General features: G+C 39.3%; 1 protein-coding gene, 1 non-coding gene and 1 pseudogene across 2 annotated transcripts; 1 reads left to right on the top strand and 2 right to left on the bottom strand.

Moving 5' to 3' along the window:
- Positions 1 to 12,075: 12,075 nt before the first annotated feature.
- LOC136131366 (hsc70-interacting protein pseudogene) lies at positions 12,076 to 17,552 on the top strand (annotated as a pseudogene).
- A 16,622-nt stretch (positions 17,553 to 34,174) lies between these two features.
- Positions 34,175 to 120,557, bottom strand: WIF1 (WNT inhibitory factor 1). The gene is made up of 10 exons (XM_065887417.1): positions 120,410 to 120,557; positions 119,771 to 119,910; positions 70,447 to 70,555; positions 57,167 to 57,307; positions 56,186 to 56,281; positions 48,447 to 48,542; positions 43,784 to 43,879; positions 38,555 to 38,650; positions 37,936 to 38,031; positions 34,175 to 34,296 (listed from the first exon to the last, which is right to left on the bottom strand). Exons 1-10 carry the CDS (start codon positions 120,555 to 120,557, stop codon positions 34,175 to 34,177), a joined length of 1,140 nt encoding a protein of 379 aa, XP_065743489.1.
- Positions 45,137 to 45,243, bottom strand: LOC136131702 (U6 spliceosomal RNA). The gene has a single exon (XR_010656429.1). It is a non-coding gene; the product is annotated as a U6 spliceosomal RNA (small nuclear RNA).
- Positions 120,558 to 144,179: the final 23,622 nt, after the last annotated feature.

The following is a 144,179-nucleotide window of genomic DNA, read 5'->3' as shown; positions in this document are numbered from 1 at the left end:
TCTTAATTGGTGGCTGCTTTTAGGCCAACTATGGTATTGTTTGCTTTTACTCTCTAGTCAAGGTTGTATCCATTTCTAAAAAGCTGTACCTTTTTAGACTAACGTCTAAATACACGTTGAAGCTTATTGTGGTTTTTAGTATTATTTAACGTTGAACTGAAATTCTTTTCCTGGACAACCAGCTATCATCAGGCTCGGTAGGCTTGTCACCTCTACTTGTAAATCTTCTCGCTATTTTGCCACATAGATGAGTTTGTTCTAGTAACTGTTCATAAGTAGCTCGTCCGGTTTCAGGTATTTTAGCTTAAGTTCTCTTTGTTAAATTGTTACTAGTTAAGACATTATGCAAAAGGTACAAGGGATAAGCTTTGCTTTTTATTACTTTTAATATTTCTTTCATCATTCCCTTATGGTACTTTCTCTATAGCACCTTCAGTGTTTCAATTTCTATCTCCTGTACTTTAGATGTCTGGTGAATGTTTTATTTGACTAGTTTGTGTTAGTATGGTGGGAAAGGTGTGGACTAAGTTTAGTTCAAGACATACATAGATCATGAAATCTTCTAGGTGTAAGCTAGGTGCTTTATTTAAGCTATGCCTTGTTTTATCCAAACACACTTTCCAGTATGCTTACCTTGTTACGACTTATCTCCTCTCATATAATTGTTTAGCATGTGTTGATGGATTGTGGCTTTGTCATGGAACCTGAGGAAGGTGACGGGCAGTGTGTGCATGCTTCATGGCCTTATTCAATTAAGCGCTCTACTCTTAATTTACTACTAAATCCTCCTTTAGATTTTAGGTTTCATAAAAACTTTAGTGTGGATAAAGGGTGTTCTTGGTGTAGAAAATGTAGCCCATTTCTTCCCACCCCATAGGTTACACCTTGACCTAAAGTTTTTATGTGTCATAATTATGCTTACTTTTGCTTCTTTTTAGGGTTTGCTGAAGATGGCGGTATATAGACTGGAGTAGCAAGGGTTGGTGAGGTTTATTAGGGTTTATCGATTATAGAACAGGCTCCTCTAGAGGGGTGTGAAGCACTGCCAGGTCCTCTGAGTTTTAAGCTGTTGCTAGTAGTACTCTGGTGAATACTCTAGTTATTATGATTATTTGGGTTTAGGGCTAAGCACAGTGGGGTATCTAATCCCAGTTTGGGTCTTAGCTATAGTGTGATCAGAATATATTAAAGTCACTTTCGTCGTTTATTTTTGTTTTAATTATGGCTTTTTACAGCTTAATTAAGGTTTAACTTTATCTTGTATCGTTCTTTAACACGCTTTACCCTGTAGTTCTGTTAATTAGGGTCAATCGTATGACCCCGGTGGCTGGCACGAAATTTGCCAATCCTAGTTAATATGGCTTAGTCAAACTTCCGTTTATGGCTTAATTTTTATCACTGCTGTCTCCCGTGGGGGTGTGGTCAAGCAAGGTGTTGTGAGCTGCTGGTGTGGCGTGCTTGATACCTGCTCCTTTTAATCTTAGTGATTTAGAGGGCATTCTCACTGGGGTGCGGATACTTGCATGTGTAATTCTATTAAAAACTATAGAAAGGCTGGGACCAAACCTTTATGTTCATGGGGCTGGTGAGCCCATCTAGACATTTTCAGTGTCTTGCTTTATGAGATGTTTAAGCTACATTAACTTGCTGCATGTAGGTGAGGTTTGTGTGGTTGTATTATGTGGTTTATGTCAGATTTAGTATTAGATTTTTGATAGGATGGTTGGCGAATCTAGGGGGAAGTCTGTCTGTATGGGTGGTGAATGTCTAAATAGCTCATTGGTATGACAGGAGGGGGGGTGAGGTTGATTCATTATGATATATAACTATTTTAAGCCGGGGGGGGGGCGGAATAGTGAAGTGCTATGTCCTGTAATCCTTAACTGACTGCACGACGTAGGTTGCTGTAGCCAAATAACAAATACATACAAGTCCAGCTACAATTTGCTTGACTGTGTTAAGACCTTTTAAGGTCATTAGCTGAGTCCAAGCAATTTCCCCCCCCAAAAGTAAAAGATACCAAATGCATGAAACCGCAGTTATGTGTGAGCATGGGGTGATTAGTGACTAACCCATCGAGATGTCTTATTTAAGGGGAAGGAGTGGGCGATTTTAGATGAGATGGCCCTGAAGTAAGAACCAGATTGATAAAGTTCACTAATAGAAATCCCCACAAGCTATGGGCCCGGAGTGAGAAGAGGGACACCTGCTGAGCCGGTTGATGGTTTCACGTGGCCTGGTGATCAAGCTCGTGGTCTAATGGATAGGGTTACCAAACATGTTGGTTTAAACTGATTTAACTCAATGTACTATGTATGATCAATAATATATATGTACTATGTAATATTAATGATAGAATGTACATGTTCATTAGGCATGGGGTAAATAATGTAATACATGATTATACATACGATGTACATGTATACACACGTGGGGAAAAGACAGTTATGTGGTGGTAACAAATATGTACGGTACACATAGCATGTATGTGGTAGAATGAATTATTTTTAGTACTGACATAGTACTGTAGTTTTATGGATGTCTTATAATATACTTTTTTCAGGGAATAGTTTATATAGAATTTCAGCTTTGGGTGCTGGCAGTGAAGTTTAGTGCTTCTTCCTTGAGTCTTGGGGAGATACGTTGTTCTCCTTTTCCGGTTTACAAGACCAGGGTATTGTGTTATACTACAAAGGCTCTTCATTTTAGGAACTTGTTTTCAATGAGACTAGTTACTGGTATTAACGCTAGGATTAAAAGAAAGTATAAAATGGATGCAAGTTGTCCAGTAATTATGTATGGGTGTTCCACGGGCTGTCCTCCGATCCATGTTAGTGTTAGTAAATCTGACACGAGTACTCAAAATAAGAATTGGCTGAAGGGCCGAAATATCATGCTTCGTTGTTTGGATGTGTGGAGTATTGGAATAAATGCCAGGGCTAGGATTGAGAGCAGCAGGGCCAGCACTCCTCCTAGCTTGTTGGGGATTGATCATAGAATTGCATACGTGAATAGAAAATATCATTTTGGCTTGATATGTGGTGGTGTGCTGAGTGGGTTTGCCGGGGTGTAGTTGTCGGGGTCTCCTAGCAGGTCAGGTGAGAATAGGACTAACATTAGGGAAGCTCAGATTAATAGTAAGGCGCCCAGGATATCCTTCATTGTATAGTAAGGGTGGAATGGGATTTTGTCTATATTGGCTGGGATTCCTGTGGGGTTGTTGGATCCTGTTTCGTGAAGGAATAATAGGTGGACGGCTGTGATGATGAAAGGGAGAATGAAGTGGAAGGTGAAGAATTGTGTTAGTGTTGTCTACAGAAAAGCCACCTTAGATTCATTCAACGAGGGATTGCTGAGAGGAGGTTTGTGATGACAGTTGCATCTCAGAATGATATTTGTCCTCGAGGTAGGACATAGCCTATGAATGTGGTGGCTGTGACTATAAGTAGTGGGATAATTCCAACATTTCATGTTTCCTGAAAGGTGTAGGAGCCATAGTATAGACCACGTCCTACGTGGGCAAAAGGGCAGATAAAGAATATGGAAGCTCCATTTGCGTGTATATATCGAATGATTCGGCCATAGTTGATGCCTCAGCAAATGCGTTACTGATGAGAAGTCAGTTGTTGTGTCTGGTGTGTAGTGTATTGCTAGAAATAGGCCTGTTAGGATTTGTAGGATTAGGCAGATGCCTGGTAAGGAAACGAAATTTCATCATGATGAGATATTTGATGGGGTAGGGAGGTCAGTGAATGTGTTGTTGAGGATTTTTATCAGTGGGTGGGTTTTTCGGGTGTTGGTCATTGGTGTTCTTACAGTTGAATGACAACGATGATTTTTCATGTCATTGGTCATGGTTGGAGTCTATGTGAGAATAATGATGACATATATTGTATTCATTTTAAGTATTATTTTTGTGATTAGTTTTGCGGGGGTTTCTTCAGAACCTTCGCCTATTTATGGGGGTTCAGGGTTGATTGTGGGTGGTGGTGTTGGGTGTGGGATTGTGTTAAATTTTGGTGGTTCATTTTTGGGTCTGATAGTATTTTTGATCTGTTTTGGGGGGATATTGGTTGTGTTTGGTTATACAATGGCTATAGCCACTGAACAATATCCTGAGGTTTGGGTTTCTAATATGGTTGTACTGGGGGCATTTCTTTTAGGGTTGATAGTAGAGTTTTTAATGGTGTATTATATTTTGAAGGATGAGGATGTAGAAATTGTGTTTAAGTTTAATGGGTTGGGGGACTGGGTTATTTACAATACTGGTGACTCTGGGTTTTTTAGTGAGGAGGCTATGGGGATTGTGCGTTATACAGCTGTGGTACTTGGTTGGTGATTGTTACTGGTTGGTCGTTATTTATTGGTGTTGTGGTTATTATGGAGATTACTCGGGGTAATTAAATTAGGAGTATATTGAGGGTGACGGTAATGAGAAATGATAGAAAGTATAGTTTAATAAGGCCTTTTTGGTTTGAGATTAGTGTGGAGGATTTTAGTTGAATGAAGGCTGTTGTCTTTGGTAGGACAGTTTCTAGTCAGATCAAGTCTAGTAAGGAGGTTGCTAAGTTTTGGCTTATTAATAGGTTTAGATGGGGAGGTAGGCGGTGTATGATGGTGGGGAAATATCCTAGGAGAGTGGAGAATTTAGAGGAGTTTGAGGGGTGAGTATATTTTAAGTTTTGTGTGTTAAGATAGATTTTGAATGCTAGTACGAAGCCCATAGCTGTTACAATAAGGGCAGTTAGTTTTTTGTTTTTGCGGTACGCGGGCCTCTCACTGCCGCGGCCTCTCCCGTTGAGGAGCACAGGCTCCGGACGCGTAAGCCAAGCGACCACGGCCCACGGGCCCAGCCTCTCCGCGGCGTGAGGGATCCTCCCGGACCGGGGCATGAACCCGCCTCTCCTGAATCGGCGGGCGGACCCCCAACCGCTGCACCACCAGGGAAGCCCAAGGGCAGTTAGTTTTAAGTGCAAAGGCATAGTTATTAGGGGGATGGTTGTTGGAGGGATGTTTGTTGGAGATGACGAAGCCAGCAAAAATACCTCCGATTAACAGGCGTTTGATGGAGTTAACTAAGAGGGGGTTGTTTTCATTGATAAGAGCTGAAGGAGAGAAGCGGGGCTGTCCCAGTGGTGTGAAGAAGGTATTGCGAGTGCTATAGATGGCTGTGAGGGAGGTAGCGGTTAGTTATTAATAGGGCTCAGGCGTCGGTATAAGACGTGGTGGCGGTTTCGATAATTAGGTCTTTAGAGTAAAACCGGTGAGAAAAGGTATTCCCGTTAGCGCTAGACATCCAGTGATAACGGCTGTTGCAGTGATGGGTAAGGTCTTGAATAAGCCTCCTATTTTTCGAATGTCCTGCTCGTTGTTTAGGTTGTGAATAATGGATCCAGAGCACATTAATAGTATGGCTTTAAAGAAGCATGTGTGCAAATATGTAAAACTGCTAGATGAGGTTGGTTAATACCGATTGTTACTACCATTAGACCTAATTGGCTTGAGGTAGAGAAGGCAATAATTTTTTTAATGTCATTTTGGGTGAGAGCACATATGGCTGTGAATAGGGTGGTAAGGGCTCCTAGGCAAAGTGTTATTGTTCGAATGAGTTTTTTGTTTTCTGTTAAAGGGTAAAATTGGCTAAGTAGGAAAATTCCTGCTACAACTATTGTGCTTGAGTGGAGTAGGGCCAAGACTGGGGTAGGACCTTCCATTGCTGAGGGGAGTCAGGGGTGAAGTCCAAATTGGGCTGATTTTCCGGCTGTGGCTAGTAGGAGTCCTGTGAGGGGGAGGTTTAAAGGGCTTAGGTCGAGTATGAAAATTTGTTGTAGGTCTCATGCATTTATGTTGGATAAAAATCATGCCATTGATATAATGAATCCGATATCTCCTATGCGGTTATATAAGATTGCTTGAAGAGCAGCTGTGTTTGCGTCTGTTCGTCCATGTCATCGTCCGATGAGCAGGAAGGATATGATTCCTACCCCTTCTCATCCAATAAAAAGTTGGACGAGGTTGTTGGCTCTAACAAGGATTAGTATGGTGATGAAGAAGAGTAGATACTTGAAGAACTGGTTGATGTAAGGATCTGAATATATATATCATATTGAGAATTCTATGATAGATCATGTGATAAACAATGCCACTGGTATGAATATAATTGAGAAATAACCTATTTTGAAGCTAAGTGTCAACTTAAGTGTTTGGACAGTAATTCAGTGTCAGTTTGAAATGAGTATTTTTTGGCCTGTGTGAAGGAATATTATTGTTGGGATTAGACTGGTAATGAAAGCACATAAGATGGTATTTTTTACATATGATGGATATTTATCATTTTTGTAGAAGTTTGTACTAGTTATCATGATTGGAATAATTAGTACTAGTAGTGTGATTAGGCAAAAGAAAGGAATAGGTTAATTACTTTTATTTGGAGTTGCACCAGTTTTTTGGTTCTTAAGACCAATGGATAACTACCGTCCTTTAAAAGTTTGAAAAAGCCATACTATTAGGTATGGGGGCATGAATTAGCAGTTCCTGCAATATTTCTTGGTAAATAAGAAGTCTTAGTCTTCTGTTGCTAGATCCACAATCTAGTGTTTTTTTTTAAACTATATTTACTGTATAGGGGGCCCAAGATGATTTTAGGGTTTAGGGACAGGAGTAGAAGTGGTAGGATATGGAGGGCTATAAGAGCGTGTTCTCGTGTGAAGGAAGGTATAATATTATCAATATGGTGTGTACATTTGCCACATTGTGTTGTGATTAGTATATACATGGAGCATAGGGCTGTAATTACAATATTGGTTCCTATTAGGATAATAATGAGATTTGACCATGAGAAAGTTGATATAACTATGAACTGTTCTCCGATTAGATTAATAGTTGGGGGGTAGGCCAGGTTTGTTAGGCTTGCTAATAGTCATCAAATGGTTATTAGTGGGAGGAGAATTTGCAGGCCTCGGGCTAAGACTATAGTTCGGCTATGGGTTCGCTCGTAATTTGAGGTTGCTAGGCAAAATAATATAGACGACGTGAGGCCCTGAGCAATTATTAGGGCGGTAGCCCCTTTGTAACTTCAAGGGGTTTGAATGAGGATAGCTGCAATAACGAGTGCTATATGGCTGACTGAGGAGTAGGCAGTGAGGGATTTTAGGTCTGTTTGACGTAGACAAATAGAGCTAGTTATGATTATTCCCTAAGGAAAGCATAAGGAAAGGGTATGCTATGTATTCTGTTAGGGGATTGAGTATTGACGTGATTCGTAGCATGCCATAGCCCCTGAGTTTTAGTAGTACGGCTGCAAGGACTGTGGAGCCTGCGATGGGGGCTTCTACATGTGCTTTGGGTAGTCAAAGGTGGAGGCCGTAGAGGGGCATTTTTTTTTTTTTTTTGGGCATTTTTACTATAAAGGTTATTATGCAGGCCAATCATATAAAGATGTTGGATCAGGAGTTGGATAGTGGTTGGGTCCAATATCGAAGTACTAGGAAATTTAGGGAGCCTATGATGTTTTGTACGTATGTTAATGCCACTCGCAATGGGAGTGACCCAATTAATGTGTAGAATAGAAAGTAAACCCCTGCCTTCAGTCGTTCTGTTTGGTTATCCCAGCGGATAATGGTAATAAGGGTAGGGACTAGCGTGGCTTCAAATATAATGTAAAATAGGATTAGCTCTGTGGCGGTGGATTCTGATTAGAAGTGTCTGTAACATGATTAGTTTTGTGATGTACAGTTTTTTTCAGATGAGTGATTCTTTGAGTAAGTGGGAGTGGCTGGCTATTAATATTAGTGGGAGGAGTCATATCGTTAGGATTAGTGATGGTGCAGAGAGGGAGCCAGAGAAGGATATTAATGAGTAGTTGAGGCTATTGTCGTTGAACTGGTTAAGAAGAAGTAGGCTTGTAATTCTAATTAATAGGCTGTGGGTTGTGGAGGTAATTCACATTATGTTGCTTTTTGATAGCCAATTTAGAGGTATGAATATGATTGTGGGGATAATAAACTTTAGCATTGGAGAAGGTTGAGGTTTTGTACGTAATCGGTCCCACATGTGTTTGATACTATTACTAATTGGGCTCCTCCGAGGGCTGCTTTGCAGGTCGCCAGTACCAGTAGGATGATTGGTATTATGCTGGCTAAGGTGAAATGTGAGTTTAAGATTGTCAGGGCTGCTAGGATAAATGGTGATAGTATCATGCCCTCCAGGCAAAGTAGTGAGGATATTAGGTGGGACCGGTATATTAGTAACCCTACAAGGGATATAGTGAAAGCTATAATAATGTTTAGATGTACTAGGGACACTTGGTAGTTATGAGTTTAGCCGTAATCTAAGGAGTCAAAATCACTGTTTTATTTTAAACTAAATATCGTATTCAGCTCATTCCAACCCCTTTTGAGTTCATTCGTAGGCCAGGCTAATTGCTATTAATGAAATTAAAAATAGGGCTATGATAAGTATTGTTTTTAGGTTGCTTGGGTTGCTCAGGGGAGGGGTGGTAGGAGGGCAATTTCTAGGTCAAAAAGAAGGAAAGTGATTGCTACTAGGAAAAATTTTATGGAAAGGGTAAGCAGGCGGATCCTATAGGGTCAAATCCGCATTCGTAGGGACTTGTCTTTTCTGCGTAGGGTTTAGTTGAGGAAGTCAGAAGGCGATAAGTAGGAGTAATGAGGCTAGTATTGTGTCTGTTAATAAGGTCAGTATTAGGTTTATTGTTCTTTTTCGGGGTGTACCGAAACTAGCAGATTGGAAGTCAGTTGTACTAATTAATACTAAAAGGACTCTGAGCCTCATCAATAGATAGATACGTAAAGAAATAGTCATACAACATCTACAGAATGTCAGTATCAAGCAGCACCTTCGAAGCCGAAGTGGTGGGTGGATGTGAAGTGGAAGTTTAGTTGGCATAGGAAACAAACAATAAGAAAAGTAGATCCAATAATTACCTGCAGTCCGTGGAATTCTGTGGCTTCGAAGAAAGTTGATCTATAGACTCCATCTGAGATTGTAAAGGGGGCTTCGTAATACTCTGACGTTCCTAGGAGTGTAAAATAAACACCGAGGGCGATTGTAATAAAAAGGGCTTGGAGTATGTGCTTGTGATTTCCTTCTATAAGGCTATGATGGGCTCAGGCAATGGATACGCCAGAGGCTAATAGCACAGAAGTGTTAAGGAGTGGTACTTCTAGGGGGTTTAAGGGGTGACTGCCTGTTGGTGGCCAGCATCCACCTAGTTCAGGTGTGGGGGGGCGAGGCTTGAGTGGTAGAAGGCTCAAAAAAAGCTGGTTAAAAGTAGGACTTCTGAGACGATAAATAAGATTATTCCGTATCGAAGTCCCTTTTGGACGGTTGGTGTGTGGTGGCCTTGGAAAGTGCTTTCTCGAATGACGTCTTGTCATCATTGATATACCGTTAGAGTATTAGTTAGTAGGCCCAGTATTAGAAGAACTATTGAGTTGAAGTGGAATCACATGATTAGACCTCATGTTATGAGAAGTGCTGAAAGAGCTCCTGTGAGGGGTCAGGGACTGGGGCTTACTATGTGATACGTGTGGGTTTGGTGGGTCATTATGTGTTGTTGTGCAGGTATAAGCTTACTAAGAGGGTAAATACGTAGGCTTGAATTATAGCGACAGCAAATTCGAGGATGGTGAGTAGGGCGAGAATAGTAAATGTGATGAGAGCTGTGAATGTGCTGGTGCTTACTAGCACGAGGGTTGTCTCCCCGATTGGGTGTATTAGTAAGTGGCCTGCCGTAATATTGGCTGTTAGTCGTACTGCCAGTGCTACTGGCTGGATGAATAGGCTAATAGTTTCAATAATTACTAGCATAGGGATGAGGAAAGTGGGTGTGCCTTGTGGTAAGAAGTGGGCTAGCGATGCTTCTGTTTTATTACGGAGGACCGTAATGATGGCACCGGCTCATAGAGGGATGGCTATTCCTACATTTACTGGGAGCTGTGTGGTGGGTATAAATGAGTGGGGTAATAGTCCGAGGAGATTGGTTGAGCCGATAACTAGAATGAGTGATATTAGTATTAGCGATCAGTTTTGTCCTTTATGATTATGAATACCTATTATTTGCTTTGATGTGAGTTGAATTAATCACTGTTGAAGGGAGCTTATGTGATTATTAATTAGTCGTTTTGATGTTGGGGATAGAATACTTGGGAATATAACGATCAGGATGACTACAGGGATGCCTGTTACTGGGGTTACGAAAGGGGCAAATAGATTTTCGTTCATAGTGTTTCTCAAGGGGCATGTTGTTTTTGTATTTTAGTGAGTGTTGATTTTGGGTTGGGGTAGTAGATGTGCTTTGAGATTTTTAGTTGAAATATAATAAATAGTGTAATAAATAGATGAAATAGTAACAAATCATGTTGATATATCTAGTTGTGGCATGTCATCAAGGAGAACTTTGGCTCTCAATTTTTAACTTAAAAGGTTAACGCTAATCTAGCATCTTAATGAGTTTATAGTATAGACGCTGATCATTTCTTGAAGTACTTTAGGGGCACTAGTTCAAGAACAATTGGCATGAAGCTGTGGTTTGACCCACAGATCTCTGAACACTGTCCGTAGAACAAGCTTGGTCATGTTGATATTAGGGTTGTTTGGCGTAGGTGCCCTGGGATTGCGTCTGTCTTTAGGCCCAAGGAGGGTACAGCTCATGAGTGTAGTACGTCTTCGGAGGAAATTAGTACTCGGATTGTTATCTCTATAGGTAAAATTACTCGGTATCTACTCCTAGTAGTCGTAGTTCTCCTGGTTTTAGGTCTGGTGTTGGGATTATATAAGAATCAAAGTTTAGGTCTTTGTAGTCAGTGTATTCATAGCTTCAGTATCATTCATGGCCTATAGTTTTTACAGTAAGAGATGGGCTGTTGATTTCATCTATCATATAAAGAATTCGTAATGATGGCAGGGCAATTAAGATTAAGATAATGGCCGGCAGGATAGTCCAAATAGTCTCCACCTCTTGGGCATCTATTGTGCTAGTATGTGTTAACTTAGTTGTAAGTATTAGTGTAATGATATAGAGGACTAAGGAGCTAATTAGGAAAACAATTATTAGTGTTTGGTCGTGAAAATGTAGCAGTTCTTCTATGATGGGTGATGTTGCATCTTGAAAACCTAGTTGGAAGGGGTATGCCATAGAGATATACAGTATTTTCACTTGTGACTTAACTTCGACAAAGTTATATAAAATTTTACTAATACCTAGTTCATGAAGAAAGACATAGTGGCTATGATGTTGGCTTGAAACCGATAAGAGAGGGTTTGATTCCTTCTTTTCTTGACTATTTTAGATTTATGTAGGTTGGTTCTTCGAATGTATGATATGGTGGAGGACATCCATTTAGTCGTTCTAAATTTGTGATGGTAAGCTCTACTGCTAATACTTCTCGTTTGGATGTGAATGCTTCTCAGATAATGAAGACTCAGTATGACCGCTGTTAATGAGATGAATGAGCCTATTGATGAGATGGTATTCCATGTTGTACAGGCGTCTGGATAGTCAGAGTATCATCGAGGCATGCCGGATTAGCCTAGGAAATGTTGTGGGAAGAAGGTTATGTTGACACCCACGAATATGATCACAAAGTGAATTTTTGCTCATGTCAAGTTGAGTGTATACCCTGAGAATAGTGGAAATCAGTGTACAAATCCTCCTATGATAGCAAAAACAGCTCCCATTGAGAGCACATAGTGAAAGTGTGTGACTACATAGTAGGTATCATGAAGTACAGTGTCTAATGATGAATAGCTAGGACAATACCTGTTAGTCCACCGACTCTGAAAAGGAAAATGAAACCCAAGGCTCACATCAGGGCCGGTGATCATTTAATATTGCCTCCATGGAATGTTGCCAATCAGCTAAATACTTTTACCCCTGTAGGGATGGCAATAATTATAGTAGCTGATGTAAAGTATGCTCGCGTATCAATACCCATACCTACTGTGAATATGTGATGGGCCTATACGATAAAACCTAAGAACCCAATTGATATTATAGCTCATACCATACCCATATATCTGAAAGGCTCTTTTTTTCCTGAGTAGTAAGGTGCAATGTGTGAGATCATCCCAAACCCAGGTAGGGTGATGGTGACCTCGTAGAATGAGTGTGAGTGTTCCTTCTCTGCTATTTTTTGGAAGAGTTTGAGAAGGATAGGTGTTAGCTCTTCTCTAACTGTGTTTCATAGAATTCACCTGTGAAGCCATCTGGTCCTGGGCTTTTGTTTGCTGGAAGATTTTTAATCACAGTTTCAATTTCAGTGCTTGTGATTAGTCTGCTCATATTTTCTATTTCTTCCTGGTTCAGTCTCGGAAGGTTGTGCATTTCTAAGAATTTGTCCATTTCTTCCAGGTTGTCCATTTTATTGGCATATAGTTGCTTGTAGTAGTCTCTCATGATCCTTTGTATTTCTGCAGTGTCAGTTGTTACTTCTCCTTTTTCATTTCTAATTGTATTGATTTGGGTCTTCTCCCTTTTTTTCTTGATGAGTCTGGCTTATCAATTTTGTTTATCCTCTCAAAGAACCAGCTTCTAGTTTTATTGATCTTTGCTATTGTCTGCATTCCTTTCTAAACGATTCACTTAAAAAAAATTGTTTATTTATTTTTGGCTGCATTGGGCCTTGCTGCACGCAGGCTTTCTCTAGTTGCAGCAAACGGGGGCTACTCCTCATTGAGGTGCGTGGGCTTCTTACTGTGACGGCTTCTCGTGTTGTGGAGCATGGGCTCTAGGTGCGCAGGCTTCAGTTGTTGTGGGCACGGGCTCAGTAGTTGTGGCTCACGGGCTCTAGAGTGCAGGCTCAGTAGTTGTGGTGCATGGGCTTAGTAGCTCTGCGGCATGTGGGATCTTCCTGGACCAGGGCTTGAACCCGTGTCCCCTCCATTGGCAGGTGGATTCTTAACCACTGCACCACCAGGGAAGTCCCTGAATGATTCGCTTTTTTTTCTTTTTTCCAAACTTTTTTTTTTTTTTGGCGGTATGCGGGCCTCTCACTGCTGTGGCCTCTCCCGCTACAGAGCACAGGCTCCAGACGTGCAGACTCAGCAGCCATGGCTCACGGGCCGAGCCGCTCCGCGGCACGTGGGATCCTCCCGGACCGGGGCACGAACCCACATCCCCTGTATCGGCAGGCAGACTCTCAACCACTGCGCCACCAGGGAAGCCCCCAATGATTCGCTTTTTAATGCAGGGACTTATTCATCCTCAAATGATACCTGGTAGGAATTCAATGAATATCTGTCAGATGATTAAATAAATGAGCAACAATTTAATTCTGCAGCCACCTTTGCTGGGTAAGACACTTTGGATCTGAAGATTCTATTGAACAAGGGACACCCTCCAGCTCCTCCAGAAATAGTGGACATGGAACCTTCCCTTGAGGGAGAGAAAGCATGTTTCTGGGAGCTTTGCAAATGTTTCATGGGAATCCCACTTTTGGTTCTCTTAAGGACTCTTTTTTGGTTCATCACTCCATATGCCTCATGGACCAAATTACTACATGTTTCTGGTGGTTCAACATGTTCTTGGCCACAGAGGCTGATATCCTGCTACAAACTGAGCCTGGTAGGAACTTAAAAGGAGATGCTTCTCATCTGTCCTCTGGCATGCCTTCAGTGAGACTCAGGCATCTGAAGACATCAGACCCAGACACCAAAATGAAATTAACAAGAAGGGGCTCCCATGAGGGGGACTGGGCGCCTCAGATTCAAATGAGCAGTCGCTTGAATCCAGTGAAGGCGCTAATGAGCTGTTCTACGCAGCTCTGGCAAACTCACCCTGCACCTATAATTTTCTCTCTGGATATCATTAAAATCAAATGATTCCCTTATTTGGGGTATCCATTTACAGTGTAATTATTTTGGTCTTTTGTAGTGACTTTCGTGGTTAAATTAGGCAATTCTCCTGCCTGTGTAGATAATGTAATGACTTTTTAATCATTTGTTTTCTACCAGCCAAATTGTTTCCATGATCCCATTAGAATTCTTCTGTAGTGATTCCAATGGATTTATTGAACTACTGGTGACAGCCTCACTGATGAACTGCAGGCTGCCTGCCTTTAAATTCAGCCAATGAATATCAAATACCTTCCATTTTCCCAGGAACCCAGAAAAAAATCTAATAATTTTGATCGATGGATATGTTTCCTGACATTCAACATAGAAATTACAAAGAATACCATATGCTTATGGTAGGTTTTAAAAATATAAATTTATTTTTTTATGATTATGAAAGTAATACATTATTATTCTTAAAAAATCCAGAAATAGGGCTTCCCTGGTGGCGCAGTGGTTGAGAATCTGCCTGCTAATGTAGGGGACATGGGTTCGAGCCCTGGTCTGGGAAGATCCTACATGCCACGGAGCAGCTGGGCCCGTGAGCTACAATTACTGAGCCTGCGTGTCTGGAGCCTATGCTCCGCAACAAGAGAGGCCTCGATAGTGAGAGGCCCGTGCACCGTGATGAAGAGTGGCCCCTGCTTGCCACAACTAGAGAAAGCCCTCGCACAGAAACAAAGACCCAACACAGCCATAAATAAATAAATTTAAATCATATGGGCTTCTAGGAAGACCTCTGCTTAAAAAAAAAAAAAATCCAGAAATACCCCAAATACAACAAATACTATAAAAACGCCTGTAATTTCACCATTTACTTAAAACCATTTTGTATTAGATGGTATCTCCCTATAGTTTTTTTAAAAAAATCTATTTCTCTTTCCATTATCTATCAATTATCTACATACCTATCTATCTATTCAAAATTGGAGCCATAATTTTTCAACCATATTTTTTTCATTTAATATGCATGATAAGAATTTTTCCATGTCCCTGAATATTCATTGCAGTTATAATCTTTAATGGTTGTGTAATATATTAGTATATACATTTGTTCTCCAAATATTTTCTGAGCTCCTACTCTGAACAAGCAAAGACTTACTGTAATTTATTTAGTCATTGATCTATTGTTTGAACATTGTTTGAACTTTTAAAAATATAAGTCACATCATAGCTCTCTGCTCCAAACATTGCAAGAGCTCCCCATTTTGCTAAGAGTAAAAGCTTACATCCTTATGATGGCCTTTGAGGCCCTTCAAGGTTGCCCCCAACTCTTACCTCTCTGGCTTCATCTCCTATTCTTCTCCTTGCCCAGGCCACACCAGCCCCACTGGACTCCCTACTGTTTTTCTAATTGTCAGACAAGCTGTGCCCCTGGGCCTTTGCACTAGCCGTTCCCTCTGCCTGGAATGCCCAAAGACCCACTACCCAGATTTCTCACCTCCTCAGAATCTTGTGCTCAGGCGTCATCTTCTTAATGAAGCAAACTGTTCCTTTTTGTCTTGCCTCCAGCCACTCCTGATTGCTCTTATCTTGCTCTGCTTTGTCTTTTTTTTTTTCACAGCGTCTATTATTTTCTCATGTACTATTATACTTTATTTACTAAGTTTACCATTTATTATCTACTCCTCCCACTGTAATGTAAATTCCATGAGGGTAGAGATTTTTGTCAATTTTGTTCACCAATGTATTGCAGGTGCCCCAAACACTACTTGGCACGTAGTAGGTGCTCAATAAATATTTGTTGCATGAATGTATAACTGTTTTTGCATGTTTGGCTACTTGTGTACAATGCTATATAGAGTCTAAATCTTTGAATCAATCTCTTGTGATTTTTCTGAGATTTCATGGAATTACTGAATCCAAGGAACAACTTTTAAGGCTTTCTGATGTATGTCATCAAACAGCTTTTTAGAAAACTTGTGCTGATTTACGCTTCCAGCAGAGTATAACTATGCCCATCTCATTGCATTAACACAGGCATTAAGTATTATTATTATTTTAAGTATTATTAAGTATTATTATTAACTATTATTATATTATTATATTTAAAAAATACCTTCGTTAACCTGAGTTCTGAAGAACACTACTCATTTTAAAATTTTATGTTAAAAAATTTTACAACTACTTGACTACTAGTAAGTTTGAAGATTTAAAAATCAGCTTATTAGTCATTGATTTCTTTGGGGGATCACCTGATCACATTCCTTACTGATTTTTTTGTAGTGAATATTAAGATTTATTTTCATGTTTATTAGGAATAATTTGTGCACACAAGAGAATATATTTAGAGAAAAAAAAAAATACTCTTGAACCCACTGCCCAGTTTAAGAAATAGGACATCGTCAGTTCTTTTGAAATCCTAATGTCCCAGTGAATGCCTCCCAGCCCCATTCCTCAACATCTTCACAGAGAAACCATTGCTTTTTTGTGTGTCCCCAGTGGCATACTGTTTAGGTTTGTCTGTTTTGAAAATGGAGTCATACTGCAGTTCAACATTGTGTTTCTAAAATGTTTGATTGCTGGAATCTGGCCGCAGCCTCTGCCGCACCCGCTGCCTCCCGCCGCCTCCGGACCTGCACAAAGGGAGCGAGCCTTGAGCCTTCGTGAAAATGTGCAAGCAGGACCCGAGTGTTCTGCACACCGAGGAAATGTGCTTCCTGAGGGAGTGGGTGGTGAGCACGGGGAGGGGTAAAATACCACCTGCTACTCATAAAACTAAATTGGAAGCAAATACCAAGGAAGAAAAAACAGATAGTAAGAAGGTGGAGGAAAACATAAAGACAGATGAACCATCAAGTGAGGAAAGTGATCTAGAAATTGACAACAAAAGTGTGAATGAACCCGACACTGATGCTCCTCCAGAAATGGGAAATGAAAATGTAGAGATAACTGAGGAGATGATGGATTAGGCAAATGATAAAAAAGTGGCTGCCGTTGATGCCCTAAATGATGGTGAACTACAGAGAGCCATGACTTGTTCACAGATGCCATCAAGCTAAATCCTCGTTTGGCCATTCTGTATGCCAAGAGAGCCAGCGTCTTCATCAAATTACAGACGCCAAATGCTGCCATCCGAGACTGTGACAGAGCTATTGAAATAAATCCTGATTCAGCTCAGCCATACAAATGGCGAGGGAAAGCGCACAGACTTTTGGGCCATTGGGAAGAAGCTGCTCGTGATCTTGCCCTTGCCTGTAAGCTGGATTATGATGAAGATACTGCAATTATGAAAGAAGTTCAACCAAGGGCCCAGGAAATTGCTGAACGTCGGAGAAAGTATGAGCAAAAACGTGAAGGGAGAGAGATCAAAGAAAGAACAGAAGGTGTCAAGAAGGCTCGGGAAGAACATGAGAGAGCCCAGAGGGAGGAAGAAGCCAGACGACAGTCAGGAGCTCAGTGTGGCTCCTTTCCAGGTGGTTTCTTGGTGGAATCCTGGTAATTTTCCTGGAGGAATGCCTGGAATGGGAGGGGGCATGCCTGGAATGGCAGGGGGCATGCCTGGAATGGCAGGAATGCCTGGGCTCAATGAAATTCTTAGTGATCCAGAGGTTCTTGCAGCCATGCGGGATCCAGAAGTTATGGTGGCCTTCCAGGATGTGGCTCAGAACCCAGCAAACATGTCAACATATCAGAGCAACCCGAAGGTTATGAATCTCATCAGTAAATTGTTGGCCAAATTTGGAGGTCAAGCATAATGCCCTCTGACAAATAAAGCCCCTGCTGAAGGTAAAGCAACTTAGATCACCTAATGGATGTCGCAGTAATACAAACCGTGTACCTCTGACCTTCTCATGAAGAAAGCTGGGGTGCCTTGAGGATAATCCCTACCCCTCTGCCCCAAATGCAGCTGAAATATTTTACAGTGGTTTGCCATTAGGGTATTCATTCAGATAATGTTTTCCTACTAGAAATTAAAAACTTTAAACAATTAAAAAAATAAAGTAAAATTAAATGAGAATTCAACAGCTACAGTTCATTTGCTTTTACTGCTATATGCTATGCTCTTGTGTATATATACCACTGTTTATTTATCTAAGCTCAGTGGGCAGTAGGATTGTTTCTAACTCTTTGGTATGATAAATGACACTGCTACAAACATTCTTACTCATGATCGCTGAGGCGTTATACACAAAATCTCTGTAGGGTATGTACCTAGGAGTGGCATTTCTGGGTCATTGAGGATGTGTATGTTCAACTTTTCAAGATAATGTAAAACTCCTTTCCAATTTGGGTGTATTAATTTATATTCCTACTAGCAGTGGATGGGCTTTCCCATTGCTTCACAATTTTTCTAACTCTTAGTACTATTCTGGAGTGGCTGAAAAGTGTTATCTAATTTTGGTTTAAATCTGCATTTACCTTTCAAATGATTATTGGCGATTTACCTTTCCTCTTCTTTTTATTTATATTTAAAGGGTGATAACCACTGTCACCACAGTCATTGATTGGGTACTACATTGTGTGCCAATCCCTGCACATTGCATCATCCACTCACCAACCCTATGAAGTAGTTACCATCATATGTTGGGGCCCCAGGGAGATTACTATCAGAGTACATATTACAAACTGTATTTCTTCCAAATGATGACCTTCACATCTTTATAACATGTGACTTGAGACCCAAGACTAACGTGTAATCTTGTTAGACTGCAATTTGACAGAATGTATCTAATTTCTAAAGTCTGTCCTAGGTCTTTCAGAGATGAAAAAAAAAGAACACTAATAGTCGTATGAGAGAAAAATTTCTAGAGTTTATCTCCAAGGCCATTTTCTTGTTACCTTAGCAGAAAGGAAAAGGTCAATGGCGTTTTTGTCATTATATCTTGAATGATTTAAGAAATCACATACATGTGGAAGTACCAGCTGGAGCAAGATACATGCCTCCTCTCAGAGGAGTTGTCTCCTGCAGGAACCTATTATTATTTTTTCAATGAATTACTTTTTTTTCTGTTGGAGTTCCAAAGGGGAGTTGGCTGGTTCCAAAATCGAGTCTGGAATTTTAGAAAAAGGGAACGTTGTTATTGTTTCTTTTGAACTAATCAATCCAATAAGCATCTATTTTGAATCTGCTTTCTGTAAGACCCTAAGACACAGAGATGTTTGAAAGAACAAGAGGATACCATTCCCATTTCCACTCTGTTTCCTGTTAAGTTGGAAGGTTTCAAACTCTCAAAAATAGAATTCATTCATTTTTATTTATTTTCTGTCATTTATGTGTACCCCTGGTGTGTGATGGTTAATCCAAGATTAGGTTAGGGGGCCTGATTGATCCCTAAATACATGGAAAGCCATCATTTTAAGAAACGTTTTCAATAATATTAATAGTATATCAGAGGTAAACAACCAGCCCAGAGCTTCCTGTCAATCTCCCTGTGAGAAAACCCATAGGAAGTAATGTGGGACGGATCTAAGGGGGCATGGAAAGGTGTTATCATTGTGCTTTGGAAGGCTAGGGCTAGACCATTGCAGGCTAAGCAGGTCTTCACTCCCAGAGTCCCCTCTCTGATGGAGGAGGCCCCAGCCAGCCTGATGGAGAGCTAGGTACATGGGAGTGGAGAGGGGTGACATGCTTTGCTGACACTTGCCTGTGGGTCAAACTAGGCTCAGGAAGCCCACTGGGCCACAGACCACTGGGTCTCCAGGCAGCCTGAGAAGGGTGAGGAAGCAGGAGGTCAAGAAATGGGCAGAGGAAAGAATGACACTGTGGGCCATGAGGCCAGACCTGAACCTGATCTTCCCGTTGCACCTCTGGTTGGGTTCATCTGTGCTTGTCTGCCAGCCCAAGATGACACATACAGCACATACACACACACATATTCCACACTCATATCCTTTTCTCAACCTTTCCATCACTCACTTTACCTTTACTGTATGTGGCCTTGTGCTATATTCACTTTAAACAAATAATTTTATTGAAGTATAATTTTGCATACCATGAAAGTTACCCATTTTAACTGTACAATTCAATGTTTTTGTTGTTGTTGTTTTGTTTTTGGTAAGTTTACTGAATTTGGCAACCATCACCAAAATCTAGTTTTGCAACAGTTCTGTTACCCCAATAAAACCCTTCATGTCCATTGGAAGTTGACCCCTGTTTCCTACCCTCCAGGCCCAGAGCAACCAGTCGTCTGCCTTCCATCTCTTATAGATTTGCCTTTTCTGGATATTTCATATAAATGGAATCATGCAAAGTTGGTCTTTTGTGTTTGGCTTCTTTCAATTAGCACGAAGTTCATCCATGTTGTAGCATGTATCAGTTTTTCATTTCTTTTGATTGCTGAGTGGTGTTCTATTGTTTGGACACACCACATTGTGTTTGTCACTTGCCAGTTGATGGACATTTGGGCTGTTTACACTTTGGGGCCGTTATGAATAAGGCTGCTATGGACATTCATGTGTAAGTCCTTGAATAAGCCTGTGTTTCCATTTCTCTCGGGCATGTACATAAGAGTGGAATTGCTGCATCATATGATTAAGTCTATGTCTAACTTTTTAAGAAACTACCAAACTGTTTTCACATCAGCTGTACCACTTTATGTTCCCTGTGATTGACTTTTTCATATGAGTTCTGTCTCCCTTTACAGGCTATAGGCTTCTAGGGGACAGCACTCCTGCCTGTAGCTCTGTGTAACCATAACTCTCAGCATAGAGTAGGTCTGTGGTCATTAATGATGATTGCTGTAGTGGGCTGAATGGTGATTCCAAAGATGTATCCACATTGTAATTCCTGGAACCTGTGAATATTACCTTATATGACAAAAGATGTGATTAAGTTAATGATCTTGAAAGGAGGGGCTCCTCCTGGAATATCTGGGTGTATCCTAAATACCATCACAAGTATTGTTGTAAGAGGACAGAGGCAGAGGGAGATTGCACACAGACACACAGAGGAGAAGGCCATGTGAACACAGAGCAGAGAGATAAGGGGCCACAAGCCAAGGAATGCTGACAGCTACCAGAAGCTGGAAGAGGCAGAGAACAGCTTCTCTCCTAGATCTTCCAGAAGGAGTGAGGCTCTGATGACATCCAGTTTCAGCTCACTGAAACTGGTTTTGGACTTCTGGCCTCCAGAACTGTGAGAATAAATTTCTGTTGCTTTGGTAGTTTGTTACAGCAGCTGCAGGAAACTAATACAATTTGCTAAAAATAGTAGCTGAATGGAGCAGGAGTAAAAGCTGAAACACAGCATATCTGGAGATCGTAAACATAGTCTTGGATGTAGGAGGCAAAGAGTTTTCCATTTCCTTTGGGGTAAGCCTTTATTATGAATGAAAGGCATTCATTTACTCATTTAGTCATTAATTTTCAACCATTGAATTTCTAGTAGCTTTATTTGACTGACTCTCCTTTAGAGTGGATATGTTTTTCTTTCCATCTGGAATGAAATTACATATCTGCCGTTGCTTGATATACTTTCTTTTATGTTGTGTCCAAACCAGTGTTACTGCCTGTAACCATCGGGAGAGCAAGATTCTGGAACCAGACCACCTGTGTTCGAATACTGGCTCCGCCACTAACTAGCTGTGTGGCTCTAGGCATGTCATCTGTATAATTGGAATAATAAGTGCACATAACTCATAAGGTTTGTGTGAGGATTAAACAGTAACAGTTTAACAACCAGCTCTCTCGATTTGTAATATTTGCCAATTTCTGTGGTGTAAGTACTCCCTCCATGAACAATTTTAAGGTATCAAAGTAGCATCACTGAAGGTAGAAATTGGAAGAGATGCACTGTAGCACACCATGATGTAATGTTTCCTCTAATACAGGTGCAATAGATACCTAAACCCAAGAATGTAGACAATAATAAAATGCAGTAAAATAAGTTAGGAAGACATTAGTTTTAAGTATTTGTTAACCTTGTTTTTTTAATAATTTATTTAATTGTATTTATATAATTTAATTTTTAATAATGGGCTGGGTTTAACAACTGGCTCATAAATTTCTTAAAAATTTAACAATTGACACTCCCTCGGGAACTGGTATAAACTGACTCTAGCTCACCTAAATTAATGTATGTAAAGAACTATAAAGGCTGAAGTTAGGTATTTTTCTTTATTATCCTGGAAAAGCCCTGGCACTAGCCTAGGATCCTGTCTTGTCCCCACGGATGATTAATCGCTGTTAGGAGAGACCTAAATTTAAGGATGTGAGCGCCCAAGAACAGCACTGAATTGGTAGCAAAATGAAGGAAATGGTAGCTTCTCGATCTCTTTATCAGAGTGCTTGATGCATTCAGACCACTTTGGGCTTGAGGGCCCTTTAAGAATAAAGAAAGGGCCCAGAGAGGGGAATGCATAGGGCAACATCTAGCTTAAGATGTAGCATAGTTGGGGTCTTGGGTAAGAAGCCTAGCTAGAGAGTGGCAGAGTTGGAGCTCTTTATCCCCAGTCTGTCTCTCTGTTAGTCTTTAGATGGCGACCTTTTGTTCTCTTCCCACCACCTCCATCTCTGATTTAAAGTTGACTAGTTTTTAAGAAGCGATGTGCTGCAATGAACATTGTGGTGTATGTCTCTTTTGAATTATGGTTTTCTCTGGCTATATGCCCAGTAGTGGGATTGCTGGGTTGTATGGTAGTTCTATTTTTAGTTTTTTAAGGAACCTCCGTACTGTTCTCCATAGTGGCTGTATCAATTTACATTCCCACCAACAGTGCAAGAGGGTTCCCTTTTCTCCACACCCTCTCCAGCATTTATTGTTTCTAGATTTTTTGATGATGACCATTCTGACCGGTGTGAGGTGATACCTCATTGTAGTTTTGACTACTCAGCCATAAAAAGAAATGAAATTGAGTTATTTGTAGTGAGGTGGATGGACCTAAAGTCTGTCGTACAGAGTAAAGTAAGTCAGAAAGAGAAAAACAAATACCGTATGCTAACACATATATATGGAATCTAAAAAAAAAAAAAAAAGAGTACTGGCGAACCTAGTGGCAGGGCAGGAATAAAGACGCAGATATAGAGAATGGACTTGCGGACACAGTGTGGGGAGGGGAAGCTGGGGCGAAGTGAGAGTAGCATCAACAGATATATATTACCAAATGTGAAATAGCTAGCTAGTGGGTAGCAGCAGCACAGCACAGGGAGATTAGCTCGGTGCTTTGTGATGACCTAGAGGGGTGGGATAGGGAGGGTGGGAGGGAGGCTCAAGAGGAGGGGTATATGGGGATATATGTATGCTAACACAGGATTGTGAAGCAATTATACTCCAGTAAAGATCTATTAAAAAAAAAAAAAGCAATGTGTAGATCAGGAATTGATGAGTCACCATAAACACAGTCCAAAGGCAGCTGACTTAAAGTGCTTTAGCTAGGTAACTCACGTGGGCTCCCTAAATGTTGGATGTTACTTAAATACTTAGAAAAGTAATTCATGATAAGTATCCATTTATCCTTTTGCTGATGAAACTAGTTCCATGAATTATAAACTTAAATCTATATATACAAAAAAAAAAAAAAAAACTATATATACATATGTACATAACTACATGTATATGTACATAAGTACATGTATATGTACATATGCACACAAGTACATGTATATATACACAAGTACATGTATATGTACACAAGCACATGTGTATGTACATATGTACACAGTACATGTATATGTACATATATACAGTGGAATATTACTCAGCCATAAAAAGGAACGAAATTGGGTCATTTGTAGAGACATGGATGGACCTAGACACTGTCATACAGAGTGAAGTAAGTCAGAAAGAGAAAAACAAATATCGTATATCAGCGCATATATGTGGAATCTGAAAAAATTGGTGTAGACAATCTTATTTACAAAACAGAAATAGAGACACAGACGTACAGAACAAACGTATGGATACCAATGGGGAAAGGGGAGGGGTGGGACGAATTGGGAGATTGAGATTGACATATATACACTATTGATACTATGTATAAAATAGATAACTAATGAGAACCTACTGTATAGCACAGAGAACTCTACTCAGTGCTCTGTGGTGACCTAAAGAGAAGGAAATCCAAAAAAGAGGGGATATATGTATACGTATAGCTGATTCACTTTGCTGTACAGTAGAAACTAACACAGTATTGTAAAGCAACTATACTCCAATAAAAAAAGAAAGTTTAAAAGTAGTTACAGCAATGAAAGTGTTTTCTAGTACTCCTTTAAATGAGTAAAACTAGAATGTAACAGATCAATTTATTCTGGAATACATAGGGAGAAAATAAGCAAATTACCTAAAACCAACTAATTCACAATTTAAATTGAAAGTTATTTGTATTGCGAGCTACAAATTTCAGTTTTCCTTGGATTATCTTCAAACAGATAGGATAACATAAAAACTTCTGAAGAAAAAAAGGGTGTGGTAAAGACCTGCCTCCAGAAACTTCATGGCTTTGCTCCCCGAAGTGTGCTGTGTGGAATTTTATTCCTGGAAAATGCTTTAGGGGAAAAAGTTCTCTGATCAAATAAACTTGCGGAATGCTGCATTTAATCCCCTCTCGGAGATGTACGAGGCTCAGCAGTACAAGCTCTGAGCAGGGCTATTGTAGAGACAACTCCCTAATTTAGTGTCACTCCCCATCTCTTAGACTTATTTGACCCCAGAATCCTGTTTTCATGTAACTCCTACAAACATCTCAAGCAACCAGTGTCCTCCAGGACACGATTTTGTAATCCCCACAACTAGGATTATTATTATTGCTTCTAAATAGTTTTATGATCTTCAGCAAACCTTAGCCTCAGTTTTGCCTTTGAACTAATAACCCCGTCACAGAGATGCTGTGAACCAAAACTTCCACGGAAAGGTCCCCTGAAAACTTTGGCATACTACTTCTGTCTTGGGCTAATGTTCATTTACCAGAAAGACACCCTGTTAGTTCTTCTATTACCCCATTCTGCCAGAACTCTCAGTAATACCCCTCCGTGGAATGTCCGTCTCCGGTTGGCAAGCGCATAAAAGTGTGGACGCTCGGCAAAGCCAAGGAAGCTACGACTTGCTTATATTTCAACCTGATGGTCTGTTTTAAGGGTCATTTTTTTCTTCTAAAGGCGAAAACGCTGCAGTAATTTCCTTTAGTACATTTTTAGCCACCTATATCGAGACAAGTTGTCATGGAATAACCTGTGTTCACATCCTCATTTCAAGGGTGGCTTAAATGTGGAGCCAGGATGGCTGCAGCCTTAAGGCTCACCTCGGCTGGTTACTCTGAAGCTGCTTTCTCAGTCTGGTTTTGGTTTAGAAACAAGGTAGTACGTAATCCAAATACACCAGGGCAGAAGATACAAATGACTAAAAAGCAAAGCAGCTTTAAAACTCTAGTAGGGGGCTTCCCTGATGACGCAGTGGTTGAGAGTCTGCCTGCCGATGCAGGGGACACGGGTTCGTGTCCCGGTCCGGGAAGATCCCACATGCCGCGGAGCGGCTGGGCCCGTGAGCCATGGCCGCTGAGCCTGTGCGTCTGAAGCCTGTGCTCCGCAGCGGGAGAGGCCACAACAGTGAGAGGCCGGCGTAATGCAAAAACAAAACAAAACAAAACAAAAAAAACTCCAGTAGGATACTGGGGGTTTGGCTCTTGTGACACTAGCCAAGGATTCATTATTCAACGAGGTGCCCAGTGGACTAGGTGCCTGTGGCTGGCTTGCTTCTGCAGAGGCAACATTTGCTTCTTTCCAAAGTGTGTTATGCTTTAGGCTCAAATGCAAACTCTGAATAAATATTGATCTTTACAGAGTAGGAAAAAAAATGACAGATTTGCTTTTTAGTTTTTGGGTGTTTCCTTGAAGTGAGGCAAGACTAATTTGGACTTTGGGGACATTTGTCTTTGGAGTTTCTGGAGAGTGTCATACAGGCTTTTCATTGAATCAAGCTTCCATGGGTGGAGATGAGCTTAATTTCTATCGCAAGGCTTAAGATCCCAACTCCAGCCAGGTTTCTGCCTTTCTGTCTCCTAATAAAGACCACTAGTTATAAATTGGAAAAACCCGAGATTATCTTTTTGGTTAAAATGGATTATTCACAGAATTCTGAAATATATCTTTCCCTCGTGAGCTGTAAACTTAAAGCTACAAACTCTTTCTCAAGCAGGAACTGAAGTTCAAAGAACTTGACTGGACTGAAGCACAGAGCACTAAATATTTGTCCCTTAATTTGCCCTCTAATTTCTTCCCTGTTTTTGTGTTTGTGATATTAATACAGGAGAAATTCAGTAAATGGTCACTGACTTTGATTTGATAACTACTGAGTCCTTCGTTCTCGAGGCTTGGGTTCTGGAGTCAAGAGAAGGACAGGAAATGGAAGAGCTCATTTGGCCAGTGTCTAAGGAGGGGCTGATGTTCTGCATTTTATCTAAACCTCCTTGTCCATGGACCTAAGACCTTGCTCCTGGATGTGTGAACTGTGCAGTTGCATGGGGCCCCGCACAAAGAAGGATCCCAGGCTTGGTTCAGTGCCCTGTTGTCACCATCTTGATAGTCTTAATACTTTTTGAACAAGAGACCCCACATTTTCACTCTGCTCTGAGCCCCTCAAATTTCCTAGCTGGTCCTTCCCCTGGATTACAGTTGATTAAGGCTCTCTGCTCTCCTCTTGCTCCTTTCTCCCACCCATGGCCCCAGATCCAGCCTCAAGACCATGCTCAAGGCTGGACTGTCCAGTGTCCTGTCCACTGGAGCAGGAAGCTAAGGATTCACCCTGCAGTGAACCAACTTTCAATGATTCTCCTGTGGCTTTTTTAGATTATTTGTCATCTCAGAGTAGCTCTTCTTCGTTTGAATTTTCAAAACATACCAGGTAATTTCAACAGTTGTGCAAGCCAATCATGATTAGGAAGGGAAATATGTTACCAAGGAACAATACCATAATGCCAATGCTTAATGCAAATTATTTTTCATTTGTAATTTTCTTTCTTTTTTTTTTTGCGGTACGCGGGCCTCTCACTGTTGTGGCCTCTCCCGTTGCGGAGCACAGGCTCCGGACCCGCAGGCTCAGCAGCCATGGCTTACGGGCCCAGCCACTCCGCGGCATGTGGGATCCTCCCAGACCGGGGCACGAACCCGTGTCCCCTGCATCGGCAGGCGGACTCTCAACCACTGTGCCACCAGGGAAGCCCTCATTTGTAATTTTTATACTCTCACTGATAATAAACCAGTAAACAGGTGCAAAATCAATTTACATTTGGAGTTTACATTAGAATTAAAAAAAATCTTACTGAACACCTGAATACTTTGTTTTATGATGTCAGTTTCCTATACATGGTTTCTGTTTCTTTATGTTGAGCCATATGGAGGACATTTATTCAATATGCTTATTAAACTTGTATATTTGCACCACTTGCATAAACTGCCTAAAATTATGATGATGAAACTCCTGTCTTTGGATAGGCATTTGTTTTCTTTCCTTTTCTGTTTTTCTTTTTCATTGCCTCAGGAAATTCTTCTGAAAGGGCCATGTTTCTCATTTACCCAATTTAAAAATTGCTCTCCTCCAATAGCCCCTTCCTCTCTCCTACTTTGGTAGAAAAGTTTTCATTACACTGTACCTTATTGTGGTGATCTGTGCCTTCTTGAAGAATATGGAAAGGAACAGGCCTATCTGTTGTTACTCTGTCTGTATTACTGAGAGCATTTTGTATTACGTGACACTCTGACCTCATTACGAGAACCCACAGGAGACATTGCTCTCTGCTCTCAGTTGGAGTTGGTATAAGGCCTGGCTCATCTGGGGCTATGCCTAGTGTATCAAGCTCAGGTTGTGTCATTAGGCTCACTGGACATGGAATGAGATGAGAAAAAAAATCTAGTTAATAAAACTTCTTTGGGACTTCCCTGGCGGTCCAGTGGTTAAGACTCCGCGCTTCCACTGCAGAGGGTGTGGGTTCAATCCTTGGTCAGGGAACTAAGATCCCGCATGGCACTGCCAAATGAAATAAAAAGCATCAAAAAACAAAAACAAAGAAACTCCTTTTAGGAGGAGTACTGTATATGATTGAAGGGAATACTTTGAGAAGCTACTTGCAGAGGTGTTAAGAATTTCAAGGGGTGGGATCAAGTAACAGTATGCCCAATAATCTTCCCTCTGAGTAGTTTGGCTGGATTTAGCTGGAGAGTTTTTTTGTTTGTTTGTTTGTTTGTTTTCGGTACGCGGGCCTCTCACTGCTGTGGCCCCTCCCGTTGCGGAGCACAGGCTCCGGACGCGCAGGCTCAGCGGCCATGACTCACGGGCCCAGCCGCTCCGCGGCATGTGGGATCTTCCCGGACCGGGGCACGAACCCGCGTCCCCTGCATCGGCAGGCGGACTCTCAACCACTGCGCTACCAGGGAAGCCCACATAGAAACCTTTTATTCATGCAGCTCCTCTGTAAATAAATGTGGAAGAGATATTTTAAAGACTATCAGCTTGAAGGGATGCCCACAGACCTACATGTCTTGATCAAGTCCTAATGTGAATTCCTTGTATAGTTTAACTTCCCCTGAGCAACTATTTCGTTTCTGTGTTTATGGTGTTTGGGACTCATAACCAGCCATGGTTTCCTCTTTGAGGTGCTGGAGTAGAGCTTAGCGCTAAGTATGCAGTCCATCTCTCCCAAGTGTGAAGAAGTCCCTGTACGCCTTTGTCCTAAGCTCACTCCTGGATCCGTTTCACTGTGTAACTTTTATTTCCTCTTGCCTCATTTCTCCTACTTATTTAATCTTGCCAAATGGTGTACATCTTCTCAGGCTGCCTTCACTCCCTCCTACTTCAACTTTTTTTTTTTTTGCGGTACGCGGGCCTCTCACTGTTGTGGCCTCTCCCGTTGTGGAGCACAGGCTCCGGACGCGCAGGCTCAGCGGCCATGGCTCACGGGCCCAGCCACTCCGCGGCATGTGGGATCCTCCCGGACCGGGGCACGAACCCGCGTCCCCCGCATCGGCAGGTGGACTCTCAACCACTGTGCCACCAGGAAAGTCCCTACTTCAACTTCTAAATTATTTTTTAGGTATATTAATATTCTCTGCTCTTCCTTCTTTGTCTTCTTCCTCCGCCTCCTCCTCTTCTGTGGTAACTTCATAAGAGTAACAACAATTATTTCATACCCTGTATTATTGGCCTTCGTTTCAAGAGCTGGCCTCCATTGTTGTGATTCTACATAAATCGACAAAGTGACCAAAGGATGAAGATTCATAATACATATGGTGGAGGGAAGGATGAAGGAAGGGCTCAATCAATTTGCCAAATAGTAAAGGCCTTACTGTTATATCAGTAAACATATACATAGGTAAGTAGCAAAGGATGTTAACTGTATGTAGAATCTAAAAACACAATAAAATACCAGTGAATCATACTGCACCTCACCAAATAAAGCCATTATGTATATTTTTATTAAAAGTAATTCAATATATGACTAGTATTATTCATTTATAATATGACTAATAGTCAACAAATTTTTGGCTTAACCTCCTAACTGTATTTCCAAATGCCGTAGCAGACATTTCCACCAAGATGTCCTAAAGGCACATTAAACTCAGCATCTTCAAAACCAAACTCAGTATGTCTGGAAACCCTCACCCCTGCTCACACTTGTTCCTCCTTACTCATTAGCGTCACTGTCCAGATTCCTCTCTTTTCTTAACCCTTACATCTGATCAGTCATCCAGTCCCCTGCTTAGATTTGAAATTTCTCTTGAGTCCAAACTCTCCTCTCTGACACTAAAGACATTTCAGATCCTGTTATCTCTCCCCTTTACCTGAAGTCTCCTGGGGCTGTGTGTGTACTCCAGGTGTACATAAAGCTATCTTTTGGGGTAAGTGAAGAAAGTATTAGAGCTGTTACATATATTTTTACCTCTTCCTTTTTAAATTTGTTTTTTATTGAACTGTATTTGATTTACAATGTTGTGTTAATAACTGCTGTACAGCAAAGTGATTCACTAATACATATATATGTATATATATACACACACATTCTTTTTTTTTTGGCCGTGCCATGCAGCATGCAGGATCTCAGTTCCCCAACCAGAGATCGAACCCACACCCCCTGCATTGGCAGTGTGGAGTCATAACCACTGGACCACCAAGGAAGTCCCTACGTAGTCTTTTTTTTATGTTCTTTTCCATTATGACTTATCATAGGATATTGAATGTAATTCTCTGTGCTATACAGTAGGACCTTGTTGTTTATCCATTCTATATGTAATAGCTTACATCTGCTAACCCCAGCCTCCCAATCCATCCCCACCTCAACCCCCTTTCCCTTGGCAACCACCAGTCTGTTCTCTATGTCTGATTCTGTTTCTGTTTCATAGTTAGGTTCATTTGTGTCATATTTTAGATTCCACATATAAGTGATATCACATGGTATTTGTCTCTTTCTGACTTACTTCATTTAGTATGATAATCTCTAGTTGCAGCCATGTTGCTGCAAATGGCATTATTTCATTCTTTTTTATGGCTGAGTAGTATTCCATTGTATGTATGTACCACATCTTCTTTATCCGTTCATCTGTCGATGGACATTTTAGGTTGTTTCCATGTCTTGGGTATTGTGAATAGTGCTGCTATGAACATAGGGGTGCATGTATCTTTTTGAATTATAGTTTTGTCTGGTTATATGCCCAGCAGTGGGATTGTTGGATTATATGGTAACTCTATTTTTACTTTTCTGAGCAACCTCCATACTGTTTTCCACAGTGGCTGCACCAACTTATATTCCCACCAACAGTGTAGAATTTACCTCTTCCTTTTAACATTTCTGGCTTTTATGATGTACATATTGGAACAGTTATATATGTAAATAAATAGTAGTCATATATAGGACTATGTGTTCAAAATTTCCTACTGGAGTGTGTGATCAAAATCGTTTGGAGATGACCAACCTAGACCACTGCAGTTTGTCACCATGCCTTCGGTCTAACTTCCCCCTCTATTCTGTTATTCATTATGAGTTAATACAAGTAATGTGTTCAGAATAAACTAAGCACTACCTAAGTGTCAACTATTATTATTATTATCCTGTCCCCAAACTTAACATTCTGCCACCTTTTAGATCCTCATAATCATGCATCTGGACTTTTTATTTAAAAGTCTTTAATAAATAAGTCAGTTCTCATATTAGAATTCTCAGGGTTAGCCCCCTGGCTCCTGGCCTGCTTTGCCAAGTCTTTGTGAGCACAGGCTGACACCCTGGGCTCTGGCTAGAGGAGAAAGATCGCTGTGGTCTAGCACCGTAACAAGATGCGGTCACTCTGCTTCCAGCCTCTCCCTTGATTTCTTCCCATAACACATGTCACTTCCCTAAATCTCACAACTGATTATGCCACTGCCTGGTGTAAGAGAACTTGTGGGCTTTAGACTATCTATAAAATAAGGTCCACATTCCCCTGGGAGAGAGGAGAATAAAATATGTTGGAAAGTTGCTACCTAGGATTTGTAGAGTTTTGTGTTCTGCTGTGTTTGCTGAGAAAAGGAAGGGAGGAAGAACAGCATAGTGTTAAGGCTTCAGAGGCAGATGACATGGATTCAAACCTGTCCCTCTCATGTGTGATCGTGGGTAAACTGCTTCCTATCTCCATGACTCAGTTTTCTTATATGTAAAAGGGCGTAATGATACTTGCCCCGTAGGGTTGTAAGGTAACATATATTTTTCTTGAGAACCAATAGGTTCTTAATAAATGGTAGCACTTATTAAAAAAATTGAAGTATAGTTGATTTACAGTGTGTCTTAGTGTCTGATGTATAGCAAAGTGATTCAGATATTTTATATATATATATATATATATATATATTCTTTTTCAGACTATTTTCCTTTATGGTTTATTACAGGATATTGAATATAGTTCCCTGTGCTATATAGTAGGACCTTGTCGTTTATCTGTTTTATGTATAGTAGTGTTTATCTGCTAATCCCAAACTCCTAATTTATCCCTCCCCCACCCCCTTTCCCCTGTGGTAACCGTTTGTTTTCTATGTCTGTGAATCTGTTTCTGTTTTGTAAATAAGTTCATTTGCATCATATTTTAGATTCCACATATAAGTGATATCACATTTGTCTTTCTCTGACCTCGCTTAGTATGATAATCTCTAGGTCCATCCATGTTGCTGCAAATGGCACTATTTCGTTCTTTTTTTATGGCTAATATTCTATTGTATATATATATCACATCATTTAAAAATTTTTATTTTACATTGGAGCACATTTGATTAACAATGTTGTGTTAGTTGCAGGTGTACAGCAAAGTGATTCAGTTATACATGGACCTACTCTTTTTCAAATTCTTTTCCCATCTAGGTTATTACAGAATATTGAGCAGCGTTCCCTGTGCTATACAGTAGGTCCTGTTATCTTTTTTATTTGTAAATTACTTTGTATAGTTGATTTATAATGTACCAGTTTCTGCTGCCCAGAGAGCAAAGCAGCTATACATACACATGCATCCACTCTTTTTTAGATTCCTTTCCCATATACGTCAGTACAGAGTATTATGTAGAGTTCCCTGTGCTATACAGTAGGTCCCTATTAGTTATCTATTTTATATATAGTAGTGTATATATGTCAATCCCAATCTTCCAATTTATCCCCCCACCTTACCCCCTTGGTAACCATAAGTTTATTTTCTATATCAGTGACTCTATTTCTGTTTTGTAAATAAGTTCGTTTGTACCATTTTTTTAGATCCCACATATAAGCGCTATCACATGCTATTTGTCTTTCTCTGTTGGTTATCTATTTTAAATATAGCAGTGTGTACATGTCAATCCCAAACTCCCAGTCTATACCTCCCCCCACCCTTCCCCCACTAGTAACCATAAGTTTGTTCTCTAAGTCTGGGAGTCTGTTTCTGTTTTGTAAATAAGCTCAGTTGTATCATTGTTTTTAGATTCTACATATAAGCAATATCATACCTTTGTCTGACTTACTTCACTCAGTATGACAACCTCTAGGTCCATCCATGTAGCTGCAAATGACGTTATTTCATTCTTTTTTATGGCTGAGTAATATTCCACTGTGTGTGTGTGTGTGTGTGTGTGTGTGTGTGTACACACACACACACATCTTCTTTATCCATTCATCTGTTGATGGACATTTAGGTTGTTTCCATGTCTTGGCTATTGTATTGATAAATAGTGCTGTTAAGAATGTGCACGTATCTTTTTGAACTATGATTTTCTCCAGATATATGCCCATGGGATTGCTCAATCATATGGTAACTCCATTTTTAGTTGTTTAAGGTTTTCCATAGTGGCTGCACCAATTTATTGAATACATTCCCAACTGGTAGCACTTTTATTTGCAACAATTTCACACCTTTAGAAAGTCTTCACTAAGGGATATTTAACACATCCTAGTTAGAAAAGACTTTTTGAAAGAAATGACAACTAAGCTGGGAGCTGACATAAATAGGAGTGCTGCAGGCTCTGACAACAGAGCGTAGTGTGACATGGCTGGAGTAGAGACAGAACTGGGAGGGAGAGATGAGGCTGGAGAGCTAGGACATAGTCGGGGAAAGAATATCTTCTGGTTTTTTGTGATACTGCAAAGTTTTAACTTCCACTCAGTTGCAACCAACTTTATTTTCATAAAATAACACATGCAAAGACCACTCCATACAACACTCAGAAAACTAAAGCAGCGCCTTTATTTTATACACACAAACAGTATAAAATGTTTATGTAAGAGCTGTGTTTGTTTACAATATATTATATTGCTTCAAGCCAATGCCAAAAGTTCATACATTATATTCCCTATTTTATTGTGTTTACAATATATTATATCGTTTAATGCCACTACCACAGTGTTGTTTCTTTCTCTCTCTCTTTTTTTTTTTTTCAATACTGAATTCTCTGGAATCATGGTAAGGTCAAAATATATTGTATTGTGAGTTTAGAAATAAGGGGAATTTTAAAAATGTGATAAATGTCTAAATACATGACAATATAATTTGAAATGCTATAACTTCTGCACTTTTATAACTGCTTCATCCAGACCCTTGTGATTTATGCATTTTTGTTCCATTTATCTTCTCTAATGTTGCCCAGCCCCTCGACATCATGAATGCATTGTACTTTTGGAAATTATCTGCCAGCTACACATTGAAAAGACAAAAATTTAACCTGAACAACTTACATAACATAAAATCGGTCCCAAAGCACTGAAACAAGAAAATCTATACCATCACGCTACAGATGTACTTAGAAAACTTAAAAGGCAGAGTAAATATCAGCTTGGTGATTTATAATGAAGCTAATAAAATTCAGGCCAGTATTCTTAACTGTAATGAACATTATTTGAACATTCAACACATAAAAGGTTAACAAAGGCTATGAACTTGGTGTAACTTAAAACGTTTCAGATGTCGGAGTTCACCAGATGTAATTGGATTCAGGTGGGTCCTGCCGTTCCTCGGCCTTTTTAAGTGAAGGCGTGTGCTGCCTGAGCCCGGCGCCTGCTGGCCTCAGGGCATGCGTGAGGCTGGCTCCGTACCCTGCAAAATTATTCACAGCTTAGAAGAAAAGAAACTACAAAAACAGGCTCTTCAGATTCATTATTAATCATTCAAATGAAATCCATTTTCCCTTTTCAACCCAGAGTGAAAGACCACAGCAATCACAAAAGGCTACCTGAATGAAGAGATGTTACAGGTTCAAGATCTCTGTTAAAAGAAACCCATTTTACTAACTCCGTCAAATCTGGCTTCCACTGAATCTCTGATTCACTATGTATTTTTGGCCATGCAGATACTCTTGATGCAAACTTTGGATGAATGTGATTGCATGGAAGGATGTTCTCCACCCAAGAGTTGGTAAGGATCTAGCACTGAGGTCTCAATAGCAGGGATGCTTCTGCGGAGGACTTGGTCATTGATCCTTTCACTGCCTTGTAAAACCAGACTCCATTACGTTGATCTAGTTCAATGTAATAACCCCTGTTCTTCATATAGATCACATGATTAGGCGTGGCTATTGCGTTTACACAAAATAGGAATTTTATAAGAATTAAGGGCTCCAGTACACATGTTAGAGAAAGGTTGTGATTTGAACGGACTCCTTATCAATGGGGATTTGTGAGTTTTGGTGAAGGTGGGCATCTATCGATAGCATTTCCAGCTCATTATAAATGGAGTGTAACACTGAGTTACACAACTTGAAGCCTCTTTTCTTATTACTTGTGAACTTCTGGAGATGCTTCCGGGCACTGACTCACTTCTACTGATTTCCTAAAACGGATCCAAAACAGCAATCACACTTTAAAAATCTGCCTCCATCTTCCTGTGCATTAGAGTCAAGTCTGGCATTTCATTTGTTCCTTGTGGTTTTTTCTAAAATTTATTTTAATTAATTAATTAGGCTGTGTTGGGTCTTCGTTGCTGTGCGCGGGCTTTCTCTAGTTGCGGTGAGCGGGGGCTACTCTTGGTTGCACACAGGCCTCTCATTGCGGTGGCTTCTCTTGTTGCAGAGCACGGGCTCTAGGTGCATGGGCTTCAGTAGTTGTGGCACATGGGCTCAGTAGTTGTGGCTCGCGGGCTCTAGAGCGCAGGCTCAGTAGTCGTGGCACACGGGCTTAGTTGCTCCGCAGCACGTGGGATCTTCCCGGACCAGGGCTCAAACCCGTGTCCCCTGTACTAGCAGGCGGATTCTTAACCACTGCGCCACCAGGGACGTCCCTTCCTTGTGGTTTTTAAATGCAAGCATGGGGGGACTTCCCTGGTGGTCCAGTGGCTAAGACTCCACACTCCCAATGCAGGGGCCCGGGTTCGATCCCTGGCCAGGGAACTAGATCCCACATGCTGCAAAGAAGACCTGGTGCAGCCAAATAAATAAATAAATGCAAGCATGCCCTTAAGTAACCACTGAGAACAGAATACTTTGTTCCTGAATGTGTCTCTTTGAATTGTCGGTACGTAGGCTAGTAGCTCATGGCGCAGCCAAAACAATGAGCCAACAATTCGCTGGAGTAAATCCCTACCCTGCTGCTCACCCTGCAACCCATGAAGCCCACACCTCCCTGGTGAGGGGAGCCTAAGCTGGGGAGTCTGTCTCCAGTATCCTCCTCCCAAGTAGGAATGTCTGGGTGCCTGGGACCTCTCAGCATGTCACCCTGCTGGGGGTCTGTTCTTAGCAGAACTCTGTGCCTCAGGGCTTCCTTGTCCCCTCCCGTTAATCAACATAAATCTCATTCTTTCAGCCTGATTCTCTCAGCCAACGTACAGAATGGCTGGGTGGCCTCTCCTAGAAAACACGTTTGCATTTGAATCAAACACCAAGGCATCTTCTTGACATGCAGTGCCTGGATCTGAAGGAGCAACAGATGACAAAAGCTTTCAGCAAGTGGGAGTGCTATTTGGTGGCTGGCAGACCTGTCAGAATTGCTCATCTAAACTACATGCATGAGGGCCCCTAACTTGCCTTCTTCCTAGAAGAGCGACCGGGTGTAACAGCAGGAACAGTGCCTCTTGTACTCCCCTCCCATCATCGTTGGCGGTCACCAGGCCCCAAATGTGAGTCCCAGAAGACCTTTGTAATTGAGTCCTGGGACGTATGGTCTCACTTCAGGTCATCCCTAGGCCCAAGGACTTCTGGAAACTTACTCTGATTTAGGGACAAACTGCACAGTTTGTATCCTGAGTTAAAGGTGGCGTAAAGGGTTTGGTTTAACTCTTTTCCAAAACGGCTCCAGAAATGGTTCGTGTTCTATAGGTCTTTTACTCCCACGAAGGTCCCTCCCACCAAGTATGTCCTAACAGGGATACCATTCAATCATTCCCACCTCGGTAAAGGAACGCTTTTCCAGAGGAGCTCCACTTCTTGTTAAGCTATGCCCACCTGAAGCCAATTCAATCTACCATCCAGCCAATTCGGTGGGTGCAAAAGACTCAAAGCAATGGCTTAGCCTAGACCAGACACCTGTATACTTTAAAATAAACAAATAAACGTGTATACCTACACATAGATGGTATATATACATATCAGAATAATATAATGTGAGTTATAAAACATGCACAAAAATTAGAAATAATTAGAGATTGAGATACATAGCTATATATACATATAAAATTTATACATAAATGTAATAAAAGAATACAAAAAATGTTTTCAAACTATATTTTCCCTCAGCATCCAGCTGATCATTCCACACTCACTGGGCTACATGCATCACCCTTTGGAGACCGCTGATTTAGAAAAACATCTGATGTGAAAGTGATCTGTTCAATTTGTGTACATTATTTTGGAGACACAATTTGGTAGACACAACCTGGATGTCTGTTAATCAAGGGAGCTGTATGACTGAATGAAGCCTTTCTTTCCTCAAAGGAAAGTGGCCAGTGGGCCCATACTCAGGAGACTGAGTTCAGGCTGCGGGATGAACCTGCAGAAACTGCATTCTTTATTTCCTTCACTTGCTGATTGACCCTCCCTCTTGAACCTGGGTGCTGCCAGCAAGGGCCTTTTCTGTCTGTCCACGGGTATGTCTCCAGTGCCCGGATTCATGCCTAGCATAGCAATCAAAACGGAATGATTGAATTTAGCAACTTTCATTTTGTGTATAAAATAGGTCAGTGGTTTATTAGCCTATAGCTAGTTCATTTTTGGTACTCAGTACATTTGAAAAAACACAACTCCATGATACCACCTCTCCCGTACTTCACAGACCTTGACTGTCCCACAAAAGAACCCGTTTAAAGCATACCATAACCAATACAGTTTAAAGATTTTACAGAGCAGAACTCTTCATGTTCTATACGCTGACTGATCAATCCTGAATGATAAAATCAGAACCATGTAGATACCGATCTACATTCGATTTAAAATCTTACTTATTTCTCTCAGTTAACATACCGTATTACCAAATCACCACGTAGTACTAATTCAGCCTGGAAGATATTTGTGGTGTTATTTTACAGTGATGCTTTCTTTCCTCTTTATACTCTAAAGCTGAGGCTCTACAGTTTAGAGTGGGGGTGGGGCGGGGTGTGGCATGCAGAGAAGCACGGGGGAGAATAGGCAGCGGAGGAGAAGTTGCTTTCCTGAAAAGGTAAGCAGGGCTGAGTTAGGCTTGTCCATCCGCCTTTGGAGCCAGGAAACAGACATGCAAAAGGCTGGCTCCCCGGACGGCTCGCACTCACTTTTATTGCAGTGTCTTCCATGCCAGCCTTCCTGACATTGGCATTTGTTGGGTTCGTGGCAGGTTCCGTGCGTACCGCAGCCAGGTTCGCAGACAGCTAGAGTCAAAGGAGATAGAGAGAATGTTTCCTGAGCTTTCATTTGTCAACAGAATTACGCAGCTGCTTTTCCTGCAGTTCTTTAGAGTGTGTTAGTTTTGGCTTCATCCCTTTTTTTTTTTTCTTTCTTTCTTTCTAAGTCAATCTCCAGCTAGAAGTCAGTTTTGGACATTGTGAAACAGTCCTGAGAGTAATCTTAAACTAGACTTGGTGCTTCTCATTCACAATAGATGCTCAGGAGGGCTCTGAAACTGCTGGGCAATGGAAGTTCATCTTCCTTAAGAAAACTCCTAAGAGTTAAAAAGTTTGGTTGTGTGTGCGAATGTGTCTAAGGTTTTTTTTACATGCATGGATTTCATACAACGTCTTTGGTCTACTTCAAGGAAACATATGTCAGTGAAGAAAGGTTAACTGTGATGCCCAAGCAACATGCAGTAGGTTCAGAAGTTATGAAGAGAGAAGAGACTCCTACTAGTTTAATTATCCTGTAACACAAGATCGACTATGTGTTCGGGGTACTTACGCTTTGAACAGAGGTCTCCTTGGTAACCTTTGGAGCACTTGCATTTACTTTTGCCAACGCATTTACCTCCATTTCGACAGGGCTGCGGGCATTTGCCTCAAATAGAGAAGAATGCAAATAAGCAAGGAACTCTGTGCTTCATTCAGAGGCAATTACATTTTTTTCAGAGGAACTGCAAGGCTTTGAGAGGATCAGGCCTTTTAAGTAGCAGTTATTTCCACTTATTTCTGATCTATCCTGGCTTTGTTACTGTTTGAGTCTCGTTTTTGGAAGAAACAGGCTAGTCTTTTTACTTATGATTCTGGATATGTATCTTCTACAATGAATATGTTCAAATGTATTTATATTACTTTAAAAAAAACCAGAATAATGTTTTAACTGATTCATAAACGCTTGTAATTTAAGGTATACTAAAAATGAAGATATGACTGACGCCCTAACTGATCTTTTCTGAGCTCTGATTTTTCTATGTCACTTTTTCTGAAAGCAGGCCTATGCTTGGACATGATGACTTCTGTCTTAGCCTCGGATTCTCCAGAAAGCAGGGCCTGCGTGCAGAGTTTATTTGGGAAGTGGTCCTAGGGGTCAGGCATGGCGGGTGGGGAGAGGAAAACGGCGAAGGAGGGAAAGCCAACGCAAAAGTATAATATGTTTGTGGGTTGGTCATCACTATGGGCTACTGGGCTGTATCCTGCAGCGTCTTTCTGAGGAGCCAGGTAGACTGACTGCACCTTCAAGGTGACTGAAGGAAGGAAGAGGGCAGCGTTTATCCATCTGTACTTGTCTCCCACTGATCAGAGGTCACCCCATGGAATAACTTTCTTGCGTTCCCATCCTGTGACTGTGTGAGTGCAGATTCTATTTTTTTTTTTTTAGTACTCAGGAGTCTCCGGGTGGAAAGCAAGAAAAGTGTGACACAGCTAAGGTGCCATTAGGCTATGTCTGTGCAAAATAGGTCACAGCAGTGGCTGGAGTGAAAGGCTGGCTGAGAAGGATATGAGGTGGGGCACAAAAGGGGCCTGATTCCACACCTGTGCATTCTTCTGGAATGTCTTAGATCCTAATGATACATCATTCTTTCTTTTATCTCTGTGCCAAATGAGTATTGCTAGTCTTTTCACAGATCTTTTAGAGCTGGAATAGGGCCTTAGATGTAAGAATTATATAATATTCTTCTTTTCTCTTTTGAAGCTATTTATTCTCCCTCTGCAATCTAGAATTTGCCATCCTAAGGCTGAAGTTTTTTTCCTGGCAAGCATTATGCTTGACAAACAGAGTGAATCCCATATGAAAGTAATTTTGCTAAAAACACTTTCTTCTCTTTTTATTTCTCCAAAAATGACTTTCTTCATATATAAATCAACTAAAGCAGCATTTAGTCATTGTGGAGATAATAGAGACATAATATTGAGATGTTAGAGTCTCTCAAGAACCTGGAATGCCATTAGACCTGTAGGTTCTTCTGATGCAGGGATGTTCTAGAAACATGTATTAAAACAATCTTAATATTAGAATGCCACCTTTTTATTGACCATTAAAAATCCAAAAGTGTACTTTTTGATAGGTTTGGATACAAATAATAGCATTTACTATTTGGTCAAGATCCCAACTCTAATTTAAGGAAAGGAATACCTAATTCTGAATTTCCATTTGCATCAAAGAAACATCTGTCCCCATCGTATGCACAAAATTGGATCATATCACAGTATTCTGCAATGCACTGGGTTTTTTCAAGTAAGTAAAGATGTGGGACAATAACTATATGGCAGAAAAGATGGAGGAGTTATTGCGAAATACTTGGTGAGCCCAAGTTTCCCCATATTCTATGAGATGTGAACTTGGTATCCAGGGATAATGCAGAGAATGACTGATGGAGAGAATCTTTTCAATGACTCCAAGGACCTTTTTGTTTTCTTGGCAAGAGGGAAGTGAGGACCCTTAGGATCACTGCAGCCAGGAAGGAGGACATTCTCTTCCAGTTATCTCACCACAGAAATATGATTGCTGGTGACGGTTAGAAGGCCATTCCTAGATCAAACCTCATGGAGCCGAAACATCATGAAGAGATGATTGATTGTTTTAAAATTACAAATTCTATAAGTGTCTGTAACATTAACTTCCTTTTCCTGAAAATATTTTGCAACCAGTCTATCCATTGGACAGTGGTAAACTGAGTCAACTTGAGCGATTACACATTTTTACCCAAATGAGACTAAATATTGCCTGAAGACAAACAGATTTGACTAATTCTAAACAATTTGAATTTTAACTAACCAGTGAGAACAGTGAGATAAGGTATTGACAAAATAAAGATATTAAACTTCCTCTGCCCATCAGATTGTGAGGTAACTTAAATTTGTGACTATCCTTCACATAGAAAAAAAGATAAAAATAGTTTACAATAAGCGCCAATAACTGTCATCTCTGGGTCTTAGAATTATGAGTGATTTTTAATTATTTTATCCAATATTCTAATATTTTATGGAGAGCATTTTACACAGATAAGTTTTATAATAATAAGAACCCATTAAGGTATTAAAAAACATTTATAGTACAGTATAAATAATTTGGTCTTTTTAACTGATGGCTCATTAAAGATTCTTGTAAAGTCTGTGAACCTTAAAGAACAAGATAAACATAGGTACATACATCTAGATACTTCTAACCATGGTCTTATTTGTTAAACTGCAAGTATATCTCACAGTCAGGTCAGAGTGAAGTTTGAGAAGATATCAATTCTGATAGAGGCCAGGAGAAATGAAGATATAAATAGCATCAGAATACATATTTCATTAAAAAAACAGACAATAACAAGTGTTGGTAAGGATATGGAGAAATTGGAACCCTTGTACATTGCTGGTGGGAATGTAAAATGGTACAGCCACTTTGGAAAACAGTTCAGCAGTCCTCAGAAAATTAAAGAGTTAACATGTGGTCTAGCAATTTTACTCCTAGGTATATACCCAAGAGAACTGAAAATATGTTCACACAAAAACTTGTACACAAATGTTTGTAGCAGCACTATTATTCGTTGAGTCCTAAAGTGGGAACAGCCCAAATGCCCATCAACTGATGAATGGATAAACAAAATGTGGCTGGTATATCCACACAACGCAATGTTATTTAGCAAGTAAAAGGAAGTAATGATATATGCTACAACGTAGGTGAACCTCGAAAACATGCTAAGTGAAAGAAGTCAGACATAAAAGGCCATATATTGGATGATTCTATTTATATGAAATGTCTAGAATAGGCAAATCTAGAGAGACAGGAAGTGGATTAGTGGATTCCAGGGGCTTGGGGAGAGGCAATGAGGAGTGACTGCCGATCGGTACAGGGTTTCTCTGGGGGATGATGACATGTTCTGGAATTAGAGAGAAGAGATGCTGCACAATTTTGTGACCTTATTCAATTATATACTTTAAAATGGTGAATTTTACGGTATGTGAGTTGCATCTCAATTTAAAAATAGGATACATACTTCAACTTTTTGTCTCTATTACACTAGAGGCACTTTTCAACTCAAGACCCATTTTAATTTTTTCCTGGTAATTTGGTTCCTGTAATAGAAACAAAAAATTTCCTAAAAGGATTTGAGTATAACTTGTGATGGGGATAATCAGGAGCTTTCAAAAGGCCCACATTTTTGGTGCAGTTAAAAAAAAAAAGAATAGAAAACAGTTTCTGCCAATGGAAAGGTCATAAGTTTAAGGGCATGAAACAGATGTCTACATGAAGAGAAATGAACCCATGAACAAAGATTCATAAACATGAACCAACTAAATATGCGGAGTTTGAGAGTAAGTATGGGAAGAAAAGTGAGGGGAGTGAGCTCAGAGATATCTGTATCAGGGCAGGAAGAGCAGAAACCACATCCTGACAATTAATTACATGTCCCTTGGAAACCGTAGAGGTACTTCATTTGAACTGTATAAAAAACCGTCACTTCAGCTACTACTTATTAAACTACAAAAACCCACAAATAAATTAGAGGTTGAAAGTTAAAATAGGAAGTCAGTAGTATTGAATTCTGAACCCAGTACAACTTCAGAAACTATGGCTGTACCAAACACAGTGGTGTTTTATGGATACAATACAGCTGGAGGTGAAAATGCCATATTCCAGAACTTCCAGAAAGGCGGGGACGGAGCCCCTTTAGCAGATGTGCTCACTCACACGCCTTTTGCTCCTTCCTGAGCAGGGCTTCGGTGTTATCTGTCTTCTGGGTCATAGAGTAATTGAGAGTGGGGCTGGCTCACTTCTGAGTTGAGCAGAGAGCTTTCAGTGACGTGACTGGGAGGTGACAGGGCCAGGGCAAGCGGTTTGGTATCCTGATTCCCAAAACAATGATTACCTACCACATTCCACCATTACTTTTTTTTTTTTTTTTGTATCAAAGCATGACAAACATCTAGTGAAGGCATAATGTGCACTGATTTTAAGTTTATGGCTCAACTCTTTTTTTTTTTTTTTTTTACATAAATACTCATGGGACACTTCCTCAATCAAGATATAGAGCATTTTGGGCACCCCATAAAGTTCCTTTGTGCCCCCCAATCACTATTCTTGTTTCTATGATCATCCATTACTTTTGCCTGTTCTTGAACTTCATAAAAATGGAATCACACAGCATGCACTTTCTTGTGTCTAGCTTTTACCTAGCATAACGTCTATGCAATTCATTCATGTTGTTGCATGTGCTATTAGGTTTTTGTTTGTTTGTTTTTATTGCTCTGCACCTTTTTTCCCCCATCTTTTTTCTTGAGTCTATCCTTTTCTCTGAGATAAGTTACGAGGCTCCGTCTGGTTAGGAAATGTGGCAGTGAGTGCCAGAGGAAAAACTCTCTATGCCTGCAGGTAGGTGAACAAATTCCAGCTGTCCTAAAGCTCTGATCTACATTTCCAGGCTGAAACTATGGGCTCTGCACAATGAGAAGGGGACAAAAATCACTAGCCAGAGACAACGCAACATGGTGAATAACTCGAACCCAGATAACTGAGTCAGAGAGCATTGGCTCTGAGTCATCTGTGCTGAGCTATGTCACTCTTTGCCCACCTTTAGCCAAAACAGATGGCGGCTCAATCTAGTAAAAAGAAACCACTGGCCTGAGTCCTTAGACAAGGTATTCATTGTCTCTGGGCTTCAGATTCCTCATCAATAAGACGAAGGGGTTAGATGGAGCTTCTAAGTTTTCCCCCCGAAAAAAGACAATGCAGGTCAATACTCACTTATTTCACACTGTTCCCCCTCAAGTCCTGGAGGGCAAATACACTTTCCAGGGTAGAAACACGTCCCTCCGTTAAAGCAGGTGGCTGAGCAGTTTGCTGTTAGAATGAAAACAGGGTATTGCATTAGATAGTAGCTTAAATCTAATAACAACATTTCATTAAGGCTAAGTGATTCTTCTTAGGCATCTGCTACTTGCCCATTTACTTATTTAACAAAACAAGCCACTTTACACATATAGGACTTGTAAGCAATTGCTTGACCATTTGCAGATTCCAGCAACGTAACAGGATACCACACACATTACACAGGGCCCACCTCTAGGGGTTTACTTCTTAGTGAAAAAAGGCATCATGTGTAAAAAAAAAAAAAAAAAAAAAAAAAAATTATCTTTTTTATTTTCTTATAAATATCTATGCTCTTAAAGGAGAAGAACTCTATGAACCCAAGAAAATATTTTTTAAGATGAGGGAAGAATAAAAGGAGAAAACTTTCTTTGGAATAGATAAAAGGGAGAGAAGTCATAAGTACTGGGATCAGACAAAGGAGAAAGCAACTTCTTTTCTGAATAAGAGGAACAGAGATGCATCTTATATAACAGGAATTTTTTAAAAATAGACTTTTTTGACATTTGCAGGAAGGAGTAATTATATTCAGGAAAAGACAGACTGTTGCCCCTTGCGGGTCCCACAGGCAGGGAAGTGGTGGCAGCATGAGCTGGAGGGATGAAGAATGTGGGTATATTATTGTGGGAGTCCAATTAACTATATTTTCCAGGTAATAATCATACTGTCTGTGATTCATACTAAACCCTCTCTCTTAGAGTCAGCTTCTGAAATTTCACTGCTCACTGGCACCTAAAATAGAGGGAGGACAGAAATGGGGACGGGGGAGAGCAAATATCTAAAAATAGACAAGTTGGCTCATTCTGTAAAGGAGATGAAAATAAGAACTCGATTCTCAGCTATTCCAGTTTTATGGCCTATTTGTTCTTGTCCTATATAAAACAGGCCAGAGTTGGCTGTAGATGAACGAAAGCTGGAATAAGCTTTCAGTAAGAAAATCAGAAAGGAAATCCAAAAGTTCTAAGTGTATGCTTTCTTTGTGGAAAAGAAGTGCACCTGGAATATTCTATGAATATCATGCTTCTTAAATGATAAGGCTTTTTGTTAAAAATCATAAGTACCTCTCAGCTTAAGGCCATGGCTGTACTTGCTTTGGCAAAATCAAGCCTCCTGATGTAGAGGAGAGCAAAAGCATTGGGGTACAGAATTTAGGATTTAGGAGAATCAGCTCTTGGACTTCCTCTTTGCTACTTGCTGCTAGTATTGTTAGGGCTGGACAGTTTTTTTTTTTTAATTGTGGAATGTTCCACGAATTTGCATGTCATCCTTATGCAGGGGCCATGCTAACCTTCTCTGTATCATTCCAATTTTAGTATATGTGCTGCTGAAGCGAGCACAAGACGGTGTTTTTGTGAGCGTGTCCTGTTTCTCCTGGGGATAATAAGAGATGAGAAAACATCAGGACCTGTGTCCACTTGGCTGGAGCCCTCTGGGCACTATCCCTTACTAATGTGTAGAATGCAGTGAACCTGGGAGTATAATCAAAAGTTACAGAATATGACAAAGCTGATTACTGAATTTGGCCACACCCTTAGTATTTGCATAATACTTTACCATCTGGACCAAGCTTCTCTACATTTCTGTTGTGCCGTGATTCTTTTTTTTTTTTGGCAGCATGTGGGCCTCTCACTGTTGTGGTGTGGCCTCTCCCATTGCGGAGCACAGGCTCCGGACGTGCAGGCTCAATGGCCATGGCTCACGGGCCCAGCCGCTCCGCGGCATGTGGGATCTTCCTGGACCGGGGCATGAACCCGTGTCCCCTGCATCGGCAGGCGGACTCTCAACCACTGCGCCACCAGGGAAGCCCGTGCCATGATTCTCGACTCAGAAAATGAGCCAGAGACACCAAGTAACTTTCACTGGGGCTGAGGGTTTGCTAGGCCAGTGTTTAACTACTCAACTGTTAAAGTTTGCAACAGATGTCCCAAGAGCCAATAAAAGTTAATCTTTACTGTTTCTTCAAATATGTAGGGCTAAGGTTTAGCTCCGTTCCAGTAATTAAACCATTTTTCAGAAGCGCTACACTCCCTCCTGGTTAATAAATGCATCTTTTTGTTGAGGGAGTAAAAAACATTAGTTTTTAATGTTCCCAGATCTCTGGGGAAACCAAGTGGAATTTCAACAGACTTTCCAAAAGAATAAAAAAAAGTTACTGGAGTCTAACAAGTAAGAAAATCTTTCATCTGAAAGGTAAAGTATTACAAATGTAGAAGAAACTGGAATACACATAGATCTTTTCCTTCAACAGGGACCATGCAGCATTTGTGACACCATAGCGTAAGAAAAACATTACAACTGACAGTCCACTGTGCAAATACACCAATAACAGCCTCATCTATGTGAGCAGGCCTCACAAATGGTCTTTCTAAACCTGATAATACATTCATTCTTCATCCAGATCTCTGAAGGATTTGCTCTATTTCCTAATAGTTTTGAGATAATATGTTTAATTCTGCTTCAAGAATTAACTTCTGCCCAGGTTTGAAATAGCAGAGATGCTGAAGGCTACATTCAGACAAATGCAAAGAAGCTTCACAAGAAAGAGTTTTACTCACTGGCTATTATTATCAGTGTCATTAGTGCTTAATCTTTATGAACATAAAATTTTAAAATTATTTTCACTCCAATGCTATAGTTTTAGAAGATCACTTACAACTAAAAGGTAGAGATGCTCTCAGACATGATCTCATTTAGCATAGAGGTGGGGGAACCAGGGGTCAATGGCTTAATTTCCAGTTTAGAGTTGGGAAAAGCATCGCCCACAGAGATGAGGTTCTCTGCCCAGAAGCAGTCACTGGTAGAGGAACTAAGATGTGAAACAGGTAGCCTGAGTGGCAACATGGTACGGTGGAGGGTGTGAATTTCGGCCAAGCTTCTCAAGCTCTATAAACCTCATTTTGCTTAGCTGAGATTGAGATGGATGATGCTTTACATATCTCAAAAGATTGTTGAGAGTAAAGTTAGGTAATTGTATGAAGGTACTTTGTATATCATAAAATAACAGACAACCGTAAATGACTATTCTGACTCACATTAAGGGCTCTTTCCTTTAGCTTTTCCTTCTTTTTTAAAAAGCTGCTCAATCGTAACTGGTGCTATCTGCATTATCACTGAAGAGGCACTTCTCTAAAATAACACATCATTTTATTTTGAGGCAAGTAGTTATTGAAAAGAAACAGTGCCCTACTCATGCAATTAGCATTTTGGACACAAGGATAATTTCATTAAATACATACACTTTAAGGATATAATTTAATTTTTTTTCCATAAAAGATGGGAACTGGGCAAAATAGATAGGTGTCCTGTAAAGAGTATGAATCACTCAGTACTATTTTAGAGCCACATTTTTTTTTTTTTTTTTGGCGGTACGCGGGCATCTCACTGTTGTGGCCTCTCCCGTTGCGGAGCAACAGGCTCCGGACGCGCAGGCTCAGCGGCCATGGCTCACGGGCCCAGCCGCTCCGCGGCATGTGGGATCTTCCCGGACCGAGGCACGAACCCGTGTCCCCTGCATCAGCAGGCGGACTCTCAACCACTGTGCCACCAGGGAAGCCCTAGAGCCACATTTGAATCCACTTTTTGAGAGTCAAATCTGGCTATGATGCAGCATCATAGGAAGGAGGACCCTGATCCCTCAGGGATGTGATCTGTGAGCAGAGAATGAAATTCGGGATCAGTGAACTTCTAGGTCAGGCAATTTGGAAGAGACTGTTTGATTTCAGTCTTTGAAACTCACCCCTAAAACTAATTTGGGACATACCAAAACCCCAGTGGGGAAGGAGAAGTTAATTGTTCACAAAAATCCACGCTCCCCTCCCATAAAGTTGTCACGGGGAGATGGTTGTCCAACCAGGGATGACATTTCTCCTGCCTGCATCCAGGTAGGATCATGGAGCTAATTCCTATCCATGGAATAGGTGTTGATGTTTTGTAGGTCACTTCTGAGCTTTTGTTTTGTTTTGTTTTTTGTTTGTTTTTTAAGCAGCACCTACTCCAGTCTTTCTTTCTCTGCTTATTGGCTGGATCTGGAGAGCTCCAGAGCTCTAGGCAGAACCACTGATGGAAGGCACCTGGGACCCTAAATCACTGCATGGAGAAGAACTGCCCTGCCCACCGACCAAGTATTCCTGCCCTGGAGCATTCTGTGAGCAAATGTAAACTTGTACTGTGTTAAGCTACAATAAAATTTGGGGTTAAAGTTATAGCAGCCAACTGAGCTGGCGCGGCACAACTACTGAAGCCCGTGCGCGCCTAGAGCCCGTGCTCTGCAACATGACAAGCCACCGCAATGAGAAGCCTGCACACAGCAACGAAGAGAGCCCCCGCTCGCCACAACCAGAGAAAGCCTGTGCACAGCAATGAAGACACAATGCAGCAATAAATAAATTTACATTAAAAAAAAACAACAAAAAAGTTATAGCAGCTGGTGAAGCGATACATCCTATTTACAGAGCTGTTATGAAGAGTGATGATATAGTAAATATACGTCTTTTAATCAAACATTTAAAAAGTAAAAAGAACCTTGTTCTTAGAAAGTTACCTTTATCACAATTGACTCCATAGAATCCAGGTGGACAGATGCAGAAACCGGGAGTAACACAAAGCCCGCCGTTCATGCATCGTGGTGTACAAAGGGCTAATGGGGAGAGAGAATTCTGATTAAGACCAAATAGGGTTTTGCGAGCAGGACCATTTTGGAAATGTCAATAATACAACAGGTCTGTATTTTCAAGCTTTGTAGTTGACATTAAAGTAGTCACTCTTTAGAGATACAAGTTTGCTATATTAAAAATTATTTTTATGCAGTAAATAAGGCTATTTTTCAACCAATTTCATAGAAGAGAATTAAAATTTGCCCAGAATCATTATTTTAACTAAGATGTGGTCTTCTTAAGACTGTAAATATTTTTTCTTGCCTTATTTCCTCAATCTTCCAATTTCAAAATCAGTGCAGATGAAGGTCAGGACAAGATGGCGGAGTAGGACCTTGACCTCACCTTCTCTCACGAGCACACCAGAATCACAACTAAGTGCTAAACAATCATCGATAAAAAGACTGGAACCTACCAAAAAAGATATTCTACATCCAGAGACATAAAGAAGAAACCACAACAAGACAGTAGTAAGAGCATACTCATGATATAATCAAATCCCATAGCCCTCAGGTGCGTGACCCATAAGCTGAAGAATAGTTATATTGCAGAAGTTCTCCCACAGGAGTGAGAGTTCTGAGTCCCACATCAGGCTCCCCAGCCTGGAGGTCTGACATTGGGAAGAGGAACCCCCAGAGCAGTTGGTTTTGAAGGCCAGCGGGGCTTGAATGCAGGAGCTCCACAGGACTCGGGGAAACAGACACTCCACTCTTGGAGGGTGCACACCAGGTCTTGTGTAACTGGGACCCAGGGCAAAAGTAATGACTTCATAGGAGCCTGGGCCAGACTCATCTAGTTTTGAAGGGTCTCCAGGGGTGGGGGGCAGCTGTGGCTCACTCTGGGGACAAGGACACTGGTGGCAGAGGTATCGGAGAGTATTCATTGGTATGAACTCTCCTGGAGGCCGACACTTTGCCACCAAGACCTGGCCCCACCCAATGGCCTGTAGGCTCCAGTGCTGGGACACCTCAGGCCAAACAACAAACAGGGTAGGAACGCAGCCCCATCCATCAGCAGACAGGCTGCCTAAAGACTTCCTGAGCCCACAGCCACCTCTAGACATACCCCTTAACATGGCCCTCCCCAACAGAGGGCCAAGACCCAGCTGCACTCACCAGTGAGCTTCCCACCAGGAAGCCTACACAAGCCTCTAGACCAGCCTCACCCACCAGGGGGCAGACACCAGAAGCAAGAATACTATGATCCAGCAGGCTGCAGAACTGAGTCCACAAACACAGGTCAGAATCTACCAGCTGGTCCCTGGCTCCTGGGCAATGAGAGGGGAGTGTACTTCTGGGACACACAGGACATCCCCTACAGAGGGCCATTTCTCCAAGGTCAAGAAACATAACTAACCTACCACATACATAAAAATTCAAATAGAAGTTTAGACAAAATGAGATGGCAGAAGAATATATTCCAGACAAAAGAACAAGATAAAACCCCAGAAGACCAACTAAGTGGAGATAGGCAATCTACCCAAGAAAGAGTTCAGAGTAATGATCATAAAGATGATCCAAGAACTCAGGAAAACAATGGATGCACAGAGCGAGAAGTTACAAGAGTTTTTTAACAAAGAGTTCAAAAATACAAAAAACAACCACACAGTTGAAGAATACAATAATTGAAATGAAAAAATACACTAGAAAGAATCAACAGCAGAATGAATGAGGCAGAAGAATGTACAAGTAAGCTGGAAGACAGAGTGGTGGAAATCACTGCTGTGGAACAGAATAAAGAAAAAAGAATGAAAAGAAATGAGGACAGTTTAAGAGACCTCTGGGACAATACCAAATGCACCAGTATTTGCATTATATGGGTCCCAGAAGGAGAAAAGAGAGAGAAAAGGCCTGAGAAAATATTTGAAGAGATAATAGCTGAAAAATTCCCTAACATGGGAAAGGAAGCAGTCACCCAACTCCAGAAAGTGCAGAGAGAGCCATACAGGATTAAACCAAGGAGGAACACACCAAGACATCTACTAATCAAATTGACAAAAATTAAAGATAAAGATAAAATATTAAAAGCAACAAGGGAAAAGTGATAAATAACAAAGAAGGGAATCCCCATAAGGTTATCAACTGATTTTTCAGCAGAAATTCTGCAGGCCAGAAGAAAGTAGCATGGTATACTTAAAGTAATGAAAGGGAAAAACCTACAACCAAGAATACTCTACCTAGCAAGTCTCTCATTCAGATTTGATGGAGAAATTAAAAGCTTTACAGACAAGCAAAACCTATAAGAATTCAGCAGCACCAAATTAGCTTTACAACAAATGCTAAAGGAACTTCTCTAGGTGGAAAAGAAAAGGCCACAACTAGAAATAAGAAAATTATGAAATGGGAAAGGTGAACAGTAAAGGCAAACATACAGTAAAGGTAGGAAATCATCTGCACACAAATACAATATCAAAACCAGCAATCGTGAGAACAGGAGAGTACAAATGCAGGATATTAGAAATGCATTTGAAATTAAGAGATCAGTAACTTAAAACAATTGTGTATATGTATAGACTGATATATCAAAACCTCATGGTAGGGGCTTCCCTGGTGGCGCAGTGGTTGGGAGTCCGCCTGCCGATGCAGGGGACACGGGTTCGTGCCCCGGTCTGGGAGGATCCCACATGCCGCGGAGCGGCTGGGCCCGTGAGCCATGGCCGCTGGGCCTGCGCGTCCGGAGCCTGTCCTCCGCAGCGGGAGAGGCCACAGCGGTGAGAGGCCCACGTAACGCATAAAAAAAAAAAAAAAAAAAAAAAAAAAAAAAAAAAAAAAAAAAAAAAAAAAAAAACCTCATGGTAACTGCAAACCAAAAATCTATAATATATATATACATACAAAAAAGAAAAAGGAATCCAAACACAACACTGAAGATAGTCATCAAATCACAAGAGAAGAGAACAAAAGAGGAAAGGAAGAAAAAAGACCTACAAAAACAAATCCAAAACAGTTAACAAAATGGCAATAGGAATATACATATTGATAATTACCTTAAGTGTAAATAGATTAAATGCTCCAACCAAAAGACACAGACTGGCTAAATGGATACAAAAACAAGACCTGTGTGTATGCTGTCTATAAAAGACCCACTTCAGATCTAGAAACACATACAGACTGAAAGTGAGGAGATGGAAAAAGGTATTGCATGCAAATGGAAATCAAAAGAAAGCTGGAGTAGCAATACTCATATTAGACAAAGTAGACTTTAAAATAAAGACTGTTGCAAGAGATAAAGAAGGACACTATATAATGAGCCAGGGATCAACCCAAGAAGATGATAATAACAATTGTAAATATATATGCACCCAACATAGGAGCACCTCAATAATAAGGCAAACATTAACAGACATAAATGGAGAAATTGATAGTAACATAGTAATAGTGGGGGATTTTAACACCCCACTTACATCAATGGACAGATCATCCAGACAGAAAATCAATAAGGAAACACAGGTCTCAAATGACACATTAGACCAGATGGACTTAATTGATATTTATAAAGCATTCCATCTGAAAGCCTTAGAATACACATTCTTTTCAAGTACACATGAACATTCTCCAGGATAGATCACATACTGGGTCACAAATCAAGCCTCAGTAAATATAAGAAAATTGAAATCATATCAAGCATCTTTTCTGACCACAATGCATGAGATTAGAAATCAACTAAAAAAAGAAAACTGCAAAAAACGCATGCTATTAAATAACCAATAGATCACTGAAAAAATCAAAGAGGAAATCAAAAAATACCTAGAGACAAATGAAAATGGAAACACGATGTTCCAAATGCTATGGGATGCAGCAAAAGCAGCTGTAAGAGTGAAGTTTATAATGATACAAGCTTACCTCAGGAAACAAGAAAAATCTCAAATAAACAACCTAACATTACACCTAAAGCAACTAGAGAAAGAAGAACAAATAAAACCCAAAGTTAGTAGAAGGAAAGAAATCATAAACATCAGAGCAGAAATAATGAAATAGAGACAAAGAAAACAATAAAAAAGATCAATAAAACTAAAAGCTAGTTCTTTGAAAAGATGAATATAATTGATAAGCCTTTAGCCAGACTCATCAAGAAAAAAAGGGAGAGGGCCCAAATCAATAAAATTAGAAACGACAAAGGAGAAGTTACAACTGACACCACAAATACAAAGGACCATAAGAGACTAAGCAACTATATACCAATAAAATGGACAACCTAGAAGACATGGACAAATTCTTAGAAAGGTACAATCTCCCAAGATTGAACCAAGAAGAAACAGAAAATATGAACAGACCAATTACCAGTACTGAAATTGAATCTGTGATGCAAAAGCTCCAAACAAACAAAAGTCCAGGACCAGATGGCTTCACAGGTGAATTCTAACAAACATTTAGAGAAGAGTTAACACCTATCCTTCTGAAGCTATTCCAAAAAATTACAGAGAAAGGATCACTCCAAAATTCATTCTATGTGCCCACCATCACCCTGATACCAAAACCAGACAAAGATACCACACGCACACAAAAAATTAGAGGCCAATATCACTGATGAACAGAGACGCTAAAATCCTCAACAAAATACAAGCAAACTGAATCCAACGATACATTAAAAGGATCATACCCAGTGATCAAGTGGGATTTATCCCAGTCATGCAAGGATTTTTCAATATCTGCAAATCAATCTGTGTGATACACCACATTAACAAATTGAAGAATAACAATCACATGATCATCTCAGTAGATGCAGAAAAAGCTTTTGATAAAATTCAACATCCATTTATTATAAAAACTCTCCAGAAAGTGGGCATAGAAGGAACATACCTCAACATAATACAAGCCATATATGACAAATGCACAACTAACATCATACTCAACAGTGCAAAGCTGAAAGCATTTCCTCTAAGATCAGGAAGAAGACAAGGATGTGTATTCTTGCCACTTTTATTCAACATAGTTTTGGAAGTCCTAACCACAGCAATCAGAGAAGAAAAAGAAATAAAAGGGATCCAAATTGGAAAAGCAGTAGTAAAACTGTCACTGTCTGCAGATGACATGATGCTATATATAGAAAATCCTCAAGACGCTACCAGAAAACTACTCAGCTCATCAATGAATTCAGTAAATTTACAGGATACAAAATTCATACACAGAAATCCGTTGCATTTCTATACACTAACAACGAAAGATCAGAAAGAAATTAATGAAATTAAGGAAACAATCCTACTTACCATTGCATCAAAAGGAATGAAATACCTAGTAATTAACCTACCTAAGGAGGCAGAAGACCTGTACTCTGAAAACTATAAGATGCTGATGGAAGAAACTGAAGATGACCCAAACAGATGGAAAGATGTACTGTGTTCTTGGGTTGGAAGAATCAATATTGTTAAAATGACCATACTACCCAAGGCAATCTACAAATTCAGTGTCATCCCTATCAAATCACGAATGGCATTTTTCACAGAGCTAGAGCAAAAATTTTAAAATATGTATGGAAACACAAAAGATCCCGAATAGCCAAAGCAATCTTGAGAAAGAAAAATGGAGCTGGAGGAATCAGGTTCCCTGACTTCAGACTATACTACAAACCTACAGTAATCAAAACAGTATGGTACTGGCACAAAAAACAGACACATAGATCAATGGAACAGGATGGAAAGCCCAGAAATAAATCCATGTACCTATGGTCAATTCATCTCTGACAAGGGAGGAAATACTATACAATGGAGAAAAGACTGTCTCTTCAATAAGTGGTGCTGGGAAAACTGGACAGCTACATGTAAAAGAATGAAATTAGAACATTCTCTAACACCATACACCAAAAACGCTCAAAATGTTATAAAGACCTAAATGTAAGACCAGATACTATAATACTTGTAGAGGAAGACATAGGCAGAACACTCTTTGAGATAAATTGCAGCAGTATCTTTTTATATCCATCCCCTAGAGTAATGGAAATTAAAAAATAAACAAATGGGACCTAATTAAACTTAAAAGCTTTTGCACAGCAAAGGAACCCATAAACAAGAAGAAAAGACAACCCTCAGAATGGGAGAAAATATTTTCAAACAAAGCAACTGACAAAGGATTAATCTCCAAAATATACAAGCAGCTCATGCAGCTCAATAACAAAAAAACAAACAACCCAATCAAAAAATGGGCAGAAGACCTAAATAGACTTTTCTCCAAAGAAGACATACAGATGGCCAAGAGGCACATGAAAAGCTACTCAGCATCACTAATTATTAGAGAAATGCAAATCAGAACTACAATGAGGTACCACCTCACACTGGTCAGAATGGCCATCATCAAAAATTCTACAAATAATGCCGGAGAGGGTGTGGAGAAAAAGGAACCCTCCTACACTGTTGGTGGGAATGTAAATTGCACCCAGTGTTCATTGCAGCACTATTTACAATAGCCAAGACATGGAAGTAACTTAAATGTGCATCGACAGATGAATGGATAAAGAAGATGTGAGACGGATACACACACACACACACACACACACACACACACACACAGGAATATTAGCCATAAAAAGAATAAAATAATGCCATTTGCAGCAACATGGATGGACCTAGGGATAATTATACTGAATGAAGTGAGCTAGACAGACAAATATCATATGATACCACTTATATTTGGAATCTAAAAAAAAAGATACAAATGAACTTATATACAAAACAGAAAAAGACCCATAGGCATAGAAAGCAAACTTATGGTTACCAAAGGAGAAAGGGAAGGTGGGGGAGGGATAAATTAGGAGGTTGGGATTAACAGATACACACACTACTAGATAACCAAGGACCTACTGTATAGCACAGAGAACTATACTCAATATTTTGTAATAACCTATATGGGAAAAAATCTGAAAAAAATATATATATAACTGAATGACTTTGTTGTACACCTGAAACTAACAACACTGTAAACCAACTATATTTCAATTAAGAAAATAAAATAAAGAAAAAAAATCAATGCAGACAAGAAAAAAGTCTATTTTTTGAAGATGAAAAATATTTTGCTTACTCTGGTCAAATAAGCTCAGTATATGTGAGCTTGTGGTTTAGACACCTTTGTGGTTAATAAACATTTTCATGTTCATCTCTTTTTTCATATAGCTTTCTTAGTAGTAATTTCACCGAAATATATATATTTACTACACAAATGATTTTCATCCTTTTTTTTTTTTTCCTAGAGCACCTTCATAACTCAGGTGTAGACCTAATTGTGAAACAAGCTACTTTTAATTGGAGTAGATACTTTCAAATCACTCATAATACTAGCTTTTAAAAACCATTTTAGTGGAGGGAAAAAAACTCAAAACTTTCATAAGATTATGCTAAAGCATAGTATATATAATAGTGAATTGTGGAGGGGGGTAGAAGAGAGTGAAAGTGGCCACAAAGAATGTAGACATTGTGCCAGTTTTCTGCTCCTGTCACCACATATTGGATTTAACAGAAAACCACTCCTAGAAGAATACTTTCCAATAGCTTTTCTGTGGCTTTTTAAAACTGCACAAATCCTTATAATGTGACCAGAAAAATAATTTCAGGTGATGTGTTAAAAATACATGTGGGGCTCCTGTGTAACACCCATTTCATTAGGAAGCAAGCAGGGAAACTGGCTGTCTCTGTTCTTACCTTTCTCACAGTGAGGTCCATAGAATCCATCAGGACACTGGCAGACCCGCCTTTCATTACAAAAGCCTCCATTTCGGCACCCTCCTGGGCACTCAGCTTCACCAAAGAGAAACAAGGTTTATATAGACAGCTTTCAAATCATGTTGAGTGAATTACAGGGGCATGAAGAGGCTAACGGTCACTTTTTCCCCAGCACACCAATTATCATAATTTATTGAATACCAGTACTTCCACTTCATTCTCTGTACACTGCCTGTACTTCACTAAGTCTTCATGAAAGTAAGATACTGCCTCTCAGTCCTACTTCCAACAGTAGGGAGCTCGTGGAAGAAGGCAAAGCGAGCTTATGTTCTGCCTTCCTCCCACCCATCAATCTACTGCATTTCCTTAAATTCACACTGAAACAGAATGATGGATATTGCCCTCAATATTCATTTTCAGAGGGGGGAATGACCTTTCGGTACATCTTTAGGGCACTGAAAGCCTCCAGAGCTTAAATTCTGTGTTGGAAGAGCTTGTATCAGGATGGGAAAGGAGACAGCATGGGAAAGCCTTCAAGCTTAACTGGGAATCCGGGCTGTGATGGAGAGGTGCCTTTGCCTGGCAGAGATCACTGGCGTGATCTTTGGAAGTCAAAAGCACCAAGCTTTTGGCAGGGCGTATGGTTTGTAGTAGTTGCTGGTGATGACTGGAACCCTTGCTATGAGGGTGGGGACTCCCAAAGATTGTGTTGGAGGAGGGAAAGAAGAGAGGTGGAAGACAGGGCATTTTGAAGGGCACTGGAGTTCCTAAACTTATGAGTGCAGTCAAAGCAGAGAAAGTCTGTCTTAGTACTATTAGCGGACCCTGCGTTTACCCCTCCTCCCACTGGTGTGGTTTTAATTATACAAAATAATTATCTAGCTAGCTAGCTACAATGTTTGGCCCAAATCACACCTGGAAGCCTTATGAGCCTTCTCTGGAATCACCATCACTGATTACCTTGTTGACATGTTTTAAAGAAGATGGCATTCTGAGGTGTCTGCAGGATGGTGTTGCCTTCAGAATTCATTACAATCACATTCACTTCAAATGCTGCCACTCCATCTTGTTTGCCGAGACATGGAAAACCAACTTGAACAACTAAAGAAAAAGAAGGTATGGAGAAACAGTTTATCTAGTTGATCCCAGTTTTACAGAAATCTTGGTAAGAGAGACAAAGAACAAAGCAAAAATGTTCACATTTTGTTATCAGACATGCTTGTATCTCCACTAGAGTATGGACTGTATTTTGATTATCTGGGCATTCTCCACAGAACGTGTACGTCATGCTGAGTGGAGAATTAATGACCCTCATTAATTTGTACCCTACTAATATGAAACTGGGGATATTTTGTTCATAGTCTGAACTTGTACCATCTTGGAAAAAAAAGATGGTAAAATGTTCTCTAAGAAGTAAAGGTGCAAATAGGTAGCATAGATTAATTAGGAGAAGAAACTTTGTGAACACCTTCACCAGCCTCCATATAATTCAAAAAGAGCTAAAAGTCAGCACTGCAGAATCTATTAAATAAAGCCCCATAAGCAACACCCCACTGGTTTACTTTTACTCTGTATGCTTGAAAGTGACAAAATATCTTCTTTGGAAATATTCTACAACTCAGACTAGACCCCAAACATTGGACTGAGTTAATAAACGTAATATTTTCTCAGGCTATTTGTTAATATTGAGAAGTGTCCATATCTTGGGGATCTAGAAGAGAGTTTGCTGTGATGAAGTAATCTCACAATAGACATGTCTAATGGTTTAGGTTCCTAAAGAGGAGACACTTCTTTTTAGTGAAACTGATGATCACTTGGGGTATGTAGGTGTAGACTAAGCAGAGAGTGGGAACTAATAGTGTTGCTGTACAGAGATGGCGAGGAGTTGTCCACAACTTCAGCTGTGAAATACCCACAAATCATTGGGTAGAAATTGGCTCAAGTCACTGGCTGAGAGGCCGATTTCATAAATTTCTGAAATCCACTGGATTATCCTAACATATCCACTGGAGAAGACTGATCTAGCTGATCCACTAGACTCCAGTTCTTCCTTATGAATAGAACAAATATTGCTAAGAGGTATACATATGAAATTCTGTTTTTTTGTTTCTGTATGGCAGGTTACGGTTACTGCCAAGCTTGGGAAAATCGTACTATGCCAGGAAAAATCCTTTCCCTTCAGAGTTTTCATAAACCTTTCCCCTAGTTGTACAAGAAGAAGTGAGCTAGAAGTCAGTGTGCTCTTTTCCATAATGCACTGCACACCAGTTGGTCATACAATCTTCTTAACGCGCTTGGCAACCAGAAACCACTCTCAAGGCTTTGGCATTGTCAGTGTTCATTACTGTGCTCTTCTCCAAATAACACGGGTTTCCAGTTCTCCTGAATCTTGAGATCTGAGCATTGTAAATAATTAAATGATGGAAAAAACCCAGATATTTTAACAGAAATAAAAAGAGAGAAAAAAAACAAACTTGTTTCTGAAGTCCCAAAGTATAATTGTCCCCACTGAAAACCTTGGTTTAATGAAATTGTATATATGAAAATGCAAACTTACAAAATACAAAAATCCATAGTAGGGATTTCCATTTCAAAAGGAAGCAAAGGACTGTACAAGGAAAACCGCGTTGGATCTGTTATTGCGGGATAGTTGTGAAATATACATAGGATTTTTTCCTATGGCTGCATCCCGGATCTGGAAATTTTACTTGGGGACCAAGGGAATCTGAAAGGCTACATGGATAGAGATGATTTGCAAAAAGCAAGACTCCAGTTCTTGTTGTAGAGTTCACAGACTTCCTCACTTACTGGCCTTTTCTTTCCTTGTTTGTAACAAATGTCTTCCCTTTTTTTCTGCCCTCTCCTCTATCAGTCTCTACTTTTCTATCTCTGCCTCTTCTTTTTTCTCCCAGTTTTCTTTTTTTTCCCCTGCTCTGCACCTGGATTGTATCTTCACTGAACAATCGGGCACTTTGAGAACTAACTGGAAGCAGTCTTGTAGGGAAGAGCTGTATGGAATTATCTGCTTTTATGGTGAACTTGGCATTTGTGAATGGGTATCCTGTTCACGATATTAATTGCTAGCAAAAACAAGAAAAAGAGCACAGGAGTAAAACGTGGATTTTTCTGAATACGCATTGTGATGACCAGCAGTTACCTTACCGACTGATATCCAGAGGAAAATAATTTGGAAGATTCTTCTGTCCATGTGGAAGACAGGCTCTTGTGCTCCAGCCAGGCATCAGGGCTGTGCCTTTGAGGTGGGAGAGCCAAGTTCAGGACACTGGTCCACAAGAGACCTCCCAGCTCCACGTAATATCAAACGGCGAAAATCTCCCAGCTCCACGTAATATCAAATGGCGAAAATCTCCCCGAGATCTCCATCTCAACACCAAGACCCAGCTCCACTCAACGACCAGCAAGCTACAGTGCTGGACACCCTATGCCGAACTAGCAAGACAGGAATACAACCCCATCCATTAGCAGAGAGGCTGCCTAAAATCATAAAAAGTCCAAAGACACCCCAAAACACACTACCAAATGTGGACCTGCCCACCAGAAAGACAAGATCCAGCCTCATCCACCAGAACACAGGCACTAGTTCCCTCCAGCAGGAAGCCTACACAACCCACTGAACCAACCTTAGCCACTGGGGACAAACACCAAAAACAGCGGGAACTATGAACCTGCAGCTGGCGAAAAGGAGACCCCAAACACAGTAAGTTAAGCAAAATGAGAAGACAGAGAAACACACAGCAGATGAAAGAGCAAGATAAAAACCCACCAGACCTAACAAAAGAAGAGGAAATAGGCAGTCTACCTCAAAAAGGATTCAGAATGATAGTAAAGATGAACCAAAATCTTGGAAATAGAATGGAGAAAATACAAGAAACATTTAACAAGGACTTAGAAGAACTAAAGAGCAAACAAACAGTGATAAACAGCACAATAAATGAAATTAAAAATTCTCTACGGGCTTCCCTGGTGGCGCAGTGGCCGAGAGTCTGCCTGCTGATGCAAGGGACACGGGTTTGTGCCCCGGTCCGGGAAGATCCCACATGCCGCGGAGCGGCTGGGTCCATGAGCCATGGCGGTTGAGCCTGCGTGTCTAGAGCCTGTGCTCTGCAACGAGAGAGGCCACAACAATGAGAGGCCCACGTACCGCCAAAAAAAGAAAAAAAAAAAAAAAATCTCTAGAAGGGATCAATAGCAGAATAACTGAGGCAGAAAAACAGATAAGTGACCTGGAAGATAAAATAGTGGAAATAACTACTGCAGAGCAGAATAAAGAAAAAAGAATGAAAATAATTGAGGACAGTCTCAGAGACCTCTGGGACAACATTAAATGCACCAACATTCGAATAATAGGAGTCCCAGAAGAAGAAGAGAAAAAGAAAGGGACTGAGAAAATATTTGAAGACCTTATAGTTAAAAACTTCCCTAATATGGGAAAGGAAACAGTTAATCAAGTCCAGGAAGCACAGAGAGTCCCATACAGGATAAACCCAAGAGAAACATGTCAAGACACATATTAATTAAACTATCAAAAATTAAATACAAAGAAAAAATAATAAAAGCAGCAAGGGAAAAACAACAAATAACACACAAGGGAAGCCCCATAAAGTTAACAGCTGATCTTTCAGCAGAAACTCTGCAAGCCAGAAGGGACTGGCAGGACATATTTAAAGTGATGAAGCAGAAAAACCTACAACCAAGATTACCCTACCCAGCAGGGATCTCATTCAGATTTGACAGAGAAATTAAAAGCTTTACAGACAAGCAAAGCTAAGAGAATTCAGCACCACCAAACCAGCTTTACAACAAATGCTAAAGGAACTTCTCTAGGCAGGAAACACAAGAGAAGGAAAAGACCTACAATAACAAACCCAAAACAATTAAGAAAATGGTAATAGGAACATACATATCGATAATTACCTTAAATGTAAATGGATTAAATGCTCCAACCAAAAGACACAGACTGGCTGAATGGACACAAAAACAAGACCCATATATGTGCTGTCTACAGTATACCCACTTCAGACCTAGGGACACATACAGACTGAAAGTGAGGGGATGGAATAAGATATTCCTTGCAAATGGAAATCAAAAGAAAGCCGGAGTATCAATTCTCGTATCAGAGAAAATAGACTTTAAAATATAGACTATTACAAGAGACAAAGAAGGACACTACATAATGATCAAGGGATCAATCCAAGAAGAAGATATAACAATTGTAAATATTTATGCACCCAACATAGGAGCACCTCGGTACATAAGGCAAATACTAACAGCCATAAAAGGGGAAATCGACAGTAACACAATCATAGTAGGGGACTTTAACACCCCACTTTCACCAATGGACAGATCATCCAAACTGAAAATAAATAAGGAAACACAAGCTTTAAATGATACATTAAACAAGATGGACTTAAATGATATTTATAGGACATTCCATCCAAAAACAACAGAATACACATTCTTCTCAAGTGCTCATGGAACATTCTCCAGGATAGATCATAACTTGGTTCACAAATCAAGCCTTGGTAAATTTAAGAAAACTGAAATCATTTCAAGTATCTTTTCTGACCACAACGCTATGAGACTAGATATCAATTACAGGAAAAAATCTGTAAAAAATACACACACATGGAGGCTAAACAATACACTACTTAATACCCACTGAAGAAATCAAAGAGGAAATCAAAAAATACCCAGAAATAAATGACAATGAAAACACGATGACCCAAAACCTATGGGATGCAGCAAAAGCAGTTCTAAGAGGCAAGTTTATAGCAATACAATCCTACCTTAAGAAACAAGAAACATCTCAAATAAACAACCTAACCTTACACCTAAAGCAATTAGAGAAAGTAGAACAAAAATATCCCAAAGTTAGCAGAAGGAAAGAAATCATAAAAATCAGATCAGAAAGGAATGAAGGAAACAATAGCAAAGATCAATAACACTAAAAGCTGGTTCTTTGAGAAAATAAATAAAATTGTTAAACCATTAGCCAGACTTATCAAGAAAAAAAGGGAGAAGACTCAAATCAATAGAATTAGAAATGAAAAAGGAGGAGTAACAACTGACACTGCAGAAATACAAAGGATCATGAGAGATTACTACAAGCAACTATATGCCAATAAAATGGACAACCTGGAAGAAATGGACAAATTCTTAGAAATGCACAGCCTTCTGAGACTGAACCAGGAAGAAATAGAAAATATGAACAGACCAATCACAAGCACTGAAATTGAAACTGTGATTAAAAATCTTCCAACAAACAGAAGCCCAGGACCAGATGGCTTCACAGGCGAATTCTATCAAACATTTAGAGAAGAGCTAACACCTATCCTTCTCAAACTCTTCCAAAATATAGCAGAGTTAGGAATACTCCCAAACTCATTCTGTGAGGCCACCATCACCCTGATACCAAAACCAGACAAAGATGTCACAAAGAAAGAAAATTACTGGCCAATATCACTGATGAATACAGATGCAAAAATCCTCAACAAAATCCTAGCAAACAGAATCCAACAGCCCATTAAAAGGATCATACACCATGATCAAATGGGGTTTAACCCAGGAATGCAAGGATTCTTCAGTATATGCAAATCAATCAATGTGATACACCATATTAACAAATTGAAAGAGAAAAACCATATGATCATCTCTACAGATGCAGGGAAAGCTTTTGACAAAATTCAACACCCATTTATGATAAAAACCCTCCAGAATGTGGGCATAGGGGGAACTTTCCTCAACATAATAAAGACCATATATGACAAAACCACAGCCAACATCGTCCCCAATGGTGAAAAAGAGAAACCATTTCCACTAAGTTCAGGAACAAGGCAAGGTTGCCCACTCTCACCACTATTATTCATCATAGTTTTTGAAGTTTTAGCCACAGCAATCAGAGAAGAAAATAAAAGGAATCCAAATCTGAAAAGAAGAAGTAAAACTGTCACTGTTTGCAGATGACATGATACTATACATAGAGAATCCTAAAGATGCTACCAGCTCACTACTAGAGCTAATCAATGAATTTGGTAAAGTAGCAGGATACAAAATTAATGCACAGAAATCTCTGGCATTCCTATACACTAATGATGAAAAATCTGAAAGTGAAATTAAGAAAACACTCCCATTTACCATTGCAACCAAAAGAATGCAATATCTATGAATAAACCTACCTAAGGAGACAAAAAACCTGTATGCAGAAAATTTTAAGACACTGATGAAAGAAATTAAAGATGATACAAATAGATGGAAACATATACCGTGTTCTTGGATTGGAAGAATCAACATTGTGAAAATGACTCTACTACCCAAAGCAATCTACAGTTTCAATGCAATCCCTGTCAAAGTACCAATGGCATTTTTCACAGAACTAGAATAAAACATTGCACAATTTTTATGGAAACACAAAAGACCCTGAGTAGCCAAAGCAACCTTGAGAAAGAAAAATGGAGGTGGAGGAATCAGGCTCCTTGATTTTAGACTATACTACAAAGCTACAGTAATCAAGACAGTATGGTACTTGCACAAAAACAGAAATATAGGTCAATGGAACAGGATAGAAAGCCCAGAGATAAACGCACACACATATGGTCACCTTATCTTTGATAAAGGAGGCACCCTCTTCAATAAGACAGCCTGGAAAAAAGACAGCCTCTTCAATAAGTGGTGCTGGGAAAACTGGACAGCTACATGTAAAAGAATGAAATTATAATACTCCCTAACACCATAAACTAAAATAAACTCAAAATGGATTAAAGACCTAAATGTAAGGCCAGACACTATAAAACTCTGAGAGGAAAACATAGGCAGAACATTATGACATAAATCACAGCAAGATCCTTTTTGACCCACCTCCTAGAGAAATGGAAATAAAAATAAAAATAAACAAATGGGACCTAATGAAACTTTAAAGCTTTTGCACAGCAAAGGAAACTATAAACTAGATGAAAAGACAGCCCTCAGAATGGGAGAAAATATTTGCAAACAAAGCAACTGACAAAGGATTAATCTCCAAAATTTACAAGCATCTCAATATTAAAAAAAACAAAAAAAACAGTCCAAACATGGGCAGAAGACCTAAATAGACATTTCTCCAAAGAAGATATACAGGTTGCCAAGAAACAGATGAAAGGATGCTCAACATCACTAATCATTAGAGAAATGCAAATCAAAACTATAATGAGGTATCACCTCACACCAGTCAGAACGGCCATACTCAAACAAAAATCCAGAAACAATAAATGCTGGAGAGGGTGTGGAGAAAAGGGAATCCTCTTGCACTGTTGGTGAGAATGTAAATTGATACAGCCACTATGGAGAACAGTATGGTGTTTCCTTATAAAACTAAAAATAGAACTACCATATGACCCAGCAATCCCATTACTGGGCATATACCCTGAGAAAACCATAATTCAAAAAGAGTCATATACGACAATGTTCATTGCAGCAGTATTTACAGTAGCCAGGATATGGAAGCAACCTAAGTGTCCGTTGACAGATGAATGGATAAAGAAGATGTGGCACATATATACAATGGAATATTACTCAGCCATAAAACGAATCAAAACTGAGTTATTTGCAGTGAGGTGGATGGACCTAGAGACTGTCATACAGAGTGAAGTAACTCAGAAAGAGAAAAACAAAGACCATATGCTAACACATATATAAGGAGTCAAAAAAAAAAAAAAGGTTGTGAATCACCTAGGGGCAGGACAGGAATAAAGACGTAGACGTAGGGAATGGACTTGAGGACACGGGGTGGGGGAAGGGTAAGCTGGGACGAAGTGAGAGAGTGGCATGGACATATATACACTACCAAATGTAAAACAGATAGCTAGTGGGAAGCAGCCACATAGCACAGGGAGATCAGTTCGGTGCTTTGTGTCCACCTAGAGGGGTGGGATAGGGAAGGTAGAAGGGAGACGCAAGAGGGAGGAGAAATGGGCATAAATGTATATTTATAGCTGATTCACTTTGTTATACAGCAGAAACTAACACACCACTGTAAAGCAATTATACTCCAATAAAGATGTCTTAAAAAAAAAGACCTCTTCCACACTGAGACCAGTATGGTGCTCATACAGCCTCAGCCTCGGTCATGCAAACCACTACCTCACAACAAGGGAAGAGATGAATAAGGTGCGCGAGATCTCATCCTCAACACCACATGATTATAAGCTGTTCCATGAATATAAATCATCCAACACAAATAGTCATCCATTCATTCTCTCAGCAAATACTTACTGAGTACCTACTCTGGGCTTCACTTTCTAAGGATGGGGGTCACCGGGAAGAAGATGGTCCTCCCAGCATTAACACCTATTTGACAATTTCTACACATTGGATTCCTGATGGTCTTGGTTGAGAAACACCCCTGCTCTGTTGGTTTCATGGGATGACAGAGAAAGAGTGTTCCAACAGGTAAAGCCTTGGCTTGATGGAAACTGTTTTTCGTTATCCAACTCGGGAATTTTACTGAACCACCCTGCAGTTTGTATTTCCTGTTTTTGTTCTCTTCAGATGCCAGAAAGCAGGCACTTCATAACTGTTAAAGATCAAGAGTTTTCTTTTTTGTGCAACGCTTAGGCATATAGGAGTCTGTAGGATAAAAGGACACCTTAGCAGCTTGAGGGTATTAAATAGACCAGCAGAGTAATGAACGCTACCTGGATGCTTAGGAGCAAGACACACTGATTTGGTTACTTTTTAATAATTCAAGTTACCCTCACTGCTCATGCTGGGGGGACTGAGCTTAATGAGGCTAATGAGTAACTGCCCTGAAATGAACTACAATTCCCATAAACTTCTTGCACCTGCATTTCTGCAAACAAATCCTACATCTGCCTCCAAAAATCTCTATGGGGAGAGGGGGGGTTGTCCGTGTAAAATGTGTGTGTGTGTGTGTGTGTGTATAAATGCGCACACATGTGCATGAGTCACCTCATCCCAGGCTTGTTCTTTTTAGTCTCACCTTGCCCAAAGTATCATCCACTTTTTCTTCTACATTTTATTAAAGATTCTAATTAGCAAATGATGTTTTCTCTAAACATGATCTATTAAAGTGTTCTCATATCATATATTCAAAACCTTACTGCTTCAATATCGTAAGAAGCAGAACTTCAGTAAACTTTTTTTTTTTTACTAGACACAAAAAACTGATAAAACCGGGAAGATTTTGGATATAAGCATTTGATTAGAAATCCAAAGATTCAAGATTTATTTTAAGTTGAGGAGGTATAACTGTGCAATTAATGAACACCTTTTAATGGGCTGAATGAGTTTGTACGTCTTTAATAATCAGAAAAAGACGAAAGAAAAATTCAAAAACATGAAATGGAAATTGAGAGACATATTATGTATTTATCTTACTCCTGACCACTTCTTAAGAAAAAGAACAAATGTGCTCAAGAAAAATTTCATAGAAAATTATCTTCAACTCAAAAGGAACACCAAGTGACGTGGCATGAGACTGAGTAATGCCCTATTCCAAGAATTTGGTGGTCATATTCTAAGAACTTTCTTGTCTCCATGATGTAGCAGTATGCAATAATACTAGCATTATCATCTGAGCGGAATTGGGGTACCCATGTATCTGGAATGGGATATTCATATCCTTGAGGCTACAAATCTCAGGTGAGTGTATCTCCAGAACCCAAGGCCTTTTTCCTTCATAGGAGCTTCCTAGAACCTAAACCCATCTGGATTGGAAGTAAATCCTCTGGGAGGGCTGTGAGTCATATCGGCAGCACTGGGATGACCCAAGAGAAACTCAGATTCACACTCTTCCTGTCTATACCCACATGGGCACCTATGCCAGGAAATTAGAGAAACTCTGTGCTTATTTAGTCCCCAACTCTTACAGTGCTGGGATGTGGCAATACAGATACATTGGAAGTAGTAGATGACTACAACCTGAAAATGGACTCTGTAAGGGTGCCTGATTTCCTGATTATTTCATCAATTTAAATTAGCTCCTCAGCAAAGGAAACCATAAACAAAATGAAAAGACAACCTGCAGACTGGGAGAAAATATTTGCAAATGATGCAACCGACAAGGGGTTAATTTTCAAAATACACTAACATCTCATACAGCTCAATATTAAAAAAAAAAACAATCAAAAAATGGGCAGAAGATCTAAATAGACATTTCTCCAAATAAGGCATACAGATGGCCAACATCACTAATCGTTAGAGAAATGCAAATCAAAATTAAAATGACGTACCACCTCACACCAGTCAGAATGGCCATCATTAAAACGTCTACAAATAACAAATGCTGGGGAGGGTGTGCAGAAAAGGGAAGCCTTCCTACACTGTTGGTGGGAATGTAAGTTGGTGCGGCCACTATGGAAAACAGTATGGAGGTTACTCAGAAAACTAAAAATAGATCTACCGTATGATTCAGCAATTCCACTCCTGGGCATATATCCAGAGAAAATTCTAATTTGAAAAGATACAAGCACCCCTTTGTTCATAGCAGCACTATTTACAATAGCCAAGTCATGGAAACAACCTAAAAAATGTCCATCAACAGATGCATGGAGAAGGAAGATATGGTGTGTGTGTATATATATATATATATATATATATATATATATATATATATACACACACATATATACATACAGTGGAATATTACTCAGCCATAAAAAAGAATGAAATAATGCCATTTGCAGCTACATGGATGGACCTAGAGATGATCATACTAAGTGAAGTGAGTCAGAAGGACAAATACCATATGATATCACTTATCTGTGGAACCTAAAACATGACACAAATGAACTTACATACGAAACAGACTCACATAGAGAACAGACTTGTAGTTGCCAAGGGGGAGGGGTGTGGGGGAGTGATGGATGGGGAGTTTGGGACTAGCAGATACAAACTATTATATATAGAATGTATAAACAACAATGTCCTATTGCATAGCTCAGGGAACTATATTCAATATCCTATAATAAACCGTAATGGAAAAGAAAAAAAGTAGCTCCTAACGAGATCTTCATTTGATGTCTGACAAATTATTCTAATGTTCCTCTAAAAGAACAAGACTAATCTTCTTTTTTAAGAGACAGGATTCTGCTATCAATTATTTTAATATAAAACTATAAATATTATAATATTAGAACAAACAGTAGTCTCTAAAACCAACTCTTATCTATAAAAAACTTATTGTAAAATAAAGAGCATATCTTGAGTCAGTCCAACCTCTTACACTGGAAAAGTCAACAATTCAGAAAAATAATTCAGGTTGAGCCCTACCTCATACTACTGCCAAAATAAATTTTTATAAAATATTAGAAGCATGTGTAAATTATCACCTAATGGTTCTCTGGAATAGGAATTAATTTCCAAGCATAAAAGTAATAGGAAAAACATCACAAAGGAAAAGATAGTTTTGACCACACAGGATTTTAAAGCCTCTGCATATCCCTCCTCAAAAAAATAAAATAAAACATAAATTGAAAAAATTGCAATCAACAGTCAGTACTTTATAGTGAGCTTTGCAAATTAATAAGAACCACAGTATTTCAATATAAAAATGAGCACGGCACACAGACATTTACACTGTCTAACAGATACAAGAAAACAACTTCCTACCTCATAATAGGAATTTAAAAAATCAAATTGAAAGAACACTGAGGGACCACTTTTCACTTTTTAAGTCAGCAAAATAGCTAACATGATTAATAACACATGTTGATGAAGTTAGTAAGCCAGGCACTCTCCAACACTGCTAGCCAGGGTGCAAATAGGCACAGCCTTTGTGGAAAGTAATTTGGCATTTTGGCAATTTAAGAGCCTTTTAAAAAGTTCATAGCTCATATCCTTTGACACAATAATTTTACATCTAAGAATCTATTCTTAACAAAATAATGAGATGAACTTTAAGATTTTGCTACACACATGAATCCAACAAGTATTTTCTGAGAGCCTGTTCTATGCTGGGCCCTGTGTTGGCAGTCATGGTGAATAAGACAAACAGGGCTACTGACCATCTGTTATTTTAAAAATGATGTTTACTGTGATATTTCTAGTATGCCAACCCTAAAAACAATCTAAGTAACACAATAAGGGAATGAGTAAATAAATTATGGTATGTCCATAAAACAATATTATAAGGGCATTAAAAATAACTTTTGGAAAAATGTGTAGTGACATGGGAAAATGCTTATGTTAAAATGTTAAAAGCCAAAAAATCATTATGCAAGACCAAATATATAATATTACTACAATTATGTAAAAATATATATATACTCAATGTAACATAGGTTACATAAGTGATCTCTGTATTTTTCTAAAAGTCATAAAACCTGGGCTCTAGTCTCAGCTTCACTGCTTATTACATGACTATGGGAAAGTCAGTTAAACTTCACAAGCCTCAATTTTCTAATTTGTAAAATGGAGCTGTTAATTCAGGCCTTGACGCCCTCCCAGAACACAAATTAGATAATGCATGAACTGGTGTTTTGTAAGTTGAAAAGTTCTAAACAAATAACTGCATACTGGATTTTCTTAGTAGAGAAGGATGATTAGATCTGAAAGACTGAACCCCTTTCTCCTACTTTTCTATGTCTCCTCTCTACTTCAAATTCCTATTCAGGGCTTCCCTGGTGGCGCAGTGGTTAAGTGTCCGCCCGATGATGCAGGGGACGTGGGTTCCTGCCCCGGTCCGGGAAGATCCCACATGCCGCGGAGCGGCTGGGCCCGTGAGCCATGGCCGCTGAACCTGCGCGTCCGGAGCCTGTGCTCCACAATGGGAGAGGCCACAACAGTGAGAGGCCCGCGTACCGCAAAAAAAAAAAAAAAAAAAAAAATTCCTATTCAATACAATGTTCATTTAGGGGAAGTTTTTCTTGACTTGTCCCATTCTCTCTCGATCACTTACTTTGCATCTTTGCCACATTTATATGTACTACATTAATTCACACTTGTTGGCCAAGTATATCTCACATAGTGACTTTTCTTTTTCTAATCTGGAATCATTTATGAACTGAGTTTTTAGAAAATTCTAAAACTTCCATTTCTTCATGCCTATCCTAATCTTTTGCCCAAAGGAAATAGGGACATAACAACTGCTTTGCCCTAAAATCAATAGATCTCTTCAGGAAAACATTCTGTAATGTCTCTGATGGGTGACATCTAGATCTAAAATATTATTCCCATCGCTATTATATTTTAAGTGTAAACCTTTCTCTGAGGCGAAGACCACCCACCTGATGCCTTGTGAGGCACTGTTCCCAGCAGAGGGACATTGACGGTTGGGTCTGCCATGATGCCTTTATCCAGGGAGCGCAAGGACAGGAATTCATAGAAGTATTCTGCCTACAACAAAAGGCATTGACAATCAGCACCATGGAAACCACAGAGAGTGGGAAGGCACTTCTCAATTCATCATCTCTCTGATGGAAGACTGACATTTTTCACTACAGGAATTCTGGAGCATACGGCACTTAAAATATTGTGTAGGCATAACTCTCTCTTCTGGGTTTTAGAACTCTAGAATTAGATTCTGCTTGGAGAGAAGTGATTCTTTAAAAATATTAGTAACACATATCCACGATATTCACAAGGTAGCCTTTTAGCTTAAAAGGATTGAGAAAACTTCTCTTAAGGAAACAGGTGATGTCAAAACAATCTTCAGCTAGCCCTTAGAAAATCCATCTGAGCTTCTTGGGTCATTCTTTAATTCTTTTCAAATCTGACGTGAGTCTTTGACCAGAATTTGGAAAGATGTAATAAATAAGTGATAATGAAAGCAGCAACCTATTGGCAAAAGAAGACATGAAAGTCCAAAATTTAATTTTCTTGGTGTGAATGTTTATTTTTCAGTATCATTCCCTTTGGAAGGTTTATATTTAACATCTCAATTTAATTATGGAGAGAAAAGTCTAAAAATGTGAAAACCACCTCTTCAATAATGACAACAAGCCGTAAAGCTTTATATTGTAAACATTTTCATTTTCCCACTGAGTCTAGTTGAGAAAATGATTCTTGCTACTTGAATGGCCATGAAATACTGAAAGTAGTGATGTATAATCTCACTGTAGAGCTCTGATGCTTAACTGATCCTCAGCTGGATTATTAAAATGGTTTGTGATAGAAAAAATGTGTGCTTGCTTAAGAATAAAGAACAATCAATAAATAGCACAGATTCTGAAATGAAAGATAGGCAGATTGAGAGGTTCTGCAGTTATCTGTAGGATATCCAGAATTTGGATGGGTTAATTAAGTTGATTACATAAACATGGGCTAGGAAGAGGTTTAAAAAAGAATACAGCCTATCTTATACGCAGTATAAAAATTTATATGCAGTATAAAATTTATTTTCCAATGTGGAAGATATAAGAGATATATGGTAGACATTGACACAACCTTCTGCCTTAAGTCACAATATCAATGTATTAGGCATTAAGGGCTTTACCATGAGGGTGATCATGCAAAAGGGTAATCTCAGCAGCTATAGGGACACTGTCCATGCCTGGAGTGAGTTGAAAAGCACTTGCAGCTTTCACTAGGTCAAAAGGGGCACCTTCACTGACCAAGTTCCTACTGCAACCGCTTCTTTGAATTGTGGCGGTGGTTCCAGAAGACCACTGTGAAAGGTTCCCTGGGTGGGTAAAAAGAGTTGTGTGAATTAATTTTACTAAATTCATTTACTAGGAGGGCCCTGAGGATAAAGGGTCATAAGACAGTTAATTCCTACCCTGTCTAAGGGAAGGATTGCAAAAATTCTGATGAAAAGAGTCTCATCAGGAAAGGTCATTCAATTGGAATGAATTCCTTTGAAAAAGAAAACATTATTTATGTCCCTTCAGGAAAACCAACAACTATCAAAAGTGGGCTACTTCTTAGACGGCGTTTCGTGAATCTAGGTGTTTTAAATGACTTCTACCGGCTGTGCTTCCCTCTATACTTTACTAGATAATCTTTGTCCTTCCCCTTTTTGTTCTAAAGCATATCATGGTAGGTATGATGAAGGGATTTAGCACTGTATGCCCTTGTAATTAATAACTTTTGGTTACTTATATTACCAAGTACAGTAATATCAGCTAGCAACAATAACACAACAACCACTTGTGAAATTCCACATGCCAAAATATTCGAAATATTTGTATTTATAGTACATTTAACAATAGAAAAGAGCTGAGTGGACAGAGTGCAAATATGTTGAAAATAAAACATTTCAGTAGCTATATTGCTTCAAATAACACATAATGTTATCATTTGCTGCTCCATCATTATACCTTTCACGTTATAAATTAAATCTGTGTTTATATGGATGATGTATTTTAAAAATGCATTTATAAAAACTAATATAATTTCAGTAAGTTTTTAAGATCATTTTTTGCATTAATAAGAAAAAGGATGAAAGACTAGACACCAAGATTAAAACAATGACTGTGTAGGAGTTGTTTTTTAAATTGGAGTGTAATTGCTTTACAATGTTGTGTTAGTTTCTGTTGTACAACTATGTGAATCAGCTATATCCCACCCCTCTAGGTCATAACAGAGCACTGAGCTGAGCTCCCTGTGCTATGTGGCTGCTTCCCACTAGCTGTCTGTTTTACACATGGTAGTGTATATATGTCAATGCTACTCTCTCACTTCGTCCCACCCTGTGTCCACAAATCCCTTCTCTACGTCTGCGTCTCTTTTCCCGCCCTGCATGACTGTGTAGGATTGATAGTAACTGATTTTTTTCCTTTTTTGTCTCTTTTCCAAATTTTCCACATGTGGTTCCATGACTTTTATAGTGAAATAAATACACTTATTTAACAACAGGCATTAATCATTTACCCTGCTTTCAGTTCTGTGTGGCTGATGATAATCATTGGCTCTATTTGTATAAATCTCTGATCAGAGTTGAAATATTCTTCTTGGGCTTCTATTGAGTGGGGCCACGCTCACGTAACAATGTATTTAATCTCTTGCAGTCTCCCTGAAAGTGTGCTTCCAGAAAACAACACTCGGTATTTAAGCAGATTCTGAATGTCTCTTTCAAAAGCTTTTGATGATGTTCACAGAAAGTGGGGCTGAAAGAATTTCACTCAGTCCAGACATATAACTTCATAGAACCTCTGGGTCTCCTGCTGTTGCTTTTGAGCGTGGTCACGTAAAGTAGGTTGGGAAGCACGAATGCGCTATATTCAGTTCCAGAGAGTTTATAATTAGCATTGGCATGGCCTCGCCACAGCATGCAGCTAGGTTTAATAAACATCTCTGGCAAGCCAATACTCTGATCTTATCAATCACAGATTTTACACTACAGGTTTTAGGATGTCCGTTTGATTTCTTTGCGAATCAGTCAGCATCATGGCTTTTCTACTACAGTTCTAAGACTATCACAAGGAACTGGTCAAAACAGTTTCTTCTTCGGATCTTATCAGCAAAAGGCAGCTACCAGAGAAAACCTTTTTACTTATTTGGCTTTCTTTTTAGAGATGATGATGCTATAATCTCTAAAGTATATAATTTTCTTCATACCTGGTAGGTATTTTTCAAAAGGACTTTGTCCATGTTCATGTCCACTGCCTTCTTACAAACTCCAACTTGAAAACCACTTAGAAATTGACCAACCCTTTGTCTGATCTCAACACTGACTTCTTTCAGTTTCACTTTGTCATTATAAAGCAATCTATCAAAATCAACCAATACCATATAAATATTTTTACAAATAAATTATCATCACCATGAGGTAGAGATGAAATATATTCCTCATTTAGCTTAAGGGCTTAAATATTTCCCTCAAAATCAGAAAATGGCTGATGGAAGAGGTGATAGATTTATTAATGTCATATTATAACTCCTAGACAGGACTTTCTGTTCTTACTTTATTTATAATAAACATTCTTAGTCCCAAAACTCTCTCCTGGAAAAACTCATTTGGGGGCAAATAAAACCTAAATTCTATGCCAAAGAGAACAGAGAGCTAGCTTTAAAGTTTGGGAACAAGTTTCACAAATTGCACATTTATTATTGAGATAAAAGTAACTCAGAGCATGAACTGCAATAGGGAGAGCATAAAACCTCTATTAGGAAAAAGTACATTCTGTTACATTAAATGACACTAGTGGAAACTCAGGTAGCGGTAACTAGGATGCTTATTTGGGAAACACATGAAAGGACTGCCTTGTATTCAAACAAAGAATGGGTCTATTCAGAAGAATAATTCACTTCTAAATTAAGTTGCTGAGAAATCTTGCTGGCCTGGCTTGCCATGCAGTAAATTTTCTTTTCATAGAGGGGTATAAAAGACACCCAAATATTATCAAGAAAGGAGGGCTGGAAGCCATTTAACTTGCTTCCAAGCAACTTGGCTGAATCTTAAGAGTTGTTCCTTCCAGAAGAGATGAAGACATCATTTAAACAGCAAAATGGGATAACTCATAAGGCCTTTGCTCTGGCACTCATTTTGGGGTAGACATGGAGAAAGGAAGCAGAGAATTGCATTAACCATTGGAAGGAATGGAGAGAATCCAGTATTTCTTTTCCACCTTTGAAGTTCTGAGTTTATGGTATACACTTAATCTAATAAGCACAATAATTGCAGGAACCTCTGAGTTAAGAATCAAAGGTTCTTCATAAAACCATGGCTCTCAAACCTCTTTTAACTTCATGTATTACGATGTTGGCCTAAGTATTCATGGGAAAACTTAAACATTAAAGGTATCGTATTTGTCCCTCCAAAATTTTCAGGTGATTTAAAAATACAGAACAGGACTTCCCTGGTGGCGCAGTGGGTAAGAATCCTCCTGCCAATGCAGGGGACACGGGTTCGAGCCCTGGTCTGGGAAGATCCCACGTGCCACAGACAACTAAGCCCGTGCGTCACAACTACTGAGCCTGCGCTCTAGAGCCCGCGAGCCACAACTACTGAAGCCCAGGCGCCTAGAGCCCGTGCTCCGCAACAAGAGAAGCCACCCAATGAGAAGCCTGCGCACCACAATGAAGAGGAGCCCCCACGCACCACAGTTAGAGAAAGCCCACGCGCAGAAATGAGGTCTTCATTTCTTCACGCAGCCAAAAATAAAAAATATAAATAAATAAATAAATTTATTAAAAAAATACAGAACATACTGCCATAAAGTTTGAAATTTTACCAATAATTTTTGTTGAGTGTTCATTATACTCTAGTCACTGTTCATTTAATTGTCACAACAGCCTACTATTACAGCATACAAGTATGTTCAGATTAGCCAGGCCCTGAGCCTGAGAATTACTAAAGGGATATAAAATAGCTCCTACACGGTATGTGAAATGCAAGAAGAAATCTACTAAAATAAGCAAGAAAGGAAAATAGTTCAATGCTGAAGTCCCAAACAAAACGAATAAGCATGCCCAATGCTTAAAATAATCTGACACCTGAATGTCTAGACCAAAAATGCCAGATCTCACGTTCTTCCTCGGCATTCTTCTTGTTACCTCTCTGCAAAATTTCATCCTTCAAACTCACAACTCCTTATCCTTGGATTCTGCGACAGTCCACTGATTCTTGTCCCACATCTTGACTTTCCTGCATGTCCTTATTAAGTCTCCTTTCAGCTCACAGTCTCAGAAAATCATTCGGACTCAAGCCTCAGCTCTTCATTCGTTACATTCTGCCGTAAAACTCCTGCACTTTCACAGACTGAAGTACTGAATATTTCCTTCTGAGCAATGATGCTCAGCGTGAAACATTTACACCACGTCATGGCGTGCTGTTTCAGCATGGAGCCTCATTCACAAAGCACCATCCCCACCTGATTTCTTTGCATCTGTCGACAGTATTATCATTTTTCTATAATAAAGGCACCAAACCTTAGAGTTATTTCTTGCCTCTCCCGATAGCCAGACGCAAAAATCTTATCCTTTCTCTTTTCGTAATCTTTTTTTAAAAAACATCTTTATTGGAGTATAATTGCTTTACAATGGTGTGTTAGTTTCTGCTTTATAACAAAGTGAATCAGTTATACATATATGTATGTCTCCATATCTCCTCCCTCTTGCGTCTCCCTCCCTCCCACCCTCCCTATCCCACCCCTCTAGGTGGTCACAAAGCACCGAGCTGATCTCCCTGTGCTATGCGGCTGCTTCCCACTAGCTATCTATTTTACGTTTGGTAGTGTATATATGTCGATGCCACTCTCTCGCTTTGTCCCAGCTTACCCTTCCCCCTCCCCATATCCTCAAGTCCATTCTCTAGTAGGTCTGTGTCTTTATTCCCGTCTTAACCCTAGGTTCTTCATGACCTTTTTTTTTTCTTAGATTCCATATATGTGTTAGCATACGGTATTTGTTTTTCTCTTTCTGACTTACTTCATTCACTCTGTATGACAGACTCTAGGTCCATCCACCTCACTACAAATAACTCAATTTCATTTCTTTTTATGGCTGAGTAATATTCCATTGTATATATGTGCCACATCAATTCCGTCTCTTCCTTTCATTCCCACCGCTCACCCTAACCCAACCTTCATTTCTTCAAGGTGGCATTACTGTAACATTTCTGAACTATCCTTCCTCTCTGCCTCTTTAAAATATCTGCCATAACATAAGCCAATATAGCTAATGAAAACATCCCTTTTTCGTTGAAGTACAGCTGATTTACAATATTGTGTTAGTTTCAGGTGCACCACATAGTGATTCAGTATTTTTGCAGATTATATTCCATGATAGGTTATTACAAGATAATGGGTATAATTCCTGGTGCTACAGAGTATATACTTGTTGCTTATCTATTTTATATATAGTAGTTTGTATTTCTTAATCCTATCCTCTTAATTTGCCTCTCCCCCCTTCCCTTGCCCCTTTGGTAACCACAAGCTTGTATTCTGTATCTGTGAGTCTGTTTCTGTTTTGTATATACATTTATTTGTATTATTTTTTATTTTTTTTTGATGTGGACCATTTTTTAAGTTTTTATTGAATTTGTTACAATATTGCTTCTGTTTTGTGTTTTGGCTTCTTGGCGGAGAGGCATGTGGGATCCCAGCTCCCCAACCAGGGGTTGAACCCACACACCCCCCTGCACTGGGAGGCGAAATTGCAACCACCGGACCGCCAGGGAAGTCCCTGTGTTATTTTGTAGATTCCACATATAAGTGATACCAAGTATTTTTCTTTGTCTGACTTACTTCAATAAGCATAATATTCTCTAGGTTCATCCACACTGCTGCAGATGGCAGTATTTCATTCTTTTTTATGGTGGAGTAATACTCCATTGTATGTATAAACCACATCTTCTTAATCCAATCATCTGTTGGGCACTTGGGTTGTTTCCATGTCTTGGCTATTGTAAACATGTATCTTTTTGAATTAGTATCACTTTCACCACATCACAATCCTTTCCTGTCTCTCTTTATCTCCAGGATAAGGCCTTTAGCCTGTCTGAATGTCCTTCCACAATTTGGGTCCACATTTCCTTTATTTCTTACTACTCCCCAACAGGGATACACTGATGGAGCTCAACTGGCCTGCTCTGTACCTACCAGAGCCACACCTGTATCCCAGTGTTTTGGCCTATACTGACCTGTGATAGGACTTAAACCAGCCTGGCCCTTAAACATGTACCGCCATGTATTATTATGAAACTTTTCACATGTGTATATCATGTATTCTCATATACATTTTGGATTCTTTGTGTTGAGGATGGGATTATATATTTTTTTCCAGAACTCTACTGGAGATTCACTCAGCCTTGTGCACAGCACGAGGTATTTAATAAATATTTGCTGAATGAATGAATGACCTACCAAGGAACATCCAGATGTGTAAGCCCACTGCGTTCCAGAACACATGGTTGTGGTGAAGTGGCGTTAGCCTCTGATTCTACTGATAGGCAGCAGCTTCTCTGTTTTGGCAATTGCTCAATTACTTTTATGGGTCAAAGGATTCTCTTTTACTTTGCTGTGTGGCAGTCCCCGCAGCATACATAGAGAATAGAGAACATTTTAGAAGAAAAGAGCAGTCAAACACACATTGACATTTGATAGCCAGCCAATCTGGGCATAGTTTGTAACCGTTTTATGCTTGTTTGGGGACAAAACCTTGGCAATCAGGCTCCCAGAAGAAATATAAGCAAATCGTGTAAACAAGGTCCAGTTCTGAATCATGACTGTCCAGTGCTCCTCTGGTTCGTATTTCCCACTTGCATCTCTCCTATAAGTTACATAGATATACTTATAAGGACATGCAATTTATATAATTTAAAAAGTTTATAAATTTTGTAAAATTGTATAAATTTACATAAATTTTGCATTCTGTAAGTTACAATATGCAATTGCCAATGTCACTGAAATATCAACAATGACTTTTTTCCTGCTTTCTTTTGAAACTGGCCCTAAAAGGAACTTGTTTCAACAACAAAAAGAAAAAGCACCTTCTCATGCAGAGTAGTTATTTAATTATGTCCCTGGCTTGGATTAAATTGACGTTGAAATTAACATTTTTAAGGAGACAATTTCAATCAGCCTAGTTCTTCTGTTCTAGTAACTGTTTTTATACACACGAGAGTAGACCACAGTCAGTGGGCTGGTTGAGGGAGTGAAGTTATTGGAATATAATGGTAATAGTAAAACTTAAAGTCCAAGTAAACACACCCGGGACCACAAGAGTTTTGTAAACTAAAACTGGCAGGAGATCACACGGTTTGGCTTCACATGAATCTGAAATATCTAAGACATTTTCCATTTTTTCCTCCTAGGGTTTGGAACCATCATCGCTCATGCAAACCAGAAACAGACCCGGTTATCTGACAAATCCCTGGCTAGTCACTCTCTTTTAAGATTCCTAAAGATAGGAAAGCAATGCAAGAGAGCTATATTGCTATTTTGTATTGGATAAAACGAAAAGTTAGGTTTTGTTTTCTTTTTAATTTTTTTGAGGGAGGGGTATAACAAGGCAGCAGAAAAGCAAAGCATTAGAGAATGGAAAAGGTTTTTTTAAAAATTCTTTTGAAGACTGAAAAAAAGGGTATCAGTATAAAGACCACGTAGGCTCTGAACAAAATACAGTCCCCATTCAGCAGCACACATTCACCAGACTGCCAAAATTTTCCTTGGAAAGAGCGATGTTGGGAGGGTAGGAGATAGATGGGCCCCTGGGCTGGATGGCTGGTGTTTGTCAGGTGGAGTAAAATTGAAGCTTTGTTCTCACCAGACACTCCAGAAGCTGAGCTCTGCTGAAGTAAAGAGATAAGATGACCACTGCTGAGGTCAAGGAAAACTTCCCTGTCTGCACATGCACAGGAAAGCTCCTTGGGGGTGAAAAAGGGAGGGTGCGCCACCCCATAATAAGTGTGGACATATGCCCCACAGGCCTCTGCGGTGGGATCCATCTTAGCAAAAATTTGTGCACACACGTTGGGGAGGATCCTAGGACCAGTCAAGTGTGGAAAATAGAACAATTGTCCAAAGGTAAACAAAGACCCGGAAGGACTGTCCTATATAAGTGATTTAAATCACCTCTTTACTGTGCTCCTCCCCTCATTAGAGAGGACGTCGGTACCCTTTCTCTCTGGGTGTGTATTTCTGCCTTGCTTCTGTCTTAAGTAAACAGACTCCTTATCTGTGTGCTCTCCTACATGTTATGCTGTGTCTCTGATAATAAACTTTGTACCTGTTTTTACCTCCTTGAAACATTCTTGCTTTCAAATGGGGATAAGAGCCAGGGAAACTTTGTCTTTAGCCTCTAGCTCCTGGTGGTCCAGCGGCTAGGATTCCTGTTTTTTTTCATCCAGGCTACCCGGGTTCAATTCCTGGGCACAGAACTAAGATCTCTCTTCAGGACCGCTCACTGCTGCCTCTCTGAGATCATCGACAGCAGTGGGGTTTCTGAAAGCTTATTTTCTTTTTATTCCACAAGGCTTCTGGGACAAGTACCTCCTTCTCAGAATAAGCCTGCCCTAATTCGGTCAGTGCCAACCTAAAAACTGGGCAGTAGGAAGAAGGACCATATTGGGCAATATTGCGTGGGGTAAGGTAAGGGACTGAGGAAAGAAAACATCATTACAAGTGGTGCAGCTGGCACTTTGAGGGCTAGGGACAGTCTATACAGGAGGTATGAGGAAAAAAACAGTGTGGAGGAACTCAGGAGTACAGCTACAATGTCTCCTGGACACTAAGAATAATTATTGGAGACCATGGAAGGGCTAATAAAGCAGCAGTATGAATGCAAGTGTTCTAGAGGAGATGGGAGAGGGAGAGTTCAGTTCTGACAAAGGAATAGGAATACTTTTTCTATTTTTTTCCTTCACATCTCAAGATTTAATTTGAATATTTCTTTTCTTAAAGCTTCAGAAGCAGTCATCGGATATTCACTTAACGGAGGTGGTGTGTGGGAGAGAATGTGCTAAGAGCTATTTCTCTAATAATAATTTAGAAACCGCGCAAGTACCCTTAACACCTCGTTTATTCTTCATCAGTGTCTCATCCCCTTATTCTCTTTCACATAATTCACTTGGTGGTATATTTCAGCGTATCACATTTTTGGGGGGCAGAATGACACTTATAAAGTGTACCAATAAATTTGGGTAGTACATATAAGTAGCTCAAGAGGCAAAGTTAATATTCCATTTCTTTCAGAGTTCTTTATAATTTATCTCTAGAGGTATATATTTATTACATTCTATTGATAAAAAGTGTTTGAAATTTTTAATGGACTTAGAAATGTCAGGAGATAGTCTCAGTGATGGCTTTTAAAATATTTAATATTAGGTCATATTTTTCTTAGTTTAAGCTTCAGGTAAAGAATTGCTTCTGCAATTCTTTATTTATTATTTTTTTTTATTGAATCCACATGGACAGTATTAACTTCTCTGATAAAACCCAGAAAAAACACTTTCTCCCTTAACTTTGTTTTTAAAAAATGCATTAAACTAACTTGTTAATGGTTATGAGAGATGCCTTAATTTGACTTCTTTGTTCATATCATGTCAATTTCATATATCAGAATACTATGTGACAAGATATCCTCCAATGGCCAGTTGTTCTGTTCCTACCTAAGAGCCAAAGAGAAAAAGAATCTGTAACCTCATAATTAGATTTGCAAAGTCCAAAATTTAGAGAACTAGTCTTACTAGCGAAAGATTCAAATAATAGTCACCACTATACAGTTTTTTACACTTCAGAAAAAGCCACTGCCTCCAACATACAGCACAGTTAGGCTTTTAAATCATCTAAGCTCCTCTGGATATTTGCTGCTATAAAATTGTTGGTCATCCATACACCAATCATCCCTCTTTAAGAGAAAGAGAAACAGCACTGAAGCAATTTCCTGGAGACTACTGATGCTGAAAACCCATAAGCTGAGGACTGGCTAAATCTATGTGGCTAACTCCAGTCGTCTCCGAGGACCCCTGAGCAATTCTTTTAAACATCCCTAGTTTCTCCCTTCTCCTACACACAATTCCATAGATTCCCCCAAGTCCTCTGCCCCATTCCTGCTGTCTTCACTCAGCTGACGACAATATCTTATCCACAATGAAAACAGAGACTGCTAGATAGGAATTCTCTCAACTTTCCTCCGTCTACCTACAAATAGGCCACATCCACATTCCATCCTGCTTCCTTCCCACATCCTCTGAGACTGGCTCCATCAATAATGTCATCTTCTCTCATCTATAATAATGTGATGAAAAGGTTAAAAACCCAACCCTGCGCCTACCAGGCTATCTTTCTTCCTTCCTATTATTATGATGTTTCCAGAGGAGGCTATACTTGTGGCCTTGGTTTTCTTGCCCATCGGTCTTCAGCTCATTAGAGTATGGCTTTTTTCTCTCATTACTATTAAAATGTTTTCCTAAAAGGTCACGGATGACTTCCAAGTTGTTAAATCCATTGAGCACTTTTCCGCCTTAATCTCTCCTGTATTCTCTTAAATTTTTTAACACAATCAGCTTCTCTCTCTCTTTGACCTATACATAAAAACAATTTGGGTTTTCTGTCTCCTTCTCTGATCAGTCTTTCTCTATGACCTTCACATGCTTCTCTTTTTATAACTGCACCTTACAACGAGTTTGGAATGTGGGCCCATACACCATTAGAGAATCCATGGCTTTTGTGTTTATATGTATATGACTATTCTGGCGGGAGAGTAGACCCTAGCTTTTATCACATTCTTAAAGGAGTCCATGACTCAAAAAAAAAAAAAAAAAAAGGTTAAGAACCACTGCCTTCAAGGTTGATGTTTACTTCTGGTCTGCTCTTCTTGCTTCTGCTCTCTTCTTGGGGTGTCTTAATCGTTTCTATGTCTTCGATTTACACCTACATTTCCATGATCTCCAAATTTTTATCTACAGTTTTCACCCTTCTTCTGAGCTCTAGATTCATATCGACAGCTGTCTACCAGACATCTACCCTTGGACTTAACATGCTTGAACCAAACTCATTATCTTCCCAATGAACCTGTTCACTTATATGTCTTTAGACAGCAAGCGCCCTATAACCAGTGGCCCAAGCTCTAAACGTGGCAGTCTTTTTAGACTATTCTTTCAACAACCACCTCTACAAACTTTCACTGATTTCTCAAATCTATTTCCTTCTTTCCTTCCCATTGTTATGACCAAAATTCAGACATTTCTCACTCATGCTCCTGTAATTGTCCCTCAACAAATCTTCCTATTAATGAATGACCTCCAGATGTATGCCCTCCAATCCACATTATCATCCAGTTTTTCCTCCTGAATGCCAGCTGGACCACATCACCGCCCCCACTTAAAACCCTTAATAATTTCTAACCACAAGGAGTTGTTCAGCTACAGCTTTGCACTGGGCTCTGCACACCAGCCTCTTCTCTTATGTCTTTCCTCACGAGGCATTGACCCGGTCACAGCAAGCTTTGAATCCACTGAGCTGCCATGCTCTCTCATGAACCCTCCTCTACACTTGGAATGTCTAGCCCTGCCCTTGTCTACCAGGCAAGGTCCACCTTGACTTACCTCTCCAGACTCAGGTGAAATGTCACCTCTTTGGTAAAACTCTTCCACTCCAGATGCTTCTTTCCTGTACTCTTCCTTATCTTTACTATTGTATTTATGCTAACAATCTATTTACTTGTCTTCCCACTCTCCTCTAGGCAGAGGATCTTGTCCTTATTTGCATCCCCGATGACTAATATATTATTTGTGGCTCAAAAATGATTATAAAAAAACAGATACAAGCTTTAAGTCCAGTTAGTCATCTCCTTAAAAATAACAGGTAAATCATGTCTTACCATGTCTAGTCCAAGTCATGAAATTTCTGACTTTCAACAAAACAGAAGCCCCAGTATATTGTGAAGCTTTGATCGAGGGAGGTAGACTGGAATTCCAGTCACAAGTCAGCAGGAAACGGGTGACAATGAGGCCACACACAAGAAAACTAAGCTGCCTCTGAGCTGGCCCTCCGCTGAGACAGCTAGCAGTCCAAATAACACCATCCAGACTCTGGGGTGAATCTGGGTGAGACTCAGGCTACAGTCAGACCAACTTGGCTCGAATTCTAATTCCACGACTTACTAGCTGGCCTTGGGCAAAATCTTAGCCTCTTATTCATTCAACACATATGTACTGAGTGTGCCAGACACTAGGCTTTCTGTATGCCTACAATGCCAAGGATGAGTAAAAACAGATCTGGTTTTTGTCCTTATGGAGTTTGCAGACTGGAAGGGGGTTGATCATTGATCAAATAATTAAGACTGTAATAAAGTACTTCAGAGGAGATGTAGAGCTTTGCGAATATGTAATTTGACTTAGCTTGGGGTCAAGAAAGGCTCGCCTGAGGTCTGCTGAATGCACGGAAGTTACACAGGTGAAAGAGGGAGCAGCATTTTCGGCAGAGGAAAGATCAGGTGTGTAAGCTCTGACAGGACTTTGGCAAGCATGAGGAACCGAAGGGTTCCTAGCACTGTTGCAAGGATTAAGATAAATTATGTGTGTAGAGCAGATAGCCAATGTTGGCACACAGTAAGCATTCAACTAACAGTAGGATTAATACGTGAATCCCTTACTGATGGCGTGTGGCAGCAGTTTCTAGACAGTGGGAGAACCCATGGGTAGAAGGAAGCAGTCTGAGGATTTCTGGGTGTTTGGGGCTGGAGGAGTGTGATCAAGAGGGTTCTCACAGTCCTGAAGGACATCAGCCATGTGCTGTGGTTACAGGGAGAAGAGTTCAAAAGGAGAGCAGTGGCTGTAAAAATAGTCTAAAAGCCTTTTCCTTTTCTGCTTATTGCAGACGTGGGTTTATAGTTCAGGTTATCCTGTGTAGGCAAAATTGCAATCACCTTATTTCTTTAGCTTCAAAACAAGTTAGAAATGTCTTTTCAAACTATTAATTTAGAGGATAGAAGAACAAGTATGACTACACCACAGAGATGTAATCAGAAATATCTAGGCTATGGGAAACTCTATATGCCAAAAACCTAGTCTCCTCAACAAAAATTTGAAGAAATTTAAAAATGAGAGCAATGGAGGGGAAACACAGATTAAAAGAGACCTAAAAGACTTAGCAACCAATCACAATATGTGGACCTTACTTTTGGATCCTCATTCAAATAAACAAACCTTTAAAAATGTATGATGTTATACACCATGATCAAGTGGGGTTTATTCCAGGAATGCAAGGATTCTTCAAAATACGCAAATCAATCAACGTGATACACCATATTAACAAATTGAAGGAGAAAAACCATATGATCATCTCAATAGATGCAGAGAAAGCTTTCGACAAAATTCAACACCGATTTATGATAAAAACCTTGCAGAAAGTAGGCATAGAGGGAACTTTCCTCAACATAATAAAGGCCATATATGACAAACCTACAGCCAACATCGTCCTCAATGGTGAAAAACTGAAAGCATTTCCACTAAGATCAGGAACAAGACAAGGTTGCCCACTCTCACCAATCTTATTCAACATAGTTTTGGAAGTTTTAGCCACAGCAATCAGAGAAGAAAAGGAAATAAAAGGAATCCAAATCGGAAAAGAAGAAGTAAAGCTGTCACTGTTTGCAGATGACATGATACTCTACACAGAGAATCCTAAAGATGCTACCAGATAACTACTAGAGCTAATCAATGAATTTGGTAAAGTAACAGGATACAAAATTAATGCACAGAAATCTCTGGCATTCCTATACGCTAATGATGAAAAATCTGAAAGTGAAATCAAAACACTCCCATTTACCATTGCAACAAAAAGAATAAAATATCTAGAAATAAACCTACCTAAGGAGACAAAAGACCTGTATGCAGAAAATTATAAGACACTGATGAAAGAAATTAAAGATGATACAAATAGACGGAGAGATATACCATGTTCTTGGATTGGAAGAATCAACATTGTGAAAATGACTCTACTACCCAAAGCAATCTACAGATTTAATGCAATCCCTATCAAACTACCAGTGGCATTTTTCACAGAACTAGAACAAAATATTTCACAATTTGTATGGAAACACAAAAGACCCTGAATAGCCAAAGCAATCTTGAGAACGAAAAGCGGACTGGAGGAATCAGGCTCCCTGACTTCAGACTATACTACAAAGCTACAGTAATCAAGACAGTATGGTACTGGCACAAAAACAGAAAGATAGATCAATGGAACAGGATAGAAAGCCCAGAGATAAACCCACGCACATATGGTCACCTTATCTTTGACAAAGGAGGCAGGAATGTACAGTGGAGGAAGGACAGCCTCTTCAATAAGTGGTGCTGGGCAAACTGGACAAGTACATGTAAAAGTATGAGATTAGATCACTCCCTAACACCATATACAAAATTAAACTCAAAATGGATTAAAGACCTAAATGTAAGGCCAGGAACTATCAAACTCTTAGAGGAAAATATAGGCAGGACACTCTATGACATAAATCACAGCAAGATCCTTTTTGACCCACCTCCTAGAGAAATGGAAATAAAAACAAAAATAAACAAATGGGACCTAATGAAACTTCAAAGCTTTTGCACAGCAAAGAAAACCATAAACAAGACCAAAAGACAACCCTCAGAATAGGAGAAAATATTTGCAAATGAAGCAACTGACAAAGGATTAATCTCCAAAATTTATAAGCAGCTCATGCAGCTCAATAACAGAAAAACAAACAACCCAATCCAAAAATGGGCAGAAGACCTAAACAGACATTTCTCCAAAGATATACAGATTGCCAACAAACACATGAAAGAATGCTCAACATCACTAATCATTAGAGAAATGCAAATCAAAACTACAATGAGTTATCACCTCACACAGTCAGAATGGCCATCATCAAAAAATCTACAAACAATAAATGCTGGAGAGGGTGTGGAGAAAGGGGAACCCTCTTGAACTGTTGGTGGGAGTGTAGATTGATACAACCACTGTGGAGAACAGTATGGAGGTTCCTTAAAAAACTACAAAAAAAAAAAAAAAAAAAAAAACCTACAAATAGAACTACCATATGACCCAGCAATCCCACTACTGGGCATATACCCTGAGAAAACCATAATTCAAAAAGAGTCATGTACCAAAATGTTCATTGCAGCTCTATTTACAATAGCCCGGAAATGGAAACAACCCAAGTGTCCATCATCGGATGAATGGATAAAGAAGATGTGGCACATACATACAATGGAATATTACTCAACCATAAAAAGAAACGAAATTGAGCTATTTGTAATGAGGTGGATAGACCTAGAGTCTGTCATACAGAGTGAAGTAAGTCAGAAAGAGAGAGACAAATACCGTATGCTAACACATATATATGGAATTTAAGAAAAGTAAAAAATGTCATGAAGAACCTAGGGGTAAGACAGGAATAAAGACACAGACCTACTAGAGAATGGACTTGAGGATATGGGGAGGGGGAAGGGTAAGCTGTGACAAAGCGAGAGAGAGGCATGGACATATATACACTACCAAACGTAAGGTAGACAGCTAGTGGGAAGCAGCCACATAGCACAGGGAGATCAGCTTGGTGCTTTGTGACCGCCTGCAGGGGTGGGATAGGGAGGGTGGGAGGGAGGGAGATGCAAGAGGGAAGAGATATGGGAACATATGTATATATATAACTGATTCATTTTGTTGTAAAGCAGAAACTAACACACCATTGTAAAGCAATTATACTCCAATAAAGATGTTAAAAAAAAAAGTATGATGTTTATGAGAGATAGTTGGAAACTTAAACACTAACTGGATATTTGTTTGTATTAGAGAATTATTTTTAATAATTTAATAGTGTGGGTTTTTTTAAAGTTATCTTTATAGATACAGACTAAATATATTTGTGGATGAAATGATACGATACCTGAAATTGTTTCAAAATACTATGGGAAGGGGAAGTAGGTGGGGAGTACAGATGAAACAAGACTGGCCATGAGTTAATAATTCTTGAATTTGGGTGACAGATACATGGGTGTTCATTTTTCTATTCTGTCTATATTTGTATTTTTCTTTACATTTTCCATAATAAAAGCTTTTTAAAAAAGCAAATGAAGTCTCACACTGGCATCTATGTTGACTGGATAACCTTCAATTCACAGAGAATAACACATCCCAAGCCATACGGCAATGCTTCCCCTCTGGCCGGATGCTTGTAACTAAGGCTCCCCACCTGCTCCAGACACACTAGCTTCCTGCTGTTGCCTTAACATGCCAGGTATATTCCCACCTGAGGAGCTTGGCACTAACTATTCTTTCTGCTGTGATGCTCTTGCCCCAGATATCTGCACAGCTTGCTCCCTGAATTTTATTCCGGTTTCAAGTAAAATGTCATCCAAGCAGCCTCGCTCATTCATCGTCTCTGAAATAGCAACACCCACCATGCATATTCTTATTTTCTGCTTTAATTTTCCACATAGCACTTATCATCACTTGATATATGTCCATTTAAACTTTTTAAAATTATGTCTCCTATTCACCACATGGAAAGTAAGCTCTATGAGGGCCAGCACTTTACCTCTTTTGTTCACTGCTGCATCCCTGGCACCTAGAGCCGTGCCTGCCACATGGAAAGTGCTCAATCAATATTCATAGGATAAATGAAAGAAGGAATAACTAAAGAAAGATCCACTAAATACAATGACCTATTCTTCTGTCCATGTTTCAATTTGGAAACGTTTTTATTAATTAATTGGAATTAATTTACTTTAAAACCTTTGCCATCATCAGAGCTGTTGGCTGAAATTGAGCCCTAGGATAAAAGGCAAGATATAGGAAAATCAAACATACTTTTGGAAATATAAGCACAGTATAATTTAACCACAGTAACATTTTACCTATTGTCTGATTTCTTTCCATTCAAACTGTAATAGAGGAAATTGGTTGTATGGGATAAAACACTGAATTTAATTTAAGCAGAAGAAAATACAGTCGGTCAACCAACCATGGATTCAAATTGGATGAAACTGCCGATGCGAAACCGCAGATACAGAGGGTCGACTGTATTCACTGCACTGAGCCACTTTATATACTAAGGGATGGAGCATTCTCGGATTTGGGTATTTGTGTGGGCTTTTGGAACCAATACCCTGTGGATACCGAGGGATGACGGTACTCTTATATTCTTAAGTAAGTTCAGGCAAATAGTATTACTATCAGAGTTTCTCTAAGACAAGAATTAAGTCTTCTGTAGCTCTTGCCTTGTTTAACACTGTACTATACACTAGACAATATAGGCAATAAATACTACTGACTTAAACCAGTACTTAAAAAAAAATTTATCTGTTGTTTTTGTCAGAAAAGGTTCTATATCAATACAAGTAGGTGAATATGAGTGTGAGGAAAACTTGTAAATAATTGAACAAATATTAGGGGGAAGAGCAAGTCAGCAGAAGGAATAGTTAGTGCCAAGTCCCTCAGGTGGGATGGTACCGGGGACAATCAGGAAACAGCACGGAGGCCAGTGTGGCAGGACCAGAGTGGATAGGGCACTGTGATTATGAGCACCTGGCTGGAGGGGAAGCATTGCCCTGTCACAGGCAAAGGGGTCAGATCCTCCCAGTGGAGGAACCCAGGAAAGCTGCTCGTAAGAACAAGATCAGCTCTAAACATCCTCTGGGGCCAGAGTTAAACACTGTGGGTGACGTCACACCCTGCCGCTTATCTCCTCTCACTTCTTCGTGCTCCCCCAGCCCCAGCCTGTACCCGCTTGCCCCAATCTAGCCTTGGAGGCGTGGGAAGTGGTCTAGTGAGAAGAGTCAGCCATGGTGCCTTCCAGGTCACAGCTAAGGGAGGAGAGGAGTTTTAACTGTGAATAAAGATCAGAATTTTTACTACTATACAGAAATGGATATTTTAATTACTGAAATGAGAATAGTCTTAGCACGAAAATACTCAGAGGACATTTTATATCTCTGGCTGACTAGTGAAATTCCAGGATCTGCCTGAGGATTCATCCAAAGGCTCAGGAGAAAGAAGCCTGCATAGTAAGTTTGGAGGTGCTGTTGTGAAAAAGATAGTTCTGTGGCGTTTTGCTTATTTAGTGGAATAGTTTTAAGCCCTTAGACTCTTACAGGAGGATTTTTAAGAACCAAAGACAGGGCAGCATATTTTCCATCTGAATATTAGCCAACCTCATGGCCTCTCTATTTTGCCCACTTAAAACATGTCAGAATATTAGGGCCAATCTGAACCTTCCCTTGTTACTCTTTAATGGTTACGTTACATATTCGCTTTCTCGTTTCTAGAAATTATTTCCTGTAGATTATTTATTTAGTACTTGCATTTCCTCTTCCTAGAGGTAAACCTACTTAATGATAATCACTCTTTTCCAAAGGCACAGCGAATGACAGTGCTTTGCAGTTAAGCAGTTTGAGGCGGATGCCAGCAGACACCACGGTTAGTCAAGCTGATTCATTTGAAAAAAAAAAAAAAGGCACATTAAAGCTGAATCAACTGTCATCTTTTAGTGATGACTGTTGATCTGATGTGATGAGAGAAAGTTCGCGCACGTGGATGGGTCGATTCTGCTCCCGGATGGTCTGGGACATCGTTAACTCATACAGACTGATTCTGGGCTTGGTTCAAACTTCTAAGCCTTTGTTCTTGGGGCTCAGAGGATGGCTTTGAAGTTCAGGATAAAGCTCTTCTAACACACCATTACCAAAGAATAACCTTTTGATTATGATCTCATGAAAGTATAATCAATAACTTACATAAGTTAAAACCATGGCAAACAGTGATGGTCCTGTAATTGGACCTTTATGAATTCCATATGTTACAATCTCTGCATTAGCTATCAGTCTTGCATAATACATATATCTCTTCCCCAAACATAGCCATTGAACTTTCTTAAAAGGCCATGAAACTTTTCACAGCTACTGAAAAGAGTTCAGCCTTGAACTCTTCAGGCCCTTAAGCTGGTGTGTGGGTACCTAACCGGCAGGGTTTTTTGGAAAGCTTAAAAGGATACTTCCCGCAAATCCAATAGACACTCATTTGTGCAAAACAATTTACTCAGAGCCAGTAACGTTTTACTTAATTGCATGACTTGTGTGCTTTAAAAATATACGTCAGGGGAACAAAAGACTTTTCCAACAAATCACCGTTAAAATATAAACGGAAAATATATTCATTTAGCAAAAGGCATGCTCTCATGTGAAGTTCTCAAATGACTGGGACCGGGCTAGGAAGCCATTATGTCATTATCTAAGATTTATATTTACTTCTCTCTCTCTCTCTCTCTCTCTCTCTCTCGTTGAACTAAATTACATTTTTACTAAATTTAAAATGTGGGTGTTTAGTGTAGCTTAATTAGCTTCACTTTGGGAGGGAGGGCAGTAAGCACACAAGAAAAGAGAAGATTTGGGAAGAAAAGTACCTAATCCAGGGCCATGGCAGCTAAAAACAAACAAACAAACAAAAACCCAAACAGAGTTTTCTGATCTTTGTAAGGGACAAAGAAGAAGTCTAAATTGAAGGAACACCTAATGACAGAATAAAAGATATCCACAGAAAGATTAGCCCCATCCTTTTGTACTAAACACCAGACCTTTAAAGAGAGATAAGTATATAAAGTAAAGAGAGGACACATCAAAGGAATTATTTTGGCATCTTGATCCCCTCCCTCACACCTGTTACTACCCCTGCCCCAGTGTCACCTATTCAGTTTTGTTACCTGTTGTCACGATTTTTTTCTTTTGGAACACATTTGAAAGTTGGAAACCTAATTTCCAGCAAATGTATATGCCTTTAGAGTCCTTAGTTCAAAATAGCACTGCTAAATCTTTGTAACTCTACTGTTACCATATAGAACTTCTCCACTTGCAAATATGTTACCAGCTTTCAAATTAAAATTTGAATTACTGACTCACAATGCATTCATTGTACCCATCTACAGAGAAATGTGATATTTGGCTTCATATCTATTTGATGATAATTCCTAGAGGCTGAGACCATAACTATTTACCAATCTCTTTTCAACGGTCCAATGTCATTTTATAAAAGTAAATTCAAATATCTGTGCGTGCGTGCACACACACACACACACACACACACACACACACACACACACACACACAAAGGGATGACCAAAGAAGACCAGTAACATCAGAGGGAAGAAGGATCAGGCTTTTTTGTTATTAACATCTTCAGCTTGACTGTTTTTTAAGAAAGTATCAGTGAGCTAGTTTTGTCCCCAGTTGTGACAGAGAATAACACGTTACATAAAGAGGCAAAGAAATAGGCCAATGGGAAAACTGTATGGATGCAAGTCAGCAGAGCTGATATGATCTCAATCATGATTTGTGTGAATATGTGGAAATTAAAAAGCACTGAGAAATGGGTCTCCTGTATTCAGGAGGGAAAAAAAGGATGGCTCTGGAAATTATAGACTGGTCAGCATCAATATCTCTTTTAATACCTAAAAGAATAACATCAACACAGAGTCACATGACACAAACAGGGCCTGACTAAATTGACGTCCTTCCTCAAAAGAGAGGACAAGAAGCAACGGAGTGAGTCCACCTCTATTTCAAAATTACTATTGAGTCCTTCCCACAATTGGGACGTCCAGCCTTTCTACCATTCTACGGGATGACGAAACAATCAAATTAGGAGCCACACCCAAAGCATCAACCTATGTCAGCCTTGTCTGCATACTGGATGGTGTTTCATTCAGAATGGTCTTGGAAACCCAACCTATTAGATATTCTTATTAGTGACTTTTATAAACAAAATGTGAAGTTGCTCACAAAAGCTGTAGACTTTCTTAAATTAAGTAGATTTTAATACTAGAAGACAGAAATATCCAAATCTTAACCAATTAAAATACAACACTATTAAAACTAAAAAAAAATATGCCAACCACTGAAGCATACTGGGGCAACTGAAACTAGGCAAATCAATCTAGAAAACCATAGTTTATCATAACCTGGATTTGAGTAAGCAAGTTTATGCTATCTGAAAAAAGTCAACTTGATTATGAAACTTATTGTGTGTAAAATCCTTCCTTCATGCCATGTATTAGATATAATACTAGTATTTATTTTAAATGATATGAATGAATCCCAAGGATTCAGAGAAGCATACCAAAAGCTTATTAAAACCATTTAAAATGGCTTATGAAGGACTGTTTTTGAAAATTAAGTATCCAGATTGATTACTTTTCTAATTTCGTTTTCGTCTTTAATTCTTGGCAGGTTTTTGTTGTTGTTTATTTGCTTTTGTTCTTTGTTTTTGTTTTACATATCAGTCTGGAAAACCAGTCTCTGATTTCAGTGAATTTTTGCTACATGGCTGTTCTCAAGTCCTTAAAGGAACAACAAAAAGGAATGAGATTTTACTGTAGCAAGTAAGATTCTGGATGGATAGAAAGTGAGGGCCATCAACATGATGAAAGTCTGGATAGCTAAACTGACAGGTGAGTTCTTACACAAGGCACTTAAAAATCTGCCCTACATGCTTCCTATGAGAGGCTGAGATTCCTTCCAGCTCTACTAATCTACAGTTGACCTTGAAAGTCTCTTCATTCACAAGCAGCCTCCCTGTCAACATTTCCTCCCCACTCCTCATGCTCTGGACTGGTGCTTTGCCTACTTCTTGTTTCGACATTTTCCACTCCCAAACTTTATCATTTGTTCATGCTACTCTGTATCACTCTAATTCCTCCAAAATTGCTTTGTTCTAAAAAAAAAAAAAAAAAAAAATCAAACCTTCCATAACATTTATTTCTGAGTTATCTCCCTCCCACAGAACTCTTTCCATCAGCAAGTTTTTTTTTTTTTTAAAGAATCACCTTGGCATTATCTCTTATGTATTTCTATCTCTAGTGTTTTCCCTCAATTTTCTCTGGTTGTGCCATATCACTTTGGTTCATACTATTAGAGGAAATTAAAGTAATAGAAGTTCTAATACCATGAGGAAAAATCATGTTTATTAAATGGAAGAGGGAAGGAAAGGGAGAGAAGCTGTAATTCTAAGATCAGTGGATTCTAGGGGAAAGAACTAAACCCAAAAAAGAGCCAACATTCTAAAATGAATTGAGAGGACAACAGAACATAAGGGTCAGTACAAGTTGTGCTAACATAATGTCTTTCCTCCTTCTTAGGTAGTGGACAAAAGACAAAGCCAATTTATGAACCCAGGCCAAATTTTCAAAGTCATGTAAAAACAGTGCTATTTTTAAAGATATATATTATCTGACTATTAAACACTTTTCAACTCTCATTGAAAAAGCTGTCTCTGTAGTTCCTTTTGATGCTGTTGGGATTTCCACAATTCGGGATCTCAGAGAGCTTTGTAAACAGATCAGGCTTCACAAAGCCCCTCTAAGGTAAAATGGTAGAAGGTGACATTCTCGAGCTGGAAAATTCTAGGAGATCATATGGGGAAACTGAAGGCCATGGAGGTTAAGTTATAGTTCTAAGGCCCATCCAGGCAGGTCTGGCCCAGCATGCTTTCCATAATACCACATTGCCTTCCTACCAACCATTTCCATTATCCTAATGTCGAAATTAAAGGGGAAAACCCCACACTGACGTTAGCCTGAGATTTGGGGGACTACCATTGTTAAATATCTACCATGTCCTAGGCACTGTGCTGGGTAAAAAATGCCATGGCCAGAACTGAGTGGTGCCTATAAGCATCCCATCCAGCTATTGCCCCCAGATCGAACATTAAAGTGCGTGTGTGTGTGTGTGTGTGTGTGTGTGTGTGCGCGCACGTGCTTACGGGACTGGAAAACACAAGAACAGATCAACAGACTTCCTCAGCTCCATTCCAGGAGAAACACTGTAGGCAATTCTTTACTTCCACATTTTATGGGACCGTTGAATTGTGATCTGGCGATGCTACACCTTCTCACAGCTTAAACATTCAGACTAAAACAAAGTGGAAAGCTCTGCTCTGGCTGTCAGAAGATACGTGCTCTTTTGCCAGTTCTGTGGCCAGGTTTCTCTGTGATATTCAGAAAGTCAGTCATCATCTCTGGTTTTCTTATCTGAAAAGGAAGGTGTCTGAAGGAATCTTTAAGACTCCCTCCCTTTTAAGAGTTTATAATTCTAAGTGGAGGCAGCCCTTGACAAATTCTTCTAAGGTTTAACATAGAGTCTGAGCATTTGGGAAGAACAGAGTTCATTCTGCATAGATGACCAGGTGGAGAACTGGGCTCAATAAAGAGTTGGTTCTCAATGTTAAAGTCTTGGCATATTAGATCTGTGCTCTTAGTGATCTGAGACTCGTTACTTATTAGAGTAATCTCAGAAGCATATGAAAACCTGGACATTCGCAGCGACATCCTCGGATGACACTTTTGTCTTTATCGATATCTGATGTTTTCAAAGTGCAGAGATACGTTTTGAGAAGGAATTGATGAGATTCCTTAGGGCAAGCCAGTGGGATGGCTGAGAATGATTTACCTCCATCAGACCTGCCCATTTCCGTTCTGTTCACCACGTGTTCACGGCAGAAGATCTCGCTCAAAGAAGCACGTGAGGGCCCTGCCTTTGAAGTGGCTGCAGAAGATGCTCAGCAGGAGAGAAGCCAGCCGTTTATAAACAATAATTTGAGTCTACCTACCAGGCTTTAGTTCCCCCCTGAACGTTTTATTCCACAGAGAGCAAATTCAGCGGAAGTTAACGGCCACTTCAAAGGCTAAAATGCAGAGTATTTACTCAGATATCAAGACTGCTGGACCAAGTGAAACCAGCTCTTTAGCTGCTCGAGGACTTTCTCTTAAATACTCCCCTTCTCCACTCTCCCCTTCTACCCCCTTGGATGTTCAGCTCTGATTACAAAGTAATAGGTCCTCCCTTTTACAGAACACCCATAAGAATTCCCTTATTGTGATAAATGTAGCAAAATACAACATTCTTCCTCTTAGAAAGATAGCACTTAGAAGTGCTATCTTCCAGCCACTGATGACAATAACTCTCTAGGCTTTGAAGTGGATCTACTTGCTAATCCCCTCTTTGCCTTGTTCCTGTCAAGAGTGAGAAAATTATACTGCTGAGTGTTGGGAGAATAAATTACTTAATATGTTAAAAAAATTTTAAAGAGTATACATGCAAAAATAAATGTTCCAATCACTGTTATTTCAAAAGACTTCTGGGTAGGTATGTCTAAATGTGTATACGAAACACGAAGAGAAACATAAATATTTATCCACATTCACTTAAAATTAGTAGAAAATGTGTTTTGTTGCTATGTTAAAAAGGAATTACCTGTTTTATTCTTTAGAAATCGCCCACCAGTTGTATTTGTAGACTAGAAGTATAATTTATAATTAATATATATTTGAAGAGTCCTATTTTCACAATTAATAATCATCCCTAGGTAGAGCTTTTTACCTTGGTGGCCTTAACATCCCTGTATGGGAAGCGAGAGCCACTTACTGGTCCCCCACTGCCCCCTACAGTATGAAATTCCCACTAGATGAACTAGTCAGAACTTAGCAAAATGCAGGCACAAATCAACAACCATCAGTACCGTTGGGAAAGCTTCATTTGGAGGTTTAGAAATAAGCCACAAAAGAATACTGAAAAGGACACCCTTGCATAATTCTGTTGGAAGTATGGAGTAGCCAGTGCAAGCCGTTCGGCAATAGTGTATGTGCCGAGAGCCTGTACAACGATCCCAGGTACTCCGACTCAGAAATTCCACTTGTGGAACTCAGTCCTAAGGAACTATTATTAATATTATTAATCCTAATATGGAAAAATTTTATTCATCAAGTTGCTCTTCACAGTATTATTTATATAGTGAAAAATTATCTAAAGACATAATCAAAAATAGGAGAATGTTTAAATAAACCAGAGGATAAACGTAATAACATGAGGAACTGCCCCACTGTCCTTAAGCAAACAACAAACAGAAAAGGACACAAATCATTACTTCAATGCAAACAACTAGATGAAAAAACACCAAAATATTAACATTTCTTAACTATACATGACTTCCCCATTCTTCTTTCTCTTTTTCTGTATTTTCCAAAGATTTTTAGAGGGTATTCTGGTTTATGATGGAAAAAAAGTAATGAACTTAAAATAAAACTCTGTAAGGATTCATAAAATGAAACAGTTATACCCAGGAAATTAAGTACTACAAACTCTAACGAAGTTCAGTTTATGCTCCTGAGTGAGTAGTGGGTTTCGCAAGTTATAATCACTACAAAGACAGTTTGCAATTTAAAAAAATCTCAGTTTGTAACAGAGAGACAAGATCTCAGAGCTGATTCCTCGCTTCTTTGTGAAGAGCCAAGGCAGGAATAAATGTTATGAATATCCAGAGAGGAGCTACAATTAGGAGAAGGTCTTAAAGGATAAATATTAGTAACATAGCTGTCCTGCCTTACCTGCCTCAGAGTTTAACTCCAAAAGTCGGTCAAACTGAATGGACTGAAACCAAGCTAATAAGAAAACCAGAGAAAAATTGTCTAAAGTCAATTTTAGGAGATTTGATCAGCCTTATGAAGGCAAACAGGATTTTGAAAAGTTAATTCTGCTCAAAGTTTATTTTTCTGATACAATAAACCATACTGTCCAAACTGTTTTTCTTCCTGGGATTTGAATTCAGACACAAAACCAAGGACAATGCGGAAATGGTAATGACAAATAATAAATCACAGACATTTCAGAACTGAAAGGAACCCTCCTATTTTACAGATGAGAAAGAAAATGAAATACTTGTCTGAGGTCCCAGAGAAATGGTGTAGGAGCCAGGCAGGAAGCCAGGCCTCCCAAGTCTAGCTCAGTGTGACACTCTGGGTTCAGAGAGTTGGACGCCATCACTTGGAGTGGCATTTGGGCATCCTGCCAGTACACTCCCTTGCCTGGGATCTGACCGACTACCTTCCTTTGGCCTCATGGCTCCCATTTCACACTAACAGCTCATTAATATAAAGGAAAGAAAAGACCTTACTTTTTCAGTGTCTACTATGTGTCAAGTACTTTGTACACATTATGTAACTGCATTTTGCTGCCACTGTACGAAGTAAATTAATTCTTTTCTTTTAGTACTTGAAGAAACCAAGGCCCCAGGAGTTTAAGGGATCAAGACTTGGCCCGGGCTGCCATTTGCCTCTCTTTGATGGTAACTTCTCCCACTGTTAGGCAGCTAACACAGAAAACTGATGTGTTAGAGTTCTCCAGAGAAAAGGAACCAAAAGGATAAATAGTTAGATAGATGGTACATATGATTTTGGAGGCTGACACTTAGCAAGCTGGAGACCGAGGAGAGACAGTGGTGTTCTTCCAGCCAGAGTCCAAAGGCCTGAGAATGAGGACAGCCAATGTCTCCAGTCTGAAAGAAGGCGGGCTCAAGGCCCAAGAAGAGTCGATCTTTGCATTTGAAGGCTGCAGGTAGGAGGTGTTCCCCCTACCCCTTACTCCTTCACGAGGGTCAACCTTTTTGTTCTATTCAGACCTTCAGCTGACTGGATGGGGCCCACACACATGGGCCCAATGTATGTGGGCCACACACTCTCAGTCTACTGATTCAAATGTCAGTCTCATCCAAAACGCCCTCACAGATCTATCAAGGATAATGTTTGACCAAATGTCTGGGCACCCTGTGGCCCAGTCAAGTTGACACATCAAAGTAACCATCATCCATCGTATTCTTCAGTATGTTGAGGACCTGGACTAGGGGGCGGGTAAGCAAGGCACCCAGAGCACAAATTTATGGAGGCACTCACCCAAGTTCAACAAGCACCCTGGGTGCCTTACTTCTCTCGCCCCGGTCCTGGCCCCATGTTCCACTCAAAAGGGCAGATTTGATTACTTTTTTTAAACTGAAGTGTTTTATACTGGGGAACAACTTTCTACAATCACGTAAATACCATTCTAGAAAAGTCTTGGGTATGCAGAGTTTCTCAAGGAATTGATAGCAAAAAATATCTGAAATACCAAATAAGGAAACAGAAGAAGGGTAATTATTTCTACACTTACTATGGAATGGAATGATAACTCACTTACATTTTCCATTGAAAATGTTTCCTTATAATTTAAATAGTATTTATTGCATGGGGCCTCATTTATTTTTATTGAAAGGCAGAAGCCTTTCTACAAAATCACAAACACACAAGTCTTCTGTGTATTATAGAAAAATGCATAGCTATTGAAGATTAGGTTTGAATTATTTTACTTTTGGCTAAAGACCACTCATTGCAAATTATCATAGTTATTCCTCACATTTGGTTATCTACAGTTTCACTGATGCATGATTTTTTCACAGTTATGGGAGGACTGAATGAACCTAATGAGATCATATAAATGAAAACATGTTTTAAACTATTAAGTGCAATATAGAAAAGTGTCACTACTATTAGCAGAATGATAGAACAACCTCTTACCTCAATTCAGGAGAGCTGTATCAGTTCATACACTCTCCCTCAGTTAACAAGTAATGTTTCCTCAAACCATGGACAACATAGGACATGCAATGGTAACTCTCCACACTCAAGGCTGCAGATATCCAAGAAATCAGATAAGTTTAATGATCAAACTTTGGGAACCAAAGACATTCAGCCAGTCTGGAGTCAAGTGCTATTTGGCATCTGAACTAGATCTTGACTTAGATGATTTGTTATTTGCCTTGTAAAGTAGGACCCTCTAAATGACATGGGCTGCGGGAACTCGATATTGGTGGCTTCAGTTGATGTCAGGGTCTTAAGTTGTGCTGCATTAAGTAGCAAGTGACAAAGTTCAATGCCAAACTGTGGACAGGGGTAGATTCCTCAGTTTTGCACAGAACACCAAGCTGCTCTGAGGCTGTAAGCCTTGTGGAGAATATAGCCCAGCTTGACCCCTTGAGTCTGTATAGCTTGGGGAGCAGGGAGAGGCTGAACCTAGACCTGAGAAGCAGACTTCTCTCAGTGCCGCCCTGCTGTAGCAGAGGTCAAGACATTCCCCTCCAGGATGGCATGGGTAGAGCCTTTCCAAGAACTCACAGAAATAGTTGGTCTTTGCTGGGGAAGAAGTAGGAGTAAATGAACCAGAGGCCTTACATCAGCAACGGAGGGGACAAGTCAGTAAATTTTAGGGTATAAATGCAAAGTAGGACTCACCAAATGTGAGTCCATAGACTGGTAGAGTCTTGGTATATTCAAGTTACAACAGGAAGACAAGTTTTGGCCTATTACGAAGAACAACTTTCTATAATTAACACAATCAAATTTACTAAATAAAATCTGCCTTAATAAGTTCCTTGCCACTGAGCACGTTCAACTAGAGGTTGAGCGATCACGATTCCTGGATGCTTCAACGAAAGGGTGGGATTCATGGGATGGATGAGTTCTGAGATCTCTTCCAACTCTATTCTGTGACATCTAAAGATACAGCCAGAGAAAGCAAAGAAAAAATTGGATGAACACGGACACGTAACTCAAAGCTTGACTCCTGCCTGAAATTGAGCAACTGTTTAAAAGGAAGAAATGGGTAATCAGTGTATAACGAAATCATGCACGTTTTTAGTTATTTAGGATGAGTTCTCAAACATAGGATGAGTTTTAATGTTTTCAGGGGCACTGAACTTGAGCAAGGTGTTTTCTCACTTGCTGAATATATTAAAGATCTACTGAAATGAGTTACATAAAGATCATAGTTACTCAAAATGGGTCTCTGTTATAGAGAGCACCCTTACAGCCTTTAAAAGTATTGGGGTGGAAAATTCCACAAAGGAGTAACCTTTACATTGCCATCTGCTGGCTACTGGCTACTGCTATAAGTGACGGCAACATAATACACTCTCAAATCCTAATCAGATTCCAACTGGAAATAGGAATATTGATTGAATTTACAAATGATAGAAATCAGATGACTTCACTAAGTACTCAAAAGCCAAATAAATACCAGAGTACTTTTACAAGTCTATTGGAGATCCGTCTGGTTATTGCCTTGATTAGGCGATGTCCTACTTGGACTTGTGAATCCTCCCAGTGGTGCATCCATGACCAGTACTGAAATAACCCTTTGAAATGAGGCATCCTAACAAGTCCTACATTGGAGGTTTATTCAGGTGTATCTTCAGCTCCCACAGATAGTTTCCTAAAAGTAGTTTTAAATGTTTAATTTGGGAGAGCTGACTTACTCTATCACCTAGCAGTATAGTGACATTTGTTGTAGTCATTTCAAAAAAAAAAAAAATATATATATATGGCAAGTGGAAGGCAGAATACATTAGGCCAAATTATCTCAGGTACATAAAAGCCATGAAGTTAAGCAAAGAAGTTGTTCCAAATGTGCATATCTTAGTTTCACAGGTCTCAGGCTATGCCCTGAAGAACACTGGGGACCCTATGCGGGTAATTCACTCATCTCCCAACAGAGGTAATGCTCCCTTCTTCAGTACTTTCATAGAATCTTGTTCATATTGCATTATTACATGGTTGATATTGTATTATTGTTATTTTGGTTCGTATCTGTTTCTGTACCAGATTGTAGTCGCCTTGAAGGCAAGCATCATATACAATTCACATTTTCTTCTCTTTTTTTTTTTTAAGCATTCAACACATGTTTGGCATTAGGTAGGCCCTCAATAAATATTTATTGAGTTGAGGTCAAAAGAAGGAAGAAAGGGAGGAAGAATAGAAGGTTCCAAAGTCTCCAAAATCAGTATTTCTATTCTACTCCTGAAGTCTTAGCTCTAGACTCCAGTTTTCAAATGTACACCAGACTTTGCCATCTGAAAGGTTCAGCAGAAATTTCATGTTCAGCGATTTTCAAATGGACCCTACTGTCTCTGTACCTCAAACTGTTCTGCTTTTGCCCCTGTAATTAATTTCTCAGTTAAGACATAATTACCTGCCCAACCATCTGAGTCATCCTCTATTCCCCCATCTCCGTAATACCCACATTCAATAAGTCCTGTCAATTACACTGAGAGAGACCTCTCAGTTGTATCTTCCTCTCTCCTCCCTCTCTCCCCCAATTACCTGCCTTAGTTCACATCCTCGTCACCTCTTGTGGTGTCTTAAGTAACTTCCTAACTGGCTCCTGTCCTCAGCCAGGTACTTCATCATCTATCCTCCATCTGCCACCGAAGTTATCCTCCATACAGATACGACATTTTCATCTACTTTTAAACTTTCAATGGCTCCCCACTTTTTACAAGACAACTGTGGCATACAGAAGTCATCATAATGTTCCTCAACTTACTTTTTCAGATCTATGTTCTTCAGGTATGTTCCATAAACCCTAACCATTCTGAGCTAATTGTCATTCTCCAACCACACCAATGATTCTCAATCCTGTGTGCCTCCCCACAGGTCATTCAGCAGACCTAGAATGCCCATCCAATCCCTACCCGCCTTGGCCACTCTCTGCCTACTGAACGAACATTTTTTGTGACCCAGTTTAGATGTCACCTCCTCTGTGATGTCTATTCCAGAATATAAGCAACTGCAAATTTACCTGATCAATGGCAAAATCCTCTGGCTTTATGCTCCAGTAGCACTTTTCTTAGGGCAGTTAATGGGGGCTACAGCTAGCCCACATGAAGGCTCTGTGCAAATTAGGTGTAAGTGCCCTCCCCCCCCACCGCGGGCAGAGGCAGCTTTGTGTCAGGCTATAAGACCTGACAAGTGAAACATGGGCTGGATTTCGGCTTGGTCAGGTTGAACCTGCCTCTTTGGTCAGGTTCCCTCATGCAATGAAAAACCTTGTTCAGCTGTACATGGTGGCCCTGAGAACTTATCACAATGATTATGATTGCCTTTTTTTTTTTTTTTTTTTGCAGTACGCAGGCCTCTCACTGTAGTGGCCTCTCCCGTTGTGGAGCACAGGCTCCGGACGCGCAGGCTCAGCGGCCATGGCTCATGGGCCCAGCTGCCCCGCGGCATGTGGGATCTTCCCGGACCGGGGCACGAACCCGCGTCCCCTGCATTGGCAGGCAGACTCTCAACCACTGCGCCACCAGGGAAGCCCTATGATTGCCTTTTTGATGTCACAGTCTTCACCACCAGCTGGTGAATTCCTAGAAGGCAGTTAGATCAATCAAAATTTGTACTCTCAGAACCTATGACATGTAAATATTGATGAGTGTTCTATGAATTGCTATTTTTTGGAATGAGAAGATATTCCAAAAATCATCAAAGAAACATCTGTGAAGTATATAAATGTGTACATAAGTATTCTTAGCTGTATAGTCTTAGGCAAGTAATTTGACTTCCTTATGCCCTAGTTTCCTCATCTGTGAATTGCGGATAATAATAGTACCTACCTCAGGACTGTTGTGAGGATCTGATAATATCTGTAGAGTGCTTAGAAGAGTGCCCAGTTCAGAGTATGTTTTATGTAAGTATTGGCTGTTATCATTAACATAGGATAAAGAAAGTATTCTCAGAAGAATCTTTTTAAATTTGACAACAAGATCATTTTGAAGGAAGAATCTTTCTACCTTGATTTAAAAAAATCTAGAGACAGACGTTACAGTTTGTATAAAGATATTACCATTATGGGCTTCCCTGGTGGCGCAGCGGTTGAGAGTCCGCCTGCCGATGCAGGGGACACGGGTTCGTGCCCCGGTCCGGGAAGATCCCACATGCGGCAGAGCGGCTGGGCCCGTGAGCCATGGCCGCTGAGCCTGCGCGTCCGGAGCCTGTGCTCCGCAATGGGAGAGGCCACAGCAGTGAGAGGCCCGCATACCGCAAAAAAATAAATATATATTACCATTAATATTAAATGATTGAAGATGTTCTACTTAAGACATAGAATCAACATTTCAGAATTCAGAAGGCATTTAGAGGTCATCTAAACTGCTTTTCTTATAGATTTAAGAATTGGGTCAAGTGACCTTTCCGTGGGTTCTAGTGTTTCTCCATCTGGCCCTTACCAAATATCCAGCTTTATTGCCTCATCTCCCCCCATCCCTAGCCCCCAGTATTCTCCCTTCCATTCATCAGCCCTCAGTCTCAGGCACCACCAGCCTCTCCCAGAATGCACTCGCACAACTCCTTTGCCTCTGCCTGTGACAGCCCTCCTTCCTGTGCCTTGCTCCCGTCTCAGCTGATTAAACCACCTCATGCACATCCTTCAAGTCCCAGTTCGATTACTGTATCTTCTCTGGTGAAGCCTTCCCCTACTTCTTCAGCCAAAACTAGCTCCTTCCTCCTCTGTGTTCCCAGAGCTCGCTGTGTGTTCATACCTCTATTTAGCACTTACCAGAGCAAGGGCTCTGGATCTCACCTGCCTAGGATTAAATCCCAGCTCTGTCCCTTGCTCCCTGTGTTTCCTTTGCTCCTCTGTGTCTCAGTTGCTTTATCTATCAAATGGGAACAATAGTATATTCATTCATTCAACAAATAGTTATTGCCTACCTATTGTGTATCAGGAGATGTTCCAGGACCTGGAGTTATATGGTGAATAGGACACAAAGTCCTTGCTCTCATGAACTTACATTTATTGGGAGAGTCAAACAATTAAAGTCCAATATAATCAAGTATTATCATTATTTTAGGTGCCATGGAAAAATATGCAGCAGAGCAGAAGACTCAGAGTGCTGGGTGGTGGGTAGCTCTTGTTTTAGAGGGGGGAGTCGGATAAGTTTCTTAGAGGGGGTGACATTTGATCAGACATGGGGGAGACGAAGGAACAAGCCACACAGAAATCTGGCAGGAGTGCACCTAGGCAGAGCAAACTTCATGTGCAAAGGCCCTGAGGCAGGAAGGGTAAGCTTGGGGGTAGGGGACAGAAAGGCTAACAGGGCTACTGCCAAGTTAGTGAAGCAGAAAGTGGAGGAAATGAGGCACTCCTTACTCTTAGCACCAAGACTTTCAGATTTTTATCTCTTAAATGTTTCCCCAATCCATTTTCCCTTCTCTTCATCCTTGATCTTGTATCTCATTATCCCTGATTTCTCTCCTTGCTGTCAACTCCCCTCAAAGCTCTCCTCCATTCTGCTGACAGGATGATCTAAAGACTGTAACTCTGACTCTGTGGTCCTCTGCTTTATACTTTTTCACAGACTGACTCAACGCGGCCTATAGAGTAAGTCTCAGATGCCTTAACATGAAGGACAAAGTCGTCTAGACCTACCCCCTGCCTTCCTCTCCACTCCCTACCTTGCATATACACTCCAGCCACACCAAAGTACTAGTTCCCCAGAAAATGTATCTCTGGTCTCTCTGCCTTGTCTGACGTTGTCTCCTCTCCCTAAAAATCATCCCCTCCTCCATGTTTGTGCTTGTCCAACTCTATAGTCAGACCCAGTGCCGGAGTTACTTCTCCTGTGTACTCTTATTCCAACCTGGGAATGCCTCAGTACTTCTACAATACCACTTACCAGGAATTATTAAGATGATCTGTTTATATATAGCTGCCTCTCCAGTTAGCTTCTAATTTTCTCAAGGGCACGGACTTGGTTCTTAATCATGTTTTGCACGCAGTGCATGATCCGAGTTCTGGCCAAAGAGCAGCTACGCAAGGACTGGGTTCACGTCCTTTCTCTCATCACTGCCAGGTAAGAACTCACTCCCCAAATCTGTCCCATTGTCCCAGGCCCACAACACACTGCTTCCCTGTGAGATTCTGTTCAGGGGAATGGGTTTCAAAAGATGCCTGATATTTTCCAAGATTCTTTAATCAGATTCATCCATAAAATCCAAAAAGAGGACAAAATGTACAGCGCAGAGGCATAGACAGCCGTATCTCTACCTGAGGAAAACAGGGAAGAAGAGAACCTGTCCTATGACTTTAGAGTTTTAACTATTAGGTTTTGAGAGAAAGTCATATACTTGAAGAAGCAGGCTTAGTTTGAGTTAACCCATTTCCAGTGTTCGACCTCTCATTATTTTAACTGAAAGATCACCTGCCAAGTGTAATTTCTATATCTTTATTACACTTTTCTTGATACTTAAAAAAGTTTTCTTGATAATCAGAAAGGTAGTATGGGAGTTGAGAACAGATGCTAAGTCAATTCTTCTTCAAATTAACATTACTTTCTTTACTCAAGCATCCTTTTACAGTAAGTTCAAAGTTCTAGATTCCATTAGAAAAAATTTTTCCTATGCACTCACATAAGTGATTTTTTATAGTTCTGTGCCCTAATCACCTAAAAAAATGTAACCTGGAGCTGAGACTAATCATTGCAAACTCTTCCAAAAGTTTAGTAAGAAAGAAGAGCTAAATGGTGGTTGTAGAAAAGCCACTGTCATGGAATCTAAACTATGATACAAATGAACTTATCTATGAGACAGACTCACAGACAGAGAGAACAGACTTGTGGTTGCCAAGGGGGAGGGGGGTTGGGGGAGGGATGTTTTGGGAGTTTGGGATTAGCAGATGCAAACTATCATATATAGAATGGATAAACAACAAGGTCCTACTGTATAGCACAGGGAACTACATTCAAGATCCTGTGATAAACCTAATGGAAAAGAACATGAAAAAGAATGTATATACATATATATGTATGTATAACTGAACCACTTTGCTGTACAGCAGAAATTAACACAACATTGTAAATCAACTATACTTGAACAAATTTTCAAAAAAGAAAAGAAAAGCCACTGTCTACCCAACAGAGAAACCAAAGATTTACTTAATACATCCCTGGGACAAAGCTGCAAAATGTTGGGTCCATTCTCCACAGCAGAGAAGACAGAAACCTCCCTGAATTGTTTCTGCCTTCTTCTCCTCCCCCAAAACACTTCTCCATTGTTTGACCTTGACATCCCCTTGACTGAATTTCCCTTACCTTGCAGATGAGACACAAGGTCCATCATGATCACCTAGAACATGCCTTCCCTTTAAGAGCTCCATGCACTTGAACATCCTGAGCTCTTCACTTGGAAGGCATTCTCCTCTCTCGCTGGTCTGATGAAAGCTTACTCATCCTGCAGGAATGAATTCGGACATCACATGCTCAGCTCCTGGCTCCTTTCCTCCTCCAGACAGGGAAAAGTATGGCCTTCTTTGTGTTCTCTGCCAGTCCTAGACTTTCTAACCTCATTTGCCTGAGTGTAATGGATATCTGTTTCCTAGACTATAAGCTACCTGAGGGCAGGGACCATGTTTACTCCTCTTTGTATGCTCCTGTGACTGACTGAGTGTCTGTGTTTGTTGACTGACTGTGTACTGAAGGCAGAGAACATGTTCTCCTGCATGGGAGAAAAACTCCCCATCCACTAAGGTTCAGGGGAATGTAACCAAGTTCATCCCAGGTTGGCAAATAGAGAAAGCTGGCTAAAAAACTGCAGCAAAAGAAGCCCTGATCTGACAATACCTCTTCCAGAGATCCAGCTGAAGGATGAGAAGCATTTTCACTATACTCTCAATCCCCAAAGTTGTTTCCTCACAACACCCATCCTGTTCATTAGGGACATTTAAGTTAAATGAGTTTAATCCAAAACAAAATGCTTTATTGAACATCAGTCCTTTCCACTTCACCACAATGATCTAAAAGATTTCTATTGGTGCAAGCATTTAAAAGTCAGAAATAAAGATAGAGGATAACGGCAAATGGTTTGTTTACGTGCCTTTACACCACTGTGTAAGGAAGACAAAGCACAGTTTACATTTATACCATGTAAATCGCTCTAGAACCAGATGTGGCTTACAAGGTACCTTGTAACTCATCTCCTCTAAGCTATAAAGCCTTTTTTTTTTCCTTGCAAAAGTTTGAGAAACTTACTGCTGTTTTCTATCAGCAGATACGACAGATGGCTGACACATGCCTGCTTTGCTAAATGAAATGGGCCCTCTGCAGAATTACTCTCTGATTCCCTTGTGGCATGTCCACAACACCACAATGCAAAATACTACAGCATAGCAGAATCTAAACACTAAAGGTTTAAAGCTGTGGTTGTTTTTTTGTAGAAAATGGATTTATTCGAGTGGAATAAAATGCATCAAATATATTTTTAAAAAAAGGGAGGTTTGTTAAAGCTGTGCTTTTGATATAAGTACCTTCTTTTAAAAAAATCATGCTCACAGTATGTAAACATATTCACATTCCCACTTTGAAACCATGGAACAGGGGTCAAAAAACGAGGCATTTCCTCCATTTCATGACATAAAAGCACTGCAAAGGTATGATGGCAAACCCCAGGAGTACAAAGGTATGCAACTACTCGGCTGTAACTACCAACACAATCATAACTCCATTAGGAAAAAATGTGGACAGTACACATTAAGGGATTTAAATAATAAGTGTTACCATAACTTCAGAGTTGGGAGGAGGTGTTTCAGGGCATTTGGCCGTTCTTTTGAAGACGGAGAGGAAGTACTTGAATGAAAATTCACTCTCAATTGTTTTTCTTTGATTTTGTCAAGGGAAGAAAGGAAGGAAAAAACCATTTCAATACAGGTCTCCTTAACTCAACCAGTCCAAGGGGAAATTTGAGACCTCAAACTGCAGCTAGTTTAAGGGGGCCAGTGTTACATCATACCAAACACAACGTTGCAAAAACAAGCTATCTGGAGCTTTAGGGGTATTTGACTGACGAAACTAGATTATCCAGTTGATCTTACACGTACATGTCAGTAGAGTGATTCTATTTTTTTAAAAAATTAGCAAAACTGTGAGTCAGATGTCGGCAAAATGGCCTGTTTCTAACTTTTCTTTTTTCCAGTGGTAATTTCCTCATTTTAAAACTGAATTTGGATACAGATACACACATGTATACTGTGGACAATTGACGTTATTGGGTTAAACTGCAGAAATGTGCTCCTTTGTTCGATGTGTGATCACTGAAAATAGAAAATATTAGATATACTGAAGATACAGTGTAGAAAGTGAAATATTTTCCAACATGTAAGGTTAATTTAAATGTGTTCATAAACTTTACTAGCTACCTATCAATTAAAGACAACTTCTTGAATTATTGAAAAGTGCCAGAAATAACAAGAACAACCACTGTAAAGCAATTATACTCCAATACTGATGTTAAAAAAAAAAGAAATAACAACAATAATAATACAAAATCAAGTATAAGGAAAGCCTGAGAACTTTGCCTGGATAGTTGTGTCTTTGTGAATGATTCCAGTCAGTAGCACCCAAATTCAGCTTTTTTAAAAATGTGAAGTGCAGTGTATTTACAATATTGTGGGGAGACCTTCAACATGGTGGAGGAGTAGGATGTGGAGATCACCTTCCTCCCCACAGATACATCAGAAATACATCTGCACGTGGAACAACTCCTACAGAACACCTACTGAATGCTGGCAGAAGACCTCAGATTTTCCCAAAGGCAAGAAACTCCCCACGTACCTAGGTAGGGCAAAAGAAAAAAGGAAAAACAGAGACAAAGAATAGGGACGGTACCTGCACCAGTGGGAGGGAGCCGTGAAGGAGGAAAGGTTTCCACACACTAGGAGGCCCCTTCTCGGGTGGAGACTGCGGGGGGTGGAGGGGGGATGCTTCAGAGTCACGGAGGAGAGCACAGCAACAGGGGTGCGAAGGGCAAAGTGGAGAGATTCCCGCACAGAGGATCGGTGCTGACAGGCACTCAGCAGCCCGAGAGGCTTGTCTGCTCACCCGCCACAATGGGCGGGGGCTGGGAGCTGAGGCTCCGGCTTTGGTCGGAGCGCAGGGAGAGGACTGGGGTTGGCGGCATGCACACAGCCTTAAGGGGCTACTGCGCCATGGCTAGCCGGGAGGGAGTCTGGGAAAAAGTCTGGAGCTGCCAAAGAGGCAAGAGACCATTGTTTCAGAGACCACTGTGCGAGGAGAGGGGATTCAGAGCACCACCTAAAGGAGCTCCAGAGACGGGCACGAGCCGCGGCTATCAGCGCGGACCCCAGATACGGGCATGAGACGCTAAGGCTGCTGCTGCCGCCACCAAGAAGCCTGTGTGCAAGCACAGGTCACTGTCCACACCTCCCCTCCCGAGAGCCTGTGCAGCCCGCCACTGCCAGGGCCCCGGGATCCAGGGACAACTTCCCCGGGAGAACACACGGCTTGCCTCAGGCTGCTGCAACGTCACGCCAGCCTCTGGGGCTGCAGGCTCGCCCCGCGTCCGTACCCCTCCCTCCCCCCGGCCTGAGTGAGGCAGAGCCCCTGAATGAGCTGCTCCTTTAACCTCTTCCTGTCTGAGCGAAGAACAGACGCCCTCAGGCGACCTACACGCAGAGGCGGGGCCAAATCCAAAGCTGAACCTCAGGAGCTGTGCGAACAAAGAAGAGAAAGGGAAATCTCTCCCAGCAGCCTCAGGAGCAGCAGATTAAAGCTCCACAATAAACTTGATGTACCCTGCATCTCTGGAATACCTGAACAGACAACGAATCAGCCCAAAATTGAGGCAGTAGACTTTGGGAGCAACTGTAGCCTTGGGGTTTGCTTTCTGCATCTAATTTGTTTCTGGTGTTATGTTTATCTTAGTTTAGTATTTAGACTTTATTATCATTGGTAGATTAGTTTATTGATTTGGTTGCTCTTTTTTTTTTTTACATATAGATATATATATTATTTTCCTTTTCTCTTTTTGTGTCTATGTGTGTGCTTCTTTGTGTGATTGTGTCTGTATAGGCTTTGATTTTACCATTTGGCCTAGGGTTCTGTCTGTCGTTTTTTTTTTTTTCTTCTAGTATAATTTTTAGCACTTGTTATCATTGGTGGATTTTTTGTTGGTTTGACTGCTCTCTTCTTTCTTTTTTTTATTACTTTTTAATTTTTTATTTTTAATTTTAATAACTTTTATTTATTTTCTTTCTTTCTTTTTTTCTCCCTTTTCTTCTGAGCTGTGTGGCTGACTGGGTCTTGGTGCTCTGGCTGGGTGTCAGGCCTGTGCCTCTGAGGTGGGAGAGCCGAGTTCAGGACACTGGTCCACAAGAGACCTCCCAGCTCCACGTAATATCAAACGGCGAAAATCTCCCAGAGATCTCCATCTCAACACCAAGACCCAGCTCCACTCAACGACCAGGAAGCTAAAGTGCTGGACAATCTATGCCAAACAACTAGCAAGACAGGAACACAACCCCACCCATTAGCAGAGAGGCTGCCTAAAATCATAATAAGGTCACAGACACCCCAAAACACACCACCAGATGCGGTTCTGCCCACCAGAATGACAAGATCCAGCCCCATCCACCAGAACACAGGCACCAGTCCCCTCCACCAGGAAGCCTACACAACCCACTGAACCAACGTAAGCCACTGGGGGAAGACACCAAATAAAATGGAAACTACGAACCTGCAGCCGGCAAAAAGGAGACCCCAACCACAGTACGTTAAGCAAAATGAGAAGACAGAGAAACACACAGCAGATGAAGGAGCAAGGCAAAAACCCACCACACCTAACAAATGAAGAGGAAATAGGCAATCTACCTGAAAAAGAATTCAGAGTAATGATAGATGATCCAAAATCTTGGAAATAGAATGGAGAAAATACAAGAAACATGTAACAAGGACCTAGAAGAACTAAAGAGCAAACAATGATGAAAAACACAATAAATGAAATTTAAAATTCTCTAGAAGGAATCAATAGCAGAATAACTAAGGCAGAAGAACGGATAAGTGACCTGGAAGATAAAATAGTGGAAATAACTACTGCAGAGCAGAATAAAGAAAAAAGAATGAAAATAATTGAGGACAGTCTCAGAGACCTCTGGGACAACATTAAATGCACCAACATTCGAATTATAGGGGTCCCGGAAGAAGAGAAAAAGAAAGGGACTGAGGAAATATTTGAAGAGCTTATAGTTGAAATCTTTCCTAATATGGGAAAGGAAATAGTTAATCAAGTCCAGGAAGCACAGAGAGTCCCATACAGGATAAATCCAAGGAGAACCTGGCCAAGACACATATTAATCAAACTATCAAAAATTAAAGACAAAGAAAAAATATTAAAAGCAGCAAGGGATAAACAACAAATAACATACAAGGGAATCCCCCATAAGGTTACCAGCTGATCTTTCAGCAGAAACTCTGCAAGCCAGAAGGGACTGGCAGAACATATTTAAAGTGATGACGGGAAAAACCTACAACCAAGATTACTCTACCCAGCAAGGGTCTCATTCAGATTTGACGGAGAAAATAAAACCTTTACAGACAAGCAAAAGCTAAGAGAATTCAGCACTACCAAACCAGCTTTACAAAAATGTTAAAGGAACTTCTTTAGGCAGGAAACACAAAAGAAGGAAAAGACCTACAATAACAAACCCAAAACGATTAAGAAAATGGTAATAGGAATGTATATATCGATAATTACCTTAAATGTAAATGGATTAAATGCTCCAACCAAAAGACACAGACTGGCTGAATGGATACAAAAACAAGGCCTGTATACATCATGTCTGCAAGAGACCCACTTCAGACCTAGGGACACATACAGGCTGAAAGTGAGGGGATGGAAAAAGATACTCCATGCAACTGGAAATCAAAAGAAAGCTGGAATAGCAATTCTCATATCAGACAAAATAGACTTTAAAATAAAGACTATTGCAAGAGACAAAGAAGGACACTACATAATGATCAAGGGATCAATCCAAGAAGATATAACAACTGTAAATATTTACGACCCAACATAGGAGCACCTCAATACATAAGGCAAATGCTAACAGCCATAAAACGGGTAATCGACAGTAACACAATCATAGTAGGGGACTTTAACACCCCACTTTCACCAATGGACAGATCATCCAAAATGAAAATAAATAAGGAAACACAAGCTTTAAATGATACATTAAACAAGATGGACTTAATTGATATTTATAGGACATTCCATCCAAAAACAATATAATACACTTTCTTCTCAAGCGCTCATGCAACATTCTCCAAGATAGATCATATCTTGGGTCACAAATCAAGCCTTGGTATATATAAGAAAATTGAAATTGTATCAAGTGTCTTTTCCTACCACAACGCCCCGAGACTAGACATCAATTCCCGGAAAAAATCTGTAAAAAATTCAAACACATGGAGGCTAAACAATACACTACTAAATAACCAAGGGATCACTGAGGAAATCAAAAAATACCTAGAAACAAATGACAATGAAAACACGATGACCCAAAACCTATGGGAAGCAGCAAAAGCAGTTGTAAGAGGGAAGTTTATAGCAATACAATCCTACCTCAAGAAACAAGAAACATCTCAAATAAACAACCTAACGTTACACCTAAAGCAATCAGAGAAAGAAGAACAAAAAATACCCCCAAAGTTAGCAGTAGGAAAGAAATCATAAAGATCAGATCAGAAATAAATGTAAAAGAAATGAAGGAAATGATAGCAAAGATCAATAACATTAAAAGCTGGTTCTTTGAGAAGATAAACAAAGTTGATAAACCATTAGCCAGACTCGCCAAGAAAAAAAGGGAGAAGACTCAAATCAATAGAATTAGAAATGAAAAAGGAGAAGTAACAACTGACACTGCAGAAATACAAAGGATCATGGGAGATTACTACAAGCAACTATATGCCAATAAAATGGACAACCTGGAAGAAATGGACAAATTCTTAGAAATGCACAGCCTTCTGAGACTGAACCAGGAAGAAATAGAAAATATGAACAGACCAATCACAAGCACTGAAATTGAAACTGTGATTAAAAATCTTCCAACAAACAGAAGCCCAGAACCAGATGGCTTCACAGGCGAATTCTATCAAACACTTAGAGAAGAGCTAACACCTACCCTTCTCAAACTCTTCCAAAATAGAGCAGAGAGAGGAACACTCCCAAACTCAATCTATGAGGCCACCATCACCCTGATACAAAAACCAGACAAAGATGTCACAAAGAAAGAGCACTACATGGCAATATCACTGATGAACAGAGATGCAAAAATCCTCAACAAAATACAAACAGAATCCAACAGCACATTACAAGGATCATAAACCATGATCAAGTGGGGTTTATCCGAGGAGTGCAAGGATTCTTCAATATATGCAAATCAATCAATGGGATACACCACATTAACAAACACGGATAAAAAAAATATGATCACCTCAATAGATGTAGAAACAGCTTTCGACAAAATTTAATACCCATTTACGATAAAAATCCTCCAGAACATAGGTATAGAGGGAACTTACCTCAACATAATAAAGGCCATGTATGACAATCCCACAGCCAACATTGTTCTTAATGGTGAAGAAAATGAAACCATTTCTACTAAGATCAGGAACAAGACAAGTTGCCCATTCTCACCACTACTATTCAACAAAGTTTTGGAAGTTTTAGTCACAGCAATCAGAGAAGAAAAAGAAATAAAAGGAATCCAAATCAGAGAAGAAGAAGTAAAGCTGTCACTGTTTGCAGATGACATGATACTATACATAGAGAATCCTAAAGATGCTACCGGAAAACTACTAGAGCTAATCAATGAATTTGGTAAAGTAGCAGGATACAAAATTAATGCACAGAAATCTCTTGCATTCCTACACACTAATGATGAAAAATCTGAAAGAGAAATTAAGGAAACATTCCCATTTACCATTGCAACAAAAAGAATAAAATATCTAGGAATAAACCTACCTAAGGAGACAAAAGACCTGTATGCAGAAAACTATAAGACACTGATGAGAGAAATTAAAGATGATACAAACAGACGAAGAGATATACCATGTTCTTGGATTGGAAGAATCAACATTGTGAAAATGACTATACTACCCAAAGCAATCTACAGATTCAATGCAATCCCTATCAAACTAGCAATGGCATTTTTCACAGAACTAGAACAAAAAATTGCACAATTTGTATGCAAACACAAAAGACCCTGAATAGCCAAAGCAAACTTGAGCAAGAAAAACAGAGCTGGAGGAATCAGACTCCCAGACTTCACAGTATACTACAAAGCTACAGTTATCAAGACAGTATGGTACTGGCACAGAAACAGAAATATAGGTCAATGGAACAGGATAGAAAGGCCAGAGATAAACCCATGCACATATGATCACCTTATCTTTGATAAAGGAGGCAAGAATATACAATGGAGAAAAGAGAGCCTCTTCAATAAGTGGTGCTGGGAAAACTGGACAGCTACCTGTAAAAGAATGAAATTAGAACACTCCCTAACACCATACACAAAAATAAACTCAAAATGCATTAAAGACCTAAATATAAGGCCAGACAGTTTAAAACTCTTAGAGGAAAACATAGGCAGAACATTATGACATAAATCACAGCAAGATCCTTTTTGACCCACCTCCTAGAGAAATGGAAATAAAAACAAAAACAAACAAATGGGACCTAATGTAACTTAAAAGCTTTTGCACAGCAAAGGAAACCATAAACGAGACGAAAAGACAACCTTCAGAATGGGAGAAAATATTTGCAAATGAAGCAACTGACAAAGGATTAATCTCCAAAATTTATAAGCAGCTCATGCAGCTCAATATCAAAAAAACCAACAACCCAATCAAAAAATGTGCAGAAGACCTAAATAGACACTTCTGCAAAGAAGATATACAGATTGCCAACAAACACATGAAAGGACGCTCAACATCACTAATCATTAGAGAAATGCAAATCAAAACTACAGTGAGGTATCACCTCACACCAGTCAGAATGGCCATCATCAAAAAATCTACAAACAATAAATGCTGGATTGGGTGTGGAGAACAGGGAACCCTCTTGCCCTGTTGGTGGGAATGTCAATTGAAACTGCCACTATGGAGAACAGTATGGAGATTCCTTAAAAACTAAAAATAGAACTACCATACGACCCAGCAATCCCACTACTGGGCCTTTACCCTGAGAAAACCATAATTCAAAAAGAGTCATGTACCACAATGTTCATTGCAGCTCTGTTTACAATAGCCAGGACATGGAAACAACCTAACTGTCCATCGACAGAAGAATGCATAAAGAAGATGTGGCAAATATATACAATGGAATATTACTCAGCTATAAAAAGAAACGAAACTGAGTTATTTGTAGTGAGGTGGATGGGCCTAGGGTCTGTCATACATAGTGAAGTAAGTCTGAAAGAGAAAAACAAATATCATATGCTAACACATATATATGGAATCTTAAAAAAAAAATGGTTCTGAGGAAACTGGAGCAGGACAGGAATAAAGACACAGACATAGAGAATGGACTTGAGGACATGGGGAGAGGGAAGGGAAAGCTGGGATGAAGTGAGAGTCGCATGGACATATATACACTACCAAATGTAAAGTAGACAGCTAGTGGGAAGCAGCCACATAGCACAGGGAGATCAGCTCAGTGCTTTGTGACCACCTAGAGGGGTGGGATAGGGAGGGTAGGAGGGACACGCAAGAGGGAGGAGATATGGGGATGTATGTATATGTATAGCTGATTCACTTTGTTATAAAGCAGAAACTAACACACCATTGTAAAGCAATTATACTCCAATAAAGCTGTTAAAAAAAATAAAATACTGTAGTGCACACTTAAAAAAAACAATATAGTGTTAGTTTTAGGTGTACAGCAAAGTGGTGTTAGTTTTAGGTGTACAGCAAAGTGGTTCAGATATATAGATTCTTTTTCAGATTCTTTTCCATTATAGGTTACTACAAGATATTGAATATAGTTCCCTGTGCTATACAGTAGGTCCTTGTTGTTTGTCTCAAATTTAGGGGAAAATTAGAATAAGGAATGCCTCATTGAAAAACATCAACTATTGTAAGTTATGTACAGTAATAAAGAGTATTTTCACTTTAATTACCAAAAATCCTTTAAGCCTCAGCCTCTGTAGTAGAAATTCTTCTCTAATCTAAAAGGCTTGAGATGTGCCACACCTAGAGAAGCCCACGCGCCACAACAAAGAAGAATCCACACGCCACATCCAAGACCCAGTGCAGCCAAAAAAAAAGCCTTGAGAAGGAGCATGTCAGAAAATGAATATTTTAAATTGCAGATAAAGTAGAGACAGGGTTTTCCATGGAAAATGAGGATTACAGGGAGAGGAAGAGGCCAAGGAATCGGATTTCAGGCAGGAAAGCTTTGCAAAGCAGATTTTGGGAGATAAAGAGGAGACAGGGTTGTCCATGGAAAATGAGGATTACAGCAAGAGGAAGAGGCCAGGGAATTGGATTTCAGGCAGGAAAGCTTTGCAAAGCAGATTTTTGAAGATTTCATAAGAAACTGGTAGGTGAGAATAAGGTAAACATTAGCAAATTTGGGCTACATAGGTTACAATCGGCCATGAAATCAAATTCTTTTACCGTTTTGTGAGTGATATGTAGTGGATAAATGATACTGGATAATAAATGAAATAAACTATTTACAATACAGAACATCGTACAATTTTAAACTCTAAAGTACAACTTTTTACATGTGTTTCATGTAAAATAATTTTTAAAATTACAAACCAATACACATTCACTGTGGAAAAAACCAAAACATAATACATGTAGATATAACTAATGTGAACACCTTGGAGGATCAGACCTTTATCAGACATGTTTTCCTATGTCTGCCCACATATTTTGTAATGGAACCAAACAGAATATACTGTTATAGACGACTGACTTAATTTGTCATGAACATCCTTCCATAGCATTGAGTAGATGTCTAGAATATTCTTATTAATGCTTCTTGCCACTATCACAGACCTCTAGGTTCTGCCGTTTTTCACTTTTATAAATAGCATGACCAGGAACTGGCTTGCACCAAAAACTTTATTCATATCCATGATTATTTCCTTAGGAGGAATCTCTGGAAGTAAAATTTCCTAGTCAAAGGATCTATGTCAAGCCTTTTGCCATCAAAGTCAAATTGCCCTGCAGAAAGGCTAACATACGCATCAGCTACAAATAAGTATGCATAATTCTCCACATACTAAAAACACTTTTAAAAAACTTGACCAATGTGATGTGAGGAAATGATTCTCACTGTACTTTTTATTTGCATTTGTTTGAAGTAGAACATGAAAGTTATTTTAAATGGCTCCAAGGACCCCTTGGGTTACTGGACAATACTTTATTGGAAGTAGATAACACCTACTGCCTCTGCTAGATCTTAATCCTAAAGTTATTTTAACTTTTCCCACGTTTCCAAAACACTTAAATATTAAGTTTAAAATTTCATTAATCAGCTATGTATTTTGCTTGTGTTGAAATCCCTAAATGTTTGATATTCTTTTGAATGAAATAACTAGATAATGGAATGAACTTTTCATTTTCCACGTAGATATTTTGATGTGGTTTGGCTTTAGCCAAAGATGCCTTTCAAAATACTTAATTGACATTGAAGTCATTTTTCTCATATTCAAAATTTCCATGCATTTCAAAAATTATGGTGCTGGAATCACAGAACTTTATTGGCATTAGTCAAATTTAAATAATATTTTAAAACATCTAGCTGTTTGGCATTGTGTAGATCCTTTCCCCCTTCCCAGTACGCCACACTGCTCCAAAAAAACCATATCAGATTTCCCACAATTACCTGTGGTAACCTATCTGGAGCAGACTGGACATAGAGAGTACGATAACTGAGGTGCTAATATTGGCCTGCATAATCCCCATGGGTAATCAACACCTAAACAAGAGAGGGAAAGATTCGAGAAGCTTCATCTCCATGCCAGTTCTACCACCTTCTCTAATCCCCTACAAGAAATAGTCCTGAGATTGTTTGATATGCAATCCATTTTGTACTGAACAATACGCCAACGTTTGCAAAGGGGAGAGAGCATGGAACTTAAGTCTTTGCTTCAAATTTCATTCTTCGGAAGACAAACTCAGAGGAAAAATAAATAAATTGATCAATCAATCGGAGCTACTGACATTTTCTACTTCAAGTGCAGTTACTGAACCCTTTCAGCTAAGGAGGGGTGCAAGTCAAACTACCTTCTAATGGTTCTTACAAATCCATTTTCTTTAGAAGTAAAGCAAATGTTTTTAAAAATATTGATCCCAGCTGACAAGTGGTCAAACACAATAGATTCAGGTGAAAAAGAAAAGGAGATAATAAAAGGTCATTCGCTGATTTATTACTGATTTCATAATATTTCAAAATTAGTTGTTCATAAAGTATCTGTGAAGAGGAAACTGTAGGAAAAAAAAAAAAAAAGAGGAATACTCTCCCTATAGAGCAACAGGAGCCTCAATGAACTTATCTGCAGAATGGGGGTAGTAGAATAGATGACCTTCCTGTTAGGAACTTTGGTGGATCCAAAACATCTATTCCTTTATGACAATGGAAGTGTTGAAGGGTCTAGATTTGATCTGTTTTAGAAAGGAAAAATGAGAGAACAGACGTGAAGGAAAAAAGGCAGCTAAAATGGTCACGCCCGTACTACAACACGTAATTAGAGGGAACACTAGTGGTGTCTCAATTCAAAATAGCTACTTTTTATAAAGTGTTTTCTGGATCACATTCTTTATGAAGATATCCATTTAAACAGTTTTAGAATAAAAAGACCTGAAAATGTGACTTTAATTATAACTACAATGATTTTCATAAGTAGATGCACTTTACCAACCAACGAGCAAAAGAATTTACTTACCATTTGTCATCTAGAGTAAATTCTCCAACTGCACAAAAGAAACTAAACTCACATAATGTTTATTCTCCCTTTCCTTCCCAAATTAGGTCATTTATGTAATACTGAACCTCTACAAAAGGTAACATACAAAAGATGCTGATGTGCTAAGAAATAAAAGGAACACTTCATAAAAATATAGTGTAGTTTTCTTTTTCCATATGAAAGTATTTAAAAAAAAGTAGCTTGCAATGTTACAAACATTCTTATATGACACTTTTTGAGTCTGTGAATTCTTGCCAGAAATATATAGTGTTCACATCATTCCAGTGAATAACACTCAACATACCAATTTTTTTCAAAGGCACAATGTCAAAAATACTTATCGACTTTAAAATTTGTTTTTTCTGTAGTATATACCAACCACCTGTGACATTGTTCTAAACAATGACATTGTTGTAAACAATGTCACAGGTGGTTGGTATATACTACAGAAAAGAGTCTTAAATATTATGCTAAATTTCAATGTCAGTGAACACAGAAAAAAAAGTAATGTTGGTATTTGAGGTCATTATATTTCCAGCAGCCTGAAGACATTGAGACTTATCAAAATAGTGATCTTAGGCACTTTGCCTACCCCTTTCTTTTGGGAATCTTTAATTTATGTGACATGTTTAAATAAATGGGAGTTAACTCTTCATATGCTTTGGAAATTAGATGAGAAATCACTCTTAAAAATTGTAAAAAAATGTAGCCGACTACACGCTATGTAGTATTATTTCTACCTGCCATCAGGTGCTGTAAATATTAAAGGGTAATTTTCTTCAACCTTTCTGGTTAACATAACTCACCTGCCCTTCAGCTTGCCAAGTGAAATTCATGGAATGGATATTGACAGGAATGGCTGGCATTCTCTGTTGTGCTCTTCTGAAATCATGTGTAAAAGGGGCCATTTTCCCCTCTGAAACAATCAAGATATCTTCTTCAAATCCTGGTTTTAAAAAAACAAATAAAACTATCAAACTAGCTGGACTTAAAAGCATCCAAATGAGAACTTGCACGCAAAAAGAACACCAAAGAATTAGTAATGGGTCATTTCTTTTCACAAGGCACCTGCCTTCGTACCAACTGATATTCCTGTGGGTGATAAGAATGATGCCAAAGACGCATGCTTTCGGGGAAAGGGAGTGGACGTGGAGTTAACTGGTGCTAGCAAATGCCGGGTCCACCTAAAAACGCAGGATTGTAGAAACTAGCAACAGCATGATCAGAACACTAGATCAGCTTAGGTTTCTTGAGAGAGAAGTTTATACGCTTTTAGATGGAAAAAAGCTAATTAAAAGGGGGAGACCAATCTTCCTTGGAAATTAAGCTTTGAAAACATACTAAGTGTATGCATCTCTCCTCCTTTAATGGAAAAGCTGGACAGAGAGTGAAGACCCAGGCAGGGGGAAGAAGCAGAAGCTCCCGTGTTAGCCGCGAAACCTTACCTATGAGCACTCTCGCCTGGTGAGCATCGATCCACAGGTACAGGCTTTCCTCCGGCGGCTGCCCGACCTCCGCCCGCAGCACCAGCAGGCACGGGAGGATGCTCCAGAATCGGAGCGCGGCGACAGGGAAGGCGCCTCTCCGGGCCATACTATTCCGGACCTCCTGGCTGGTGGCTCTCGCAGCTGAAACTCCTGCCGCACCTACCCAACCTGCAGCCGTTAAGCTGTCTCTCAACCGGAGCCGTTCCCGCGTAGTCAGCTAGGCGTGTAGCCTCTCGGCTCTGATGCGAGTGAGCCCGGGTGAGCGCGAGGAGGAAGAGGAGAAGGGAGTGGAAGAACCGGCGAGAGCGGGGCAAGACGGGGGTGGGGGGCGGGGGCGCAGGAGGAACAGGGGAGAGCAGAGACGCAAGACTGGCAAAGCAGGAGATGCCAGCCCGCCGAGCGAGGCCAACAGTCAGAGGGTTAAATACAGCGGGAGAGGAAGAGCGGGAAGGGCCGGCGCAAGTGCGGTACGAACGAGGAGGCACTCGGCCCAGTCGGCCGCCACTGGGCGGCGCTGGGGAGACGCACGGGGGTGGGGCGGCACGGGACCCGGGAGGCAGCGTCCACGCCGCTGTGCGCCGCGTGGGAGCACGCACGAAAGGCGCACGTGGTGGAGGGAGCTGCGGAGAAGGGCGCTCAAAGGCGCCTCTGGGACGTCCCTCGCTTCTGCCTCTGGCCAGACGAGGCATGAATGGAGGGAAGTGGGGTGAACTGACTTCACAGGGCTTGACTGAGCGCAGGTGATGATGATGATAACTCCCATTTGTACTCCGGGGCTAAATGAAGGCGCATATTCCTCCACTTCTCCCTTTCCGCTACTGTCATTCCTCCTGCAAACCCTATCCTCATCCATCCGCGCTAAGCTGACACGGCGCATTCCCATCCATTTAAAACCCAAGACTCGACCGTCCAGTGGTTCCCTGATGGCTGGCGCTCAGGTTGGCGGGGGCGTGGGGTTTCATTGCTCACTTGCCTGACACCATGGAGGATGCTTTTTAACAGCTGTGGAGGCTCTTCTCCCTGATCACCGGAAGCACTTGGAAGAGTTCCCTGAGCTCTGGATGACAGGCTTACCTGACCTGCTGGGGTAGGGCTCCCAAAAGTTGTGAATATCTTCATAGTTGCCGGTATTTTAAGAAATTTGGAGGCGTGCCGCGCTGGTACTGAAATCGCAGGCACTTTAGAGCAACACCAAGGATCTGGCCTTGCCTGTGGGAAGAGTAGTTGGCTGGCAGTGGGCTCCAGCCCAGCCACACCGACTCGACCCCAGCAGAGAGGATTTGTTTTGCCTCCTGCCTAATCCCTTGGATGAGCAATGAAAACGGAAGCAAAGGTTTTTTTAATTTTTTTAACTTAGATTTCAGACTCAGAAAAGAGTTGTTTACTTCTGTATTTTTTGGCATCCGAATGCTGGACAAATGTCCCAAGGATTGAGCATCTGGGGCAGGGCATGTTGTTTCACCCAGTCCCTTGCAGAAGTGGATACCTCAAGAGGGGAGAGCAAACCGGCAACAACGGAAGAGAAGCGGAACACGTGCATGAATTCAGCTAAGCGTTGGGTCATGAGAAGTTACTAAAGAGAACAGAATATGTGTATTTCCAATTATGAAATATTTTCAACCGTGCAACTGTTGATCTTTGGAAAGAACTAGACGAAATCTACAATGGATTTGAACTTTGTGTTTTAATTGTAAAAGTACTTTAAAGTGCTTACTTAAACCTCACAAGTCTTTTAAATAGGTACTATTATTATTCCCATTTTATTGATGGGGAAACAAGGCTCAAAAAGATCCAGTAAGTTAGTTGACTGTGGTTACCCAGTGGTAACTATGGTTACTTACCGGGTCAGAGGCAGAGTCAGGGTTCAAATTTCCAGGCACTCTGGTTTCAAAGCCTATTCTCTTAACCACTATACCTCCACTGATAAGTAAATCATAATTAAGTCTGTCTGCATCCAAAGCTTCACAGCCATTCTTCTTTACAATAACATTTACCTCTTTTCAAAGATTTCATGAGTTTTTATTTCAGTGAATATTCATTTATGTAATGTATTCATATACATTCCGAAACCCTTAAAGCACTTTAGCATTGTAATGCCAGTTGTCCCCCAGTTAAAGATAATCCTTTTGCAACACAGTGGACATCTTCCTTTACTCCAGAAAGTTGTCGTTTTAATTAAAAATATATTTTTCCCTCAGTAGTGTTCAAACCCCTACGGCTCTTGATGCAAGGACGCCCTCTACAGGTTGTTCTAATCAAATACTAACTGAGAAATAATAGCCTTCATAAAATTTACTTTTTATGTAGAGAAAAAGAGGGACTAAATTCTCTCCTAATTCACCTTCCCCTGAGTGAGGTCTTTCTGCAACAGTTGAATTTGGTGTTGGTGATACTGGTAGTATATCGTGCTGTAAGGAATTTTTCTTTCCAGAACAATGGGTCTCTGTTCACTTCTCCCCAGCAGTGGACACTTAGAAAAATTACATTTTATGATAGAGAAAAGTGTTATTTAAAAATATTGGATTTGGGCTCTTTTGGTTTTTAAAGGGAAGGAAGGAACCAGTCAGCTATTTTCAAGAGTAATATGGTGTATCTTTGGGGGGAAGGTCCACCTAAGAGTTGAATCAGGCTGGACTCTCCCTTCTATTGTTAAAGAGCAAAGAGGCTTTTTCATTCAGAAAAAAAGTCATGTTTTAAAATTTCTCTGCTCAAATAGAAATGCAACAATATTTGCACATGATAAAATGTTGGAAATAATATGCTAGGAGGTGTTGGGAGTTAACTTCATTTAGTTGAAAATCCGACCATTTATTTTTCCAGTCCATTATCCTTCCTTTCCTTGTGTAATTAATTCTTGTGAATTACATTTGTAGGCAACTTCATGTATTTGTTCATTAACTCATTCACTCATTCAACAAATATTTATTAAACACCCATTTTGTGCAAGACACTGTCCTAGAAACAACAGGAGAGGCAAAGCCAGTGAAAAATATCACGAAACTACATGAGAAACAAAACACGATCCCAGCCCTTGAAGACCACTGGAGCTATTTAAATGAATAAGATAAGTACCCAAGTAACCGTAATTCAAGGCAGAATACAATGATTGTTGATAAGACAAAAGGACTGGAAATTCAAAGGAGAAATCTCATATCTGGGATTCTGAAAGTTTTATAGTTCATTCATTCATTCATTAAAAAAAACACTGACTGTGTGTCTGATGTATGCACTGTACAGGAACAGGGGATAGGAGGGCAAATAAAAAGACAGCCCCTGCTCTTGAACTCTCCGTCTAACAGGGGAGATTGTTAAGAATGAACAATAAAGAAGAATGAATGCCAGGATGGGGATGTGCACAGGGTATTTTGGGACTGGGAGAAAAGTCCCCTAATGCAGACTGGGTTCTGGTAAGACTTCCTAGGGGCCAGGGTACTTGAGTAAGCAGTTCTGAAGGTTAAAGGGGAATTGAACATGTAAGGGAGAGAGACAAGGGATGTCCAGCAATAGTGAGAACAGAGATGAGAGAAGGAATGGTACCATCCAGAACCTGAATGTACTGATCTGCAATGTGATGAGCCTGGAGTGGGGGAGAGAGGGATGGATGAAGCCAAAAAGGGAAGTAGGAGTTGGTTATAGAAATTGTGCTGAGAAGAATTCTCAATAATTTATGGAGAGACACTGTCCTCAAGGAGGTAGAGCATAACTCCCCACTCTTTTTTTTTTTTTTAACATCTTTATTGGAGTATAATTGCTTTACAATGGTGTGTTAGTTTCTGCTTTACAACAAAATGAATCAGTTATATATATACATATGTTCCCATATCTCTTCCCTCTTGCATCTCCCTCCCTCTTACCCTCCCTATCCCACCCCTCCAGGCGATCACAAAGCACGGAGCTGATCTCCCTGTGCTATGCGGCTGCTTCCCACTAGCTATCTACCTTACATTTGGTAGTGTATATATGTCCATGCCTCTCTCTCGCTTTGTCACAGCTTACCCTTCCCCCTCCCCATATCCTCAAGTCCGTTCTCTAGTAGGTCTGTGTCTTTATTCCTGTCTTACCCCTAGGTTCTTCATGACATTTTTTTTTCTTAAATTCCATATATATATGTGTTAGCATATGCTATTTGTCTCTCTCTTTCTGACTTATTTCACTCTGTATGACAGACTCTAGGTCTATCCACCTCATTACAAATAGCTCAATTTCATTTCTTTTTATGGCTGTCCCCACTCTTAAGCGTAGGCTATGCATAGTGACTTCCTTTCATAGAGTTCCATATGGAAAGAGGTAAAAGGAGTAACTTTACAGCAGAGAGACCTAACAGACATGGGTGATCTTGTCCAGGTGATCAAGGTCAACATCAACAGTGATAAGTCATGTTGATAGTATATACCCTGGATAAGATGTGATGAGAATGGTAACTTCACCTCTGTGGTCTTCTCTTAAAAACCCATAACTTCTGTCTAATCATGAGAAGAATATCAGAAAAACACAATTGAAGGACATTCTACAAAATACCTAACCAGTAATCCTTAAAACTGTCAAGGTCATCACAAACATGGAAAGTCTGAGAAATGGTCACAGCCAGGAGGAGCCCAAGGACACACGACAAGTAAATGTAATGAGGTATCCTGGATGGGATTCTGGAACAGAAAAAGGACATCGGATAAAAACTAAGGAAATCTGAATAAACTATTAATAATAATGTATCAATATTGGCTCATTAACTGTGACAAATATACCATATTAATGTAAAATGTTAATTGAAGGAAAACTGGGTGCGGGATTTATGGAACTCTCTGTGCTATCGTTGCCATTTTTCTGTAAATGTAAAACTGTTCTAAAAAATAAAGTTTATTAAAAAAAATTAAAAAGTAAAGTTTATTTTAAAAATAAATGGTAGACCTAGATACATTCAAAAATACTAAAATACTACGAAAAGATGCTCAACATCACTCATTATTAGAGAAATGCAACAAAACTACAATGAGGTATCACCTCACACTGGTCAGAATGTCTATCATCAAAAAATCTACAAACAATAAATGCTGGAGAGGGCATGGAGAAAAGGAAACCCTCTCACAATGCTAGTGGGAATGTAAATTCGTACAGCCATTATGGAGAACAGTATGGAGGTTCCTTATAAAACTAAATATAGAATTACCATGTGATCCAGCAATCCTTCTCCTGGCCATATATCTGGAAAAAAACATATTTCAAAAAGATACATGTGGGCTTCCCTGGTGGCGCAGTGGTTGAGAGTCTGCCTGCCAATGCAGGGTACACGGGTTCGTGTCCCGGTCTGGGAAGATCCCACATGCCGCGGAGCGGCTAGGCCCGTGAGCCATGGCCGCTGAGCCTGTGCGTCCGGAGCCTGTGCTCTGCAACGGGAGAGGCCACAACAGTGAGAGGCCCGCGTACCACAAATGAACTTATTTACAAAACAGAAATAGAGTCAAAGATGTAGAAATAAACTTATGGTTCCTGGGGGGCAAAGGGGGATAAATTGGGAGATTGGGATTGACATATATACACTACTATATAGAAAATAGATAACTAATAAGGATCCACTGTATAGCACAGGGAACTCTACTCAATACTCTGTAATGACCTATATGGGAAAAGAATCTTAAAAAAAAAGTGGATATATGTACATGTATAACTGATTCACTTTGCTGTACACCTGAAACTAACACAACATTGGAATATAAATATCAACTATATTCCAATAACAAAAATACTAAAGTGCTGACATTTGAAAATCAAAGGATTTTTCATAAAAATTTGGATTTTCAGGTTCTTGAGGCTTTTTTTTGGCTTCTTGGGGCTTACTCAAGTAAAACTGAGACATCTGGCAATATTCCCTCCCAAGAGGATGTGTGTGAGTAGTGCTGTAAGTACAGTTACAATACTCCTCTTTCCAGCCTACTCCACTCCTTTACTTGACTTGCTGGGCTTCTGGAGGCCCAGAAGTTTGCTACTCGCTACTCATGGCCTGGAGGAGAGGCCATGGGACAGGGAGTGGGAAGGTGCCTGAGGGGGCTGAGCCATCCCTTAGCCTGGAAGTGCAGTTGTGTGGGAACAAGGACAAAGCCTGCTGTAGAGGAGGATCTTGTCACTGCCCAGCCACCCGTTCACCCCAGCAAACTGCCATCCTGCTGACCACTCTGCCTTGTGGTCTCCGCCAGAGCTATTTTGGTGACGACAGGTGTTGGGACAGAGACTAGGGTATATCAGCGGCACCCTGAGCTGCGTTTGGAGAAAGAGGGGAGCAGGCAGCCCTGTAGCACACTGGTATGGAAAGGGAGACACAAGACACAAGATAGCAAGTAAAGAGAGCAACTTGCCAAGCATTGTTTTAATGCAGCCCTGTTTTTAAAAACCAAACACAATATCTATCTGCCTATCTATTTATCTAGTTAATACGTATATAAAACCATGCAGAGAAAATGTCTAAAAGGTTACATACCAAAATATTTCCAAGGGTAACCTATGAGGAGTGAGACTGGGATGAGGGAATTATTTTTCACTTTATGCATAAATATTTTCTGATTTTTTTTTTAATGGGCAGATGCTCTTGTAATTAAAAACCACTTCGAGGAAGAAAGGTTGTTTCTCTCCTGCTCAGTCAGTTTCTCTCAAAGTAGGCAGCTGTCACCACCCTAGTCCAGCACTTCTTGCTATGCTGCTTGCATACTTTATCACTTAAGAACTGTACATCACAACACATGACAGCTCATTACTGAAGCACAGCACAGCTTGAGGGTTCCTCATCAGTGCATGTAACACTTCTGCTCTTCTTTCCTCACATGATGGCATTGCTAAGCAACCTAGCATATCTTGTCTTCCACAAACCATACCCATTATTTTCTGTTCATCCATGCTGTTTCATCCCTATGACATTTAACAGCACTATTTTTTTATAATTGGGAATAAAAGGAAAACAGTTGTACTGCCCAATATTAGAGAAATGGAAAACAAATTAGAACACTTTCATAAGATGAATTATTATTGAACTATTAAAATTAATGTTCTGACCTATGTATTCAACCATGAAACTATCATCACAGTCAAGATAAAATCCATTCCATCACTCCCAAAAGTTGAACAAATCATATACTTTAGATATGTACAGTTTATTATATGGCAACTGCATTTAATTAAATCTGTTTAAAAAATTTTTAAGAAATAAAAAATACTGATGTTTCATCAGGACACAAGAAACACTAACCATAAAAGAAAAAATTGGTAAATTAGGTGATATTAAAATTAAGACTTTTTAAAATCAATAGATAGCACTGAGAATGAAAAGACAAGCTATAAAGTAGGGGAAGATACTTGGGCATATAGGACTCTTATCCAGAATATATAAAGAATTTCTATAAATTCATAAGAAAAAGGTCAAACAATCTGGTAGAAAAATGGGCAGAAGGCTTGAATAAGCACTTCACAAAAGAGCATATCTAAATGGCCAATTAACACATGAAAAGCTGCTGAACTTCATTAGCAATCAGAACTAAAACTACAGTGAAACCAGTTCACTGCATTCAGAATGCTTAAAATTAAAAAAGAAAGACTATATGAAGGTGGTGAAGAAGTGAAACCTATACTGCTGACAAGAGTGTAAATTAGACTGCTTGGAAATAGCTAGTAAAGCTCAGTGATTGCACTCCTATGGATAAGCCCAAGAAAAAAAAATGTGCACCTATCCATCCAAAGACATGCACTATTTATCTTGGCCTCCAAATGGAAACAACTCAAATATCAACAGTGGAATGAATTAATAAATTATTATTATTGGTATGATGGAATACTACACGGCAATGAGAATATGCAAAGTACAATTACACACAACACAGATGACTCTCACAGACATCAGGATGAGCTAAATAAACCGAAAGGGTACATACTGCATGATTCCATTACTAAAATTCCCCAAACAGGAAAAACTAATATTAGAAGTTAAGATAATGAAGGGATTACCTTTGGAGCGGAGTAATGACTGGAAGGGGATGTAAAAGGTACCTCAGGGTGTTGGAAATGTTTTGTTTCTTTTTTTTTTTGCGGTATGCGGGCCTCTCACTGCTGTGGCCCCGCCCATTGCGGAGCACAGGCTCCGGACACGCAGGCTCAGCGGCCATGACTCACGGGCCTAGCCGCTCCGCGGCATGGGGGATCCTCCCAGACCGGGGCACGAACCCGTGTCCCCTGCATCAGCAGGCGGACTCTCAATCATTGGGCCACCAGGGAAGCCGGATGTTTTGTTTCTTGATCTGGATGTTTGCTACATGGGAATGTTTATTTTGTGAAAATTCGTTACATTGAACGAATTTATGATTTGTTCACTCTTCTATGTGTATATTTCAATAATTTACTAAAAATTATTATATCATATAAAAACCAAAATTATAAAAGATAGAACACATAGGTGAATGTATGTATAAGCTTAGAGTGGGAATGACCTTTCTAAGCAAGACACTTGAAAGCTATAAAAGAAAAGATAAATAAATTTGGCCGGAAAAAATGTTTTAAATAGCTATGTAGCAATTAATATAAAAATAGCTACACCATAAACAGATTACTGGGGAAAATATCTGCAAATATATGACAGACAGACGGATAATTTTCAAATTTCGAAAATGCTTATCCTTACCAATAATGCTTATACCTACCATATCAGCTAGTAGAAAAATGGACAACAATATAGATTTCTGTTTCACAGAAATAGAAATACAAAAGGCTGAAAGGTGCTTAACTTCATTCATAATGGAAGAGGTGCAAACCAAAACAATGAGATATTGTTTTATTTTACTGATGTCAAAAATATAAAAATTGACAAATATAAAATTAGATAAATTAAAAATTAGATAAAATTTTAAATAACTGAATATAAAGTATAGTCAAGGAAATAGGCAAACAGAAACTCTCATATATTATTAACGAACGTGTTAATCAACTTATCCGTTTGGGAGAATAATTTCTAATTTTCCAATATCCATCAAAAATTCAAAATGCATATATTCTCTGACTCAATAATTCCACTGTTAGGAACTTATTCCATGACTATACATGGAAAAACACCACCAAAATACATTTACAAAGATATTCTCTTTGTAATGGTAAAAGACAAAGACACAAAAAACTTGAGACTATCTAAAGATCCATTAATAGGAAAGTAGTCAAACAAATTATGGTACAGTATTCAGTGGAATATCAGGCAGCCATTATCCAGAAAAAAGAAACTCTGTGCTGATTATGAAAATTCTCCAAGATTCATTATGAAGTGAGGAAGATGCAAGCAAGATGCAAAGCAGTGTTTGTAGTATGTGTTCCTTAGTGTACATAAAAAATTAATACACACACAAACACTTAAGCACAGATGTACGTGTACATACAAAAACACAGACATCATCATCACGTGCACACACAGTCTGCCACACACACACATACATTTATCTGCAGGAAAAATACATAGGAAACTTGATGCTAGTTTCCTTTAGTGAAAAGAACTATGGTTTAGGAAGAGTTTGGGGAGAGAGGATTTTTTAATTCTATTTTTCTCTATTATTTGCAATTTTTTAGACATATAGTTGATTTCTACTTTTTGAAATGTTAATAGAAATTACTTAGGTAACATGCTATGAGCCATTTAAATTTTCTTCTCTTTGCTTTTCTGTTTTCAAAAATAAAAGTCTAAGAAATGTTTTTTTAAATGACATTTCCAAATACTTTCTGATAGCTCATAATATAATTTTGAATGAGAAAACCCCAAGAAAAGAATGTTTCTGTGTAATATATTATGTGTAACATAAACACACAAAAATAATTTAAAAAATGCTCTGAAATGTTAATGAGAAATGAGAAACTTGCCCCAATGGAATAACCAGAACCATCATGTACGTATATAGTAGGGAGAGGCAGACTAGAGACAGACACTCAGAATATCAGCAGGAAAACCATGGGATATTGAATAAATGATATTGAGGTAACTGGTTTCTGCTGGGAAATAAAAGATCTCTATTTCATACCACATTCCAAAATAAGCGTCAGATAGGTTATACATATATTTATGTATAAATGTAAATATTTATATATATTTCAATATAAAAGAGGAAACAAAATACTAGAAAAAATATGAGTTAGTATTTACCTGAGAAAAGGAGGAATTGAAGGCAGAAAGCATAGAGAAAAATGTTTAAACTTAACTACAATGTTCACTGCTATTTTACATATAGTAGTAAAAAACTAGAAACCACCTAAACGTCCAATCATCAGTTTTAGTTTAAATACAAATTTTAAAAAAACTATGCACAGTTAGGAGTATTGGAAAGTTACATAATCACATTTAACAACATCTATGGTATATTGTTGAATGAAAAATAATCACATTAAAAATATTATGTACTGTGGGAACCTACTTAGAACGTGTGTGTGTGTGTGTGTGTGTGTGTGTGTGTGTGTGTGAAAATACATGACTGCAGGGATAATACTTCAAAATGTTAACAGTAACACCAGTGTTTATAGCATTATTCACAATAGTCAAATGGTAGAAATATCCCAAATGTCCTTCGATGGATAAACAAAGTGGTATTAACATACAATGGAATATTAACAAATTTCTTAAAAGGAATTAAATTCTGATGCATGTTACAACATAGATGAAACATGAAGACACTATGTTTAGTGAAATAAGACAAACACAAAAGGACAAATATTGTATGATTCCACTAATATGATATTCCTGGAGTAGGCAAATCCATAGAGGCAGAAAGTAGAACAGTGGATACCAGGAAGGGAGGGAGAATGAGGGATTATTGTTTAATGGGTACAGAGTTTCAGTCTGGGGTGATGAAAAGTTCTGGACGTGGATAGTGCTGGTTGCAAAACAATGTGAATATTTCAATATTTAATGTGACCTTAAAATATTAATAGTAGCTATCTCGAGTTTTTATTTTCTCCTCTAATTTTTACTTTCTTTTTGCTTGTTTTAATTTTATTTGCTCGTCATTATTTTCTAACATTTCTATAACAAAAAAGTTACTTATGTATCGAAAATTATTGCTAAAATAGTAGATATGGACTCTTGTGAAATGAATGAAGGACACTGACAGTCACATTAGTCACTTCTATATAAGAGGCATTGGTTTTATTAATTTACTCCTCACAAAAGTTCTGTCAGGGGGTCACTATGCATATTCATATAAGAGGCTCAATGAGGTTAGGTAACTGTGTATAAGGTCACACAGCTAAAACTCCGCAGAGCTAAGGAAATACCTCAGGCAAGTTTAACTCCAAGTCTGTGTCCATGACACATACAGCTTATGACTGTGGCCTTTTAAATTATTAAAGAGTCAGGTCCCAATGAAATTCCTAATTAAAATTCCTCCCAGATAGTCTAGGAAAACATTCCCTGTATGAGAAATTGTGTCAGGAACGAAGGCACTGAGATATGAAGTAGGAGCTGGGAGTTGACTGAGAGATGGACAGAAAGGTTGGACCCATCCAGGAATGTAATTTTCTCAGGCAAGAGACAGAATTGCTGAAAAGGAACTCAGAATACAAATATGTTGTTTCAACAATAACTGGATAGTTCACGTGAAAGCACTTTGTAACCTGCAAAGCCCCACTCGTAGCTGGTATTTTATGAGTTCCAGCAGCAGTGGTCTGAATAGCCAAGACTCAAGGCCTGGGTGTGGAGCTGCTCACTCACCTCTATGTCTGAGGCCGTCCTCAGGACAGAGGAGTGGGAGGCTTTTCTTGTTGTGATCACTGATCTCTGAAGTCTCCAGAACACTATGAACCTTCCTCCCTTGATTCTTCTCTCCAGCTTATTTGCTAATCTGAGTTCCAGTCCTTGACCCATTCCTACAGCCAGAAAGTCATCACAGACACAGACATCCTAGAACACAGACTCCTAAAGCAATGGAAAATTCTATGGGTAACAGAAATACTATGTGAAGGAGATACATTCAGAATGAGCCTCAAAAAAGCAGCAGGACAGTTTTGACATAGAGCTTTTTTTTTTTTTTTGCGGTATGCGGGCCTCTCACTGCTGTGGCTTCTCCCGTTGCGGAACACAGGCTCCAGACGTGCAGGCTCAGCGGGCATGGCTCATGGGCCTAGCCGCTCCGCGGCACGTGGGATCTTCCCGGACCGGGGCACGAACCCATGTCCCCTGCATTGGCAGGTGTATTCTTAACTACTGCACCACCAGGGAAGTCCCAATATGCATACTCTTTAACAGAAATGTTTACTTCTGAGAATTTATGAAATAATTAGATATGCATAAAATGTATATGAACAAGAATGTTCTTGACAAACTTTACTATATTAAAGAATTAGAAATAATTCCCATCAAAACTGAACAAACAAGTACACAGTAGAATGCCACGATGTAAGTTGAAATGGGTTCTAATGGAATTTGTTGACATTAAAAGAAATCCTCATTATTTTAAATGAAAAAAGCATGAATGATCATGGTATAATCAATAGTATAATTACAGAATGGTTTAAAATATGTCTATGCATGTTAACATATCTGTGTACATCTGGACACTACTTATGTTAACAGTGATTAACTCTAAATGATTACGTTACTACAGATTTTCACTTTATCTTGTTTAGTTGTATTACCTAAATCTTTTACAATAAAGCTGTATTAATAAGAGAAAGTAGTAAAGCTAGTTCACTGTGTTTGAAAAATATTTAATGGCTTTTTTTTTCAAGCAAAGAGATTGAATCAAAATGTCATGTACCTCCATGAATGATGACTGTTTTGGAGTCTGCCATAGCATTATGTGAGGTTAGCTATCAACAATCTTGATTAAAATCAGGTTTTACAAAGACCACTCTCATTTATGCAAGAATACCAAGGGATTACATGCTGTTTGGAGCCTTGTTTACAATATACTTATAGTTCCCACAAAATTTCACCTTTCCTTTGGGCTTTCAGTGCCACTTGGGAGGCAATGTAGAGTTATGGAAAAAATGTGGATTGTGGAAACAAGACAGCCTCCTCACTTCTCCACACCCCACCAATTGAATATTTGAGGACACTTTGTTTGATTAGCTACTTCAACTCAGATTTAGTTTAAGGAATGCTTCTGGCACTTTAACACGTCTGAAATACAATAGGTACTTCATGAACGTCTGCAAAATATACACTGAAAGACTTAATGCAATATTTGGATCCACATGGCTATGGTTGGTTCCCTCTTGTAAATTACTAGCTTCTTCCAAGTTACTACAGGCTGTCTGCAAAAATTTACTCTTAACAGAGTTTATTCTAATGGCACAAATGCCTTGAATATTTATCATTAATTTACATGAAGCCATATAACTTGTGCCCAAGAGGAAATTTTGCTCTGCCCTTTGGTTATGGCAATAAAAACTACCATTAATAGACAATGGGGGGCATAGGTCTAGCTTCATCATCTGTGAAACCCTAGCAGCATCAACTAGCATCTTAGAAAACACTGTGACTCTAAAAACTCTTCTCACATATGAAAAAATTATCTTTATAATTAAAAAACTTTTCCCAAGGCCTTTTATAAAATATATTGTGGAAGTTGCCTTATTAATAACTGATAATCACAATGAGGGTTGAATTCTTCTATCTTGCACTCATTCTTGAGAATACCCAAGTTTCCCGAGGCATTTTTCTCTGGACCATCTGAACATGATACATATTCTTTCCATTCATGGGAATAATCACAATCAAACAATGCCAGTTTATGTGACTGGCTTCATTTAGGTAAAATACTGAACAGCATTTGGCCTGTAGTAACCTTTAAAAATATGCACTTGTGAATTTTTGAAAGGACACATTCAAAATTTCAAGGGAGATCAGCTAATTGTGAAAGTAAGACCTAATGAGGGAAAAATTCCTTGGCAGAGTTAACACAAAATAGGAAATTAATTTGGGGCAGACAAATCTCAATTTTGTCACTTTCAAGTTGATCAGGTCCTCAGAGACTGTTTCAGGATAAACTCAAAACAGAAGCGGGATAAACCAAAATGATAATTTGTTAATCTCTAACAGGCGGAATCTATTTTTGGAAACTAGAATACAAAAGTCAGCATTCCAAGACTTCCCTTTCCTATGAAGGTATGAAGGTATCTGCAGAATTCACTTGGTAATCACAAGATTGGTGAACATTGATCCCAGCTGACAGTATTGGATGGCATGAGAGTTACTTCATCTTGGCCAGTGAGTTTCAACTGCCACCCGTTAGGAAGCATTTTAGAAATGCCTTGTGGGGATATTTTTGGTTGTTACAACGACTAGAGGGCACTTTGGGCTCTTACAGGGTGTGGGCAGGGATAGTAGATGTCCTGCTATGCACGAGACAGGACCACACATGAATTGTCCCACAGTCTACACATCTTTTGATGACCCCATTGGAGATTCATGTAGATGAAAACCTGTTTATAATTATATGAACCTAGAAACCTAGCTCCATTTTACATATAAACATACAGTTTTTAATATACACTGAATTTTCCAGAAATGCAACTACTGGCAATAGTAAGATTCTGCGAAGAGTAAGATTGTACTTGGTTTTGCTTGGATCTTTACCAAGAATTATCCACGTTTTGGAAAAATCACATCACACCTCTGCTTTTCTCATTTTCCTGTACTTTTATATATAATAGCTTCTGATCTTCTTACTTCCCTTGAAACCAAACTTTTCATTAAAGTAGGTGCAAGCATCCATTTGGATTCTATTAAAGGATCATAAAGGGGGAAAAACAGAAGGCAGCTTTGGGTCAGTCTGTAAAGTCTATATACTATGTCATTCCATTTATGTGACATTCTAGAAAATCAGGGAATACATCAATGGTTACCAAACGCCGTGGGTTTCCAGGATGGTTTAATTACAACAAGGCATCATGAGGGAATTCCTTGGGGGGCAATGTTAGCTGTTCTGAATCTTGACTATGGTAGTGATTACTATATGACTGCATGAATTTGTCAAACATTATAGACATGTGTACCAAAAAAATTGAATTTTACTGTATATAATTTTTTAAATGTTTAAAAACTTGGGGAAAAAACCCACAAACGAAACACAGAAAATAAAGCAACTTAAATGGTAGTGTTGGGTCTTAGTGTTGAGAACCACTGAACTAGGCCATAGACACTGATGACATTTATGCTCCCACAGTTCACATCTCTAGTGATTGACCTACTCATTCTCATCACTCTCCTGTGAATAGTGTCAGATATATGGAGAGATATAAGTTATTTTTTAATAGGATTCATGACAATGAATGAACTACCGCTCAATCAAAGCCAGCAAGTTACTGGCAGTTAGGATTAAAACCTAGCCACTAATTCTAGTGAACATTTACTACACCATACTGCCTCACTAGTTTTGTGCTTCAATGGAAGAATGCTGTGAATTCTTAAGCTTTTCCATTCATTGCTATATTACAACTCTAAAATAAAATAAAATAAAGTAAAATAAAATAAAATACCAGGACTCACATTATACTACCTCCTGAGTTTACTAAGAATTAAAAAAAAAATTGCTTTTGTTTCCTAGAAGAAAAGTGTACTAAAATGTCACTTCCACTGACAGAAAATACAAGTCTCTTGTATTTTTATAAGGTGTTTACAATTGGTCAGAATTTTGGCTGGGGTGTTAAAGACTTTTTGCCATTTAACAGTATTTATTCTGCAGCCTTCTGAAACTGGGAAATTTTAACATGTAGAAATGTTTAGTTCACTTATTGTAGGTGATTAAAATGGTTAAGGAAGGAACATTACCTAATAAATGCCTTAATTTGGGTAATATCCAAAGAACAGATGTCAAAATGATGAATTACTAGCTTTTTAAATTTTCTTGCCTAAAAACTATTTAACCAATTAAGCTATATGAATAAGTAACAAGAATATAACATTTAGATAATCATTAATTGATACTTGTGCTAAGAATCTGTAATTCATATCCAGTATGCTGGCTTTCTAAAAGAAGAACTAAATAAATGTCACTTTAATAAATTTGCTTCACAATAACTGATATTGGAATTGTGAATTCAAATGACTTAAAAACAAAAACCAAAATATACCTCTATTGACTATAAGCTGAACCATGGATTTGAAGTCAAGATGAAGGTTCCAATGTTCACACTGTACATTCTAGCATCTGTGGCACAACATCAACCTTCAAGTGGTAATCCTATTTTAGTTACTCATAATTGTGGTTGGAATTGTCCCATCCACCATCAACTTAAAATTGGAGGGGTGGGAGTGGAGGTGGAGGTATAGACAAAATAAGGTTGGCCATGAGTAGATAATTATTGGAACTGAAACTTCCTCTGACACTACGATGGAGTAAATGGTGCCGAACTTGTCCTCCTATTGCAAACAACTAGAGAAGTGGGCAAAATATAAGAAATCTGTTTGAGGACATTGAATGATAGGAAGTGTTAAAGTTTGTAAATCCTAAAAGAAAGGAGACAAGTTATTTAAGCTCAATGATCACTCTGGCTGTTTTTCTGAAGGCATTTTCCTGACTATGGAGTAGGGAGAGGGAATCCAAGCAGAGCAAGTTAGTCTCTGAGGAGACAGAGATGGAGGAGGCCGAGGCAGCTGGAATTTGTGAAGCAAAGAACTTAGAAGAAAGATTATGGGGGAAAAAAAGCTCAAGAATTCTTCATAGAAGTCTCCTTGAGTCTGTTTCTGAATACTAAGATGAAAATCCATAGGGGGAAACTTCACAAGGCTGGTTAAGAAACTACTCAAAAGCAATAAGCTGAAAAGTTCTCAGAGCTCATGCAAAGCAGGGAGACATTTGATTTCCAACCAAGCAAACTGTAGAGACTTCGGTGAACATTGAGGTACTTGGTGGAGACCCCAGAAGGATAATTCTTTAACGGTAGGGTTAAACTAGCTCTAGAATAAAAATTACCCTAGATCGACTCTAATGAAGCTTAACAAGATTCAAAAGGATCAACCTAACCTGCAAGTAAGTTAACTTCCTTCAGAACAAGACTCAACACTCTTTAAAGAAAAATGTTTAAATCCAGACATTTGAAGCCTAAAATTCATAATGTTCAGAATCCAATAAAAATTACTAGGCATGCAGAGAAGCAGGAAAAGGTAATACATAAACCAGAAGACAAATGAATCAATAGAAAAAGATCAAGAAATGATAGAAATGATGGAATTCACAGATAAGTACTTTCAAGCACTACTTTAAATATGCTCAAGAGTTTAAAGAAAAACATGAATATAATGAGGAGAGAGATGGCAGCTATAATAAAGATAAAATTGCTGAAAACAAGTGATAAAGAAAAGAATCTTTAAAGCAGGCAGAGAATAAAAGACACATTACTTATAGAGGAATAAGCTTAAGACCTCTTTAGAAACAATTCAAGGTAGAAAAGAATGGATTTTACAATGCTGAAAGAAAAAAAGGCAACCTAGAAAGCTATATTCATTTAAGTGTCCTTCAGTAAATTAAAAATGAAATAAAAATGTTTAAAACAATAGTTGAAAAAAATTCGTCATTAGAAAATTTGCATTACAAGAAATAAGAAAGGAAGATTATACAAGATGGAACTCAGAAAAGCTAAATATGTGGATAAATATAAAATAATATTTTCTTTTAAAAATTTTTCCTTAAAAGCAGTTAACTCTTTGAAGCAAAAATAGTATTGTGAAGTTTATAATATGTAAAAGTAAAACATATGACAGCAATAGTACAAAGATTGAGAGGGAGGAAACAGAGGTGTAGTCTTATAAGTTTTTTCAGTATATGTGAAGTGGTACAATATTATTTGAAGGTAGACTGTGCTTAGTTATAGATGAATGTTGTAAATGCTAGAAAAAACACTAAAAAAAAAACCAAAGAGGTACAGTTAACAAAACAATACTGGAGATAGAATAGAATACTAAAAATACTCAATCTAAAAGAGGGGGAAAATAATATAGAACAAATATAAAAAGTAGAAAACAAATAGCAAAATTGTAGACTTAAAGCTAACTATATCTTTAATTACATTAACTATAAATGTCTAAATACCCCATTTAAATAGCAGAGATTGTTAGATTGGATTTTAAAAAGGAAGACTCAACAATGCTGCTTACAAAAATAGTATTTTAAATATAAAGATTCAGGTAAGTTAAAAGAAAAGGATCGAAAAAATGTATACCAAGGAAAAACTATTCATAAGAAATAGAGGCATTATTAGTATCAGAGAAAATTGACTTCAAGATAGTGAATATTAGTGATAATTGTTGAAGCTGGGTGATGGATATATGCCAGTTGGTTATACTATTCTATTTACTTTTGAATATGCTTGACAGTTTTCAAATGTAACATTAAAAATTGAAAGAAGAGAAATATGTGTTAAAACAAGGTTGTTTTCTTTTTCTGTGTAGACAATATACCCATCCCTTATTTCACTTACCCATTTTGAAACAAAAATAGCTTATGCTGTGGGTTTGCATTACCAGCTTCAGTACTATAGAGACATACTTTTTCCTTTTTCTATTACTTTAATTTCTCCTAAAATGATTATAATACATATTTTTGAAATAAAGTTACTTAGGGATATTAGAGAAGGTTAATAATTCCCCTGGTGGATGTGGATATTAGGTTCTGGAAAGCTGTGGATGGATTTCACTTTTATAGAGTTCCCAGAGTTACTACATATTTGGAACACTGTATTGCATTTCACATTTTAGAGCTATTATCTTCAAACCCTCCAGAACAGAAAAGAATGTTTTCCATTATTAACAGAATATTTTTCTTTTTCTTTTTTTTTTTTTGCAAAAAAGAGAAGCAATTTGAAAACTGCCAGATTGAAAATGGCATATAATTTACATGACAATAAAACATTTCACAGAGAACTGCTATAAATGGCATTTAGCCCAGTATAGAAAAGACTTGTTATTTAACTTCCATCTTCTCCATTATTATTTATCATCCTTACAGGAGCTTCAGACAGTTTATCACAGGTATACATAATTTCCAATCTCAGACAAGATTTTGTAGATAAGCATTAAGCTATTTTTCTCATATTCACAAGTCTATGCATATTCTTCCCTAATTCACTGGGTAACATTCAATAAATTTCCAACAGAAACTGAAGGATAATACTTAACAGAATTTTACCCGTATATAACACCTTAAACATAAAGCATTTTTTGTTATAATGTTTATATCTTATATTTTTATGAAACCATACTTACACAGGGTAATACACTAACACTTATTTGTGTCAAATACTTTCATGAACACAAACGTGGTTTTATTCGTTTTAATTTATACCCGACTGTTTCAAGAGAGATTTTTACGTGGTTTAAAAGATACATTGAAGCTTTGTAGTATAGTCTGAAGTCTGGGAGCCTGATTCTTTCAGCTTCATTTTTCTTTCTCAAGATTGTTTTGGCTATTCAGGGTCTTTTGTGTTTCCATACAAATTGTGAAATTTTTTGTTCTACTTCTGTGAAAAATACCATTGGTAGTTTGATAGGGATTGCATCGAATCTGCAGATTGCTTTGGGTAGTATAGTCATTTTCACAATGTTGATTCTTCCAATCCAAGAACATAGTATATATCTCCATCTGTTTGTATCATCTTTACTTTCTTTCATCAGTGTCTTATAGTTTTCTGCATACAGGTCTTTGTCTCCTGGGGTAGGTTTGTTCCTAGGTATTTTATTCTTCATCTTGCAATGGTAAATGGGAGCGTTTCCTTAATTTCTCTTTCAGATTTTTCATCATTAGTGTATAAGAATGCAAGAGATTTCTGTGCATTAATTTTGTATCCTGATACTCTACCAAATCCATTGATTAGCATACTACAAAGCTACAGTAATCAAGACAGTATGGTACTGGCACAAAAACAGAAATATAGATCAATGGAACAGGATAGAAAGCCCAGAGATAAACCCATGCACATATGGTCACCTAATCTTTGATAAAGGAGGCAAGAGTATACAATGGAGAAAAGACAGCCTCTTCAATAAGTGGTGCTGGGAAAACTGGACAGCTACATGTAAAAGAATGAAGTTAGAACACTCTCTAACATGATACACAAAAATAAACTCAAAATGGATTAAAGACCTAAATTTAAGGCCAGACACTATAAAACTCTTAGAGGAAAACGTAGGCAGAACATTCTACGACATAAATCACAGAAAGATCCTTTTTGACCCACCTCCTAGAGAAATGGAAATAAAAACAAAAATAAACAAATGGGACCTAATGAAACTTCAAAGCTTTTGCACAGCAAAGGAAACCATAAACAAGATCAAAAGACAGCCTTCAGAACGGGAGAAAATATTTGCAAATGAAACAACTTTTAAGCAACTTTGTCTTTTAAGACAAAGGATTAATCTCTGAAATATACAGGCAGTTCATGCAGCTCAATATCAAAAAAACAAACAACCCAATCAAAAAATGGGCAGAAGACATAAATAGACATTTCTCCAAGGAAGATATACAGATTGCCAACAAACACATGGAAAGATGCTCAACATCATTAATCATTAGAGAAATGCAAATCAAAACTACAATGAGGTATCACCTCACACCGGTCAGAATGGCAATCATCAAAAGATCTACAAACAATAAATGCTGGAGAGGGTGTGGAGAAAAGGGAACCCTCTTGCACTGCTGGTGGGAATGTAAATTGGTACAGCCACTATGGAGAACAGTATGGAGGTTCCTTAAAGAACTACAAATAGAACTACCATATGACCCAGCAATCCCACTACTGGGCATATACCCTGAGAAAACCATAATTCAAAAAGAGTCATGTACCAAAATGTTCATTGCAGCTCTATTTACAATAGCCCGGAGATGGAAACAACCTAAGTGCCCATCATCGGATGAATGGATAAAGAAGATGTGGCACATATATACAATGGAATATTACTCAGCCATAAAAAGAAACAAAATTGAGCTACTTGTAATGAGTTGGATAGACCTAGAGTCTGTCATACAGAGTGAAGTAAGTCAGAAAGAGAAAGACAAATACCGTATGCTAACACATATATATGGAATTTAAGGAAAAAAATGTCATGAAGAACCTGGGGGTAAGGCAGGAATAAAGACACAAACCTACTAGAGAATGGACTTGAGGATATGGGGAGGGGGAAGTGACAAAGCGAGAGAGAGGCATGGACATATATACAGTACCAAATGTAAAATAGGTAGCTAGTGGGAAGCAGCCGCATAGCACAGGGAGATCAGCTCAGTGCTTTGTGACGGCCTGGAGGGGTGGGATAGGGAGGGTGGGAGGGAGGGAGACGCAAGAGGGAAGAGATATGGGAACATATGTATATGTATAACTGATTCACTTTGTTATAAAGCAGAAACTAACACACCATTGTAAAGCAATTATACCCCAATAAAGATGTTAAAAAAATAAAAATAAATAAAAATATATCTCATTTTAAATGAAGAAATGCAAATTAAAACACAACCAAGGTACCATTTCAAATTGACAAAACTGGAACAGACTTTTTTTTAAACTCATATTCAGAGTTAGCAAGAATTCCACCAGACTGGCAGTCATAGCCACTGCTGGTAAAAATGTTTATTTATGAGTACTTTATGAAAAAAAATTGCTAATATGTATTAAAAGGAATAAAAATGTTTACCTTTTTGCTCCAGTGGTTCTACGTATAGGGATTGGCTGGTTTTTCTCCTTCTGTCCCTCCATGTCACCACTCCACACTTTTTGGTCCTACTCTATGTTGTCTAGGGGAAGATCCCTGAGCTCCCTTGCTTTCTAGCTTCTAGTTGGGTTTAGCCAGTGAAAGCACTGAAAGGAGAAGAGAGGTCAGAAAATGAGAGATCTGGGGACATCTACTTCCCACCACCTGATTCCTCACTGCCGCCATGGTTTTGTGAGCAATTTTGTTCCTTAAAGCCAGTGGTTCTCAAACTTCAACACATCAGAATCATCTGGGAGCCTCGTTTCCAAATTGGTAGGACAGGCTAAGGCCTGAGAATTTGCATTTCTGATAGGTTTCCTGGTGTTGCTGATGCTACTGGTCCGGGGATCACGCTTTGAGAAGTACAGCTTTAAGGCCACGGTTCCTTGTTGCCCTAGTTGCTCAGCTGAGACTTTCTTTGTGAGACATTGACACTGTAGCCCTTTTCTGTCTCTGGTTAGGCATGGGAAGGGTGTGTTTGCCAGTCTCTGAGTACTTCACCATTCCTTGTTGATTCTTTAACCCTGTCCACGACTCTTGTCATCAGTCCCTTCATGAAAGTCTCTTGAATTAAATATTTGGAATATGCCATCAGTTCCCTGCTAAAACCCTGGCTGATATAGGGATTTATCCTTGAGAAATAATCAAAGGTGCAGACACAGACTTAGGGGCAAGAATGTTGTTTGCAGCATAATTTACAACAGCAAAAGCATTAGAAACAAGGTGCATGGCCAACACACGGGAAAAGATGGAATATGAGGCAGCTATGAATGGTGAACTGCATAATTGTACTGACTAACCTAGGGAATGCTCATAAAGCAACGTTTAAGTGAGAATGAGCTGTAAAACCATCCTTAGTGAATGTCCACAATTTTTATAATTTTGTGTGGATGTGCTTGTATAAGGTTTGAACTGAGATGAAATTGGAGAGAGTAGTTTATTGAAAGAGGATTTGATTTGCCAGTATATTTGTATTTTTCTGATTGAATGTTTTGAACCACAGGTGTAAATCCAATTAATAGGGGGCCCAGGTTTGATCCCTGGTCAGGGAACTAGATCCCACATGCATGCCACAACTGAGAGTTCGCATGCCACAACTAAGGAGGCCACCTGCTGCAATTAAGACCAAGCAGAGCCAAATAAATATATTTTTAAAAATGGGCAGAAGACCTAAATAGACATTTCTCCAAAGAAGACACACAGATGGCCAACAGGCACATGAAAATATGTTCCACATCTCTAATTATCAGAGAAATGCAAATCAAAACTACAATGAGATATCACCTCACACTGGCCAGAATGGCCATCGTCAAAAAGTCTACAAATAATAAATGCTGGAAAGGGTGTGGAGGAAAGGGAACCCTTCTACACAGTTGATGGGAATGTAAATTGGTGCAGCCACTATGGAGAACAGTATGGAGGTTCCTTAAAAGACTAAAAATAAAGTTGCCATATGATCCAGCAATCCCACTCCTGAGCATATCCAGACAAAACTGTAATTCAGAAAGATACATGCACCCCTGTGTTTACAGCAGCACTATTCACAATAGCCAAGACATGGAAACAACGTAAATGTCCATCGACAGATGAATGGATAAAGAAGATGTGGTACATATATACAATGGAATACTACTCATCCACAAAAAAGAATGAAATAATGCCATTTGCAGCAACATGGATGAACCTAAAGATTATCATACTAAGTGAAGTAAGTCAGGAAGAGATATTACTCATGTGATATCTCTCATGTGATATCACTTATATGTGGAATCTAAAATATGACACAAATGAACATATCTCAGAAACAGAAACAGACTCACAGACATAAAGAACAGACTTGTGGTTGCCAAGGGGTGTGGAGGAGGGAAGAATTGGGAGTTTGGGATTAGCAGATGCAAACTGTTATGTAGAATGGATAAACAACAGGGGCCTACTGTATAGCATAGGATATATTCAGTGTCCTGGGATAACCCATAATGGGAAAGAATATGAAAAATATGAAAAAGAATATACATGTATAGCCGAATCACTTTGCTGTACAACAGAAAT

The sequence above is a fragment of the Phocoena phocoena genome, chromosome 11, assembly GCF_963924675.1.
Source record: "Phocoena phocoena chromosome 11, mPhoPho1.1, whole genome shotgun sequence".
Classification (NCBI taxonomy): Eukaryota; Metazoa; Chordata; class Mammalia; order Artiodactyla; family Phocoenidae; genus Phocoena; species Phocoena phocoena.
This window is presented reverse-complemented; position numbering and strand designations above follow the sequence as displayed.

Bases quoted from the DNA above. Each gene is read 5' to 3' on its own strand.
- WIF1 (XM_065887417.1), bottom strand. From the start codon at position 120,557: ATGGCCCGGAGAGGCGCCTTCCCTGTCGCCGCGCTCCGATTCTGGAGC. The intron at 38,651-43,783 runs GTGAGTATTGAC...TCTCTATTTGAG, and splicing joins GGGGGAACAGTGTGAAATAA to GCAAATGCCCGCAGCCCTGT. The intron at 38,032-38,554 runs GTAAGTACCCCG...CTTTGACTCTAG, and splicing joins AGGAGACCTCTGTTCAAAGC to CTGTCTGCGAACCTGGCTGC.